A 144,179-nucleotide genomic window follows, 5' to 3' on the forward strand; every position below is an offset into this window, starting at 1 on the left:
GATTTGAACCAAGTGTTACAATAAAAAAAGCTTTTATTACAAGACCCCCCACCCCAAATTTTAACAAAACACTTTTTTTGGCTGTTTGGCTGGGGCAGAAGAGTGGAAGGGGAAACAAAGACAGGTAGCCTAAAGAAGAAGTAAGGAAAGGAATGAGAGGAAGAACAGTGAAATGAATGAACAGTGTGATAAACGCAAATGATTACCAAAAAGATTATAATTACTGATTTATCAAATACTCAGAGAAGAGCATCATCGAATAAAGATTAAGGACCTGGATTATATTTTACAGTATTGAAAACTGTTGAAATTACAATTCAGAGTGGAGAAGGCTGAAGGCATTGGTCCTAAAAGTGTCAGTTTCACCCACTCTGGATTATCGCTTCAAGAGACTGAAATGCTTTTTCAATTTTTTTAATTTCCCCTATTGGTGAAATGAACCTTGTCTTTTAAGTATAAACCACAGCAGTTAAACCTTATTCCAGGATGCTCTACGCTGTTGCCTCCTAGCTCTACACTAACAAATGCGTTCATCACACTGTTCACCCATTTCCTAGCGTGATCATTTGCCAACGTCCTTGTCACAAACTCCTGTGTAGTAGTCCAGTAGGTGGCGGTATATGGGGAAAAACTATGATCCTCCACTAAACTAGAAGAAGAAGATCTCTGCATCCGGTACGTCACAGACTAGGTCACGTGTCTTGGCCCCATAACGCGGAAGCAAATCACTCCTGTATGTTACCCTGCGCCACTGAGCAGTTTGTATAGGAATGAATGGGCGGCCATTTTCCAGTCTGTGGTCCATCCTTTATTATGTCCATGAAGTTAATGGAGCCGTGCACTTCAAAATAGGTCCATAGCAAGGAGCCGTTTGTTTCAGTACGACTCCTTTCAGCTGCCCACCCAACATAAACTGCTAATAAAACACTTGAGGAGGCGTTTTGAAAAGAAAAAACTTAAATTTTTTTAGAACAGGGTAGAAATATAATTATGAGCCTTTGATTGATATCCAGACATTTTTTGCGGAGACACAATCCTGTTCCCCACTTGTATTGGAGTGGACGGCGATATCTACTTCTGGGCCACATGAAATGACGGACCCCCGTCCACAGCCAGCTTAAACAGCTGCAATACCAGGCTTGGCCTCTGAGCACTGGTGGATTGCGGAAGTATGCGCCTATCCTGGGGGCCTGTATGTTACCCTGCGCCACTGAGCAGTTTGTATAGGAATGAATGGGCGGCCATTTTCCAGTCTGTGGTCCATCCTTTATTATGTCCATGAAACAGTCACGGCCCACATCGGCTCGGCTTCCAGATCGGCTCGGGGTCCGTCGTCTGCTGATTACGTCACAAAATACGCTATCTACAGCAACCCAACTGGGACAAACTAAATTGCATTCTGCTTTCAAGATAGATAGACAGACACCATTTCGCAAATTTTCACCATTTCGTGTGTATTTGTCTCATTTCCTTAGACTGTTAGACTATTTATAGATATAATATAATACATAATGTATAATAAAGATATATATGACATATATATGACATATATATATATAACATATATATATATATATATATACACATATATATATATATATATATATATATATATATATATATATATATATAACAGAAAGGGTGTCTGTTCCTCTCGACGTGCAGGGGCTGGAGGACAGGCAAGAGGGACATCTGCAACAAGCAAAGATGTGCAGATATAGTGTCAAGAAGTTAAGTTTGTAACTGACATGTCCATGGTAGTTGCTTCATTCACAATTGAAAATGGCATAGGTTTTAAAGATTTGCAAAAACGCTAAAGATAAAATTCAGTGTTCAATTAAAAAAAAACAGTAAAATAAAACAAATGAATGAAATTATTGTCATTACAGGGCACAGAGTGGAGATCACTGAGGGAAATTTAGTTTTTTTTATTGTAAGGTTTGAATACTTTTGACGGCACTGTATCTTAAGGGTCCTTAAATAAGTTACATCTTTCAATTAGTTTCAAGGGTCTTTTTGTAGACCTACATACAGGGCCGTTGCACCAAATCCTGGGCCCCTACAAGGGGTACTGATGGGCCCCCCCCCCCCCCCCCCCCGAATTCCCCATACCAGCCCCTTGCGCTGAATTGTTCACGGGGGGGGGGGGGGGGGGGGGGGGGGGGGGCTACGTGGCCCGTGTACGACTCCGCACACTATGGGCCAACCCTGTCTCGTCAAAATTACGTTCCCATAGAACTATTCGGCATTCTCAATTACGTTTGTCATAAAACGTATTTTGTCCGCGATTACGTTTTATTGAACGTATTGCAAATACGTTCGTCCTCAGCCTATTTTTTGCCATTCATTAACCTCTAGGATTATGTTTGGTTGAAACGTATCCCAGATAGGTTAAATGTCAACGTATAGCACATTATTGTCATTAAGGCATATCTTCCTTTCAGGGAACGTTTCATTTAACGTATTTTGTCTGAAAAATGTATCTTGGCCGTGAATACGTTTTATTGAACATATCGCAAATACGTTCGTTGTCAGCCTATTGTTTTGCCATTTATTAACCTCTAGGATTAGTATCCCAGATAGGTTAAATGTCAACGTATAGCACATTATTGTCATTAAGGCATATCTCCCTTTCAGGGAACGTTTCATTTAACGTATTTTGTCTGAAAAACGTATCTTGGCTGTGGATACGTGTTATTGAACATATCGCAAATACGTTCGTTGTCAACCTATTTTTTGCCATTCATTTACCTCTAGGATTATGTTTGGTTGAAACGCATTCCAAATATGTTAAATGTCAACGTATAGCACATTATTGTCATTAAGGCATATTTCCCTTTCGGGAAACGTTTAATTTAACGTTATTTTGTCCCTGATTACGTCTTATTGAACATATTGCAAATAGGTTCGTTCTCAACATTTTTGTTGTTATTTATTTAAGCTACCTCTTGGATTACAGGCTACATTTAATTGAAACGTATCCTTAATAGGCTACGTTAAATTTCGATAACACATTATTGTCAGCATATAGGCATAGGTCTACCTCTCGGGGAAGCGTACGTTTGATTGTAATGTTAATAGTCCAACGTTATATCAACATGTCACAAGAGGAGAAATTAGCTGCTGACGGGGTAACTGTAGGAGCGGGGGTTGCTTTGTTGATTTCTTTATCTAGGGCTATAGCTGTGGTCAAAGCGGGAAGTGTGCGTTGTCTGGGCGGCTGCCTGAACTGAGCTGCAGGAAATTATGTTCACACGTTTCTTCATTCATTCATGAAGGCTATACCGGTGAACGGTGACGTCAGACTCACGCCCACCTACAAACCAATCAATGTCCAGTATCAGCCTGTCCTCTCGGAAAATACGACCACGTTGGTTTGTTCCGCCACAGATTACGACCCATTGGAATTTATCCAAAACGAGCGAACGAGGCCCTCTACATGTGCGGGCAACCCTTTCTCATCAAAATTACGTTCCCAGAGAACTATTCGGCATTCTCAATTACGTTTGTCTAAAAAACGTATTTTGTCCGTGATTACGTTTTATTGAACATATTGTAATGACCTCGCAGGTGACATAACGATGTCGAGTCATTAGTAATTGAAGGAACTTTTAATGGACCAAAACCAGGTCACTGAAACCCGTAACCAACGGCAGAAATCCCACCCAAAACAAACCCCGGTTACCCCGGCAACCCCCAACACGGTCTCACATACGTGCAGGCCCCCACCCTCGTGTTCTTCCAAGGCCCTCCCCCAGCTGACCTAATGATTCGCCCTCACACTGATTGACAAGAAGAACATTACAATACATGCACACACAGAACAACTGGCATAACGGACAACGAAATACAATGCAACACATAACACAAAAACAATTTAATTGTCCCAGGGTCGCTACAATATCGTAAATACGAATTCGTTCTCAGCCTATTTTTGCCATTTATTTACCGTGTTACTATAGCAGAATAAAGAATAAATTCATGCATTATCATTCAACTTGAACATGTGTTTTTACAGTATAGAGTGGTGGAGAGGGATGACGTATCGACAATAATGAACACACGAACAATGTTAATAGAACAACACGCAACCACATAACATCCCGAACCCATTAACCCCACTTAATCCTAACATCAAAACAAGTTAACAAAAGCCCCATTTGTCAACTGAGAACCCCAATTCCCAGAATCCCCCGCGGCTCCGGAACACGGCGTAGCTCATATTAATCTTTATTATCTGAATGGGAAATGCAATATTTTAGGACAGATACACCATTAAACGCGTTTCTAATGACATTTCTAGCGAGAAATGTACATTTTCCTTCCATAATCTTCAGTCAGTGAATGTGTATGATCTTTATTAATCTTTATTATCTGAATGGGAAATGCAATATTTTAGGACCGATTCACCGTTAAACGTGTTTCTAATAACATTTCTAGCGAGAAATATACTTTTTACTTGCATAATCTTCAGTCAGTGATTGTGTCTGATCTTTAGTTTTATAGTTATTAGGATTTGATCGGCTCGCTCGCATGTTTCAACGACGTCAGGTTGCTTTCGCTAAACTAGCAGCTCACGTGCTTCCTGCGTTTGTGTTATTAAACTGTTACTTTATGTAACTTTTAATGATATCATCTTGTTAGAAACACGTATATCTGCCCAGTCGCCAAAAGCATACCTACGTTGACAGTGTACGTTTCGTGAACACTGGATTACGTCGCATTTCAACATAAAATAGCGTGTTATACACACGCACGCACACGCACAGACACACACACACACAAGCACACACAAGCACACACACGCACGCACAGACACACAGACACAGACACACACACACACACACACACACGCACACACGCACACGGTGCATTTCGCTGCTAAAACAACAACAAAAAAATATTCCCTCAAATAGTATTACTTTCAAAACGTTGGCCAAAATGGCCAATAATATCATTTTTTATTTGGGATGCTTCTAGGACATTTTGGGTGGATTTTGAACGGTATGTGGGGGGGCACGTTTTTTGCAGGACCTGGCAACCCTGCGCTGTTGCCCGAGATCTGGATCCACCCCGGCGTGGTGCCGTCTCCTTTTGACCTTTTGACCCCAGACTTCTGGGGGAATAGCTGAATCAATTCATTAGTCAATCAGAAGCATGTAAATATCTTCACGGTGGCGTAAGAGGACGAACAAGTCGAAATTGGAGGCGAAATTGGAGGCCTTAATCAATACTGAGCAGCTATTGATTTGCTTCCCGATAAAGATTAGTCACAAATGACATGTTATTTAGCATCTACACGTTGAGCTGAGTCCAATGACACCAAGAACGACACTCTAGCTAATGGTAACATGTATTTTACATGGTACACCTAGGTCTAGGACATGATCTCGGTGTAGCAAGAGGCCGAGCTTGATCTCATTGGACTCAGCTTAACGTGTAGATGCTAATTAACATGTAATTTGTCAAAAATCTCCATCGGGAAGCAAATCTATAGCTGGTCATTATTGATAAAGGCCTCCAAAATCGACAGCTAATTACTACCCCGAAACATATTCAAATATGATCATGTGTGGCACTGTTGCAATCGTCTCGAAACGTAGATGTCAAAGGACACCTTGTTTGCTCTGTTGCACCACCGGGAAGATATTTTCATACTTCTAATGGATTGATTCATATTTGAAGGTTCTCGGAGTGAGACTTTAAGTGGCTGCAGCAGAAGTGTTGAGACGAAAGATGATATCAAGAGATTTATAGAATATTCCCATTCACATTATGATTCTTCGTCGTAACATCCGACCAAACATCCTTTACATTCACAGAGCGAAGATTATGAAAGTCCAGGCTCAGCAAGTGCTCCATCTCGTTGCACCTGCACCCAGCGGCTCGCTTGCAAGATTTTGGGCTGAAGTTCTTCCCAGACCTATACCCTAACAGTCCAATATGCATATCTGAGAATCAGGCCTCTCTTCAATAATGACAAAATGTAATGAGAGAAATACAGATTCACTTTTTGTTATCTCATAAGCGGCGTGGTGCCGGCTCCTTTTGACCTTTTGACCCCAGACTTCAAAGAGGTGGCCACAGGTCAGCGCTGTCTACACACATTAAGCCACAAATGTACACCTCCATCCCGCAAAAAATGGGGCCTAGAAACTAACCTCTGTCTTATGTACATTGACTGTACTGTTGGAGGTCACGCCCCTTTTCCAGCCTTTTCGAGATAGCTAGGGATGCTAAAATGTTTACACACATTTCCCGGGGCCCCGTGAACGACATATCCGAGATTTGGAGTTCTAGCCCTTAGAGAAAAAAAGTTTTCCCAAATGGAGTGTAATTTGGACAAAGCCCCTCAGAAGTGTAGCCTGCAAGACCTAATGGTTCAGAATGTGGTGGAAAAACAGTTTTTGAGATAGGAAGGTCCTACCGCCCTGAAATTTTAATGCCTTATTCTAGGGCCTAACTTGGACCTCGGCTCCGAAACTTGGCCCGGTCGGACCCCGAGGGCAGGAAGGGGGGGCCCTTCCTGCCCGAAAGTTGGCCCGGTCAGACCCCGAGGGCAGGCCCTCGGGGTCCGACCGGGCCAAGTTTCGGTGCGGAGGTCCCAGTTAGGCCCTAGAATAAGGTATTAAAATTTCAGGGCGGTAGGACCTTCCTATCTCAAAAACTGTTTTTCCACCACATTCTGAACCATTAGGTCTTGCAGGCTACACTTCTGAGGGGCTTTGTCCAAATGACACTCCATTTGGGAAAACTTTTTTTCTCTAAGGGCTAGAACTCCAAATCTCGGATATGTCGTACACGGGGCCCCGGGAAATGTGTGTAAACATTTTAGCATCCCTAGCTATCTCGAAAAGGTCGGCAAAGGGGCGTGACCTCCAACAGTACAGTAAATGTACGTAAGACAGAGGTTAGTTTCTAGTCCCCATTTTTTGTGGGATGGAGGTGTACATTTGTGGCTAAAGGTGTGTAGACACAGCTGGCCTGTGGCCACGTTTTTGAAGTCGGGGGTCAAAAGGTCAAAAGGAGCCGGCACCACGCCGCTTATGAGATAACAAAAAGTTAATGTGTGTTTCTCTCATAACTTTTTGTCATTATTAAAGAGAGGCCTGATTCTCAGATATGCATGTTGGATGGCTATGGGTGTAGGTCTGGGAAGAACTTGTGTAGGTCTGGGAAGAACAAAATCTTGCAAGCGAGCCGCTGGGTGCAGGTGCAACGAGATGGAGCACTTGCTGAGCCTGGACTTTCATAATCTTCGCTCTGTGAATGTAAAGGATGTTTGGTCGGATGTTACGACGAAGAATCATAATGTGAATGGGAATATTCTATAAATCTCTTGATATCATCTTTCGTCTCAACACTTCTGCTGCAGCCACTTAAAGTCTCACTCCGAGAACCTTCAAATATGAATCAATCCATTAGAAGTATGAAAATATCTTCCCGGTGGTGCAACAGAGCAAACAAGGTGTCCTTTGACATCTACGTTTCGAGACGATTGCAACAGTGCCACACATGATCATATTTGAATATGTTTCGGGGTAGTAATTAGCTGTCGATTTTGGAGGCCTTTATCAATAATGACCAGCTATAGATTTGCTTCCCGATGGAGATTTTTGACAAATTACATGTTAATTAGCATCTACACGTTAAGCTGAGTCCAATGAGATCAAGCTCGGCCTCTTGCTACACCGAGATCATGTCCTAGACCTAGGTGTACCATGTAAAATACATGTTACCATTAGCTAGAGTGTCGTTCTTGGTGTCATTGGACTCAGCTCAACGTGTAGATGCTAAATAACATGTCATTTGTGACTAATCTTTATCGGGAAGCAAATCAATAGCTGCTCAGTATTGATTAAGGCCTCCAATTTCGACAGCTAATTACTACCATTAAACATGTTCGAATATGCTCATGTGTGGCACCGTTGCAATCGCCTGGAAGCGTAGATGTTGAAGGACACCTTGTTCGTCCTCTTACGCCACCGTGAAGATATTTACATGCTTCTGATTGACTAATGAATTGATTCAGCTATTCCCCCAGAAGTCTGGGGTCAAAAGGTCAAAAGGAGACGGCACCACGCCGGGGTGGATCCAGATCTCGGGCAACAGCGCAGGGTTGCCAGGTCCTGCAAAAAACGTGCCCCCCACATACCGTTCAAAATCCACCCAAAATGTCCTAGAAGCATCCCAAATAAAAAATGATATTATTGGCCATTTTGGCCAACGTTTTGAAAGTAATACTATTTGAGGGAATATTTTTTTGTTGTTGTTTTAGCAGCGAAATGCACCGTGTGCGTGTGTGTGTGTGTGTGTGTGTGTGTGTGTGTGTGTGTGTGTGTGTGTGTGTGTGTGTGTGTGTGTGTGTGTGTGTCTGTGTCTGTGTGTCTGTGCGTGCGTGTGTGTGCTTGTGTGTGTGTGTGTGTCTGTGCGTGTGCGTGCGTGTGTATAACACGCTATTTTATGTTGAAATGCGACGTAATCCAGTGTTCACGAAACGTACACTGTCAACGTAGGTATGCTTTTGGCGACTGGGCAGATATACGTGTTTCTAACAAGATGATATCATTAAAAGTTACATAAAGTAACAGTTTAATAACACAAACGCAGGAAGCACGTGAGCTGCTAGTTTAGCGAAAGCAACCTGACGTCGTTGAAACATGCGAGCGAGCCGATCAAATCCTAATAACTATAAAACTAAAGATCAGACACAATCACTGACTGAAGATTATGCAAGTAAAAAGTATATTTCTCGCTAGAAATGTTATTAGAAACACGTTTAACGGTGAATCGGTCCTAAAATATTGCATTTCCCATTCAGATAATAAAGATTAATAAAGATCATACACATTCACTGACTGAAGATTATGGAAGGAAAATGTACATTTCTCGCTAGAAATGTCATTAGAAACGCGTTTAATGGTGTATCTGTCCTAAAATATTGCATTTCCCATTCAGATAATAAAGATTAATATGAGCTACGCCGTGTTCCGGAGCCGCGGGGGATTCTGGGAATTGGGGTTCTCAGTTGACAAATGGGGCTTTTGTTAACTTGTTTTGTTGTTAGGATTAAGTGGGGTTAATGGGTTCGGGATGTTATGTGGTTGCGTGTTGTTCTATTAACATTGTTCGTGTGTTCATTATTGTCGATACGTCATCCCTCTCTCTCCACCACTCTATACTGTAAAAACACATGTTCAAGTTGAATGATAATGCATGAATTTATTCTTTATTCTGCCATAGTAACACGGTAAATAAATGGCAAAAATAGGCTGAGAACGAATTCGTATTTACGATATTGTAGCGACCCTGGGACAATTAAATTGTTTTTGTGTTATGTGTTGCATTGTATTTCGTTGTCCGTTATGCCAGTTGTTCTGTGTGTGCATGTATTGTAATGTTCTTCTTGTCAATCAGTGTGAGGGCGAATCATTAGGTCAGCTGGGGGAGGGCCTTGGAAGAACACGAGGGTGGGGGCCTGCACGTGAGTGAGACCGTGTTGGGGGTTGCCGGGGTAACCGGGGTTTGTTTTGGGTGGGATTTCTGCCGTTGGTTACGGGTTTCAGTGACCTGGTTTTGGTCCATTAAAAGTTCCTTCAATTACTAATGACTCGACATCGTTATGTCACCTGCGAGGTCATTACAATATGTTCAATAAAACGTAATCACGGACAAAATACGTTTTTTAGACAAACGTAATTGAGAATGCCGAATAGTTCTCTGGGAACGTAATTTTGATGAGAAAGGGTTGCCCGCACATGTAGAGGGCCTCGTTCGCTCGTTTTGGATAAATTCCAATGGGTCGTAATCTGTGGCGGAACAAACCAACGTGGTCGTATTTTCCGAGAGGACAGGCTGATACTGGACAGTGAGGTCCCCACTTCACTTTAGGCGTCTTTGAGTGTTATTAATTATTATTATTCTTCATGTTTAACCTCTGTTTTCCTTTTATTCCTAGTCTGTTTTACATAGTTTTGAATGATGACTATATGCTCTGTAAGGTGACCTTGGGTGTCCTGAAAGGCGCCTCTAAATTAAATGTATTATTATTATTATTATTATTGGTTTGTAGGTGGGCGTGAGTCTGACGTCACCGTTCACCGGTATAGCCTTCATGAATGAATGAAGAAACGTGTGAACATAATTTCCTGCAGCTCAGTTCAGGCAGCCGCCCAGACAACGCACACTTCCCGCTTTGACCACAGCTATAGCCCTAGATAAAGAAATCAACAAAGCAACCCCCGCTCCTACAGTTACCCCGTCAGCAGCTAATTTCTCCTCTTGTGACATGTTGATATAACGTTGGACTATTAACATTACAATCAAACGTACGCTTCCCCGAGAGGTAGACCTATGCCTATATGCTGACAATAATGTGTTATCGAAATTTAACGTAGCCTATTAAGGATACGTTTCAATTAAATGTAGCCTGTAATCCAAGAGGTAGCTTAAATAAATAACAACAAAAATGTTGAGAACGAACCTATTTGCAATATGTTCAATAAGACGTAATCAGGGACAAAATAACGTTAAATGAAACGTTTCCCGAAAGGGAAATATGCCTTAATGACAATAATGTGCTATACGTTGACATTTAACATATTTGGAATGCGTTTCAACCAAACATAATCATAGAGGTAAATGAATGGCAAAAAATAGGTTGACAACGAACGTATTTGCGATATGTTCAATAACACGTATCCACAGCCAAGATACGTTTTTCAGACAAAATACGTTAAATGAAACGTTCCCTGAAAGGGAGATATGCCTTAATGACAATAATGTGCTATACGTTGACATTTAACCTATCTGGGATACGTTTCAACCAAACATAATCCTAGAGGTTAATAAATGGCAAAAAATAGGCTGAGGACGAACGTATTTGCAATACGTTCAATAAAACGTAATCGCGGACAAAATACGTTTTATGACAAACGTAATTGAGAATGCCGAATAGTTCTCTGGGAACGTAATTTTGACGAGACAGGGTTGTATGGGCTGGTGGATAATTTAATAACTTTTTTTTTTTTTTTTTTGCCATGGGCCCCCCCCTCTGCCTTGGGCCCCCCCACAACTGCCTCACTTTCCCCCGCAGTCCGTCGGCCCTGCCTACATACATTTGACATACAGTGACATAATTTAGTCTAGGATTTGTGTTTGTGTTAAACTTATGTTTACCTATTGCAATTGGCTGCAGAAGTGATTGCAGTATCCCGGATCTTCAGCTTCAGAATAGATTGCTTCTAGCGCTCCCCTTTTTCCTGTCCCAACATATCCTGTAAAACAAAAAGGAAGGAAAAAAAACATACTGACAAGTGACCTCTACAGATGTGATCAATGCATAGTTATGATACTGTGTCACACAGATACCAACACTATCAAGTACTGTATAAGATGTATACCTGGTGTGCAGTTTTTATATAGTCGTCCACATCCAAGGCAGGTGTCAATGGTGTACATGGTGCAGAAAGCTTTTTTGTACGTTGCAGAAAACCTACTCCATGTAGCAACACCTGTGTAACAAAATTGTGAGTCAAAAGAGCACATTTCCATAGCGATATTCAAAACACCACGGTACTTAAGTATTGCAGTGTTTCCCATACATAGACCATTGTGTGGCGCGGCGCCACAGAATCAACATCGAGCGCCACGAATTGATTCTGTCTTTTTTTTTTTTTTTTTTAATAACGCGATTTGGAAATCTAAAAATCGTTCCGTCCATTCATCTCCGCATAGCACTCGTTCTCCCTGTCATTCTCGTACACACACACACACACACACACACACGGAGCGAGAGTGACGATGCTAACACATGAACCCACCGATGTCACCCGTTGCTTAGCAACCGGACACGCTGGGGTTGATAAGTTACCGGACTACTGTAACTACTACGGAGTGATAATAACAAAGACGTGAATCAGGCAATAAATCCAATTTCCTTGACAGCGGTAAAGTTCGGTGTGCATTAAAGTACAGACGGAGTGGACCAATTGCGAACTACTGCAGCTGCTCCAAGTTAAACCCCAAACTAATCGGAATAAGTATTTATAGCGGACTACACCACCTATTCTATTCCGCATAGAATTCTATTCCGAACCGATTGAGGCGTATATATATGATACTTTTCTATTCCGATTGAGCTGTTCTTCCACATCTATGCGAATCAGATGTGTCCGCATGTAAACGCGGAGTTACATGCACACTCACTGACGGCTGATTCGCCCGCTCCTCCTGTCCACGCGCAATGCTTGAGGTCAATGGAAAAATACATTTGGCACAGAGAAGACGGTCTGCGACATTTGCAGTTTACCAAAGGTTAGTATGACATACTGTGGTCTAACACACCTGCCCAATTTTTTTGTTAACTCAGAAAAGGCATTAGCTTTATGAACTCAACGTTATTGATATTGAACATCCCGTCATCATAGACAACGTCGTTGGTAACGCAACGAACACTGCGATTAAGATGAAATTCGGTTATAGTTTAGATAGGCCTATACGGTGCCCATATCAAAAAGAATAGAAAACATTTATCACATTCTATTCTTAATATTATTTTATTCTGACTCTGAATGTTTGTTGCTTTAATCCAGATGAGTATTGAAAAGTTTTTTCTGCACCAAAAAAGGCCTCGTCCAGACGAGACGGAGCAGCTTGAGGAGGTAGTTAGCTTAGTCTGAAATTAAGTTGAACAGTCAAATGGCTGAAGCTGGTAAATGTTTATTAAATATATAATAAATTTTTTTAGAATGTTCCTAGGCATCAAACAGTGCTGAACAACCCAGTGCTTCTCAGGGGCCGGGCTGTTCAGGAGAGATACTGATTAATCAACCCAGTCGCCAAGAAAAAACGTTGACGGTGTACGTTTCCATGAACACTGGATACGTAGCATTTCAACGTAAAAAATAGCGTGTTATACCTACAGTATCCATGCGTGCCGCTGTGGAGGCGGTTTCGGGTTTGGGTTTCACGGCTTTCGCGGCAAATAGTGGACACGATTGTTTAGGGGGGGGGGGGGGGGGGTGGGGGGGGTAGACTGTTGTTGACCGGGGAGGGGGGGGGGGAGACACGTTTGTTGGGGGGGGGGGGGGGGGGTGGGGGACGACACACGATTGTAGGGGGGGGGGGGGGACACGTTAGTTGAACCACATAACATCCCGAACCCATTAACCCCACTTAATCCTAAACAACAAGACGAGTTAACAAAAGCCCCATTTGTCAACTGACAACCCCAATTCCCAGAATCCTCTGCGGCTCCGGAACACGGCGTAGCCTATATTAATCTTTATTATCTGAATGGGAAATGCAATATTTTAGGACAGATACACCATTAAACGCGTTTCTAATGATATTTCTAGCGAGAAATGTACATTTTCCTTACATAATCTTCAGTCAGTGAATGTGTATGATCTTTATTAATCTTTATTATCTGAATGGGAAATGCAATATTTTAGGACCGATTCACCGTTAAACGTGTTTCTAATAACATTTCTAGCGAGAAATATACTTTTTACTTGGATAATCTTCAGTCAGTGATTGTGTCTGATCTTTAGTTTTATAGTTTAGGATTTGATCGGCTCGCTCGCATGTTTCAACGACGTCAGGTTGTTAGGGACGCTGCTTTCGCTAAACTAGCAGCTCACGTGCTTCCTGCGTTTGTGTTATTAAACTGTTACTTTATGTAACTTTTAATGATATCATCTTGTTAGAAACACGTATATCTGAGAGCCAACCCAGTCGCCAAAAAGCATACGTTGACAGTGTACGTTTCGTGAACACTGGATTACGTCGCATTTCAACATAAAATAGCGTGTCATACACACACACACACACGCACGCACGCACGCACACACACAAGCACACACACGCACGCACAGACACACACAGACACACACACACACACGCACACGGTGCATTTCGCTGCTAAAACAACAACAAAAAAATATTCCCTCAAATATTATTACTTTCAAAACGTTGGCCAAAATGGCCAATAATATCATTTTGTCAAGGGAACCCTGGGTTCCCTTGACAAAAAGCCTCTCTCATAACTTTTTGTCATTATTAAAGAGAGGCCTGATTCTCAGATATGCAGGTTGGATGGCTAGGGTGTATGTCTGGGAAGAACTTCAGGCCAAAATCTTGCAAGCGAGCCGCTGGGTGCAGGTGCAACGAGATGGAGCACTTGCTGAGTCATTTCCTGTAGGGCTGGAGCCACAGGTTGAAGCGTATGCGTCCTTTGAAACCTCCTTTGATATATAAGAGACCCCAAGGTACAGTTTACTTAAATGTTCTCGCCTCAGTCACCTATTGCATCACTTCCTTTAGGGCTTCGGCCTCCTAATTGATCATTGTAGTATAATTGAATGCCCTCTTTCATATTATATGATACTTCCACCACTGGGACGTGGCAACAACTCTCCAAATCCATATGGGGAGGGGGGGGGATGCTTTTGGACAGTAGGGGTGTACACTAGACATAAATAGGAAGCAAACTCAGGAGAAGGAATGACCTCTCACAAATATTTATTGAATAAATTGTTTCAAATAACCCTGCCTCGTTAAATCAATGAACTTGGTGTTTTGCTTTCAAAAATAGGTTATAGAAGAAGTCTAAACTGCAGAAAATAAAAACATCCAAGCTGCCTTTTAAGGATACCTCGGAATATCTGTCTATTTTTTAACCGTCGGACCCCAGTTTACGACAAAAACAACACAATTTACGGCAGCTCCTTTTCCGCGTGGTTTTTAGAGCCATGTAAGGATTAGAGGGGGCGGTCGATAGCAACCACCATAGCAACCATGACGGTCAAGTGACTGGATGCAGCCCCGTTGAAAAAAATAGAATACCACCCAACACACTCAGGAGATTAATGATATTTCAATTATTATGACCATGAAGTCTTTATTTGCATGGGTTTACATTTCGTTCTTTGTAGCATGGAAAAATCGGAGAAACACTCCCATTCAGAATGCATTGGTTTACATTTCGTTCTTTGGAAAATGGTTATTTTTATTTATTTATTTATTTTCAGTTTTTGAGGAGGTGCTTCAAAGATGCTAATTTTTCTGCAATAATCCAAAATCCAATGGAAAAACCCGTTGGCTTTTTGTCAAGGGAACCCAGGGCGACGCTAACTTCCGGGTTGGCCAACATACGTCATCCCTCCACCAATCTACTGTAAAAACAAATGTTCAAGTTTAATGATAATGCATGAATTTATTCTTTATTCTGCCATAGTATTTATTTAGGGGGGGGGGGGGGGGGGGGGGGGGGGGGGGGTGGATCCAGATCTCGGGCAACAGCGCAGGGTTGCCAGGTCCTGCAAAAAACGTGCTGCCCACCTACCGTTCAAAATCCACCCAAAATGTCCTAGAAGCATCCCAAATAAAAAATGATATTATTGGCCATTTTGGCCAACGTTTTGAAAGTAATAATATTTGAGGGAATATTTTTTTGTTGTTGTTTTAGCAGCGAAATGCACCATGTGCGTGTGTGTGTGTGTGTGTGTGTGTGTGTGTGTGTGTGTGTGTGTGTGTGTGTGTGTGTCTGTGTCTGTGTGTGTCTGTGCGTGCGTGTGTGTGTGTGTCTGTGCGTGCGTGCGTGCGTGCGTGCGTGCGTGCGTGCGTGCGTGCGTGCGTGCGTGCGTGCGTGCGTGCGTGCGTGCGTGCGTGTGTGTGTGTGTGTATTACACGCTATTTTATGTTGAAATGCGACGTAATCCAGTGTTCACGAAACGTACACTGTCAACGTATGCTTTTGGCGACTGGGTTGGCTCTCAGATATACGTGTTTCTAACAAGATGATATCATTAAAAGTTACATAAAGTAACAGTTTAATAACACAAACGCAGGAAGCACGTGAGCTGCTAGTTTAGCGAAAGCAGCGTCCCTAACAACCTGACGTCTTTGAAACATGCGAGCGAGCCGATCAAATCCTAAACTATAAAACTAAAGATCAGACACAATCACTGACTGAAGATTATCCAAGTAAAAAGTATATTTCTCGCTAGAAATGTTATTAGAAACACGTTTAGCGGTGAATCGGTCCTAAAATATTGCATTTCCCATTCAGATAATAAAGATTAATAAAGATCATACACATTCACTGACTGAAGATTATGTAAGGAAAATTTACATTTCTCGTAAGAAATGTCATTAGAAACGCGTTTAATGGTGTATCTGTCCTAAAATATTGCATTTCCCATTCAGATAATAAAGATTAATATAGGCTACGCCGTGTTCCGGAGCCGCGGGGGATTCTGGGAATTGGGGTTGTCAGTTGACAAATGGGGCTTTTGTTAACTTGTTTTGTTGTTAGGATTAAGTGGGGTTAATGGGTTCGGGATGTTATGTGGTTGTGTGTTGTTCTATTAACATTGTTCGTGTGTTCATTGTTGTCGACACCGTCACCGAGAGTGACGTGACCATCGTTTCGTGCAGCTGTTCCGTGTTGAAGTCTCGTTCAATAAAAATCAACTCTCGTTGTCGAGCGTTCAATAAAAACCAACTCTCGCGAAAGCCGTGAAACCCAAACCCCGAAACCCGCCTCCACAGCGGCACGCGTGGATACTGTAGGTATAACACGCTATTTTTTACGTTGAAATGCTACGTATCCAGTGTTCATGGAAACGTACACCGTCAACGTTTTTTCTTGGCAACTGGGTTGGATTAATATAGGCCAGGAGGACAGCAGACAAAATGTTGCTGAAACAACAGGTGAGGTGGAAACAGATTAGTGTAGATTTTAACTTTAAAAAAATAAGAGTAGGGAAAGTAATTTCGATCCTTCTGTTCCTAGTAGAGAAAATGTGCTGATCTGTTCATTGTAGGTCATCCAACCCTACATTACTGGCCTGGAGACAGAACTGAAAAGGAGGTTCCAGGAGCTGGACATCCTAGGAGCCTTCCATGTCCTTAGACCTCAGTCGGCTGCCCTCCCTGACAATATGTGCATTGCATTCATTATTTTAGTTAGTTGCCTTGTTGTACCTAGTAGTATATTGTTACCACTTATTTTATTTTTCCTAAAGAAGTTAAATATTGGTTCAGGTAGGTCTTGAGTTTATTTGTACTTAAAATAAAAACCTCCAGCTTTAGTTGTCTGTTGCAATTCATTCCTTGAATGTCACAGAATCAAAAGTTCAGGTAAAAACTAAACTCGTGCGCTAACGCCGCATCGCCGTGCTTTTTCTGGTCTTCGGGATCCTGTAGTGATCCTTGGAGCAATGCTGTGGCCTCATTTGTCCAGTATGCAAACCTCTGTCCGTGGCTTTCGAGTGACAGTGACAGAAAAAAAAAGGTTAACTAATGTATAACTAATGTTGTGTAGGAAGTTACATTTAAAGTTGTCTTACCCATCATTCTGGAACCGTTCCATCAAATTAATTAACATTTCCTTCAGTACTAATAACACTCACCCATTTTTTTACATCCTCCCTCAGTGTTTTCCAATGGTAGGACGCCAATACTTTTTCTGTTGTTCGGCGTCTCCCTGGATGACCCCCACTGCCAAGATTGTCATGGCACTCCTTTAAGGCATTACAGACTTGCTCCTGGTTACACACCACCAAGCGAGGTTTTCCCTTGAAGCTGTAATACAACTGCTCGTCGGATGCAGCAGGAAAATACAACATTCATTTGGTGTTTTTTGGGGGTGTAAATCTCTGGTTTCATCACAATACGATATTATATCGATTCATTGGACAACAATACGATATTTGCAGATATCAAAAGACGATTTTGATTCAGGGGCATGCGATCGATATGAATAAACCTATGTTGTGAGTAGTAGAGAAGAAAATATTTAAAATACTGTTGCAAGTGGCCTGTATACATCCCTTTCACATGGTTTTGCAAAGCTGTACATTAAACATATTGATGTGGATGGTTCCAACATTCTCATATATTCTCGTTTCTTACCATTCTCACAGTGCAAACATGTTTTTGATTGAGTTTCTGAAAATGGTGTTTTAAGATGGGACTTATGCAATTATAATTTGTAAGCCCATGTTGCAAATATAACAACCAAAAAAACATTTGAAATGTTGATGCATGATTGTGGAATATATGGAAATAGTACAATTCCAGGTCTTCTGGAAAAAAAATTAATATATTGTTGCTTAAGGCACATCTAATTTTTAACATATTGTTGCTTAAGGCACATTCATTATCGAGAAAAATTTCAAACTGGCTGCATGTTGAAAAGGTTGCTGACCCCTGGTTTATATACTATCTACGGCGAACTCAAATCGCCGTCAGAATGGGCGGGGCTACCCAGTCTAGATTCACCCTGTAGTCGTATCAGACCACAAGACTCAGTTTAATTAAGGGCTTTTACAATAATCACTACCTTGGATGTGCTGATTGTTGGACCGAGCAAAATCCTTGTTGTATGTGTGATTAATAAAACATGTACAAGTACATATGTCCACTTGTCGGGAGTACAACGCAAGGTTCCTTACTGTGGCTCAGCATCCAGAGTTGTTTGCAATCATACCGACCTTCCAAAACTGCGTTTAGCGATCTGTTCTTTTCTGCTCACAGGTCGGATGACTTCTGATTTATTTAGACATTAATGCCATTGCGCCGCCGTACGCAGGGTTTTATTAAAGCAAAGTGGCGTGTTTTCACAGGACTGGGAGGGAGTGAGAATATAAACAGTTTCTAAGACCATTCATGCGTAGGGGGGGCATGTGGTGATTGCGGGTACTACTATGTAGGCCTGTTTCAATTATCAGACAAAGCATTGCGCGTTGGGCCAGATACTCCTAAATAGGCCTATATATTTAAAAATACATGGAATTTACACTAATCAGCCGCTAAACACGAGTAGGCTATATCAGAATAAAGCCTCCGCTGCTGTGTTCTGCCCTTCTTTCTGTGCCTCTGGGGCACCGTGACGCACGGGGGGCGGTGCCTCATGACGCGCTGCTTTACGAACGGCGCACCGCCCCTTTACAACCCTGCTCTTCTGGAAACAATGTCCACACACGACTTTCGTTTGTCGACTAAAAAAAACCACCAAGTTAGGCTACTTGACGTTTGCCAGTGGTGGAACTAGTCGAATATAATCCGGGGTCCGATTTGGTGATATCGAGTAAAAGGGGCCAATAGGAAATCAAACTCATTCATAATAACAATGGCAGCACATGATTTTAATCTCTTACTAGCGACAGATTCATACAAGGTGAGTGACCCTTCTCTTACCGATGACTGACAGGGCTGTTCCTCTGGGTGTAGTAGGGTCTTGGTTGTGAGGAGGTTTCTTGTGGATGATGTGACGAAGCTTAAAGACAATATGATAAACATGACTGGTTTGGATGATAAACCACGGTGTTCTGAACTTGGTTTAATGGGACCAAACCACAGGCACTTGATCTCAATGAAAAAGGTCGAAATGTATCTGTATGTGGCGGGTCTTAATAATATCTGTTTCTAAACATATAGAGTTATGGAGTTTGTAGGAGAAAGGGTGAACATTTGGGAGTATTGTTCTCTGAGGAGAATGACCTTAGCGATTCACGGAAAACGAAACACACAGGCATGTTATGTTTCGTTTTCACTTTGGTTCGTCACAAAATGAAGGCTTCGCCGACCTCCATTAACTCGCTTCATATCTTCTGATGGCTGGTCCCGTGCCCCATGTGGGACCGTCCCACCACCGGCATCGGTCACCTAAATGTCGGATGTCACGGCAACGTAAGCTCCTTCTCCGGTTTCCTGAAACCAAGTGGGCCCGATGCCTACTGGCTGACCTTTCAGCTCCACTGAACCCAGGGGTCCAGTCCTGAGAGGGGGACTGGTCCTTTGTGGGGTACTCTTCCTCAGAAGGGAACTGGTCCTGTGAGGGGACCTGTCCTGGGCGGGGAACTGGTCCTGGGCGAGGAACTGTTCCTGAGAGGGGGCCTGCTCCTGAGAGGGAACTGGTTCTGAGAGCGGGACCGGTCCTGGGTGGGGAATTGGTCCTGAGAAAAGGGGGCCAGGACCTGAGAGGGCGAGACCAGGGCCTGAGAGGGGACCAGGATCTTAGAGGGGTTGAGGACCGTTTGAATATCAGGACAGAGTGATAATGATGGAGCTGCTGATTGGACATTGTGGAGAGCTCAGCTTCAGACCCGCCGGGCTGCCAGGGTTATGATCATTTCATTAACATATCACAATCTGATGCCATTCTCATTAGTTTAAACCTAAATGGTATTTGAAAGCTTGATTGTTGGGCTAGATGTATAGAAGGTAGCCATATAGTTTATATTAGCCATCTTTTGATGAACTAAGGTCTTAGTGTCCCAGTGTACTGCTGTTACCTGTGTAATGACGCTTGTATAATTATAGCGTCATTCTGAGGTGTGGTCAAGGCCATTTCAATTTAATGACCTTTATCTAATCACAAAACCAGTTGGCAAATTACCCTCCAAATCGATGTACATAATGAAGCCTCTAGATGTACAACAACATGTCAGATTGAAGCTATGAGCATTACATGATGTGAAGGTGATTGATCCATTTGTAGAAATGTAATTGATTGATGAGTGTTGGTGTAATTTGGTCTTCAGGGTTGATTTACCTAAGGTAGTTTACCTCAACTGAAATGGAAACTTGTTTTTCTAGAGACATTTTGTGAACCCAGCCACCCGTTCAGAACTAGATGGAACGATGTAAACGGATGAACTCCTGCTAACAGAGCTATGTTAAAGAGTTAGGACCACAGTAGATCACTTGTTGGTTTCCCCTCACGTTTGCATCATGGGACCTAGCAGGTTAATTTCATTAGGCCTTGTGCTGATTATCCTGCCACTCTGCATCCCATGATCTCAGGGCCTCTAACAGAAGCACCATGACAGCAGCAAAAGCTTTGGGGCCAAAGTGTTCAGGGTTTAGATGAGACTGAATGTGGACTCCGGTTCACATTCCCACATGTTCCTGGAAGGGAACAAATGGAAACCTAATTCATACGAGTTTGGATACCGTACGGATGTTTGTGTGTTGAAGGTCCCGTTTTGTGTGGATTCCATTCCAGTTTTGTATTGGTCAACAACACTGTTGTTATCGACCCAACCATGTTGTCTCGGATCACTAGGTTAGGAACCACGGTTCTGTTTACCGTATTAAAGAGCAAACAGTGACTCTCTGAGCTACCAACAGCAAGAGTCAGGCCAGCACTCTAATCATTAAAGTCATTAATTATAATACATGGTCTTATTCTGCACGGAGAAAATAAAAAAGAGCCCTCAAACCCTATAGGTTTAGCATGCAATAACATGGTTCATTACTTCTCGGATTTTGTGGAACGTTGTTTCAGAAATTTTGGGGCAAATAAAAGTTTCCTAAAGAGATGTGTGATCATTAGTTTTCTTATCCAGAGAAATGTCTGGGAATGACAATATTACACACTGCAACATCTCAATCAAGCCATTACCATTTGTAAAGCAAATTTCATACCAAACAAAATGCAATCTCAATGTCTTCCCTGGAAACCCTTGCCATCTTCTCTCTTCCCGTTCTCTCCTAGATCACGCACTACAAGCAATACCCTCCCAACGTCAGCAAGATCTATTCCTACTTTGAATGCCGGTGCAAGAAGGGTTCCCCGTTCAACGAGGTGGTGTTCTTTGGGCTCCAGTACCTGCTGAAGAAGTACCTCACAGGTACCTTTTCATAGCAATTATTATATTATATATTATATATATATATATAATATTATTATGTATTGCAACATTTTTCAATAGTAAAAAAGACGGCACAGAGCACACTAATATACAATATGAACTAATATACAACATAATAGTTGGAGATAATGTCTGGTACTCTTGCTGCCCCTTCTCACCCTTCAGTAAGTAGAATCCAGATCTTTATTTCACCAGATGACGCTGTTGATTTTAGTCCTAAGGTAATATTTAACAGAAATAAAGCAAAGAAAACAAGCACACCTGACTGATAGCAACCCAAGTACTGTTTGGGGTCACTTCTGTTTTCACGTACCAGTGATTAGCCCACTATGGGGGGGGGGGGGGGGGGGGGGTTGAGGAAAGGCAAAAGAAACTATCGTTACAATAGACCTTTATTTTTCACACACACACACACACACACACACACACTAATTATCGCTGTCTTGTGCACTCTGAAGATAAATATTGGCAATATTTATTGTAGCAACCATATTTTGTGGCTGCAGGACAGGTTGAGAGAGAGAAGGTTCAGCAGTGAGCCTGCCATGGAGTTTGGCAATATATTACTCCTATTCAAAGAAATTACTAACCCTAACCCAAATAGAGTTGGGCAATAACCCTAACCCTAACTTACAGGATGCTTTCACATTTGACGGTAGACTAATAAAATGAACAATGATCCCTTGGTCATCCTCTATATTATTAGTCAAATATTCTGGTTCTGCGCTGGTTGTTCTTGGCTCTGTGTTCCTCTCAGCACCGTCTGTATGCGTTCCCTCAGGTGCTGTGGTCACGGAGGAGAAGATCCAGCAGGCCAAGGTCTTCTACCAGATGCACTTCCGCCAGACGGTGTTCGATGAAGACGGCTGGAGGAAGATACTGGAGGTATGAAAGGCGAGCCTTTCTCTCTACGCTCAGACAGATCTTAGCCTCCATTTAGTCTTGTAACAGTTACAGTATGTGTAGTTCAGCTGTATTTCTCAATCTTCGATGATGTCAGTCCTAATAAATAATTATTGCATTAATTTTAAGAACCATAGGGATACCTTTATGATCATCTTCAACAAAGACAGCATATGCTGTGGTAGCTAGCCTAAGAGTTGGTTGATGCTGAGAGGTTAGGGAGGGGCTGTGAGTGAGCCTGAGGACAGACGGTATCACTGCTCGTTCACTAAGTGTGCGAGCATCCTCTTTCCTCAGAAATACGACGGCTGGCTCCCCATACGGATCAAAGCCGTCCCTGAGGGCCGCGTCGTACCGCGGGGAAACGTGCTCTTCACCGTGGAGAACACGGACCCAGAGTTCTTCTGGCTCACCAACTACGTAGAGGTACGGTCACCATGAGGGCTGTGTCAGAGGTGGGACACTGTGGAGTAGTTAAATACACATATTGTGGTGAGCTATGGGTACGCAGCCTTTCATGAAGACATCAAAAGTTGGTCCTTTAACAACATGCTCTGTGCAGCATCATCATCATCATCATCCTCAGGGGAGTCGGGCAGTCTTTGAGTTTGTAGCGGGTATGTCTGGACTGAGTTCAGGTTTGAACACTAGTAGTGGCACCACTGAATAACCTAAGACCAGCAGAAGCGTTTGTGTTGAGGGACACCAGTGGGCCACTAGATGGTGTAGTATAGTGTGGGGCACTACACTAGATGGTGTTGTGTGGTGCACTACACTAGGTGGCGTAGTGTGATGCAGCACACTATGTGGTGTACAATACAACTTTATCAATCCCACTATGGGCAATTTGTTTGAGTGTAATGAGTGTAGTGTGGTTTACACTAGATGGTATTGTGTGGTGCACCGCACTAGATGGTGTTGTGTGGTGTACGACACTAGATGGTGTATGGTGGTTCACTACTGCAGGACCGCTGACAGCCTAGATGGGCTCCCTACACTGGTCATATGCTGGTCATTTACCAGTATAATTCAACTCCAATTGCACATTATTTACAACTTCAAGTAAAGACAAGTTATTCTATTTTTGTTCTTCTGTCTTGTAATGTTGTGGTCATTGTAACACTGTACTGCATTATAATCACATTTTAACCATTCGGTCTAGGCTTTTTTCCAAAGCGAATCACAATAAGTGGCCTTCATTTGTCGACTGAACAGAGAATGCCCGCTTAAATGGGAGCCTAAATGTATTGCGTGTTATGCATATGTTGGCTTTAAAGGTTGGGTACGGAATTTGCTTTTTTGGCCATTTTTGCAAAATTACTTGAAATCCTTATCATAACCCGCTTACAGCCACTGAGTTAGAAGTACTGACATGAAAATTAAACAAGTCAATCATCTGTGGAACGGGCAGGGCTCGAAAAACTCCAGCCAATCATTTGGATTGCCACCTCGTTGCATTGGACAGTAAGTAGGTCAATCAAACGGTCGTACTGCACTCCCCCTCCCCCGCGCCCCGCGCGCCACCCCTTCGTGCAGTACTCGTGACCCAGAGCTCGTGACCCAGAGCAAGCTCCTGTTTGTTGTTATCCTGCGGTAGCTACTGGAACTAGTTAATCCACATTTGGACCTAGCAGTAGAAGACAATTTCCATGGCAGACAAGATGCCACCACCACCACCAGCAAAGAGAAGGAAAACTATTTTTCAGAGAGTAATTGATAATAAAAACGCTGAAAGAGAAAAACTGAAATCAAGAATAATCCTAGGCGCTGCTTTCGAACGTTGACGGCAAATGAAGGACGAGAAGGGTCTAAAAACCGATGCTTGTGTGGCGGTTGACATAGTTTCAAAGTTTATACCGTTTATACTCGGTAATACCGGTGTTGAGACGAGTGTATTAGCCTACTCGTTGTGAAAATGTCCACACCGCAGCAACCCTAGTGAAAACCAGGACTTCCAATACAATTATATGAAACAAACATACATTTTCTAAAAATAGTAATGATTTATGTGACCGTTTAATGTTTATAACATCTGGTGCAACCATAGCCGCGAGAACGTATTCTCAGCAGGGGGTGCTGGAAAAAAAAAACTCAGCCTGCACTAGACTCGCAACTCGTTACATTGATAAAAAAAGATATATAGCAGCGCAGCTCAATTACACCAGTCCATGCGCGCACAGTTGAAAATCGATCGTTGTGTTCACTTTCTTCACACCATGGTTCACATCCAGCTGCTCACAGAACAAGTTTAGCGCACCACCGCTACCACCCTCACACTTTTTCATATAACCTTTTTTCAGCACTAGCCGGTCATATGAGCATTAAATAAATGCTGCGTCTCAAAATGCCTTGGACAGCAGCGAGGATGACTCGCTTTGCCACGGGCCGAAACAGTTCGGAGCGACCACAGCCAGAGCGAACACAGCGGGGCAGAGGAGTGTCAGGAATAGTCTTTGGTGTACACATCAGTACGGCCTATTTGCACTACTGTTTAGTGGCAATGCAGTGTTTTATTCTATGCCTTTTTATTTTCGTATATTATTTCAATGAATACAATTTATTTATTCATAAAAACAAGATCTGGTCTTCAAATCTTTTTTCCAAATATAGGTCGTCTTACAATGGGGTTTGTGTTTATATTCGGACCAATACGGTACAGCGGGCGCTCACATGACGTTAAGCATTTCCTGGTGCATAATGTGACGCTTCAGAACCTAAAATCCCGTTTCTCCCCGTTGACACGACAACACATAACCGGCGTTTTCAGAAATCTCCACTTTGGCCGGAGTTTTTAGAAATGATCGTTTTCTGTGATAAGACAGGGCCTCGGACAGGGGGTGTTGCAGCACCCCCAGCACCCCTACTTCCCGCGGTACTGGGTGCAACTTACAGCTGAATGTAGTGCCATGTTGTTAAACGAAAACCTACGCTAGCCTGGCTCGCTCTCGCGCATCTCTGTTCGCGCTCGTGCATGATTGCGCGTCCAGGTACTTGGAATGGGTGGAGTCAGAGTCAGCGTTGAAGGAGAGGGGGTAGGACCATTTGAGTTGTGTATTTTCAAAATCTGCTGGCGTTTCGCAAATCGCATACCCAACCTTTAAGTAAAGCACCTCAACATGTTACTACTCTCATGAAAAGGTTGTAGTGTTTGCTTTGGTTTATTGTCAAGTAGAAACGAACCACTCCTACCCTGTGGACGTCAGAACACCGAGGCCATATTAGTCCGTTGTCAATGGTAATGAATGAATCGATAGTGGGGGACAAAGTCTTTAGAGTTGCATCATATGCCATGTCGCCATCATCCTTTCGCAATAAGCTACGGCTAACTACTCCATTCGTTGAATCTTAACGTGTTATTGGTGTGTGTGTGAGGTTTTGGTTTGCCGTCTTTCACTACTTAATCTTGAGAAAGGTGTGAGCGTGTTAATGGGTGACCCTTTGTTCTTTTCACTAATCCAATAGTTGTGAATACATGCTCCAAATACCTTTTTGAATTCAATAATGTATTTTAGTATTTGGAATAATGCATGAGCCTGACTATATTTTCGTTTTAGGTGCATTTGTAAAGATAACGTTTTATTGAAGTTCTGTGATGGCCTAGTGTTGCGGTTATTGTTACATCTACATGTAATATATTTACATCCTAACCATTTTTTTCGACAGGAAGCAAGTCCGTTGATATGCTCCAACTAGGTGATGCACCCTGCGTCACCTATGTGGTTTAATCTGGTTTGTTGATCTGGTTTATTGCAGAAGATACTGAACATGGCAAGGGTGCTCCGCTGCCATCCAGGACAGGGTGTGTGTGTGGTGACGGCTGGTTTAACCTGTTGCACACTGATTACTCAATGCGCAACAGGTACAGGCTTCAACCATTCATTCTCCACACACACTCCCACACAATAATTGTATCAAAAGTGACAATGCAAAAGTTCTGTTAACAAACCTTAGTTAAAGTAAAACGGCAATATATCCCAGTCTAAAATGCCTGCTTGAATAGAAGTAGCATGATTAGCTATAGTTAATCTAAGTGGACTGACAATATGAAGACGAAGCTGGAACTATGAATAACTCAAAGTCAATGTAGTGTTAGTTTTTAAATAAAAGGCCTACTATACACTTTATTTATTTTTAAATGTGTTGATTTTCTTTAAGCTTCTCCTCCTGTGTGGGATGGGGGAGGGGGTTGAAAAGGCCAAAGAATACAAGAGGCACTTCCACTTACTAGTCTCGCACATCTTTCTCAAGGCAAAGTTATGAAAGAGGACCGAGACAAATACATGCCCCGATATATAAGGTAGTTCGCTGTAAAGAAAACTCAGAGTTAATATGACAGTTGAAGAATGTCTGTTCCTTACAAAAACACAGTAGCTTCGGTTTTTTCCAACTAACTCAACAAGTTTTGAATTATATTGTGGATGGGCTCTGATGTTGATACCAAATATATGCTGGATGCCTTATTTAGGAAACATGTTACGGTCTGGCTGGAAAACAGATAGCTGACAGAAGGAACCTTTTTTAGGAAAAGGTCAAAACGTCACAACAGATTTTTACATCAATCGAACTGAAACCCTGATGTTATGTCACCAGCTGTGAGTGGGTTTAGCCATTACAAACCTTTTGAAAATCTCCCTTTGCCTCTCTTTTAGTGACAACACAAGTGGTCTGTCATTTCCAGATGTATACTGGTTAGATCCGTCGACCAGCCTACCCAGTGAACTTTAGCAAATTATACTTTTCTATCCATCATACATCTAGGTGGACACGGCCACTTGTGATGTCACTTGGGTGCACTCACACTAGGCCATCTGGCCGTGGCCGTGGCCGTTTTCACACCTAACCGTGCTCAAATCTGCCAGTGTGAGTGTGGCCAGTCTGGCCAGGCCAATTTGGCCACTTGGGAGAGGTGTGCTGCTACGGTACGGGCCGCTACAGTACAGATGCTAATGAGCCGACACGCGCACACGCACGGCTATGCAACCTGAGCTGGATGACGTAAGTCCATGCGACGACCACGGACATAATAAAGGCGACGAGCCTTCTTACCCAGTAAACGGTAAACATATGGCCAGATGGCCTACTGTGAGTGCAGGCCAGAGAACAATGGGGCCATTTGAGCACGGTTAGGTGTGAAAACGGCCAACGGCCACGGCCAGATGGCCTAGTGTGAGTGCACCACACAGGAAAAGGCAGATTTTACAATGGTCTGTAATGGCTAGACCAACTCCCAACATGTGACGTTATATCATCCCTTTAATACACTCACGCGTAACAAGAGAACGCTCATTGATTTGCTCTATGGGAGATGTATACAGGGGACCGAGAGAGGATGGTGAAGACAGGCCTGTTGGGTGGCCGTTGAGTTACGACATAAAATGTATTATTTTAACAATGTTTCATGATTAAGCCAGCGTTTGGAGAATAACTATCTTCACTCCTATCTTCACTCCTATCTTCACTCCTATCTTTACTCCTATCTTTACTCCCATCTTCACTCCCTCTCGTACCCTCTCTCTCCACTGGCCAGACCATGCTGGTCCAGATGTGGTACCCTATAACGGTTGCCACGGTGTCTAGGGAGTTCAAGAAGATCCTGGCCAAGCACCTGCGGGCCAGCAGTGGGAGCACCGAGGGCCTGGATACTCGGCTGCACGACTTCGGCTATCGCGGCGTCTCCTCCCAGGAGGTGGGTTCCAGGACAGCTGTCTGATGAGGTTTATGTGAATGGTGTTTACATCAATGCCTTGTTTGTTGAAATGGAGGTCAATATTAAAAAAAATGTCAACAAATAACTATAATATATGTAACATAACTTAATGTATGCACTTATTGTATGTCGTCGGCCTGGCACAAAGAAAAATCCTTATCCTGGCTAAGTTTGTTGTATAAAGGGAATTTTTAGTGCTTCGCACTTGGTTATTTGAACATCCTTACTATACCGACAGCGATATATTGTTTCTTTCTTCTGACAAATGTACTTGTTCTAAGTCACTTTGCATAAAAGCATCTGCTAATTGCCCCAAATGTAAATGTAACATAATAAAAAAGTAAATATGGTACTGCAATGAGCTGTGGCTGCCACTTTGAGCTTGTGCTGTGTAAAGGTCCTCGGGCCCTGACCCCAGACCTGTGGCGCGTTGACTCACCGTAACGCAATCCCCTCTCCTGCTGCTCCCCAGTCAGCAGCTCTGGGAGGAGCCGCTCACCTGGTAAACTTCTGTAGCACAGACACGGTGGCAGGACTGCTGATGGCGCAGCGCTACTACAGCTGTCCTATGGCCGGCTTTTCCATCCCGGCAGCGGAACATAGGTATGTGTTGGAGCCGTGGCATCAAGCGGTGGTACGTGGTTCTGTGTCACCGCTAAAGTGCAGCCCTCTGCTGCAGTCAAGGAGGGACATATGGAGCTTTGTTTAAGCTAGCTAAACACCGTAGCTAGCTCACTTTAGTTTCTCAGACGCAGAGACCTACGGAACTGTGCAATGGAATTAGACGTCATATATGAACCAATCATAAGGCTTGATTTGAGCTTCCCGTTTCATAAATACATATATATTATTCACACGGACAGCGATAGTATGCACTTTCACCCTCCTTATCTCTAAAGGTACAAAACCTTTGCAGTATTGTAATAGACACCTGTATGGTGTTTGCAGAAAATGAAATGTTTGTGTGTTATGGTAAGTAGATAACAGCATCAATAGCAGCCGATAACAACACACACTAATAACTCTGTGAAGCCATTGGAAGATCAAATGTATGCATAATGCTTCCTGGCCGAAATGTTGTGAATTGAAGGTCACATGGCTTCTCATTCTTCTTGGTCTTTTCTGAAAAGCACCATCATCTCCTGGGGGCGAAGCAGAGAGAAGGAGGCCTTTGAGCAGATGCTAGAGCAGTTCCCCACCAGCCCGGTGTCCGTGGTCAGCGACAGCTACGACATTTTCAAGGCCTGCAAGCACATCTGGGGGGACAAGCTGAAGGACCGCGTGATGGAGCGCTCCGAGGACTCCTGTCTGGTGATCCGGCCCGACTCCGGGGACCCCACCGAGACCCTGCTCCAGGTACAGACCTTACCGCCTCGATCTGCCGCTGGAGCTCAGGGGAGAGGAGCGTACTGCATTGTGGGAGGGAAACAAGATAAGATACCATGGTCATGAAGTAATCCCAGATGGAAAACACAGTGGGTGTCACAGCAGGAAGTTCTTCCCTGATCATCATCCTCAATTTGTATTTTGTTCCACTCTCAGAATCAATTCACAATACACGCTGAATACATACGTTGCATTATGTTATAATCATAATGACTTTGGTTGAACTCTGGTTCAAATATATACGTATGGAAGACAAGCTGAACACCAGTGTCTGCAAATGTTTCAAATCCACCCCATGTCGTCCGGCCCCTGTAGAACTACGCTTAACTTTAAAATAGTAGAAAAAGAGTCGATTTTTACTTAAAGGGGACATATTATGAAAACAACACTTTTCCTGAGATTTGGGGTGTTGTTTTGGGTCTCTGGTGCTCCAACACGCATACAAACTTTGAAAAAAGTCAGTATGTGATTTTTTTGAGTGAGATATGCATTTCTGAAAGTACCGCATACAGTTACCAAACTAGCGAGTCAGTTTCGGCACACCCTCCTACGTAGGAAGGGGGCACAGTTGAATATTACCTCCCAGCTCAGCTCCCGGAGTACAATCCCTTTCTCCTCCATTTCGCGGTTCATGGACTTCAGAGAGTCAAGGCTAAAGTTCCTTTCCCCCGATTCTTCTCAACAATGGCCGAGATATCCCCGACTATGAGTCTTTACTTAAGTACCAGAGACGTCAGACGCAGTCTTTATGATTCATAATATCATCCGAGGCGCACATAGCTTTTGTCCGTGATATTAGATATAATATTATATAAATACCCATATATAATAATATTATTATTATATTATATTATATAGATATAGAGCTCCAGGAGTCTGCAAACAGCAACAATCCCTTCTCCTCCATGCTGTGGTTCAGCCTGACAGCTCATTGGTCAATGGGCAGCAGCTAATTTGCATTAAAGCTACAGACACCAGAAACAGCACATTCTGAAGCAATTGAAACATAGGGGAATAGCATTAGTGAGATTTTTTTTCCCTACTTTTTTTTTTCCTAGCTATTTCCAGCAAACAGACATTTCAAAAACATGTTTTCTGGAACTCAAATACTATGTTTACTTGTTATGTTATTAAAACACCATAATATGTCTCCGTTAACAAAGCTACAAAGGGTGCACAGTCCATGTTTTAGTTTCCGGGCCTTGTACCGCCATGGATTCTAATAGGACTGTTGGCCCTGAGCTAAATGGTAAATGGTAAATGTACTGCATTTAAATAGCTCTTTTCTAACCAGTAGCCACTCAAAGCGCTTTACAATATTGCCTCACATTCACCCATTCATGCACACATTCATACACCCCCGGCGGTGTCAACCATGCAAGGCGACATCCAGCTCATCAGGAGCGGTCCGGGTGAGGTGTCTTGCTCAGGGACACCTTGACACCAGGGATCAAACCAGAAACCTTCCGGTTACCAGCCAACCCGCTCTACCTCCTGAGCCGCATGCCGCCCCGTGCTCTAGTGGCCTACAGCATGGCCTTTAGTGACCCTTCATGTCACTAAAGGCCTTGTGTTGTCTCAGGTGATCCAGATCCTGGAGGAGTGCTTCGGAAGCTCTGTGAACTCCATGGGCTACAAGCTGCTGCCGTCGTACCTGCGGATCATCCAGGGGGACGGCATTGACCTGGGCTCCATCGAACAGGTCACTGCAAACGCTTTTCTCTGTGCCCAGCATCTCTTAAAGGCATACTATTAAACTTCCCAGCACCTCTAGGTATCTTAAAGGCATAGTATTAAAGTGGAAAGGAAGCAATCAAATAAAACAGATGTCTATAGCACTAGTTAAATATTTCAATATACCATAAATACAAATAAAGTCGGAAATATGACCCATTATTCAGAATAAAGCACAAACAAGTTGCATAAATTATAATGTTTTCAGCCTGTGCGCCGCCATCTCTGTTTTCAGAATACGATGACGTCACGAGAATGGTTGGTAACATTCTATGTTGTTTACATAGCGGCTCATAGCCTCTCTGGTAGCTTACTGCATCAACAAAATGGATATATATTGCACATTATATATATATATATATATATATATATATATATATATATATTTATACAACGGGGGGCCTAAATCCAGCGATCTGATTGACTTTCGTTTTGCCATAATAGTAACCGTAGAACAATAGAAACAAGGCTAATCTCACTATGACGCGCACGTCATAGACACACTACATTTAAAAAGAAACCAAGAAAGTCAAAGTAGCCGTTTTATTAAAGAATACAAAAAAGTAGTCCCTCCTGGCTGCCTTCAAAATGCACGACGGTCGCTATGCAACACACTTTAGCGTCCCTCCGAGAGAAGGCTCGGCTAGAGCAGTTCGCCGGCAATTTATCCTATGGGAGCAGTTCACTCACCGTGTGCCTAAGCTTTCGTTAGTCTCTCCATCGCCTTGCTCACTCCCGGAGTAACAACATAAACTACTTTTATACTTTGTATTGTAACCGTTTCTACTTCCAGGAGTGATATGCAAACTTTCACAAAATGATTGGGCGTCATAGCAGTTATGTATACGCTCATTATACAACAGTTAGAAACCTATCAGATCGCTGGATTTAGGCCCCCCGTTGTATAATATATATATATATATATATATATATATATATATATATATATATATATATATATATATATATATATATATATATATATATATATATATATATTTTTTTTTTTTATATACATGGAGGAGATAATGTGGAGGAGATAATAACTGACATCTCCCGGCTCTGCCCGTCAACAGGATGTTGTTTACAGCTATGAAAAGTAGTACACGGGTGCAGCAGCTGGGCTACCATGCTGCCTTACAGTTCGTTCATTTCATGATACATGTAATTGTCGTGCCATTTGGGTGTGCACATGAATGTGCGAAAATAGTGCAACCGACAGTGTTTGCAAATGGATTATTTCCGAAATCAATGGATTATTTTGGCGATGGATTCGAAATTATCAAGAGCATGGAGCGAGCAAGTCTGCAAACAAGACAATCTTCAAACAGTGAGTGTACTCATTTCTCTGTTTCTCTAGTACTAGAAGCTAAGTTTACCTCTCGTTCCTCTGCGCTCTTTCTCTGCGCATAAGAGCAGCGCCCGGGTCCGATTTGACAGGTCTGTCCGTATCTCCAGCACTATAGCCACTAAAATTAAAAATTGTTGGCACATCATCTGGCTTCAGGCGATTGGTGGGACAGCAAAAGCTCCCTCTTCAATGTAATCAGCCTCTATAAAGTGGTCGCTACATACTCTCTGCCCTGATCCCATTCGGGGGCTGAGGCGTTTCAATGCAGCTAACCATCTTCGGAGCAGTTTAGGCTTCTTGACAGGAATGACATGGAAATAACTATTTTACCACTCTCTTTTACCCGATAATATTTGTTTGAACAGCCAGGGGCAATACAAAATGACCCCCCTGTTCTTCTTCCAAGATTTGACATGTTTATTTGAAAGCGCTAACCATTCTGATGATGTAGCGCCTGCATTTTTAAAACATGGCCGCGCCCTAGTTGCGAAAGTCGTTATCAACATGTAATTTTCCAGTGAAACTACTTGAATTTCAGGTTTAATGAAAATCCATGTATTTTCAAAAATGAAAAAGCAACCAAAAAATTGTCACAGTTCTCATTGCTTCATTTCCACTTTAAACTACCCAGTACCTCTTAAAGAAATAGTATTAAAGAACCAAGCATCTCTTTAAAGCAGGGGTCTTCAACGTTTTCCAGGCCATGGACCCCCAAACTGATGGAGAGATGGAGCGGGGACCCCCTACTTATATATTGTGTAAAATTATGTTTTATATAAAACTGGTCCTATAGTGCCATGATTAAATGTACCTTGTTATTTAGCATTCAATACTAAGATATTCAAATAATGCAAAGGTTCATTTATTAATGTTTTTATTTTAAACATGTGCAAGGTACAGTGAGTAGGGTGGCCATGCCACTGCCATTCATAAACATAACATAACATAATAAACTGATACCTGCCAAGATCACTAATGTCTGTCAATTGCATGTAATCATGCATAAAAGCTATTCTAATGGACATTTTTAAAATATAAATGTGGAAACGAAAATTAGTGAAGTTTGTTAGTGTCTTTCTTACCACTCCGCAAGTAGTCGGTTGCTAAGCGACGTCAACATCTTTGAAGGACTATTTCTCTGCTGATCGCTTATTTTCCCTATAATGACCGGTGTTCTGTACATTATCCCTTACATAACAGAACTCTCTCTCTCTCTCCCAACAGTCTTGGCTGTGCACTCTCATCCAAATACGTATTGTTTGCGACGGAGGAGGGGGTAGATATAAAGACCGGACGAGAAACAGACGTTGCTGTGCTGTCCTTCTTTCTAATTGAAGGAGCAGGTAGAGAAAAGCTCTCTCCTGCTGGGCTTTCATTAAAATCAAATACATACAAATGTCGCGTCCAGATGTGTCAGGTGTGCGGGAGAGACATACGAACGTACGCTTACCACTTTTGTAAATGCCATATATATAGTACATTCGGATCGCATGATAGGAATAGATCTATTCCGATTAGAAATCGGATCAAACGCAGCTAGAGGGTTGGATTCATGTTAATGTGTATTTAAAGTAATTTCAATTTGTGGAAAAAATTGTGGGGGGAATATAAAAAAAAGAAGTAATCAACCAAAACTTTCGTGACCCCCCTGCAGTACCTCCGCGGACCCCTGTTGAAGACCTCTGCTTTAAAGGCATAGTATTAAACTACCCAGCATCTCTTGGTGTCTTGAAGGCATAGCATTAAACTACCCAGCGTCTCTTAAAGGCATAGTATTAAACTAACCGGGATCTCTTAAAGGCATAGTATTAAACTACCCAGTCTGTGTTCCCTCTGACCCTGGTGTGTACCCCCTCTGCAGATCCTGCAGAAGCTGAGGGATGAGGGCTGGAGTTCGGAGAACGTGTTCTTCGGCTGCGGCAGCGCCCTGCTGCAGAAGATCAACCGAGACACGCTGAACTGCGCCTTCAAATGCAGCTACGTGGAGAGCAACGGCCAGGGGGTAGGTCCAGGGGCGCTTGAGGGCTTCTCTCAGAGATGGAGCTGCCTCCTGACTGTGTGATGAAGAAAAACTTATTTTTCGGACATGTCGGCCAGCAAAATATTTGATTCAATATTAGAGCATGATCATGGGAAAGTACAGGCAGCTAAGTTACCAAGGATACATTCAGTAAGACAATGGGTGACCAAGATTCTTATAGGGGAACTTTTGCATTGTGGGTAGTAAATACAAAGGTAACAAAGAGTGGGAGTGTCAATCATAGAAAGTTTAGAATTTGTCATGGTTGAGGTGTCATGGAGAGGCCAAGTTAAAGGAGACATATTATGGTGTTTTCCCAACAAGTAAACATAGTATATGAGTTCCTGAAAACATGTTTTTGAAGCTGTTTGCTGGAAATAGTTTTTTGTAAAGAAAATCTCACTACCGCTATTCCCCTCTGTTTCAGTCCCTTCAGTATGCTCTGTTTCTGGTGTCTGTAGATTTAATGCAAATTAGCTGCTGCCCATTGACCAATGAGCTGTCAGAGTGAACCACAGCATGGAGAAGTGATTGTTGCAGTTTGCAGACTCCTGGAGCTCTATATCTATATAATATAATATAATAATTATAATAATAATAATAACAATAATAATATTATTATATAATATAGGTATTTATATAATATTATATCTCATATCACGGCCAAAAGCTATGTGCGCCTCGGATGATATTATGAATCATAAAGACTCGTAGTGGGGGTTATCTTGGCCATGGTTGAGAAGAATTGGGGGGAAAGGAACTTTGGCCTTGACTCTGTGAAGTCCATATTGAACCGCAACATGGAGGAGAAAGGGACTGTACTCCCGGAGCTGCCGGACTGCCGCCGAAGCTTCGGCGGCAGTCCGGCAGCTACGGCGGGGGGAGCTCGGCGGCAGTCCGGCAGCTCCGGCGGAGAAAGGGATTTTACTCTCGGAGCTGAGGTGCCGGGCTGCCGCTGAGCTCCCCCCCGCCGGAGCTGCTTCTGAAATGTCTGCTTCCGAAAACATCTCCGCCCAGCGCTCGTCCGCTGGTCCACAAAATCCTAGCTATGCTCTGATTGGAGGGGGGTGGGGAAGTGGGAGGTAATATTCAAATGTGCCCCCTTCCTACGTAGGAGGGGGCGCCAAAACAGACACGCTCGTTTGGTAATTGTAGGCGGGGTACTTTCAGAAATGCATATCTCACTCAAAAAGACATGTACAGACTTTTTTCAAAGTTTATATGCGTGTGGGAGCACCAGAGACCCAAAACAACATCCCAAATCTCAGGAAAAGTGGTGTTTTCATAATATGTCCCCTTTAAACTGCAATACACTATGGGGGAAGTGGGTATGCAAGTATGCGAGGGTGGGGCTGCACGACAGTTAAAGCAATCTAGTCAACAAAGATATCAGTCGATGGGCATGGCCTTAGTATCAGACTTTGTTGCTACAGTAGCAATACAAATGTAAACTATCTTAACACCTCTCAGTCAGAGGGAGGAAGGGAGGTAACTGTAGGACCAATGACCAATGTATAAAATACATTTTAAAGTGACTAGTATTTATATATATAAACAAGGCTAATCTAATATTTTTATAATTATAGTTATGATTAATACTTCCACGACAGTGTGGCTCTCTCTGAGACGGAGCGGGCCCCTGACTCTGTGTGGCTCTCTCTGAGACGGAGCGGTCCCCTGACTCTGTGGCTCTCTCTGAGACGGAGCGGGCTCCTGACTCTGTGGTTCTTATGCTAGATGGACGTGTACAAGCTGCCCATGACTGATCCCTCCAAGGGCTCCAAGAGGGGCCAGCTGACCCTGAGTAGGAACTCTGACGGCCTGCTGGAGACGCTGGAGAAAGGGGTGGGCAAGCCTGAGGAGGTGGGTCTCGTTCACTTTCTATTCCCTTCCTTGTCACTGAAATAAGAACCAATGTCTGGGCTGGGAGCTCTACCAAGGAGGGGGAGAAGTTATCTCCAGGGGAGGAATTATCTCCATGCTGACAACCCCTGGCAGCTGTGGGATGTGTGTGTTGTGCTGCATGTAGTCTGGTTTGGGTCTGAGTCCTGAGCGGTGTGGTAGGATCAAGGGCGCGTCACATCGTAGCATTGTGCTACATAGCGCCAGAGACGCTCCACCCTCCCGGAGCAGCCAGCGTCAACCGCTCCCGGACATCCACCCTTTAGCGTAGCCTCACGGTGTCAACACTACAGGAGAATAGGAAGTGAGGTCAGAGCAGGGTGGTTCAGATAACAGGTTTGTGGAGACGAAACATAAACGGAGGAGAAAATTAACAGATGTGTGAGATCATTGAAGACAGACTAATACGTTGAAACCAAAATGGTTCCAGGTTACTCTTAAGGTTTGATGCAGGCTGAAGTTTACCAGATTGACTGACCTACCTTCTCCGCCACCTCCTTGTAAATCCCTCTATATCCTTTAGATGGCAGCAAAGTTACATCATCAGCCTAGTGAGGAGTTACTTCCTACTCTGAGACTTTTATGTCTCTTTTTCATGAATGAATATATCTTGAACCCGATCGTGTGTGTGTGGGTGGGTAGCCTTGGAGCACCACTACAGGTGATGCCCCACATCATTTCTTTACACCTTTCAGAATGCATGATATTAGTAAGTTTTACTCTCGGCCCCCATTAGAGCATGTTCATAAAAGTTATGATGGGAAATATTCTGTGAAAGTGTAAGCTACAATTTTGAACTTAAGTTAAAATCGTAATATCTTTTGAATATAATAAGGGTATTTGGGTTGGACTGGTAAAATCCCTTTGACTATTTGTAGGGTTGTCCCGTGTTGTTTGCACACAGTGCTCTTCTTGTGTACCGCTAACACCATGTTGAGGTCAATCACTGGGCAGAGTGGCCGCAGCGTCCTGGACGGTGCATTTTGGGAACACTCCGAAACGAACTGGACAAGACGCTGAGCTATTAAAGTGCTTTACCTTGTTATTAAACAGCCATCCCTACACTGCCCAAATCAGCTGCTCATTGGCTTCTCTTCTCCCAACGTCAAGATTATTGTAACTTTGATACATGATTAGAAAGGAGAAGGTGATCTGATCGTCTTTACTGACCTCCTGGTTACTGTTTGAGAGGGGTTCCTCTCTGATGCATCCTCTTTACTGTCTCTTCTCCTCCTCCTCAGGACCTCCTTGTGAAGGTGTTTGAGAACGGCTCCCTGCTGCAGGACTACTCTCTGGAGGAGATCCGCAGGAAGGCCCAACTGACGGAGGAGGACGAGGTTGCCCCACCCCGGCACAACGGGGAGCATAAGGGGTCCGGGGGGGGGCTCCACATCCTCAACGGACAGCACTGACGGGTGGGGGGGTGAAGAGCAGCCTGAAGCCCTTTTCTATGGCTGCATCTCACTAGATGTTCAGTGTGTGGACAGGATGTACCCAACACCACCATTCCCCTGTGATAATCAATAAGACATTGTTGTTCCACCATGACCGCAATAATCCAAACTCAGGGTAGATTTATGAATCTATTTCGTTCTTCCATTCTTTTCTTTCTTTCATTCTGTTTTTCCTGTTATTTAAAACGATGACGACAGTAGTGTTATGTACTGGTGGTTTCCCGCAGTAGCCCTGTATCGGATGTTTAATGGAGCCAAGACCAAGATGTGCTTTGCTATGCTGCGATGCCTTCTAATGTTTGCTTTGGTGCAAAATGTTGGAGAAAAAAGAAAAAAATGATGGAGTCAACCTAGATTTGATGTGCGTTTAGCGTTGCCTTGGACGGGCGCTTTCTCTGTTCAGCCTCACAAACCACAGTGCCCTGCTTTGGTATGAAAGCGAAAAGGCTTACTGACTTTACTGGAATTGAATAATTTTAAATCTGTATTTTTGTATGATTACATGATAGAAGAGGTTTTTAACTTTGTGAATTTTGTCTGATTTTAGTATTCATCATCCTTCCTTAAGAAACTTTGTCCTATGCCATTTATATTCAAATGTGTGGAAATTGAGTAATTGTACTAAAGACTCGCTCTGTCTCAGCATTTCTTTAAAGAAGCGGCTGTTCTTTAAAGCAGGAATATGATGTAATGTGCGATGAAGCCCATCGCCACGCAGTCCTGCAACAGGAGGACTGGACAGGAGGATGAGAACTGGTGTCTGCAACAGGAGAACTGGTGTGAACATGTGTGCAGGGGCTCACTGGGAAATCCGAAGAGCACCTACCCTTTCAGAGGATTTGGATTACAAAGTGCCTGGTTACTCGTTTATTCATTTTAAAGCACAAAAAAAATAGGTAAAATGCCTAAATTAACATTAATGAATACTAATTAAAACATTAAAATACAATTCTACTTTCAGTTATAATGTGTCTTTTTGTCAAAGTGAAATAGTCAAGCTTGGACCGATGGAAAACCTTCATCCATACCAGATAACGTATTAAGCTGTGATCAAACTAAAAACATCCCAAACTTCAGCTATAGTCATCCAAATAGGTTAACAAGAAATCAAAAGAGCACCATTTGTTGTTACACTACTGTTAATGCATCCACAATGATCTTGAGTTTTTGTGATAAATCTTCCTGCTACTCCAATAGATACACAAGCTAAACTCACTAAAACAGTCATTGGTTGACCACAATGGCCAACAATTGATGTGCTGTGCAACGCAAACATATCTAGTCCAAAAAGGTACCATGCATACATCCTGGTATGGCATAAACCTGCAGTAACTGATGTTACAAAGGTTTTTTATCTATTTATATATATAAACAAGTTTTTATTCGAAGAGTACAGATACAGAATAATAGACAAAGTGATATATACATCATGTCAGATGACTCTTGGTCTATCTAGTTTTTAATAAATGCAAAGAAGTCTTTGCTTTTCCTTCTACTCTGCATCGCCTTCACCCAATAGCCCGACATAATCAAAACATTCAACCCACCATATTCTTAATTAACGCATCAAGCCCCGCCCACGGCCAGCGCACAGGAGACTCGCGGCGTCCTGAGCGTCCAGACGCTCCTCAGACGCGTCCCGATCCCCAGCGAGCGCCAGGCCGTCCGCCGCCGAGGTAAAGAGCTTCTCTGGTTGTTATTCACCTGTACCGTGTGTCCATGTGTGTTGAAGTTTCATTGCGAGCTAAGGCTTCATAAAGGGACTAATTAACGAGTAGGCCTTCGAACTAAGGTAGGAATTCCCTACAGTGGTTTTATTGTAATGTTTGCCTTCTTCCACTCTGTAGCAAATCATTTGATTTTTTCTTTGGAATAACATATATATAGTATAGAAAATAGCACCGAATTATTGAATACAGGCATCGGTGAAGGAGAGATAGAGATCAGTGACATTAAATAACGGAAAAATGTATCACATTTCTTAATTGATCACGTACCGTTGCTGGTTGTTTTTCTTCACATTTAAGTCTGAAGGACTACTGTAGTCTATATATCTTTATAAGAATGTAACTATCACAATTTATGACTCAATGGCCTTTGAATCTTATTGACAATGGAAGGACGGCTTGGTATTCATGTCACATTTAAAAGTAGGAAAGGCTGTGTGTGATTGAAGAGGTTATGACCTTTCTCAGTATTACGGGCAGGATCTGTTGAGGCCGCCCAGTGGTTATAATGCAAGGGATTCTACTTGGAGCCTAATCTCCTCACAAGAGGAGGGAGGGATGGAGGAATCACACGGTCTGCTGCTGCCTCACGCCTGATAATCTGCTCCCCTTTTGGACCTTCTATAACCATAGGCCCAGGAAGGATTTGAACCTCCAGGACTGAGGCAGGGTGAAGCCCAGTGCGGGCACACTGCTCATGTAAGGTCTAAGCTGTGAGAAAGCTCTTCAAAACATTTGGAATGAAAAACCCTTACATTACGTGTTTCCAATTCTTGCTCAAGGGAAACCGATAACTATTAGTACTATCACTTTTCCCTAGATCTGTCTGTCTTTTTGTCTGTCTGGTGTAATATACTGCTGCTTATGGTTAAGATATGCTTTCTATGAATATATGCATAGTCAGTAGCAGTTAAGGGATGTTTAAAGAGATGGCCTGTGTATGTTAAGGTCATGTTAAGGGGTGTTTGGAGATGGCCTGTGTATGTTAATATTTCATGTTAATATTTCCATGGTAAGGGCTGTTTAAAGGGATGGTCTGTGTATCTTAATATGTCATGTTAAGGCCTGTTTAAAGGGATGACCTGTATTTGTTAATTTGTCATTTTAAGGGGTGTTTAAAAAGAGGGCCTGTGTATATTAATCTGTCATTTTAAGGGGTGTTTGGATATGACCTGTGTATGTTACTATGTCATGTTGAGGGGTGTTTGGAGATGACCTGTGTATGTTAATATGTCATGTTAATGTGACTATGTTAAGGGGTGTCGGAGGCACACCAGCGCCACCATGGGGCGTAAAGAGATCTCCTGCAGCTGGAAGAAGAGCACCAACAACATCAAGGAGGTGTTTGACTTCAAGGGCAAAATGGGAGCGTAAGTCCTGCACTGTGATGGAATGGTTGGGATTGATCCAGGAGTAATGCTATTGTGCTGGTCTTCTTGCCTCCTCGAAAGGTTGTACTCTGGGATTTATGGTGTGTTTGAGATGCAGCATACACCAGCCGCACGAGTTGAAAAGTGGTAAATCTCCCAGCTTTCTTGCAGCATTTCACCGAGGCACGTCCCCTTTTGGTCGGTCCCACTCACGGACATATTATCGAATGGACCGTGACACCGGATTCCAAAATGGTGTAATATGTAAACTGCTCAATGGCACAGGGCAAGTGGGCAACATCAAGGAGAGATATGCTTCTGAATCATGGGAGCCTAACCCTATGACGCTCATGACGTACCGGATGCAGAAATACTCTTGTTTGTTAGCATTGTTAGCATTGTAGCATCATAAGCGAGAGGTCTGGGGCCTGTACTACGAAGGTCGATTAGAGGGTTAGCGAGGTATGTTGAGCTGAAAGCCTGGGTTAGCTGTACCACGAAAGTCGATCTCTTTAAGCGTCACTGTATCAACATGGTGAAGGCTCGATTCCACCGGAGGCGTACGCGCCGCGGGACGGCTGCGCCGCGGTCACCGCTGCTGATCGCTTCCACTATAATCAATGAGACCATTTCCACCGGGCGCGCCGCGGAACGTTTCAGCAGCGTCCCAGGAGCGGCGTGCTGCGCCGCGGCGCTATCTTTCCGTCCAATTCTATTTTTGCCGCGAGCCGCTGCTAAACCGCGTCAATTTCGACAGAGCAGGTCGAGCAGGGCAGGAAGTGAAAAGTAAAAGCCATAGAGCATCCGGTCAATTTTCAAAATAAAACACAATACTCAGCTCATGTGACTTCACATCAACATTATTACGTCATGACCGGTGGGTCTCAGAGGGTCGGCAACATGGACGACGAGAGACTCATTCTCGAAGTTCAGCAACATGAAGTCATTTATGTACCAAATCATCCTTTTTTATAAGGAAAATGTCAGAAAGGACAAAGCGTGGCATTTAATTGCAATAGTTTTGGGAGTGGAAGGTGAGTACATTAGGTTTAGGATTATCGCGTGATCTCGTGATCTCGCGTGAATACGGCTGGCTCGCAAGGCAGCACTACGCTGCCGTTACGCGCCCGGTAGGAATGGACGCAGGGCAGAGGACGCGGCCGTTCCGCGGCGCAGCCGTTCCGCGGCGCGTACGCGTCCGGTGGGATCCCGGTGTTATGCTCGCAACCAAACCTGGTCGGGAGCAGCTTTTCAGCTTGCTGCGTTCGAGTATTCTCTGCGAACCGAGGAAAAGGGGCGTGTTTGTGTGTGTCACTAGGCAACGTCCTCGGTCCTCGGAGACGGATAGATAATAAAACGTACCCTGATCGGCTACTTAAATCGGCGTGCGCAGCTTCCTAGCCCCTCCTCCGACAATAGCGTCACCATTTGTGGGTGTTCCCGTGGACCTCGGCGCACTTATCGTACAGGCGTCTCTCCGGAGACAGAGGGTTTTTCGGGACAGAACCGACCCGTTGGCATTGTCTGACGATATTCTTTATGAGAGATACAGATTCTCATCAGAGGGTATTCGTTATTTGATCTTCCTTGTTGGACCGTATGTAGGCAATGCTGCACAAAGAAGCCGTGCACTTACTGTTGCGCAGTGTGTCTGTGTTTCAAGTTCGAAGGTGGCCCCGCACATTCAACGTACATTAACCTATAGTCAAGTGCCTTGTTGTCCATTATCCCTTATATAACCGCTATGTCAGTGACACAATTAGGCCTAGGCATTTTTTATTCTACAAATTCATATTGTAGCTGTGAGAATTATTAAAGGTCCCATGACATGCTATTTTATGTATTCTTTAATATAGGTATTAGTGGGCAACTAACACAGTATTCAAAGACGTTCCCGAAATTCAGCCGTGGTGCAGAGTTACAGCCACTCCGAGCCAGTCGCACATTGAGCTTCCCCCAAATGCGCTGTTTTGGTGTCTGTAGCTATAATGCAAATGAGGAGGAGCGAGGCGGGTCAAGGAGGAGGGTGGGGGTGTGGCCCTGAGCAGCTTGCAGGCACGGTACCATGCGCTCTGTTTACAGTGGATGTATCGCAATGGCGAGGCGCACACAGCCTTTAGCCGTGTTCTGTAAATATTCTAGAACACACGGGAGTCCTGGAGCTCTATATCTAAATATTATCATATAGCCTACATAGATATCTATATCATATAATATATATTATAACGGCCAAAAGCTTTGTGAGCCGATATTATGAATTTCAAACGACCGCGTTGGGTTCTCCGACGTTCCTGGTTCTTCAACGTCCTCATCAATGTGAAGTAGACTGAACCGCGACAAGGAGGAGAAAGGGATCGTTGCCGGGCAGCGCTTAGGCACCTCCGCCTCCGGCGGTGGTCCCTCAGCGGGTCTCAAGCTGGAGACATTCGCCGCCAACAATCCCTTTCTCCTCCATGTCGTGGTTCATGTTCTTGAGGGAGTCAAAGCCAAAGTTCCTTCCCCCCAATTCATTCTCAACCTTGGCTGAGATAACCCCCAATACGAGTCTCGTTGTAGAAATACCAGAGACGAGAGTCCGACAGAACGGTTATCCAAATAACAAGGAAGTGTACAACACTTGCGTTACAGTCCTGGAGCTCTATATCTAAATAATATCATATAATACATAGAAATCAATATCATTTAATACATATTATCACGGCCAAAAGCTGTGTTCGCCTCCAGACGATATAATGAATCACAAACGACTTTGTCGGGTTCTGCGACGTCTCTGGTTCTTCCACTTTCACATCAACCTGAAGTCGACTGAACCGCGCGCTGCCTGCTGCCGGTTGCCCGCTGCCTGGCGATGGTGCCTCGCGGCAACCGGCGGCATGACGCAGTTCATGTACTTCAGCCAGTCAAAGCCAAAGTTCCTTTCCCCCAATTCCTTCTCAACCATGGCTGAGATAACCCCCAATACGAGTCTTGTTGTAGAAATACCAGAGACGAGAGTCCGACGTGTTATGCACCATAACGCCAAAAGCAGAACGGTTATCCAAATAATAAGGAAGTGTACAACACTTGCGTTACAGTCCTGGAGCTCTATATCTAAATAATATCATATAATAGGCTACATAGAAATCTATATCATTTAATACATATTATCACGGCCAAAAGCTGTGTGCGCCTCCAGACGATATTATGAATCACAAACGACTTTGTCGGGTTCTGTGACGTCTCTGGTTCTTCCACTTTCACATCAACCTGAAGTCGACTGAACCGGGCGCTGCCTGCTGCCGGCTGCCCGCTGCCGGGCGATGGTGCCTCGCGGCATCCGGCGGCATGTCGCAGTTCATGTACTTCAGCCAGTCAAAGCCAAAGTTCCTTTCCCCAATTCCTTCTCAACCATGGCTGAGATAACCCCCACTACAGTCTTGTTGTGGAAATACAAGACACGTCAAAGAACCGACAAGAAACACTTGCGTTACAGTGTGTGTATTCACACACACACACACACACACACACACACACACACACACACACACACACACACACACACACACACACACACACACACACACACACACACGTGGCGCTCGCACGGTCGAGTCTCATTGGCGGGCCAACGTCTCTGGGCGGGCCAGGCAGAGTAAGGGGAGGAGCTGAGATTCCTGATGACGTCATGAATACAGACATTCCAAATCAGCGCACTTGAGCCTCAGTTTTTTCAAAGGCGAGCAGAACAGCTAGTGCTCGTTTTACACCAAACGCAAGTTTTAGCCATTGGGGGACCGTAGGCAGGCTAGGGGAACTCATATTTATGTTGGAAAACCTCATAAAGTGAGATTTTCATGTCATGGGACCTTTAAGAAAAATCTCCTCCATAGTCGGAAAACAAAATCATAGGCTAGATTCACCTGAAATTATTCAAATGGCTGCTTACAGCTTACCACATTGAATAATATTTTTATATTTATTTTTGACTTGGCCCCATGTTCGTACGAGCGTGCTGGCACCACATCTATGGGGGTAAAAGGCATGATGATACATAATATTTTTTAGACAATATGCAGAATCTTTCCACTTACGAATTAACACGCTATTTTTTGCCAGCACGCCACCCTAGCCATATTATGGGCAACCGTGTGCCCCTTGGCTGTGATTTGAACTTTGAATTCCTTATAGGAGTTCATAATAATACACTGCTCGCCTTGGATGAAATACATCGCTCTCGCTCGATTTATTTTGCAAATGGGTGAGTCAAATGACGCGATAAACGCCCCTTTTATGTGAACGCGCATTGAACCTAAAGCGGAAAACCTGGTTCAACTAATTGAATCTAAAGTGAGCGTCGTGGTACCATTTAACTCTGATTGCGAGTTATGGCTCTGTCGAGCCAGGTTTTCCCAAGAAAGCCTGGGTATGTTCAGCGAGGTTCGTGATATACCCCCCTGAGCGATCGCAGTCGCATTGTTTACCGACCATTGCAGTATAAGTTAACATCATAAATATGAAAGATTGCTCCATATAACATATAATACCAACAACATAGTAAATGTATGTTGGCCTAGAAAACAAAACATTTCAATGTTATTGCTTAAGAAACAGATTCCATCCAACTATTTATGAAAAATGCTATCAATAATTTATATGCAAATAAATGGTTACATATCAATCAGCAACGAGGTTGGAGTAGGCTACCGACATAAATATTTGTGATAGGCCTACACCAAAATTGTTAACTGTCATACATAGCTAAACAAGCAAATGAAAAATTAAATACTAAAACAACTGAAATGTTTATTAGGCTATTAACAATATTATAACAATTATACCGTAATGCACCCGTTCTTTGTCTTTGGATCTTTTGAATAAATGGGTGAATAAACGGTGAATCGCAATGATCGCAAGCAGAGGAACGTGAGAGTCATTGAGCAGAAGCTGAACCAGTCTAAAAATCCCTTTATCACTAAAACACTTTTGGTGATAAAAAGTCACCACTGCACCTAAAAACCATCAACGAAATTCATGTTAAGTAAAAGGAAAAACCTCGGACACGAGAAGTTAACGGAGCAGTGCACTAGGCCCTCTCGAATGCCGGGCCGAACAACATTTGTTTCACTACGACTCCTTTCAGCTGCCAACCCCTCCTTCTCCAGCAAAAGATAATAACATAAAACGGCTAATAAAACGCTTGAGGTGGCGTTTTGAAAAGAGGGAACTTAATTTTTTTAGTACATGGCATAAAGATAATTATGAGCCTTGGATTGATGTCCAGTCATTTTTTGCGGAGACACATTCCTGTTACCCACTTGTATTGGAATGGAATGTGTCTCACACAAAAAATGACTGGATATCAATCAATTGTTCGTTTTCGAGCTGGTTTGCTAAAGAGGCTAATGTAGCTAACAATAATAATGAATAGCCAATGACTGTTCTGCCCCAACTCGTCGTGTAGCGATGTCAACATTGACAAACGGGAACGCTATAAGCGCTACAAGCCAGGAAATTACGTCACAAGAGCAACTCGTGCCGGTGGTGTACGATGCATCTCGAACACACCAGCCTTGGAACCGCTTTCTCATGTGGTGGGGACATGACTTGTTGTCCCAGTGGACGGGCTCACGTTGGGCTGCCATGGTAATCCCTTTCAGCATCTCACTGAGATCGGGATTACAGGCGAGCCAATTAGCAACGCTTTGACCTTAACAAGCTAACCTTTTACACTTTTCCTCTTCAACCTCCTACTTGAATTAATTGTCTTCTGCTTAGGGTTCCTTAGTGAAATGGACAGGTTTACTGACATATTGGGAGGTTTTGGTGCGATATCGAAAGTCTTTTTTGACATTTATGTATAGCTTTTCAGAATGTTGTTTTTTTTGGCAAGTTTTTTTTTGCAAGTGTTAAAAAAATACTCCAAAATATTGCACAGTAAACAGTAGGTGCGTTTCCATCCCCCTAATTTAATACGAAATTTGAAGTATCGAATCAGTAAACGGTGATGGAAACACCAAAATTCGCATCAAAATCCTCTTATAGGCAAAAAGGTTTATCCGCTCGCTTGAGGTGGTTTTTGAGAAATGCGAAAGAGAGTAAATTCGCAAAATGGGAGATGGAAACACATTTTGCGAATCAGCTGTGACGTAGCGAACTTTGAACACACAGGACTGACAGTCTTTCCGATTTCCGCATAACAACCGGTCATAGCAACCCTGCCGACATCAACGTGTAACGTCATCACCCTATTCCGCTCCAACCACTTGATGGAAACGCACCTAATTCGAATTACTTTTTTGCGAACTTTCTAAAGATTTGCATCACCTTTTAGATGGAAACGCAGCTAGTAACGTTGTACAGTTCTAGTGAATTGAATGGTTCCAGTGGCGGACTCAGACTGTTGGAAAGGCAGCGGGCGAAAAAATAAAAAGGCCACATTCTGCACAACATGGGGCGCAACCAGCGTGAAAAAAGCTATGATGCATTATGCATGGCACTTTCTCTCATATTCACCACTAAAGGGCACTTTTTCAACCATGGAGGCACTGTAGGGGCATTATGAGGGCACTCATTGAGGCACGATATCAGATTTTCTTGTTCTAGAGTGCTCATCATCATAATATATTGTATGAAGGGGCACCCGAGGGCACACAATCATTTTTTTTCCCATGTAAAGGGAAGCCAACAAGGCACTTTCTTGAGGGCACTTTTTCCATAGTGGAGGCACGAGGGGGGGTGTGTGTGTGTGTGTGTGTGTGTGTGTGTGTGTGTGTGTGTGTGTGTGTGTGTGTGTGTGTGTGTGTGTGTGTGTGTGTGTGTGTGTGTGTGTGTGTGTGTGTGTGTGTGTGTGTGTGTGTATGGTGTGTGATGTGTGTTTGTGTGGGCTGTCTGTGTGTGTGTTCACTGTAAGGACTGTTCATTGACGTCATAGAGCAAGGCAGGGACAGCATTAACCTCAGTCAATTATTGGATTTACAGTCTGGGCGAGGGTCCACAAAGTGGTGTGTTGTGCATTTGTGTCTGTGTTCCTTGTTTTCAATGAAGTGCATTCAGGGTTAACCCTAACTCTAACCCTATATATATATATAATTATACATAAAAATATATATAATTATGTAACTATCTATAACTATATATAATTACATAACTATATTAATATAACTATAAATATATACATAGAACAACAGGCGTTCAGCTGTGAAAGCCAACTTCTAGATTAGTCCATGCCCATGTTGCCATGGCCACCTTGTTCTGCGGATGTCCAGGAGAATGGTGTGCCAGGCTGACCCCTGCTGGCTCCAGAAGGCCATAGCCTCCCTGCCTTTGTAAACAGTCACTTCAGGTCTGCCAAGCCTCGACACGACACCATACATCAAAAACATTCATTATCTGCTATAGAAGGGAAAGTGTAGTAATTTGGGTCTCTACCATGACCAAAACATTTAAAGATCAGCCAAAACAGTCGGATAAACAAAACAAACCCTAACCATTTGGTAAATTCAAACAAAGGTTTCTATTTTCTGTTTGAGTGACTTGATTGATTGAGACTCTTTCCCTGGATATTCTGAAGGTACTCTCTGTCAAACTGATATTCTCAGTATCTGAGGATTGTCAACTTTCGCATTCATACCGTTGCTAAAGTTACCGTTGCTACCATAAACAATATAATAAAAGGAGAGAAAAAAAAAAGCTAAATGATCTCCCCTCTTGATACTTTGCAGTTTTATTATTTGGGCCTCTTTTATATTATTCACCGTAGCCGGTAATCGACCTGTGGACTTCCTGGAAACATGGACCTACCAGTAAGGCACAGACTTGGAAAGCAGTCTTTTTTAATAAACTCCTGGTACTCTAACTAAGTTGTTGATGCTTTGTTGTCTGTGTATATTGACCCAGCCATGCTGCTGCAGAGGTTTGGTGCTATTTTTAGCAACATGAGTGGTTAAAAAAATTCAATTTGGAAGTGTTCACACCACCCCAAGCCAATGTAATGGAAGCCATTTGGGCTGTTACATTGCTCCGGGCATTCGTTGGCAAGCTATATACTCGTTTATCAACGAAAAAAAGTTTCTGGAGGCCTTATATTATGTGTCTTCAATGTCAAAAAAGACCCTGGGATCAATTTTCACCGGAATTACACTTTAAGGATAAAAAGTATATTTAGTTGCACTTTGATCCTATTTATCTATGAGTAGGGGTTGTTATGTTCCGGTTTTCTTCAATGGCTGCCCTCAGCTCATTGCTTATGTAAAGAGATTGAGGCTAATCCACCTGCCTGATAGCTGGTTAAACCGTCCTGCAACCTCCCTCACCTCCAGACCTGCAGTGTGTGTGTGTGTGTGTGTGTGTGTGCATGCGTGCGTGCGTGTGTATGTATGTGTGTGTGTGGATGGGTTGTTGGGTGTGTGGATGTTTCCTAGTTGAGATATTGTTTATTGCATTAAAAAGACCCTTAGTGCTGCTTTAACCTTTTTAGTTGTCCTCCTCACTTATTTTCTATTGTTGAATATATTGTTCTCTCTCTCTCTCTCTCTCTCTCTCTCTCTCTCTCTCTCTCTCTCTCTATCCCTTTGTCTCTCTCTCTCTCTCTCTCTCTCTCTCTCTCTCTCTCTCTCTCTCTCTCTCTCTCTCTCTCTCTCTCTCTCTCTCTCTCTCTCCCACTGTCTCTCTCTCAGAGGCTCCTTCTCTGAGGTGTTCATGGTGCGGGAGAAGAAGACGGGGAACCTGTACGCCCTGAAATGCCTGAAGAAGAAATTCCTGGCAAACAGCAACCTTGAGAATGAGATCAACGTGTTGAGAAAGTAAAACAAGACTGGCCATCACACACACACACACACACACACACACACACACACACACACACACACACACACACACACACACACACACACACACACACACACACACACACACACACACACACCAAAAACTCAGCAGGCTTACAAAGTAAGTACACTGACCAAAAGCACAAGGTGGAGTCACCCGTTTCCTCTCCTCCCTGCAGGATCAAGCACGAGAACGTGGTGAGCCTGGAGGACTTCTACGAGAGCCGTACCCACTACTACCTGGTCATGGAGCTGTGAGTTCGCCCACCTGCACCTTAGACCCCCTAACCTTGACCGCTAGGGACCCCTGCACCTCGACCTCTAGGAACCCTCTGGGGACCCCTGCACCTTGACCTATAGACCCCCAGGGACCCCTGAACCGTGAACTCTAGGGACCCTCTGGGGATGATGTAAACACATGTATATGGTTGTTACATCTCAATAAGGGAAACACACGCTTCTTCATCTTTAACTCATTGAACATGAAATGCACCATAGGAACAAAGAGTCGTTACAGTTACAGATGTTTTATGTAACATGGTTTAACGTGTGTGTGTGTGTGTGTCAGGGTGTCCGGAGGGGAGCTGTTCGACCGGATCCTTGAGAAGGGCATGTACACAGAGAAGGACGCCAGCCTGGTGGTGCGGCAGGTGCTGGAGGCGGTCAGCTATCTCCATGACAACAACATTGTGCACCGAGACCTCAAGGTGAGGGGGCCGCAAACCCAGCACATCAGATACACCCAAACACACACACGCACAGACTCACTCTCACAAATGGATACCCAACCACACACACACACACACACACACACACACACACACACACACACACAGTACACACACACAGTACACACACACACAAAAACATACACAGACGAACGTTCTCACAAAGACACACACACTCACACAAATGCATGCACAAGCACACACACACACACACACAAACATTCTCACAAAGATGCACGCAAACAGACACACACACACACACACACACACACACACACACACACACACACACACACACACACACACACACATACATACCAGTGGCTTTAAAGTGAGGGAGGAAGAACCGCGCGCTTGGTTGCCATTGTCCTGCTTGCACTGTTGGTGTATGGTGGCATAAGAATGTGAGACTCAAGTTGTTTCAGGGTGTTTTGTCGAACTACAAAATAGCAGGGAGGGATAGTTATGTGAATAAATTTGATACAAAGTCACCTGTGGCATCACTGTAATTTGAAAGCTGGTGGGCAGCATGTCTTTGAAATGGACTACAAGGGCAGAGGGAAAGGATGGAAAACCCATTGGTCAAATCAGGCCTACTCTTGATTTGTAAAAGTAAATAAAAAAATCTGGGCCTCTTGCCCTCAATGACTGAAGTTATTGGTTGTAATTTAGCTATGTTTATTTTCAGGTACAATTGTTTTAAGAAAAGACTGACCAAAAGTGATGCCATTTAAAATCCTAACCCTAACCCTATCATGCTCTGAATAATTCACCCTTTCCACAATATCAAACAGAACGGTCAGAGTAGCAAACTAGTAAAAGAACGAGAACATTATTCTAGATATAACCTGATCTATAGGCATGGTGCCTAGCAAGGAAAGTCGCATAGCAGCACCAACGTGAACTTGACACTAGTCGTGGCGTTTGGTTGCCCTATCAAGATTTTTCACATCAGGGAAACCATAAACAGCCCACGTTGGAGATTTGCCATTATTCATTAGCAAACAGGGCCAGCAATACAGTCGATTGCTACTAATGCTACCAGTAAGCCATGAGTACCTAGCAAACCATGTAGCACCCACAACACTGACGTTGCCATTACTTTTGGTGATCTCGATTTTGCGAAGTGGTCTACCTTTTTCTTTGGTCGCTAACTTAGCACTGTAACTCAATAAATTGAATGCTTTGTGTAATTAAACATGAACAATGTCCTCTGTTTCCATTGTACACTTTATTCGCAAATGTTAGAATCTCGTTATCCTTCAGATGATTTCACCTGCTTTGCGTCTCTTAGACTGAGCGGCAATGCATTATGCAGGCAGAGCGGGTTTGTTTGTTCTCGACAGCGTTGCCAGATTGGGTAAATTTCCCGACCAATGATAATTTTCCCAGCCTAATGCGGTTAAAAGTCGCCCAATTGGGTGGGAAATCTGCCCAATCTGGCAACACTGCTCACCAGCCAGGGATCCTGCTGATTGGTTCATAGCGCAGCGCGACTAGATTTTTGCGCGAATCAGACGCCTGTAAGGTCACACCCACTCAGAGGAGGACTTTCCTCCTCTCTCCCATTGAAACCATTGCCGTGTTCCAATACCCGTACTTCCATGAGTATACTTAAAGGAAGTATACTATCCGCACTATCTACTACGTAAATTTTTCTGTTCCAGTGCTGTTCCAAATCGAGTACTCCGTGGTGCACGAACCGGAAATTACGATCACGACTGCCGCCGTGGCTCCTCCCCCGCAATAAACATCCCGCTTTGAACGGTGAACTCTTTACGCCTAGCAGCTATAAAAACTATAAAAACTACAAAATGACTCTATTAATGCAGGCTATGTGGAAAATGCGACGAATTTGGCTCAGCCTGGCTCCGCCTTTTCCGCTATGTAGCTACGATGGCTGCCGTTGAGTACGGAAAGTGTCCTTCGATCCACACTTCACGTTAGCCCGTTTTGAGTACGACATCCGGGTCCTTGAAGGATACATGGGTATCATGTGACGTCACAGCTTCTTTTCGCCGGATCTGAATTAGAACGTACTACTAATTTGGCTAGTAAGTACGGATAGTACGGGTATTGGAACCAGGCCCCCAGGAACACTGCATACTTCCGCAATCCACCAGTGCTCAGCGGCCAAGCCTGGTATTGCAGCTGTTTAAGCGGGCTGTGGACGGGTCCCTCAAGGACCCAGAAGTAGATATATCCGTTCACTCCAATACAAGTGGGGAACAGGAATGTGTCTCCGCAAAAAATGTCTGGATATCAGTCAAAGGCTCATAATTACCTTCATGCCATGTCCTAAAAAAATGTAAGTTTTTCTTCTCAAAACGCCACCTCAAGCGTTTTATTATGCCGCGTTTCCACTGCAGGGTGCGGAACGGATCGGATCGCAAAGGTGCGGTAGGGAGGGGGCGGTATAGCCCAGCTCAGTTCCGAGGTCGTGTTTCCACTGCCGACAGTACCCTTTGTGGTATGCCGGATGTCGATCGCCGCGGCAGCTACGTAAACATCGTAAACAACTTCTTCCTCCCCAAGAATGCAGACGAACGTCTCCACCTCCTTGTTCGCCCAAGCAAGCGTTTTACGCGACATGTTAATTGTAAAGAATAATACCTCGAGGCTACTGTTTGTTTGTTTTTATCCCCGCGTCACCCGGAAGTGATGATTCTGTCGACCAATCAACGGAGGGGGTGTGTAGCTAGAATTTCCCTGGACCCTTTCAGGCGTCTCGTCTCGTTTTCGGTACCCCAACGGAGGAGTCCCGAGAACGAGGACGCCCTATTTCATGACGTACCGGATGCAGAAATATAGAACGCATGCGTGCCCATCCCCCCACTCCGGTCCAACAACAATATAAAATGATACCGTAATGCACCTGTTCTTTGTCTTTGGATCTTTTGAATAAATGGATCAATACATGATGAACCACAATGATCGCAAGCGGAGGACCGTGAGAGTTATTGAGCAGCAGATTAACCAGTCCAAAAATCGGACACGTTAACGGAGCACTGAACTAGGCCCTCTCGGATGCCATTTGTTTCACTACGACTCCTTTCAGCTGCACACCCCTCTTCCCCAGCGAGATAACGGCTAATAAAACGCTTGAGGAGGCGTTTTGAGAAGAAAACGCCTCATGCCATGTTTTTTTAGGACATGGCATGACACATTCCTGTTCCCCACTTGTATTGGAGTGAACGGAGATATCTACTTCTGGGTCCCATGATTTGAGGGACCCGTCCACAGCCCGCTTAAACAGCTGCAATACCAGGCTTGGCCGCTGAGCACTGGTGGATTGCGGAAGTATGCAGTGTTCCTGGGGGCTTGATTGAAACCAGAGAATGTCTAATATGAGGAGAATGGGCACTCGCGGGTTAGTTCCGGTTTTCTGGACTGGTTGCAGTGATAATCTCTGACCACGCGGGGCGCTCGTAGGCGAGTCCAGAATGAATGGGAGCTAACGGGGTTTTATCCTCAGAATCCACTTTTCTCACGATGTAATTTTTGTCAAGTAATTTGAAAGTTGCTATCAAAAGGTTAGGCTAAGATAATAAACTCAGCTGAATATTGCATTTTTTATGGTCACGTATCTGTTCTAAAAAGGCATTAAAAACATGCGATGACGTCACACATCGTCATACTGTCAGAGGTGCTGCTTTACGGCAGTTTCTAAAGAACTTCCCTTTTCCCGCAACGATAACACCAGCTGTTGGAGGTAAGGCTTTTTTTTGCTTAATACCCTAGTTAGAGTTTTAGTGAGCTAATGTAAAAAAAAGAAATGCGCGAATGTTTTACATATGTATGTTACTTGCAGAGAGTGTTTTTTCTAATCCTCACTAGTGCCGAGGATAAAGCTTTTTTTTTTAGTAACGATTATGAGCCATTTCTTTCTCCTAAAATAGAAACCTGGATTAGAATCATAATTTTAAGACTGCATCAATTTAGTTTACATCAGTAAACAATCTGCTAGAGAGCAGTGTTCTGTTGTACTCCTCCTCATGCCTCTTCCTTTCTTGATCTCTACAGTTGGACCTTGATGCTGTGACAACGGACAAGTCTTCTTCCTCTGTCCTTTTCCCCTGCCTCTGTTCAGTATGTTCAGTGTTGTTAAATCATTTCTCTTTTTTTTTATTAGTTACTGTTCTTATTGTGTTCTTGTTAGTGTGATGTTTGAATAAACTCGCCTGTTGCAATGTTGGTATAATGTTTTTATAATTACTGTTATACAACTGTTACTGTTTCAATGTGAACAAGACCATATTTCTCATTTAACAAACATGTGTAGTTTATAATGTGTTGCAGGGCAGAGCAATTATATTCAATGGCTTAAAACAAACCCATCTGTAAAGATCAGTGATGTGGTGTAGATGGTTTTCCCTCTGTGCAAGGTAATTAGCCCAAGTCCTACAAAAAAATAACGACTGTAATAGCAGATGTTGAAGTTGTTAAATCGTTAACTAAACATTTGTATGGAACAATCGGTTAAGGTAAGTTAAGTGCTTGAGTCTCGATACTTTAGAGAATGTCTAGCGCGCAACTTGAATAAGCCATGTGCTATATGACCCGGGCTCCAGCGCAACTTTCCTTACCAGGTGAAGCCTCAGGTAGCCTAGGACCATTCATACAGGAGCAAGCAAGAACGTTACCTTTTTCTGTCCTTGGGAAACGAAAAGACGGACAATCCGTTTCCACTGTTAGTGCAGTTTATCATTGCACATTTACGAGGCATTTCTTTTTTAAACTATCTTTATTTTCGAAAAATAGACAATGACAGATGAAATTATTGAGCGGGACATTGACTGTATTATTTAAGGTGGTCATACCGTACCTACCATGTAGGCATATATAACACATTGAACATTGAACACAAGAAATTGAAGAAATTCCATTCATGCCCATGTACTTTCACCATACATACTATCTAAAAAATAAAAGGGCCTGCAGGAAAATATAAATACAGTACGCAAAAATTGAGTTTGACGGAAAGTCGAAGTTAACACGTTACTGATTGCGCTTCAGCTTCAGATGCCGTCAAGAGGGGTCTCTGGTCGTAATCAGTCGCAAGTCCGTCCCTGACCAATCAGCATTCATTAGCAGAATGCTAGCGTGTATGGCCAACAACGGCCCAAACTGTAAGAAATCGAAAGGACATAAGTACTCACTCATTTGACTTTTGAACCATAATCTATATTGAACTTGCGGAATCTACAATGAAATTCGCGATATTTCAACGACAAGCAGGTGAAAGAGGCATAATTAGCCGTCTAGCCCCATAGACTCCCATTCAATCTGGACTCGCCCGCGATCACCCCCAGTGGATGTCTCATGGAACTACAACCAAGATCGGTACAATGGGGCGTATAGGAAGTGCCCAGGCTCTTCGTAGACGGGCTCTGTTGAAACCCATGTTATTCACCGGCCGCCAGTACTTTCTGGGAAATGCTAATGTCCCTTTACCCAGGGAAACGAACATTATATATTCAAATGCATTAAAGTAGTCATATTTAAGGGCATTAATTCATTACAGTAGTCTGGGCAATCTACATTTTTTATTCTCAACAATGTTAAGGAGGATCTTCCTCCCTCTCCTCAATAGAGACAACACAGTCTCACTCCGAGAACGTCAAATACCGACTGTTGGCAAAGGCCCTTTAGCGTCGGTGACTGACGGGAAAGGTACCCTTTTTAGTCGGTCGGTGACGGTAAAGGTACCCTTCGGCGTCTTCTGCATACGGAATGGGGGGTGCCTCACTACGTCTCTAATAGACGCTGTGAGCATTTTTCCTATTGGATAGTTTTTAGGATATTCTTCTGTGAAAATGGCGGACATACTTTTTATCCTGGGTGGAAAATATGATATTTTAGAATAGTTAAACCATTAAAAGTGTTTATGTAAACATTTTTAGCGAGAAATGTGCATTTTACTTTCATAATCGTCGTTCGGCGAATGTGAAGGATGTTTGGTTTGATAGATATGACGAAGAATATTTCATCGGGCGATAATGGCCGGCGTACAGGCATCCCGGGCTCACGAAAATAGGTGACACTGTCACGTTATTTAATCTATTGAAACGTGATCAGGTACACGTATTTTCTAAATGTTCGTGTCAAAAAGCACAATTTTCAAACTCATGCATATCAATTGGAAGTATTTGTCGTGATTTGTCACTAAGCACGACTTCCATCTAAGGTTCTGTCCGGGAGCTTTCTCCCTATTGTCCCTTAAGGAGCTCCGTACAGAACATTTATTGTTAAAAATTGTCTGTGATAACTAAGAATATGACAGCTTTTCCAGTCTCACCAATATGCGCACAGATCGCACGGTTTGACACTTTCAAAATGCTTGCAGTACATACGCCAAATGACCATTTCGTGTGCATACAATACGCAAAACCCAGCATTAACTACTGTGGAGGGCGGATACGTCCATTTCGCGTGCATATGATACGCAAAACCCAGCATTAACTGAATGGGAGATGCAATATTTTAGGACAGATTCACCATTTAACGTGTTTTTAATGACATTTCTAGCGAGAAATGTACTTTTCCCTTGTATAATCCTCAGTCAGTGAATGTGTATGATCTTTATTAATCTTTATTATCCGAATGGGAAATGCAGCTCATGTGTTTCCTGCTTTTGTGTTATTAAACCGTTACTTTATGTAACTTTTAATGATATCATCTTGTTAGAAACACGTATATCTGAGAGCCAACCCAGTCGCCAAAAGCATGCGTTGACAGTGTACGGTTTCGTGAACACTGGATTACGTCGCATTTCAACATAAAATAGCGTGTTATACACACACACACACACACACACACACACACACACACACACACACACACACACACACACACACACACACACACACACACTGCATTTCGCTGCCAAATAAATAAATACTATGGCAGAATAAATAATAAATTAATTCATTATCATTCAACTTCAACATGCGTTATTACAGTATAGTGGTGGAGGGATGACGTATGTTCGCCAACCCGGAAGTGAGCGTCGCCCTGGGTTCCCTTGACAAAAAGCCAACGGGTTTTTCCATTTGATTTTGGATTATTGCAGAAAAATTAGCATCTTTGAAGCACCTCCTCAAAAACTGAAAATAAATAAAAATAACTGTGCTCCAAAGAAAGAAATGTAAACCAATGCATTCCGAATGGGAGTGTTTCTCCGATTTTTCCATGCTACACAGAACGAAATGTAAACCCATGCAAATAAAGGCTTCATGGTCATAATCATTTAAATATCATTAATCTCCTGAGGGTGGTATTCTATTTTTTTCAACGGGGCTGAATCCAGTCACTTGACCGTCATGGTTGCTATGGTGGTTGCTATCCACCAGCCCCTCTAATCCTTACATGGCTCTAAAAACCACGCGGCAAATGAGCTGCCGTAAATTGTGTTGTTTTTGTCGTAAACTAGGGTCCGATGGTTAAAAAATAGACGGATATTCCAAGGTATCCTTAAAAGGAAGCTTGGATGTTTTTATTTTCTGCAGTTTAGACTTCTTCTATAACCTATTTTTGAAAGCAAAACACCAAGCTCATTGATTTAACGAGGCAGGGTTATTTGAAACAATTTATTAAATAAATATTTATGAGAGGTCATTCCTCCTCCTGAGTTTTCTTCCTATTTATGTCTAGTGTACAACCCTACTGTCCACAAGCATCACCCCCCCCCTCCCCATATGGATTTGGAGAATTGTTGCCACGTCCCAGTGGTGGAGGCATATGAAAGAGGGCATTCAATTATACTACAATGATCAATTAGGAGGCCGAAGCCCTAAAGGAAGTGATGCAATAGGTGACTGGGTCGACAACATTTAAGTAAGCTTTACTTTGAGGTCTCTTATATATCAAAGGGGGTCTCAAAGGACGCATACGCTTCAACCTGTGGCTCCAGCCCTACAGGAAATGACTCAGCAAGTGCTCCATCTCGTTGCACCTGCACCCAGCGGCTCGCTTGCAAGATTTTGGCCTGAAGTTATTCCCAGACCTACACAGTAGCCATCCAACCTGCATATCTGAGAAGCAGGCCTCTCTTTAATAATGACAAAATGTATGAGAGAAATACACATTAACTTTTGACTCATAAGCGGCGTGGTGCCGGCTCCTTTTGACCTTTTGACCCCAGACTTCTGGGGGAACAGCTGAATCAATTCATTAGTCAATCAAAAGCATGTAAATATCTTCCCGGTGGCGTAAGAGGGAGAACAAGGTGTCCTTCAACATCTACGCTTCCAGGCTATTGCAACGGTGCCACACATGAGCATATTTGAACATGTTTAATGGTAGTAATTAGCTGTCGAAATTGGAGGCCTTAATCAATAATGAGCAGCTATTGATTTGCTTCCCGATAGAAATTTGTGACAAATGACATGTTATTTAGCCTCTACACGTTGAGTTGAGTCCAATGACACCAAGCATGACACTCTAGAAAATGGTAACATGTATTTTACATGGTACACCTAGGTCTAGGACATGATCTCGGTGTAGCAAGAGGGCGAGCTTGATCTCATTGGACTCAGCTTAACGTGTAGATGCTAAATAACATGTAATTTGTCAAAAATCTCCATCGGGAAGCAAATCTATAGCTAGTCATTATTGATAAAGGCCTCCAAAATCGACAGCTAATTACTACCCCGAAACATATTCAAATATGATCATGTGTGGCACTGTTGCAATCGCCTCGAAACGTAGATGTCAAAGGACACCTTGTTTGCCCCGTTACGTAACCGGGAAGATATTTTCATACTTCTAATGAATTGATTCATATTTTAAGGTTCTCGGAGTGAGACTTTAAACGGCTGCAGCAGAAGTGTTGAGACGAAAGATGATATAAAGACATTTATAGAATATTCCCATTCACATTATGATTCTTCGTCATAACATCCGACCAAACATCCTTTACAGTCACCAAGCGAGGATTATGAAAGTCCAGGCCCCCCCTTCCGGCACTCGGGGTCCGACTGGGCCAAGTTTAGGGCAGGAAGGGCCCCCCATTCCGGCCCTCGGGGGTCCGACCGGGCCAAGTTTCGGTGCGGGGGTCCCAGTTAGGCCTTAGAATAAGGTATTCAAATTTCAGGGCGGTAGGACATTCCTATCTCAAAAACTGTTTTTCCACCACATTCTGAACCATTAGGTCTTGCAGGTAACACTTCTGAGGTGCTTTGTCCAAATGACAGTCCATTTGGGAAAACTTTTTTTCTCTAAGGGCTAGAACTCCAAATCTCGGATATGTCGTTCTCTGGGCCCCGGGAAATGTGTGTAAACATTTTAGCATCCCTAGCTATCTCGAAAAGGCCGGAAAAGGGGCGTGACCTCCCACAGTACAGTAAATGTACATAAGACAGAGGTTAGTTTCTAGTCCCCATTTTTTGTGGGATGGAGGTGTACATTTGTGGCTTAAGGTGTGTAGTCACAGCTGGCCTGTGGCCACGTTTTTGAAGTCTGGGGTCAAAAGGTCAAAAGGAGCCGGCACCACGCCGCTTATGAGATAACAAAAAGTGAATGTATATTTCTCTAATAGCTTTTTGTCATTATTAAAGAGAAGCCTGATTCTAAGATATGCGTGTTGGATGGCTAGGGTGTAGGTCTGGGAAGAACTTCAGGCCAAAATCTTGCAAGCGAAACGCTGGGTGCAGGTGCAACGAGATGGAGCACTTGCTGAGTCATTTCCTATAGGGCTGGAGCTACAGGTTGAAGCGTATGCGTCCTTTGAGACCCCCTTTGATATATATAAGAGACCTCAAAGTAAAGAATACTTAAATGTTGTCGACCCAGTCACCTATTGCATCACTTCCTTTAGGGCTTCGGCCTAAAGGACAAAGCCCCTCAGAAGTGTTACCTGCAAGACCTAATGGTTCAGAATGTGGTGGAAAAACTGTTTTTGAGACAGGAAGGTCCTACCGCCCTGAAATTTGAATACCTTATTCTAAGGCCTAACTGGGACCCCCGCACCGAAACTTGGCCTGGTCAGACCCCGAGGGCCGGAATGGGGGGCCCTTCCTGCTCTAAACTTGGCCCAGTCGGACCCCGAGTGCCGGAAGGGGGGGCCTGGACTTTCATAATCCTCGCTTGGTGACTGTAAAGGATGTTTGGTCGGATGTTATGACGAAGAATCATAATGTGAATGGGAATATTCTATAAATGTCTTTATATCATCTTTCGTCTCAACACTTCTGCTGCAGCCGCTTAAAGTCTCACTCCGAGAACCTTAAAATATGAATCAATTCATTAGAAGTATGAAAATATCTTCCCGGTTACGTAACGGGGCAAACAAGGTGTCCTTTGACATCTACGTTTCGAGGCGATTGCAACAGTGCCACACATGATCATATTTGAATATGTTTCGGGGTAGTAATTAGCTGTCGATTTTGGAGGCCTTTATCAATAATGACCAGCTATAGATTTGCTTCCCGATGGAGATTTTTGACAAATTACATGTTATTTAGCATCTACACGTTAAGCTGAGTCCAATGAGATCAAGCTCGCCCTCTTGCTACACCGAGATCATGTCCTAGACCTAGGTGTACCATGTAAAATACATGTTACCATTTTCTAGAGTGACATGCTTGGTGTCATTGGACTCAACTCAACGTGTAGAGGCTAAATAACATGTCATTTGTCACAAATTTCTATCGGGAAGCAAATCAATAGCTGCTCATTATTGATTAAGGCCTCCAATTTCGACAGCTAATTACTACCATTAAACATGTTCAAATATGCTCATGTGTGGCACCGTTGCAATCGCCTGGAAGCGTAGATGTTGAAGGACACCTTTTCCTCCCTCTTACGCCACCGGGAAGATATTTACATGCTTTTGATTGACTAATGAATTGATTCAGCTGTTCCCCCAGAAGTCTGGGGTCAAAAGGTCAAAAGGAGCCGGCACCACGCCGCTTATGAGTCAAAAGTTAATGTGTATTTCTCTCATACATTTTGTCATTATTAAAGAGAGGCCTGATTCTCAGATATGCAGGTTGGATGGCTACGGTGTAGGTCTGGGAATAACTTCAGGCCAAAATCTTGCAAGCGAGCCGCTGGGTGCAGGTGCAACGAGATGGAGCACTTGCTGAGTCATTTCCTGTAGCCACAGGGCTGGAGCCACAGGTTGAAGCGTATGCGTCCTTTGAGACCCCCTTTGATATATAAGAGACTTCAAAGTAAAGCTTACTTAAATGTTGTCGACCCAGTCACCTATTGCATCACTTCCTTTAGGGCTTCGGCCTCCTAATTGATCATTGTAGTATAATTGAATGCCCTCTTTCATATACCTCCACCACTGGGACGTGGCAACAATTCTCCAAATCCATATGGGGAGGGGGGGGGTGATGCTTGTGGACAGTAGGGTTGTACACTAGACATAAATAGGAAGAAAACTCAGGAGGAGGAATGACCTCTCATAAATATTTATTTAATAAATTGTTTCAAATAACCCTGCCTCGTTAAATCAATGAGCTTGGTGTTTTGCTTTCAAAAATAGGTTATAGAAGAAGTCTAAACTGCAGAAAATAAAAACATCCAAGCTGCCTTTTAAGGATACCTTGGAATATCCGTCTATTTTTTAACCATCGGACCCTAGTTTACGACAAAAACAACACAATTTACGGCAGCTCATTTGCCGCGTGGTTTTTAGAGCCATGTAAGGATTCAACCCTGTCTCGTCAAAATTACGTTCCCATAGAACTATTCGGCATTCTCAATTACGTTTGTCATAAAACGTATTTTGTCCGCGATTACGTTTTATTGAACGTATTGCAAATACGTTCGTCCTCAGCCTATTTTTTGCCATTCATTAACCTCTAGGATTATGTTTGGTTGAAACGTATCCCAGATAGGTTAAATGTCAACGTATAGCACATTATTGTCATTAAGGCATATCTTCCTTTCAGGGAACGTTTCATTTAACGTATTTTGTCTGAAAAATGTATCTTGGCCGTGAATACGTTTTATTGAACATATCGCAAATACGTTCGTTGTCAGCCTATTGTTTTGCCATTTATTAACCTCTAGGATTAGTATCCCAGATAGGTTAAATGTCAACGTATAGCACATTATTGTCATTAAGGCATATCTCCCTTTCAGGGAACGTTTCATTTAACGTATTTTGTCTGAAAAACGTATCTTGGCTGTGGATACGTGTTATTGAACATATCGCAAATACGTTCGTTGTCAACCTATTTTTTGCCATTCATTTAACTCTAGGATTATGTTTGGTTGAAACGCATTCCAAATATGTTAAATGTCAACGTATAGCACATTATTGTCATTAAGGCATATTTCCCTTTCGGGAAACGTTTAATTTAACGTTATTTTGTCCCTGATTACGTCTTATTGAACATATTGCAAATAGGTTCGTTCTCAACATTTTTGTTGTTATTTATTTAAGCTACCTCTTGGATTACAGGCTACATTTAATTGAAACGTATCCTTAATAGGCTACGTTAAATTTCGATAACACATTATTGTCAGCATATAGGCATAGGTCTACCTCTCGGGGAAGCGTACGTTTGATTGTAATGTTAATAGTCCAACGTTATATCAACATGTCACAAGAGGAGAAATTAGCTGCTGACGGGGTAACTGTAGGAGCGGGGGTTGCTTTGTTGATTTCTTTATCTAGGGCTATAGCTGTGGTCAAAGCGGGAAGTGTGCGTTGTCTGGGCGGCTGCCTGAACTGAGTTGCAGGAAATTATGTTCACACGTTTCTTCATTCATTCATGAAGGCTATACCGGTGAACGGTGACGTCAGACTCACGCCCACCAACAAACCAATCAATGTCCAGTATCAGCCTGTCCTCTCGGAAAATACGACCACGTTGGTTTGTTCCGCCACAGATTACGACCCATTGGAATTTATCCAAAACGAGCGAACGAGGCCCTCTACATGTGCGGGCAACCCTTTCTCATCAAAATTACGTTCCCAGAGAACTATTCGGCATTCTCAATTACGTTTGTCTAAAAAACGTATTTTGTCCGTGATTACGTTTTATTGAACATATTGTAATGACCTCGCAGGTGACATAACGATGTCGAGTCATTAGTAATTGAAGGAACTTTTAATGGACCAAAACCAGGTCACTGAAACCCGTAACCAACGGCAGAAATCCCACCCAAAACAAACCCCGGTTACCCCGGCAACCCCCAACACGGTCTCACTCACGTGCAGGCCCCCACCCTCTTGTTCTTCCAAGGCCCTCCCCCAGCTGACCTAATGATTCGCCCTCACACTGATTGACAAGAAGAACATTACAATACATGCACACACAGAACAACTGGCATAACGGACAACGAAATACAATGCAACACATAACACAAAAACAATTTAATTGTCCCAGGGTCGCTACAATATCGTAAACACGAATTCGTTCTCAGCCTATTTTTGCCATTTATTTACCGTGTTACTATGGCAGAATAAAGAATAAATTCATGCATTATCATTCAACTTGAACATGTGTTTTTACAGTATAGAGTGGTGGAGAGGGATGACGTATCGACAATAATGAACACACGAACAATGTTAATAGAACAACACGCAACCACATAACATCCCGAACCCATTAACCCCACTTAATCCTAACAACAAAACAAGTTAACAAAAGCCCCATTTGTCAACTGAGAACCCCAATTCCCAGAATCCCCCGCGGCTCCGGAACACGGCGTAGCTCATATTAATCTTTATTATCTGAATGGGAAATGCAATATTTTAGGACAGATACACCATTAAACGCGTTTCTAATGACATTTCTAGCGAGAAATGTACATTTTCCTTACATAATCTTCAGTCAGTGAATGTGTATGATTTTTATTAATCTTTATTATTTGAATGGGAAATGCAATATTTTAGGAATGATTCACCGTTAAACGTGTTTCTAATAACATTTCTAGCGAGAAATATACTTTTTACTTGCATAATCTTCAGTCAGTGATTGTGTCTGATCTTTAGTTTTATAGTTATTAGGATTTGATCGGCTCGCTCGCATGTTTCAACGACGTCAGGTTGCTTTCGCTAAACTAGCAGCTCACGTGCTTCCTGCGTTTGTGTTATTAAACTGTTACTTTATGTAACTTTTAATGATATCATCTTGTTAGAAACACGTATATCTGCCCAGTCGCCAAAAGCATACCTACGTTGACAGTGTACGTTTCGTGAACACTGGATTACGTCGCATTTCAACATAAAATAGCGTGTTATACACACACACACACGCACGCACACGCACAGACACACACACACACAAGCACATACAAGCACACACACGCACGCACAGACACACAGACACACACACACACACACACACACACACACACACACACACACACACACACACGCACACGGTGCATTTCGCTGCTAAAACAACAACAAAAAAATATTCCCTCAAATAGTATTACTTTCAAAACGTTGGCCAAAATGGCCAATAATATCATTTTTTATTTGGGATGCTTCTAGGACATTTTGGGTGGATTTTGAACGGTATGTGGGGGGCACGTTTTTTGCAGGACCTGGCAACCCTGCGCTGTTGCCCGAGATCTGGATCCACCCCGGCGTGGTGCCGTCTCCTTTTGACCTTTTGACCCCAGACTTCTGGGGGAATAGCTGAATCAATTCATTAGTCAATCAGAAGCATGTAAATATCTTCACGGTGGCGTAAGAGGACGAACAAGGTGTCCTTCAACATCTACGCTTCCAGGCGATTGCAACGGTGCCAGACATGAGCATATTCGAACATGTTTAATGGTAGTAATTAGCTGTCGAAATTGGAGGCCTTAATCAATACTGAGCAGCTATTGATTTGCTTCCCGATAAAGATTAGTCACAAATGACATGTTATTTAGCATCTACACGTTGAGCTGAGTCCAATGACACCAAGAACGACACTCTAGCTAATGGTAACATGTATTTTACATGGTACACCTAGGTCTAGGACATGATCTCGGTGTAGCAAGAGGCCGAGCTTGATCTCATTGGACTCAGCTTAACGTGTAGATGCTAATTAACATGTAATTTGTCAAAAATCTCCATCGGGAAGCAAATCTATAGCTGGTCATTATTGATAAAGGCCTCCAAAATCGACAGCTAATTACTACCCCGAAACATATTCAAATATGATCATGTGTGGCACTGTTGCAATCGTCTCGAAACGTAGATGTCAAAGGACACCTTGTTTGCTCTGTTGCACCACCGGGAAGATATTTTCATACTTCTAATGGATTGATTCATATTTGAAGGTTCTCGGAGTGAGACTTTAAGTGGCTGCAGCAGAAGTGTTGAGACGAAAGATGATATCAAGAGATTTATAGAATATTCCCATTCACATTATGATTCTTCGTCGTAACATCCGACCAAACATCCTTTACATTCACAGAGCGAAGATTATGAAAGTCCAGGCTCAGCAAGTGCTCCATCTCGTTGCACCTGCACCCAGCGGCTTGCAAGATTTTGGCCTGAAGTTCTTCCCAGACCTACACCCATAGCCATCCAACATGCATATCTGAGAATCAGGCCTCTCTTTAATAATGACAAAAAGTTATGAGAGAAACACACATTAACTTTTTGTTATCTCATAAGCGGCGTGGTGCCGGCTCCTTTTGACCTTTTGACCCCCGACTTCAAAAACGTGGCCACAGGCCAGCTGTGTCTACACACCTTTAGCCACAAATGTACACCTCCATCCCACAAAAAATGGGGACTAGAAACTAACCTCTGTCTTACGTACATTTACTGTACTGTTGGAGGTCACGCCCCTTTGCCGACCTTTTCGAGATAGCTAGGGATGCTAAAATGTTTACACACATTTCCCGGGGCCCCGTGTACGACATATCCGAGATTTGGAGTTCTAGCCCTTAGAGAAAAAAAGTTTTCCCAAATGGAGTGTCATTTGGACAAAGCCCCTCAGAAGTGTAGCCTGCAAGACCTAATGGTTCAGAATGTGGTGGAAAAACAGTTTTTGAGATAGGAAGGTCCTACCGCCCTGAAATTTTAATACCTTATTCTAGGGCCTAACTGGGACCTCCGCACCGAAACTTGGCCCGGTCGGACCCCGAGGGCCTGCCCTCGGGGTCTGACCGGGCCAACTTTCGGGCAGGAAGGGCCCCCCCTTCCTGCCCTCGGGGTCCGACCGGGCCAAGTTTCGGTGCGGAGGTCCCAGTTAGGCCCTAGAATAAGGTATTAAAATTTCAGGGCGGTAGGACCTTCCTATCTCAAAAACTGTTTTTCCACCACATTCTGAACCATTAGGTCTTGCAGGCTACACTTCTGAGGGGCTTTGTCCAAATGACACTCCATTTGGGAAAACTTTTTTTCTCATAGGTGCCACAAATGACCAGCTATAGATTTGCTTCCCGATGGAGATTTTTGACAAATTACATGTTAATTAGCATCTACACGTTAAGCTGAGTCCAATGAGATCAAGCTCGGCCTCTTGCTACACCGAGATCATGTCCTAGACCTAGGTGTACCATGTAAAATACATGTTACCATTAGCTAGAGTGTCGTTCTTGGTGTCATTGGACTCAGCTCAACGTGTAGATGCTAAATAACATGTCATTTGTGACTAATCTTTATCGGGAAGCAAATCAATAGCTGCTCAGTATTGATTAAGGCCTCCAATTTCGACAGCTAATTACTACCATTAAACATGTTCGAATATGCTCATGTGTGGCACCGTTGCAATCGCCTGGAAGCGTAGATGTTGAAGGACACCTTGTTCGTCCTCTTACGCCACCGTGAAGATATTTACATGCTTCTGATTGACTAATGAATTGATTCAGCTATTCCCCCAGAAGTCTGGGGTCAAAAGGTCAAAAGGAGACGGCACCACGCCGGGGTGGATCCAGATCTCGGGCAACAGCGCAGGGTTGCCAGGTCCTGCAAAAAACGTGCCCCCCACATACCGTTCAAAATCCACCCAAAATGTCCTAGAAGCATCCCAAATAAAAAATGATATTATTGGCCATTTTGGCCAACGTTTTGAAAGTAATACTATTTGAGGGAATATTTTTTTGTTGTTGTTTTAGCAGCGAAATGCACCGTGTGCGTGTGTGTGTGTGTGTGTGTGTGTGTGTGTGTGTGTGTGTGTGTGTGTCTGTGTCTGTGTGTCTGTGCGTGCGTGTGTGTGCTTGTATGTGCTTGTGTGTGTGTGTGTGTGTGCGTGCGTGTGTGTGTGTATAACACGCTATTTTATGTTGAAATGCGACGTAATCCAGTGTTCACGAAACGTACACTGTCAACGTAGGTATGCTTTTGGCGACTGGGCAGATATACGTGTTTCTAACAAGATGATATCATTAAAAGTTACATAAAGTAACAGTTTAATAACACAAACGCAGGAAGCACGTGAGCTGCTAGTTTAGCGAAAGCAACCTGACGTCGTTGAAACATGCGAGCGAGCCGATCAAATCCTAATAACTATAAAACTAAAGATCAGACACAATCACTGACTGAAGATTATGCAAGTAAAAAGTATATTTCTCGCTAGAAATGTTATTAGAAACACGTTTAACGGTGAATCGGTCCTAAAATATTGCATTTCCCATTCAGATAATAAAGATTAATAAAGATCATACACATTCACTGACTGAAGATTATGTAAGGAAAATGTACATTTCTCGCTAGAAATGTCATTAGAAACGCGTTTAATGGTGTATCTGTCCTAAAATATTGCATTTCCCATTCAGATAATAAAGATTAATATGAGCTACGCCGTGTTCCGGAGCCGCGGGGGATTCTGGGAATTGGGGTTCTCAGTTGACAAATGGGGCTTTTGTTAACTTGTTTTGTTGTTAGGATTAAGTGGGGTTAATGGGTTCGGGATGTTATGTGGTTGCGTGTTGTTCTATTAACATTGTTCGTGTGTTCATTATTGTCGATACGTCATCCCTCTCCACCACTCTATACTGTAAAAACACATGTTCAAGTTGAATGATAATGCATGAATTTATTCTTTATTCTGCCATAGTAACACGGTAAATAAATGGCAAAAATAGGCTGAGAACGAATTCGTGTTTACGATATTGTAGCGACCCTGGGACAATTAAATTGTTTTTGTGTTATGTGTTGCATTGTATTTCGTTGTCCGTTATGCCAGTTGTTCTGTGTGTGCATGTATTGTAATGTTCTTCTTGTCAATCAGTGTGAGGGCGAATCATTAGGTCAGCTGGGGGAGGGCCTTGGAAGAACACGAGGGTGGGGGCCTGCACGTGAGTGAGACCGTGTTGGGGGTTGCCGGGGTAACCGGGGTTTGTTTTGGGTGGGATTTCTGCCGTTGGTTACGGGTTTCAGTGACCTGGTTTTGGTCCATTAAAAGTTCCTTCAATTACTAATGACTCGACATCGTTATGTCACCTGCGAGGTCATTACAATATGTTCAATAAAACGTAATCACTTACAAAATACGTTTTTTAGACAAACGTAATTGAGAATGCCGAATAGTTCTCTGGGAACGTAATTTTGATGAGAAAGGGTTGCCCGCACATGTAGAGGGCCTCGTTCGCTCGTTTTGGATAAATTCCAATGGGTCGTAATCTGTGGCGGAACAAACCAACGTGGTCGTATTTTCCGAGAGGACAGGCTGATACTGGACATTGATTGGTTTGTAGGTGGGCGTGAGTCTGACGTCACCGTTCACCGGTATAGCCTTCATGAATGAATGAAGAAACGTGTGAACATAATTTCCTGCAGCTCAGTTCAGGCAGCCGCCCAGACAACGCACACTTCCCGCTTTGACCACAACTATAGCCCTAGATAAAGAAATCAACCAAGCAACCCCCGCTCCTACAGTTACCCCGTCAGCAGCTAATTTCTCCTCTTGTGACATGTTGATATAACGTTGGACTATTAACATTACAATCAAACGTACGCTTCCCCGAGAGGTAGACCTATGCCTATATGCTGACAATAATGTGTTATCGAAATTTAACGTAGCCTATTAAGGATACGTTTCAATTAAATGTAGCCTGTAATCCAAGAGGTAGCTTAAATAAATAACAACAAAAATGTTGAGAACGAACCTATTTGCAATATGTTCAATAAGACGTAATCAGGGACAAAATAACGTTAAATTAAACGTTTCCCGAAAGGGAAATATGCCTTAATGACAATAATGTGCTATACGTTGACATTTAACATATTTGGAATGCGTTTCAACCAAACATAATCCTAGAGGTAAATGAATGGCAAAAAATAGGTTGACAACGAACGTATTTGCGATATGTTCAATAACACGTATCCACAGCCAAGATACGTTTTTCAGACAAAATACGTTAAATGAAACGTTCCCTGAAAGGGAGATATGCCTTAATGACAATAATGTGCTATACGTTGACATTTAACCTATCTGGGATACGTTTCAACCAAACATAATCCTAGAGGTTAATAAATGGCAAAAAATAGGCTGAGGACGAACGCATTTGCAATACGTTCAATAAAACGTAATCGCGGACAAAATACGTTTTATGACAAACGTAATTGAGAATGCCGAATAGTTCTCTGGGAACGTAATTTTGACGAGACAGGGTTGAAGGATTAGAGGGGCTGGTGGATAGCAACCACCATAGCAACCATGACGGTCAGGTGACTGGATTCAGCCCCGTTGAAAAAAATAGAATACCACCCTCAGGAGATTAATGATATTTAAATGATTATGACCATGAAGCCTTTATTTGCATGGGTTTACATTTCGTTCTGTGTAGCATGGAAAAATCGGAGAAACACTCCCATTCGGAATGCATTGGTTTACATTTCTTTCTTTGGAGCACAGTTATTTTTATTTATTTTCAGTTTTTGAGGAGGTGCTTCAAAGATGCTAATTTTTCTGCAATAATCCAAAATCAAATGGAAAAACCCGTTGGCTTTTTGTCAAGGGAACCCAGGGCGACGCTCACTTCCGGGTTGGCGAACATACGTCATCCCTCCACCATAACGCATGTTGAAGTTGAATGATAATGAATTAATTTATTATTTATTCTGCCATAGTATTTATTTATTTGGCAGCGAAATGCAGTGTGTGTGTGTGTGTGTGTGTGTGTGTGTGTGTGTGTGTGTGTGTGTGTGTGTGTATAACACGCTATTTTATGTTGAAATGCGACGTAATCCAGTATTCACGAAAACGTACACTGTCAACGCATGCTTTTGGCGACTGGGTTGGCTCTCAGATATACGTGTTTCTAACAAGATGATATCATTAAAAGATACATAAAGTAACGGTTTAATAACACAAAAGCAGGAAACACGTGAGCTGCATTTCCCATTCAGATAATAAAGATTAATAAAGATCATACACATTCACTGACTGAGGATTATTCAAGGGAAAAGTACATTTCTCGCTAGAAATGTCATTAAAAACACGTTAAATGGTGAATCTGTCCTAAAATATTGCATCTCCCATTCAGTTAATGCTGGATTTTGCGTATCATATGCACGCGAAATGGACGTATCCGCCCTCCACAGTAGTTAATGCTGGGTTTTGCGTATCGTATGCACACGAAATGGTCATTTGGCGTATGTGCTGCAAGCATTTTGAAAGTGTCAAACCGTGCGATCTGTGCGCATATTGGTGAGACTGGAAAAGCTGTCATATTCTTAGTTATCACAGACAATTTTTAACAATAAATGTTCTGTACGGAGCTCCTTAAGGGACAATAGGGAGAAAGCTCCCGGACAGAACCTTAGATGGAAGTCGTGCTTAGTGACAAATCACGACAAATACTTCCAATTGATATGCATGAGTTTGAAAATTGTGCTTTTTGACACGAACATTTAGAAAATACGTGTACCTGATCACGTTTCAATAGATTAAATAACGTGACAGTGTCACCTATTTTCGTGAGCCCGGGATGCCTGTACGCCGGCCATTATCGCCCGATGAAATATTCTTCGTCATATCTATCAAACCAAACATCCTTCACATTCGCCGAACGACGATTATGAAAGTAAAATGCACATTTCTCGCTAAAAATGTTTACATAAACACTTTTAATGGTTTAACTATTCTAAAATATCATATTTTCCACCCAGGATAAAAAGTATGTCCGCCATTTTCACAGAAGAATATCCTAAAAACTATCCAATAGGAAAGATGCTCACAGCGTCTATTAGAGACGTAGTGAGGCACCCCCCATTCCGTATGCAGAAGACGCCGAAGGGTACCTTTACCGTCACCGACCGACTAAAAAGGGTACCTTTCCCGTCAGTCACCGACGCTAATGGCGCATTTCCACTGCAGGGTGCGGAACGGATCGGATCGCAAAGGTGCGGGTCGGATCGCGTTTCCACCGCCAAAAGTGGGCGTGACCCGGACTTTGCCGTACCCGTTCCGACCCCATTCTAGGGACTCCTCCGTTGCGGTACCCAAAACGAGACCAGACGCCTGAAAGGGTACCCTGGAATTCTAGCTACACCCCCCCTCCGTTGATTGGTCGACAGAATCGTCACTTCCGGGTGACGCGGGGATAAAAACAAACAAACAGTAGCCTCAAGGTATTATTCTTTACAATTAACATGTCGCGTAAAAAGCTTGCTTGGGCGAACAAGGAGGTGGAGACGTTCGTCTGCATTCTTGCGGAGGAAGACGTTGTTTACGATGTTTACGTAGCTGCCGCGGCGATTGACATCCGGCCTACCACCAAGGGTACTGTCGGCAGTGGAAACGCGACCTCGGAACTGAGCTGGGCTATACTGCCCCCTCCCTACCGCACCTTTGCGATCCGATCCGTTCCGCACCCTGCAGTGGAAATGGGGCATAAAGGGCCTTTGCCAACAGTCGGTATTTGACGTTCTCGGAGTGAGACTGTGTTGATAGAGAAGCCTCCACTGATACATACATACATGCATACATACATTCTGGGCTCTCAAGTTTTGAACTGAGTTCAGAGTGAGATTTTAGCGGGGGGGGGGGGGGGGGGGGTATATTAACATGTGACTGCATACAAATGTGTCCACAGACATGGTGACTAATGTATGATCGTAAGCATTATAGGCCCTTAACACTAATATTCAGAAACAACACTCCCTCAAAAGCCTATTGTTTTGAGCAACACCAGTAGAGGCATATACTTTCCCCTGAACTATTAAACGTTGCAAACCTGCAAAAACATAAGTATATATTAATGTAGCATTCAGTCCAATGCTTAAAATATATCTGTGGCATTCAGTAGATGCTGTGGTAAAGTGTGTAAAGTATGACCAAGTGTTTCTTTCTTTTCAATAGATAGAACTTTATCAATCCTCTGTAGGAGAAATTTGTTAATGTTTGTCCCTATAAATCAATTATGGTAAAAAAATAAATACAAAACTTGACGGTAACTAAGTAAGTCAAACCGTCCAATCTGAAGGCTCTACTTAACCACTCCCCCTTTCTCGTTTCCACCAATGCAAAGCAAACAGAACTGAGTAGGGGAGGGCGTAGTTTGTGAACGACCCAGGGAAACGCAACGCAAATTCAATGTGAACATGTATGAGGCTTTAATAAAATCCACTACGATTTTTAAATTCCGCCACATATTTTTTGGAGTGTCTCCAAAAGAGGGCATGTCCGGGCAAAAGAGGACGTCTGGTTACCCTACGTACGGGAAACCCATTTGATTCCTACCTGTTCCACGTTTAAATAGCGGCCGAAATTGGTGGACGCTATCCTGGTCATTTTTCTCTGCGTGAGAAACACGAAGTGTGGCGTGTGAGCGTGTGCATGGTTGGAATTGCGTGTGTCTCACGCCGAATGCGTGAGAGTTGAGAGCCCTGTACATTACATACATACTAGGGATGGGCACGAGTAGTAAATTCCAAACTCGAGTGATCGAAGGAATTCCTCGAGGATCAATCGAGTACTCGTTTAATCAAATCTATTTTTAGAATGCAACACATCTGCAGCAGGAATAGGCCTGATGAACGGCAATATTACCAACCAAACATGTAATGCTTATTCTCCATCAAAACAGTCAGAGTTATCAGAGTATTCATTATTTATTTTTGCAAACGTTCAAAACACATTTTCCTTACAAAAATAAATATGCGTCTCACAATTTAAATCACGTCGAACCAAGGCCTGTAACAGTTTAAAAAAAACAAAAACGAAGCAAGTAGCCTAACCATTGCAAATAATTTAAATCTGCAAATAAAACGGCAGCAAATGGATTATGGAAATACTCTGCGTTTTGATCTTCTCTACACGGCATGGATTAAAGCTGCGTCTTGAAAATAGCCGACACACTAGGTTGCTGCGGGTCTGCTTTCCCGAATTCACTGTGTTTCAGGAGCATATGTTGCCGCATAGTACTTTCTGGTAGCTCGATTTCGCTTGGCATATTTTACATTTCACCTTATGATCTCCTATTTCTTTAAAGTATTTCAATTCTTCGCTGCGCTTTACTTTAACCGCCATCTCTTAACTTTTTGAATTCTGGCGTGCCTGCACACGGCACGGAACGCGCCACACAGAAATGGATACATTTCATTTGCTTTGTGCCCACGGCATGCGTTAGTGGCGCCGACAGAAAATTGATACATTTGCTTCAGAAAACTTAGTTTGTGTATGTATATGCAAACTCGAGTTTGCCTGTCCACCAACCGAGTTAATTTGTAACGAGGAGTACTCGAGTAATCGATTCCTCACGCCCATCCCTAATACATACATACCAGTGGAGGCTTCTCCATTGAGGAGAGGGAGGAAGATCCTCCTTAACATTGTTCGGAATAAAAAATGTAGATTGCCCAGACTACTGTAATGAATTAATGCCCTTAAATATGACTACTTTAATGCCTTTGAATAATGTTAGTTTCCCTGGGTAAAGGGACATTAGCACCCCCTATCGCCTATTGACAATTACTTCAGGGAGGAAGGTCCTCCCTCAGCCTCCGTTGACTCCCATTCATTTCCCCAAAAGTACTGGCGGCCGGTGAACAACATGGGTTTCAATGGGACTGAGTGGGTGTGACCTTAAAGTGTAATTCCGGCGCAAATTGAACCCAGGATCTTTGTTTTGGCATGAAAACCCATCAAATAAGCCTTCCAGATACCTTTTTAATTGAAAATAGAGTATCATAGTTTCCCGGGCGCAATGTTTGGCGTCCATGTTGTTGGCTTGGGGCATTGAGTTTCGCTTCTAAATCTGCATTTTTGAACCACTAATATTGGTAAAAATAGCACCAAACCTCTACAGTAGCATGACTAGGGTCCCTACACATAAAACGAAGCACAGAAAACTTAGTTTGCAAACCCAGAGTTTATTTAAAAAGACAGTTTAACAAGCATGAAGTCCAGGAAGTCCACACAACTCGATTGCCGAATGCGCCGGAGTTCAGTTCAAGGAAGAAAGTTTTGGAATTTATAATTTATATAATTTATACTTATAAATAATATATAGCAAGTGTTGACACGTAAATTAAAGTAATTGCATATGTAAGTTACAGTTACAAAATAATTGTTCGCTACAATCAAGCATGGCACGTTGTTGACGGAAGACGCACTGCACACGTGATTGACGCATAGAGTGAAGGACAGCTCAATCACCGGAGAAAACGACTGTTCTACAGCTTGAAGTCAAAAGAGAGATGGTTCGTGTTAGTGTTTTCCCCGGCTGCGAAAAAAAATGAAAAGTTACACTCCAGAAACTTTCCATAGACTGCCATTGCGGTACAATGACCGATCTCTGGTAGACCAGTGGCTTATTGTTCTGAATATGGACATTGAGACGCCAATCAAGACGCTAATGCAGAAGGATCACCGTGTCTTCATCATTCCCAAAAGAGCTGCTGACCCAAAGAACCCACAAGGAGTTTCATTGAAGAGGCATGCAATCCCTCGAGTGCGGCAAGTGGCTACGGTGCATACTTGAGGTAAAGTTGTTTGCTTATTTTTCGTGTTATATGGTTGTTCACAATTGGTGTGGGGGAGGATGCGTCACGAAACAAAGTTATAAGCCCTACCTTCATTCGAGGAAGTGAAAGATGATCTTGTGAGTTGTCCAGGTAGGCTAACCTTGATTTATTGTGTATAAGGATTTGTGGTGGGAATTTCCGGACCACGTCAATCGTTTTCTGTGTCAACCGGGTAGAATAAAGTCATCAGAACATTTAACAATTGTGGTCATATTTGGGTAAAAACGGTACAAGACCATACAACAAACAATAAAACAAACGTTGCAAGGAGAAGTCCATTCCATTGGCTAAATCCAGGAATTCATATTGCCAGGGCAGCATTGCCCCCCAATACTACCTTACCATTTGGTTAATAAAATGGTAGTCTCGCAAAGCCAGACCAAACTACAGCAAGTAGAATGGTCTGGAGCCACGCTACCTCGAGCCGTCTATCCGTGGGGAAACTGGGCGGGCCTGTTTTTATTTCTTTAAACCAATCACAATCGTCTAGGGCGGGGCTAAGCCCGGGAAGCAGCAGTTGTGTCCATGCAAAATAGTGCCGGGGGGGAAATTATTTTGACGGAACTTCTTGACGTTCAGAGGCTGTCAGAAATGGCTCAATCCCAAACGCCACAAAAAACCATTAACGATGTATGTCGCCTATGTGGAGATAATTTTATAGATAAAAAGAACAAACATCGTTTGATTCTTTGTCACGATGATTTCAAGCCACCATACACTTTGGCCCTTGAGGAGCTCACGGGACCTATAAAAATGAACGACGTTTTAACATTTATATGTGGTTCTTGTAGAACACTACTAAAGAAATACCGTAGGAGCTATTGTGAAGTGGAACGGATCGGTTCATTGGTTAAATCCATGTCAAACGCTCATGCCGCTGTCAGAGTGAAACGATGCGCCAAATCCACACCAACCGGCGATAGTCGTGACCGCAAACGCATCGTCCCGGGGAGAATCCTGCCAGACGGAGTCTCCAAGGTAATGTCAAAATAGGCTATGTTGTGGTCCTACCATTGTAATGAAATCAGATAGTCAGTAATCAGTAATTACATTATATTAAAATTAAACAAGATTGGATGTCTAGTTCCACAAACAATTTCGAAAACTTGTCTGTAGGCCTATAGCCATTTACCACCAACTGCTATTAATGTGTCTCTTTGGAAAACAATGTTATACTGTCCAGAGATGTGTCCACGGAAAGAGCCAAACATGCCAACTTTACAGCGCCGTCAAAGTCCTCTTCAAAACTCGCCATACTGCCTAGTTTTCGAGTTTGAGGGGGAGCACAATACGGTAACGCCAGCAACCGGAAGAGTAGGAGTCGCGGCCAAATCAGCCGCTAAGCAATAGACGCTGTCCACTTCCGTTCAGCCAGACTAATAAAATGGTAATCTATCAGTTGAAGCTGATAATGGCCTTCTCCTTTCAACGTTTGTTTTATTGTTTGTTGTTTGGTCTTGTACCGTTTTTACACAAATATATGACCGCAATTGTTAAACGTTCTGATGACTGTATTCTACCGGGTTGACACAGAAAACGATTGACGTGGTCCGGAAATTCCCACCACAAATCCTTATGCACAATAAATCGAGCTTAGCCTACCTGGACAACTCACAAGATCATCTTTCACTTCCTCAAATAAAGTTAAAGAGGAAGTGAATAAGTCCTAAAGTTATAGGACTTATAACTTTGTTTCGTGACGCATCCTGCCCCACACCAATTGTGAACAACCATCTAACACGAAAAATAAGCAAACAACTTTACCTCAAGTCTATCCGTAGCCACTTGCCGCACTCGAGGGATTGCATTCCTCTTTTTGGGTTCTTTGGGTCAGCAGCTCTTTTCGGAATGATGAAGTCGTCCTTATCAAAATTAGCACTGCATACACGGTGATCCTTCTGCATTAGCGTCTTGATTGGCGTCTCAATGTCCATATTCAGAACAATAAGCCACTGGTCTACCAGAGATCGGTCATTGTACCGCAATGGCAGTCTATGGAAAGTTTCTGGAGCGTAACTTTTCGTTTTCTTTTCGCAGCTGGGGATAACACAAACACGAACCATCTCTCTCTTGACTTCAAGCTGTAGATGGGTCGTCCTCTCCGATGATTGAGCTGTCCTTCACTCTATGCGTCAATCACGTGTGCAGTGCATCTTCCGTCAACAACGTGCCATGCTTAAAGGGACTCTTACCTTTGTTGCATTTTTACACTTTTTTTGGATAAGGTTAAATTGGTATTAATAAGGTAATAACACTCTAATATGCAAGACAGACCCACCAGGAGTAAAAACAAACAATTATTTTACTCTCATAATATTTAGTGAAAACTTCAACCAATAAAATTCTTCGGACCGAATGACCTTATTGGCCGACAGACCTGTCTGTTTGCTGCATGGATATATAAGGTTTTCCGTCTGCTTCTTGTGGCGCATTCGGGCCCGCGTCATCAAGGCGCGTCCTCAACTAGAGGGTTTGTTTTGATTCCACGGCAGACAGTAGCGAGTAGCGACCGTAGCGACTGACGATGGCAGACCAAAGTGGTCCACGGCGTACTGAAACTGCACCATTCAGTCCGATTAGGGGACTCATCTCGGACTCAGACTCACAGAGTTACCCTCCTCTGGAGCCTCAGGAAGACCTCCAGACTGTTGGCCACCAACTGCACCATTCAGTCCGACAAGGGGACCCGATTCGGCCTCAGAAGCCAAGTGGTCCCGCTCCCCTGGATGATTCTCAGGACCTCCAGACCGTTGGCAACCAACCGCACCACTCAGTCCGATTACGGGACCCATTTCGGACTCAGACGCGACGTTGTCCCGCTACTCTGGAGCTACAGGAAGACCTCCAGAACGTTGGCACCCAACCGCACCACTCAGTCCGATTACGGGACCCATTTCGGACTCAGACGCGACGTTGTCCCGCTACTCTGGAGCTACAGGAAGACCTCCAGACCGTTGGCACCCAACCGCACCACTCAGTCCGATTACGGGACCCATTTCGGACTCAGACGCGACGTTGTCCCGCTACTCTGGAGCTACAGGAAGACCTCCAGAACGTTGGCACCCAACCGCACCACTCAGTCCGATTACGGGACCCATTTCGGACTCAGACGCGACGTTGTCCCGCTACTCTGGAGCTACAGGAAGACCTCCAGACCGTTGGCACCCAACCGCACCACTCAGTCCGATTACGGGACCCATTTCGGACTCAGACGCGACGTTGTCCCGCTACTCTGGAGCTACAGGAAGACCTCCAGAACGTTGGCACCCAACCGCACCACTCAGTCCGATTACGGGACCCATTTCGGACTCAGACGCGACGTTGTCCCGCTACTCTGGAGCTACAGGAAGACCTCCAGAACGTTGGCACCCAACCGCACCACTCAGTCCGATTACGGGACCCATTTCGGACTCAGACGCGACGTTGTCCCGCTACTCTGGAGCTACAAGAAGACCTCCAGAACGTTGGCACCCAACCGCACCACTCAGTCCGATTACGGGACCCATTTCGGACTCAGACGCGACGTTGTCCCGCTACTCTGTTTGTAATGCTCATACACCTTTCTTATACTCAGTGGGACCACTGTCCTTCAACATGGGGCCTCAAAACGGTATCGCATGAAGCCCATAAAGTGAGCCACCTGCTAAATTTCTTGTTTACTAGACCCCTGGTAGATATTATGACCCCTGGGAGTCTAAACATAACCCATGGGAGTCTAAACATAATAATAATAATAATAATACATTGGTTTTATATAGCGCTTTTCTCGGTACCCAAAGACGCTTTACAAAAAAAACACAAAACAAAAAGGATACAAATGAACAGTATAGTACATACATGCATACATACAAATATTCCCAAAACAACAATACAGAGAAAGATAGGACAATGAGAAAGAGAGAGAGTGAAAATTTTTTGTCAGGTCTTGTAAGTGATGTTGAAGAGATGTGTTTTGAGTTGACTTTTGAAAGACTGCAGTGAATCAGAGTTACGGATGGCCAGGGGGATGGAGTTCCAGAGGGTAGGGGCGGCGATGGCAAAGGCTCTGTCCCCTATGGTGCGGTATTTGGTCCTGGTGATGGGGATGAGGGTGTTGGCAACAGTGGAGCGTGTTCGGTGTGGGTCAATGGGGCGTTGGAGGAGATCTGTCAGGTATGAGGGGGCAAGGTTGTTTAGGGCTTTGAAGGTGGTGAGGAGGATCTTGAAATGTATGCGTTGTTTTACTGGAAGCCAATGAAGTTGACGTAGGACGGGCGTGATGTGTTCTCTGGAGGGAGTGTGGGTGAGCAGTCTAGCAGCGGAGTTTTGAACATATTGCAGTTTTTGAAGAACAGTGGAGGGGAGACCATACAGGATGCTATTGCAGTAGTCGAGTCTGGAGGTGATGAAGGCATGAATTAGTGTTTCAGCAGCTGAGAAGGAGAGAGTGGGTCGAAGGCGTGCTATGTTCCGGAGGTGGAAGAAGGATATTTTAGTGACGTGGTTTATGTGTGACTTGAAGGAGAGTGCAGGGTCCATGTAGATGCCAAGGTTTCTGACCAGGGCGGAGGGAGTGACAGAGTGACCATCAATGCAGAGTGAGTAGTTCTGGGAGGTGGGGAGTGTGGATTTTGGGCCAAAGATTATAATTTCAGTTTTATTGCTGTTGAGTTTGAGGAAATTGTGGTTCATCCAGGTTTTTATGTCGGTGAGGCAGTTGGTGAGGGTGGAGAGAATAGCTGGAGTGATGGTTTTGGTGGTGATGAAGAGTTGAGTGTCATCGGCATAGCAGTGAAACTGAAGTCCATGGCGGCGGATGATGTGGCCAAGTGGGAGCATATAGAGGATGAAGAGGATGGGGCCAAGCACTGAGCCTTGGGGGACTCCGTGTGAGACAGGGGTGGTGTGGGATTTGTGGTTGTTTATGGCGATATAGTGAAATCTTTCTGACAGGTATGAGTTGAACCAGGAGAGGGCGGAGTCGGTGATGCCTAAGGATTTCAGGCGGCTGAGGAGGATGGAGTGGTTGACGGTGTCGAAGGCAGCACTGAGGTCCAGGAGGAGGAGAATGGTGAGGGAGCCGGAATCAGAGGAGAGTAGGAGATCGTTTGTGACTTTGATTAGTGCTGTTTCAGTGCTGTGGTGGGTTCTAAAGCCGGATTGGAATGTTTCATATAGGTTATTGGAGAGGAGGTAAGTCTTGAGTTGAGTTGCGATGGCTCTTTCCAGTAATTTTGAGATGAATGTGAGGTTGGAGATGGGTCTGAAATTGTTGGGGTCGTCAGAGTCAAGACCAGGTTTTTTAAGGAGAGGGGTGATGGCAGCAAGTTTAAGCGGTGGGGGGACAGTGCCAGAGGTAAGGGAGGAGTTGATGATGTCAGTGATCAGTGGGGCGAGAGAGGTAAAACAGGCTTTGACGAGTTGAGAGGGCATGGGGTCCAGGGGGGAGGTGGATGATTTCATGGTGGAGAGTATTTTGGAGAGGTCAGCAGTGGTTATCGGTGAGAGGTTAGAGAGCTGGTGGTCTGAGGATGAAGGAGGTGTGGGTTCGGGGACCGGGGTGGAGGCAGAGGAGGTTGCAAGCTGGTTGTGGATGTTTTCTATTTTGGAGTTGAAAAATGAAATGAGATTGTTGCATTTCTCCGGGGTGAATGAGGATGAAATGTTGTCGGGGGGCTTGAGGAGTTTATTTATGGTGGAAAACAGGGTTCGTGGGTTGGAGGATCCAGAGTGAATGATGCCAGAGTAGTATACTGAACGGGCTTTGTTTAGTGCTGATTTGTAGAGGTTTGTGTGCTCTTTGTATGCGAGGGCGTGTACTGTGAGACCGGTTTTCTTGTGGAGTCGTTCTAGTTGTCGCAGTTGTTTTTTTAATTTGTGAAGTTCCGGGGTGAACCAGGGAGCCGAGTGAGTAAAGGTGACAGTTTTGGTTTTTAGGGGGGCCAGTTTGTTGAGGGATGAAGACAGTGTGCTGTTGTAGAGATGTTGACGAGGTCCATGGGGGTTGGACTTGCAGGAAAGGTGAGGCTTGAAAGAGTGTTTGATATGCAGGTGGAGAGAGAGACTGGGCAGATGGATTTAATGTTGCGGAAAGTTATTGTGCGGACCGGTTTGAGTTGGGGGGCGGGAATGTCAACGACAAGTGTGATGGCCAGGTGGTCAGATATGGAGAGGTCAGTGCTGGAGATATTGTGGATGTGGAGGCCAATGGAGCAAACCAGGTCCAAGATGTGTCCACGGTTGTGGGTGGGAAAGTTGATGTGTTGTGTGAAGCCGAGGCAGTTGATAAGGTCCAGAAAGTCCATGGCATTTTTACAGTCCGGGGAGTCAATGTGTAGGTTGAAATCACCGAGAAGTAAAACAGATGGTGAGATTGAGGAGAGTGCGGTGATGAATTCAGAGAGTTCTGGTAGAAATGATGGATTGGGTTTGGGGGGGCGGTAGATGATTGCAATGATGAGAGGTTTTGGGCTGGGTAATTTAAAAGCCAGGTGTTCAAAAGATGGAGCAGCAGGGATGGTGAGAGGGCGAGGTTGGAGGTCTTGTTGGTAGATGGCAGCAATGCCCCCTCCTCTGCCCTCAGAGCGTGGGTTGTCCAGGTAGGAATATCCAGCAGAGGTGGTTTGGTTTAGTAAAAAATAATCCAGGGTTTTTTGCCATGTTTCATTAAGGCACAGGAGGTCAAGTTGTTGGTCGATGATGAATTCATTGAGAATGAGACTTTTATTGTTGAGGGATCTTGTGTTGAGGAGGGCGATTTTTAAGTGCTTTTGTTTTGAAATTGATGGGGCGGAAGTATGAATTGGACGGAGGTTGAAGGTGTTCACTCTGGTTGCGTTCTGATGACGTGTGTTGTTGTGATGACGCGGAGAGGAAGCGCGGGAGCCGGTGGGTGAGCTGCGGTCAGACCACAGCGCTGGGATGAAGTTTTTAGCGGTGGAACTGTACATAAACTTGCGGCGGGACCCTCGATGAATGTAACGGGGACGGAGGAGAAGTCGAGAATTTTTAAGAGTGGTGATGAGTTCGGTGGAAGGAGGAATTTGGGGAATGAGCTGGCGGAGCTGCAAGGATGAGTAGCGAAGTGCCATGGCTGAGGCTGAGGACAGGTGGACACCTGCCCCGGATCTCTACCCTCAGCTGAGCTGCGATGGAAGATGTCCACTGGATGGGAGAAGGATTTGTTTGATGGGAAGGCAGCGGTCTTGGCCACGGCAGAGGGCCGAAGCATCCGCACCGGTACAGGTGGATATTATTACGAAGTCCTTCGACACTGGCCGGTAGGTGTCCAAGCTAACGCACTGCACAGAACACTGAGGGGGGCTCTGGAGCAGTAGCCTAGCACCACCGTGGTTGTTCGAGGAAGATCTAGGTAGACAGGTAAATTAGCCGAGAAAGTAGACAGTAGTTACCCAGAGTCTTCGACCAGGTTACGGCGAATTCATTGGAGAATGGCAGCCGGTGTCAGTCTGGAAAAGTCACAACCTGGTGCAGACGCAAGGAGGGATGCTGCTGGCCAGACAAGCGATAACTCCAGGTACTGGAAGGGAGGAAAGTTGTCCGGCAAGGCGATGTAGATGGTTGGAACCAGAGGGCTCTTTCCCGGTGGGGCAAAGATTGACAGTTGGAAGCAGCTAGGTGCCTAGCTTCCCCGCTGACAACGCCGATGAGTCTTAGGATCAATGTCCCGTAAAATGGGAAGGGCTCGTAAAAAAAGCTTGTTAAAAAATATAAATAATAAAAGTGTAAAATCACAGGAAAAACTAACTTAACAGTCACAAAATTTAAAAAAAGATCGTGGGCAGAGAAGCGGCGAACAAAACAACGCCAGCGTCCTCTCTGGTAGCCATGGAGACCATGGGAGTCTAGAACTTTTGTACTGTAGCGACCCTGGGACAGTTAAATAGTTTGTGTGTTATGTGTTACATTATATTTCGTTGTCCGCTATGCCAGTTGTTCTATGTGTATGTATTGTAATGTTCTTCTTGTCAATCAGCGTGGGGGCGAATCATTAGGTCAGCTGGGGGAGGGCCTTGGAAGAACAGGAGGGTGGGGGCCTGCACGCGAGTGAGACCGTGTTGGGGGTTGCCGGGGTAACCGGGGTTTGTTTTGTGTCGGTTTTCTGCCGTTGGTTACAATGTTACGGGTTTCAGTGACCTGGTTTTGGTTCATTAAAACTACCTTCAACTACTAATGACTCGACATCATTATGTCACCGGCGAGGTCGTTACAGTACTAAAAAATAACGCTTAGTTTTGTACGCTTAGGGGGTGGGGCATTGGAGGAAGGCGGGATGATTTGAATGTGCTGTAATTCTCAAATGCAACAAAGGTCAGAGTCCCTTTAATTGTGGCGAACAATTATTTTGTAACTGTAACTTACATATGCAATTCCTTTAATTTATGTGTCAACACTTGCTATAGATTATTTATAAATATTAATTATATAAATTATAAATTCCAAAAACTGAAAACTTGAACTGAACTCCGGCGCATTCGGCAATCGACTTGTGTGGACTTCCTGTAAACACGGACCCACCAGTAATGCTTGTTAAACTGTCTTTTTAAATAAACTCTAGGTTTGCAAACTAAGTTGTTTGTGCTTCGTTTTATGTGTATGGACCCTAGTCATGCTACTGCAGAGGTTTGATGCTATTTTTAACAATATTAGTGGTTAAAAAATGCAGATTTAGAAGCGAAACTCAATGTCCCAAGCCAACAATATGGACGCCAAACATTGCGCCCGGCAAACTATAATACTAGATTCTCAATTAAAAAGGTATCTGGAAGGCTTATTTGATGGGTTTTCATGCCAAAACAAAGAGCCTGGGTTCAATTTGCGCCGGAATTACACTTTAAGAGGCCCATTAGCCTACTACACCAACATTGTTAACTGTCATACATAGCTAAACAAGCAAATGAAAAATGTAATACTAACGCAACTGACATTTTTATTAGGCTATTAACAATATTATAAAAATGATAGCGTAATGCACCCGTTCTTTGTCTTTGGATATTTTGAATAAAAGCATAAATAAATGGCGAATCGCAATGATCGCAAGCAGAGGAACGTGAGAGTCATTGAGCACCGGTCTAAAAATCCCTTTATCACTAAAACAATTTTAGTGATTAAAGGTCACCACAGCGCCTAAAAGCCATCAACGTCATTCATATTAAGTAAAGGGAAGAACCTTAGAAACCTTAGAAGAAATTTAATTTAGGAGGATAGTCATTGCACAGCTGTAACCAAGTATTCTCATTATAGCCTAGTTATATCCTAGTTTTGCATATTTATACATTGTATCCTATTTTCATATTTCATGTGGCATCTGTAATTTTCTGTAGGCTACAGCATCTGTATTTTAAATTGAGCTTATATCTTCTTTTTACATTTTACCTTTTGCTGAGGTGGTCGCTGTATTACTGTATAGGCTGTCTGTATTTGAGTAACAGTTATTTGTATTGTGTAACCTGCTGGATTATGAAAGTTAGTTTGGGGTCAATAAAGTGTCTGTCTGTCTGTCTGTCTGTCTGGGGGGAAATGCCGTGAAAAATGTACGCACGGTGCGTTCAGGATTAGGACTGATATAGCATATGTCGGCCTACGCCTAGTTGATCGTGTTTTATTATTTGAAGCATTGATATTAGTCCATTATTTTCTTAGGCGACTCTGCTGTTGGCCTTGATGGGGAGATATTTTTTTGCTGCCATGCACAAATAGTTGAATCCAACAACATTCCTGCGTCTCCCCCTCCTACAGAGCCCATTTAAGCACCGTGTCAGTAGACAGTTACAAGCCTATGAATGTTGTTAGAGCAGTGCACGTGCGTTCATGTTAAGAGGAGTTTTGGGAAAAACTGAAATTTTTTACGAAGGTTCGAAAGAATGATGGGCTGATGGGCCTCTTAAGCCTATCAGTTAGGCTACTTGGCTCCCCAGTTCATCAATGTCTCTCTCTATGGCTCCCTCTCATTCCTTTCCACTGTGTATTTATATAGATTGAACAAGAGAGGATGTAACGATAACTCCACGAAAATAAAGGCTCCATGGCTATAATAATTTAAATATAATTAACTTATAAAGCGTGTAACAAGACACCGAGATGATCTGGCTGGCTGACTAAAAAGGCACTGAATTTGGAACTTATAACACTGACTAAAAAGCATTGCGATCATAAAAGGTGACCATCTGACAAAAGCACAAATCTGACAATAGTTGGACTCGATCCGACAACCTCTTGCCTTCAGACCAAGCGTCTCTATCGATTAGGCCAAACTGACCACACGGTTTATTTTGGATTCACTGATATATATCTATATGACGCTATAACTAATAACAAATGAGAGGAGAAATCGTCACAAGCAGATCTGTGCTGAACTTATTTGGTCTGCTTGTCTTGTTCAGCGATTGGGCGCAAACACTTCAAATGCATTGGCTGAGAGAAAAGAAGGGTGGAGTTTATTAGCATACTAGAGAGACGCCGTATGTTACGCGCGTTGTGATGTGCACAAACGCGTGTATTTTACCCGCGGTTCGATGCTCAAAACAGCGTTTTTTACGCACGCTCTTGAAAGGCTTCATTGCGGCGTAAAAAGCGGCGCAATGAAGCCCACCAGCTTTTCGCCGTTTTTCTACATTTTACTGCGTTTTTTACGGCATAATGAAGGTGATACGTGACTGAATGAGGGCGTTTTCTGTCGGGGATGGCTTGCCATAGATACGTGGTAAAGTTGTTCAGAACGCGTGCTGATACGCGTAAAATAGCGTTGAATTGAGTCGCCCTGGGCTTGCCATACGTTAAGGTACGGCCACACTGCACGCGTTAGAGGCGTTAGAGGCATTGAAAATTGGCATTTGTGCATAGGGAACCATTGGTGTAGGCACGTAGACGCGTTACTACAGTAAAACGGCACGTTAGGGGCTTTAGACGCGGCATACGCACGTAATGACGCACGTAAACGCAGCAACGCGCCCAATGCGCAAAGTTCAAAATGTTTAACTTTTGAAGTGCCTACGCGTGGCGCTTAGCCGCGATAGCCAATCAGCGTGGAGCTTGGCCCGAGTCACTGGCAGAGAGTAACGAGTGACGCTTGCACAGAAGCATATGGCGGACATCTTTCTTTATTCTGGGTGGAAATAGTTACATGGTTACGCCATTAAAAGCGTTTATGTAAACATTTTTAGCGAGAAATGTGCATTTTACTTTCATAATGTTTGCTCGGTGAATGGGCAGCGTCTTTGGTTGCTAAGCAACCTCAACGTCTTTGGCGGACTATTTCTCTGCTGATCAACACTACGAATGCTGGAAACACACCAGACACATCATGTGAAGTTATTTAACCCGATTATTGTTATTTATATCAGAGATTATTTAATCCAACCTGATCGAAGCTCTATCATGCACCCAAACACGGCGGCGTTTGGGTTTCTTACCTCGGACTCCTAAATCCAGCGCAGTGAACGTGGATGCGTAGGCGCGTTGAACCATTTTTGTGACACACAATGATCAAGCATCAGGTTAGGCGCGTTACTCGCGTAATTTAACGCGAGTAACGCGTGCAGTCTGGCCGTACCTTAAAGGGTAATTCCGGTGTAAAATGGATTTGTGATATGTTTTGTATGATAACGAGTTGAAACGTTCATTTTGCAGCACAAAAACCGCATACAGACGCTTTCTTCAGTTGGCTGTTTTTAGCTGATTCTATCAAAACGCTATCAACTTGGAACGAAGGAGGCAGGGGTTATGGTAAAAACTAAATCGCTATTTTAAACCACTTAAAAGGCTAGAAGTAGCCCGACACTTCTTTGGTAGTATAATAAGGGTCTTAACACGAGGCATTGAGAACTTTGTAAGTGTACAGATTGCTTATTAAAAATGACATTTTATACACACATTACCATCAGTAGATCACCCGTCGACGCCATTTTGTTTTCAAGATTGATAGATAGATTGACGAACACAGAGATTTTGACAACCGTCAGCAACACGCAAGCTCTGTGTTCGCCAATCTACTTATCGAGTCTTAAAAACAAAATGGCGTCGACGGGTGATCTACTGATGGTATTGTGTGTATAAAATGTCCTTTTTAATAAACAATCACACTTACAAAGTTCTCAATGCCTCATTTTATATGTTAAGACCCTTATTATACTATCAAAGAAGTGTCAGGCTACTTTTAGCCTTTTAAGTGGTTTAAAATAGCAATTTAGTTTTTACCATAACCACTGCCCCCATTGTTCCAAGTTTATAGCATTTTGACAGAATCGGCTAAAAACAGCCAACTGAAGAAAGCGTCTATATGCGGTTTTTGTGCTCCAAAACATTGTTTCAACTCGTTATCATACAAAACATATCCCAAATCAATTTTACACCGGAATTACCCTTTAAGAGACGCAAAGCAGGTGAAATCATCTGAAGGTTAACGAGATTCTAACATTTGCGAATAAAGTGTACAATGGAAACATTGGAAACAGGACATTGTTCATGTTTAATTACACAAAGCATTCCATTCATTGAGTTACAGTGCTAAGTTAGCGACCAAAGAAAAAGGTAGACCACTTCGCAAAATCGAGATCACCAAAAGTAATGGCAACGTTAGTGTTGTTACTCTGACCGTTCTGTTTGATATTGTGGAGAGGGTGTGGAAAGGGTTAATGATTCAGAGCATGATGCATTTTAAATGGCATCACTTTTGGTCTTGTGTCTTTTCTTAAAGCAATTGTTACTGAAAATATCATAGCTAAATTACAACCAATAACTTCGGTCATTGAGGGCAAAAATAGGCCCAGATTTTTTTATTTACTTTTACAAATCAAGAGTAGGCCTGATTTGACTAATGGGCTTTGCATCCTTTCCTTCTGCCCTTGTAGTCCATTTCAAAGACATGCTGCCCACCAGCTTTCAAATTACAGTGATGCCACTGGTGGCTTTGTATCAATTTAATTCACATAACTATCCCTCCCTACTATTTTGTAGTTCACCAAAACACCCTGAAACAACTTGAGTCTCACATTCTCATGCCACCATACACCAACAGTGCAAGCAGGCCAATGGCAACCAAGTGCGCAGTCCTTCCTCTCTCACTTTAAAAACCACCAGCCGCCACTGATACATACATACATACATACATACATACAAACAACCACACACACACACACACACACACATAGGATGCTCCTCATTCTCTCTGAATGTGTCCTGTGTGCAGCCTGAGAACCTTCTGTACCACAACATGGACGCCAACTCCAAGATCATGATCAGTGACTTCGGCCTTTCAAAGATGTCTGAGCACGGGGTCATGTTCACGGCCTGCGGAACCCCCGGATACGTGGGTGAGTGAGAGGGTTGGACCGGTCGTGGTACCCTCCCACACTGTAACCAACCAATGGGAGAATACATCACATCACCCATTACTTTGATTGGAGTCATTTGTTAAATATTAAGTTATTACTGAAAAATACATTAATTAAAAGAACAAAAACACTGGGAAATGGCCCCTTGAATAATTGATCCTTGATTCTTTCCGCGTTGACTATTGACTTGGATGCCAAAGCCTGTGTCATAGTGATCTGCCTCGTCGTCTGACGTCCTGCCTGCAGTTCTGCAGTTCTGTAGTTATGTTTTGCGGTGGCACAATGCTTATCAATGGAAGATTTCCGCTTATGTTCCACAACAATGTCGCATGCAGTGCAAAATAATTTTCCCCCACTTTCACGTAGAATACCAGGATACTGCTTTTCGCGATCTTTCGCAATTATGTTGGTCGGCAAGTGGGAAACGTTGGATGCGCACATACCCCCCTGAATTTGCGGTGACTGGTTGATGTGGCGTTGAAGTTGCAAATCGCAACATCGCGAAATCCTGGAGGGTCTGGTTAGGAGAGACCCCTGTGTTTGTCCTAAAATGACATACTGTTTGATTCTGGTGTGTCTGGTTTCTAAATGTCTGGTTGTTGCTACTACTTTAGAAACCTTTTCTTCCTCGTTTAACTCTGTCTTGTGTTGTCCAACAGCCCCTGAGGTCCTGGCCCAGAAACCCTACAGCAAAGCAGTGGACTGCTGGTCCGTAGGGGTCATCTCCTACATCCTGTAAGGAGGCCTCTCCCACCTGCACCGCTCCATACACACTCAGGACCCATGCAGGCCGCCAATCAGAGTCTAAATAGATTCAGACTCCAGCTCCCATTTCTTTATTTTCCATCACGATTGAAAGAAAATCGTCTTTACACAGGCTTTAAAACATTATGCCCCTTTCACCTCATATTTGTAGCGGAACCCTAAAAGTTATATAACAAATGTTTTAATAGAGGCACGGCACGACGCAGAGCCTGAATGTAGCGGGATGTCAGTCCTCCCTCTCTTTGTAAAGACGTTTTTGGATGACAATTCAAAACATTGTTTTGGGTCTCAGCTGTTGTGAGCTTTGGGCTTCAACATTGAAAACACGCTGACAGAAAGAGACTTTGAGAGCAGCTTGAGCCCATCAGTGAAGCTGTTGTCTGTCTCCTCCCCAGGCTGTGTGGCTACCCGCCGTTCTTCGAGGAGAACGAGAAGAGTCTGTACGCCAAGATCATGCGGGCGGACTACAGCTTCCACAAACCCTTCTGGGACGACATCTCAGAATCAGGTGAGACCAAGTTCAGGTCCAGCATACTACTCATACTGATCAGGTGATAGAGGTCCAGGTCAAACTACTCCTACTGATCAGGCTGTTCCTGCTTGGTTAATTGTTATTATTTTTTGTGTCCTTTGGACGTGTTTGATTAGAAATCTCAACCCGGTATCACGCGATTTCATGCTCATGCGCACGAACGTTAATCTATTGAATCGTGTTCCAGAGCACGATAGTCCGACTTTTTTCGTGCTACACAGAACTAAAGTAAACCAATGCATTCTGAATGGGAGTGTTCTCAGACAATTAACGTGCTCCACAAAACGCTACGAGAGAGAGAGAGAGAGAAAGAGAGAGAGGGAGGGACAGAGAGAGAGAGCGAGAGAGAGGCTTCAGAAAGGGTGTGCGCAGATAGTACAGTGCACCCTAGTTATGTTTATGCCAAAACCACAAATGCTATATATATATATATATATTGCCTAATTATATATATTGCCTATATATATATATATATATATATATACATATATATATATACATGTATATACATATATACATATACATATATATATATATATATATATATATATATATAGGCTATATATATAATTAGGCTATAATTATATTATTTAGCGTGTAATGAGACAATCTATCACCAAATTGTCGAAGATGCTTGAGAATCTCTGGAAATATCAGCATGGGAAACATGGGGACAGCTTTTGGCCACCCGTTTCTACTTTCACCTTTGATTCTGAGAAATTATGACAATTCACGGATATATTAAATGCAGGTGCGCTGCTCTGTAGGCAAACCGCGAAGGAAAAAAGGGTAGCTGCTTCATCTGTTCTTTTTAGAATTGTATGTCTTGATGTTTATTTTGGGTGCACTCACACTAGGCCATCTGGCCGTGGCCGTTTTAGCACCTAACCGTGCTCAAATCTGCCAGTGTGAGTGTGGCCATTCTGGCCAGGCCGGGCCAATTTGGCCACTTGGGAGAGGTGTGCTGCTACGGCACGGGCCGCTACGGTACAGATGCTAATGAGCCGACACGCGCACACGCACGGCTACGCAACCTGAGCTGGATGACGTATAGTCCATGCGACGACCACGGACATAATAAAGGCGACAAGCCTCCTTTTCCATTAAACGGTAAACATATATCCAAATAAGCAACAGACTCAGCAAAGTGCGAACTGTGTTCTGTGTGTTGTTGACCATTGTTGTTAGAACTCTGACTGGCGGCAGACTTTATGGTCCATGCAGCGGACGCTTGGCGATGACGTGTTACTTACGACATGATGACGTATGTACTAGTGGTGAAACGGATCAGTGTGTCCACGGTTCGGTTCAGATAACCGTTTTGGGCCTCGGTTTCGGATACGGTTCGGATTAGGATCATGTCCGTGATAGTAAAAAGGCAGACTTTTTTTTGACGGAGGGTTTGGGGGAGAAACACAAAAATGAATGAGACCCACAGGCTATTTGCAATGTGTTAATTGACTGCAATCAGACAACTTGCAAGGCTTTTTTGTGCAATAAATGTTCCCCTAAATGCATTTGAAAACATGGTGCACTGAGTGTAACATGTAAGGGATAACGGCCGACGAGGCTTAGAACTCTGGCGACGAGCGCAGCATGAAGCCAGAGTTGCCTCTACCTGTCCATTATTTCCATCGAACCGGTCGACCTCGAAGGCCGTTATCCCGCTTATCACCCGTTTGTATTTATCTCCCGTATATTTAGAATATAATTGTATCAATTACTTTCTTTAAATTTAGGAATCGTGCGCTTGAACTTCAGAAAACAACCTATTACAGCTACCGTTACACTGGAGAGTTACAGTTTGTTTTGAACGCTGACAGGCTGAAGGGAGGGGCGGGAAAAGTCTCATTGACTCGGGCAGCACTGGAGAGAATGCATTCCGCTGGGTCCTAAACACCCTTTGTATCGGACGTAGGCTACAGTAGGCAAAATACGCTACATAAGGCAATGCCTTCATGAAACCGAAATCCGCGGATCTCCAGAATGCTCCGAACTGTGGTAAACGAACCGAACGGATTCGGATACAATTCGAATCCGCTGCAGGCCTAGTATGTACAAGAGCCTACCGTGGCCAGGCCACAGTTGCGACGCCCAACTGCCACGGCCAGATGGCCTAGTGTGAGTGCAGGCCCGAGAACAATGGGGCGATTTGAGCATGTTTAGGTGTGAAAACGGCCAACGGCCACGGCCAGATGGCCTAGTGTGAGTGCACCCTTCATCTAGCCATCTATTGTCTTGTTTTTGGCTATGTGAATGAAAGTCTGCGTCGATGCCTCGCAAGTCCAGTGTCGCGAGCGGACGTTGCCATGACATCTAGAAATCGTACCGTATTTAATGGGTTATCATTAATATTGATGTGTAGGGGTTGATTATAACTCGTGAATAATATTGTTTATACCACGGTCTGGGGGAATACTCGTATTCTGATTGGCTGCAGGGCGTGCATTAACTCCTGATATAGGCCTACAGACACCTGCTAAGTAGTTCCAGTCAGTGTTTAGATTCTCTGCCCGAGCCCGAGGCCGACGCGGGCCAGGTCGGGCCGATATTTCCCACCACTATCCTCGGGCCGGGCCTTTGATCGAGCGTTTTTATTTTTATTTTATCATTGGTTTACTGGCCTAATCTGAGGAGAAATCTATGCCATAAACAAAAATATTATAGGCCTTTATTACACGGGTCTTCTCAATGCCGTGGAACGCTCCGTTCACTTGCATGGGTAGTAGTCCCGTGACTTGTCAACCCCAGCGTCTTCCGTTGCTAAGCAACGTCACCGTCTTTGCGGACAGATTATTTCTCTGCTGATCAACACTACGAATGGCCAAAAGATTTGTATGCCCCCCCCCCCTTAAATAAATACTATGGCAGAATTATTATTATTATTCTCATTCAACTTGAACATGTGCTTTTACAGTAGAGTTGTGGAGGGATGACGTATGTTGGCCAACCCGGAAGTGAGCGTCGCCCTGGGTTCCCTTGACAAAAAGCCAACGGGTTTTTCCATTGGATTTTGGATTATTGCAGAAACATTTGCATGTTTGAAGCACCTCCTCAAAAACTGAAAATAAATAAATAAATAAAAATAACCGTGCTCCAAAAAACGAAATGTAAACCAATGCATTCTGAACGGGAGTGTTTCTCTGATTTTTCCATGCTACACAGAACGAAATGTAAACCCATGCAAATAAAGACTTCATGGTCATAATCATTTAAATATCATTATCATCCTGAGTATGTAGGGTGGTATTCTATTTTTTTCAACAGGCTGCATCCAGTCACTTGACCGTCATGGTTGCTATGGTGGTTGCTATCGACCGCCCCCATCTAATCCTTACATGGCTCTAAAAACCACGCGGCAAAGGAGCTGCCGTCAATTGTCTTGCTTTTGTCGTAAACTAGGGTCCGATGGTTAAGGCAGATATTCCAAGGAATCCTTAAAAGGCAGCTTGGATATTTGTATTTTCTGCAGTTTAGACTTCTTCCATAACCGATTTTTGAAAGCAAAACACCAAGCTCATTGATTTAACGAGGCAGGGTTATTTGAAACAATTTATTAAATAAATATTTGTGAGAGGTCATTCCTTCTCCTGAGTTTGCTTCCTATTTATGTCTAGTGTACACCCCTACCGTCCACAAGCATCCCCCCCCCCCCCCTCCCCATATGGATTTGGAGAATTGTTGCCACGTTCCGGTGGTGGAGGTATCATATATATGAAAGAGGGCATTCAATTATACTACAATGATCAATTAGGAGGCCGAAGCCCTAAAGGAAGTGATGCAATAGGTGACTGAGTCGAGAACCTTTAAGTAAGCTGTACCTTGGCGTCTCTTATATATCAAAGGGGGTCTCAAAGGATGCATACGCTTCAACCTGTGGCTCCAGCCCTACAGGAAATGACTCAGCAAGTGCTCCATCTCGTTGCACCTCACCCAGCGGCTAGCTTGCAAGATTTTGGCCTGAAGTTCTTCCCAGACCTACACCCTAGCCATCCAACATGCATATCTGAGAATCAGGCCTCTCTTTAATAATGACAAAAAGTTATGAGAGAAATACACGTGAACTTTTTTTTATCTCATAAGCGGCGTGGTGCCGGCTCCTTTTGACCTTTTGACCCCAGACTTCAAAAACGTGGCCACAGGCCAGCTGTGTCTACACCCCTTAAGCCACACACGTACACCTCCATCCCACAAAAAATGGGGACTAGAAACTAACCTCTGTCTTATGTACATTTACTGTACTGTTGGAGGTCACGCCCCTTTTCCGGACTTTTCGAGATAGCTAGGGATGCTAAAATGTTTACACACATTTCCCGGGGCCCCGAGAACGACATATCCAAGATTTGGAGTTCTAGCCCTTAGAGAAATAAAGTTTTCCCAAATTGACTGTCATTTGGACTAAGCCCCTCAGAATTGTTGCCTGCACCTTATGGTTCAGAATGTGGTGGAAAAACAGTTTTTGAGAAAGGAAGGTCCTACCGCCCTGAAATTTGAATACCTTATTCTAGGGCCTAACTGGGGCCCCCGCACAGAAACTTGGCCCGGTCGGACCCCGAGGGCAGGCCCCCCCTTCAAAAACAAGAGAATAGATGGCTAGATAAAATAAACATCAAGACATACAATTCTAAAAAGAACAGATGAAGCAGCTACCCTTTTTTCCTTTGCGGTTTGCCTACAGAGCAGCGCACCTGCATTTAATGTATCCGTGAATTGTCACAATTTCTCAGAATCAAATGTGAAAGTAGAAACGGGTGGCCAAAAGCTGTCATATTGTTAGTTATCACAGACAATTTTAAATAGAAACGGGTGGCCAAAAGCTGTCATTTGTTAGTTATCACAGACAATTTTCAACAATGAATGATCTGTACGGAGCTCCTTAAGGGACATTAGGGAGAACGCTCCCGGGCAGAACCTTCGTTTGGAAGTCGTGCTTAGTGACACGACAAATACTTCCAATTGAAATGCAAAATTTAGAAAATACGTGTCCCTGCTCACGTTTCAATAGATTAAATAACGTGACAGTGTCACGTATTTCCGTGAGACCAGGTTTGAGCGTGTGCATGGGTTGAATTGCGTGTGTCTCACGCCGAATGCATGAGACTTGAGAGCCCTGTACTTACGTGACACAAACCAGCACCGCAAACGTTCTCTCCTGCTTGAGATGACGTCTTTCTGTATAGGTTTATGGGTCTGATGCGCCGATTTCCCATGCTGATATTTCCGGAGATTCTCGGGCATCTTCGACAATTTGGCTATAGATTGTCTCATTACACGCTAAATAATATAATTATAGCCTAATTATATATATAGCCTATATATATATATATATATATAGGCAATATATATAACTAGGCAATATATATATATATATATATATATAGCATTTGTGGTTTTGGCATAAACATAACTAGGGTGCACTGTACTATCTGCGCACACCCTTTCTGAAGCCTCTCTCTCTCTCTCTCTCTCTCTGTCCATCCCTCTCTCTCTTTCTCTCTCTCTCTCTTTCGTAGCGTTTTGTGGAGCACATTAATTGTCTGAGAACACTCCCATTCAGAATGCATTGGTTTACTTTCGTTCTGTGTAGCACGAAGAAAGTCGGACTATCGTGCTCTGGAACACGATTCAATAGATTAACGTTGAAAATCGCGTGATACAGGGTTGGAAATCTAAACCCATATTACGTTCTTACTTTGACCAATCACCTTACTGTTTTTCTGTGAAGTAATAATATAGATAATAAATACAATTTAATAAAAATGTGAAACTAATGAACAACTTAGTTAGGGTCAGAGTTAGAGTAAAGTATTTTTCTTGTCAATTTAGCATCAAATCTTTTATTCACCAAATCAGCCATGTTATCCACTCACAATTGACACCAAAGAGAAGAGGAAAGTTGAGTATGGAGGAGTATTCGTTGATGCATAGACTTTTTACAGGAGAGGGCCCATGAACCATTAGAAAACGCATCCGTTCCTCATCTAAGGTCTGGGGACAGGCAATCAAGAACTGTGAACACCATTGTCTGATTGTGGTTGTTAATGGTTCACATATTTGGATTAGAAAGTAAGTATTTTCAGAGACTTACATACAATTCTAATACAGATCGAGAAAGGAATTAACTGGTCAAAACAAGCTCCTTGTTTGGTAAATCCTTTACCTGAAGGGACCAGAGCTTTTATTTGTTCATATTTATTTATTTAGTTATTCATGAATACTAAAGGAGATTACATCAGACATCAGTTTTCCTCTCTCTTGCTGCTTCCACAGCTAAAGACTTCATCAGGAACATGATGGAAAAAAACCCAAAGAACCGCTTCACCACTGAGCAGGCGCTGAGTCATCCCTGGTGAGTCCTCACTAACTATCCTCACTGCTCACTACTCGTACACCAACATCACTAAGAGCACCAGGCCTCCCTTGTGAGTCCTCTATAACTATCCTCACTACTGTTATAACAACATCACTAAGAGCACTAATTTGTCACATATGTGTCACAACGGGTTACTTTAATGTGTTACTAATTTGTAATTGAGTAACGTGATGCTAATGTGATGATAACTGCTTGGCAGGATTTACGGAGACACAGCGAGCGACCAGGACATTTACCAGTCCTTCTGCGAGCAGGTCCAGAGAAACTTTGCCAAATCCAAATGGAGGGTACGTAGGCCCATGACCACCAAACTCTAGACCTAGAGCCTCGGTCGGTAGAGCCCACGACCTACACCAACTCTAGACCGAGAGAGTTAGTCAGTCAAGCCCACGACCTACACCCAACTCTAGACTTGGTGCGTTTGTCTGTGAAACCTCAGAGATGAAATCGAGTAAATCGAGCTTTACTCGAGTTTGCGGCATCACGTGACACACCACCATACTCCCCACGTGTTTTAATACCCCCTGTGAGGAGACCTGAGACCTGACCCTTGATGAGACTGTGTGATGAGATCTATGTGTGTCCCCCGACCGTGCGTCCCCCCTGACCCTTCGTCTCCCCCCTGACCATGTGGGTGTCCCCCCTGACCGTTTGTCCCCCCTGACCGTGCGCGTCCCCCCTAAACAGCAAGCCTTCAACGCGACCACCGCCATCAACCACATGTGTAAGCTGCAGCAGTCTCGCGGCGAGACTGGCCCCGGCATGGCCCCGCCCGACTGGTGTGAGGAAGAGGGCCCCTGTCTGGACCCAGACCCCAACCCCCCAAGTGCCGCCGAGCGCACGGCTGCCACCCAGTCCGAGGTGGCCCTGCCCACCCAGCCCCTGATCGCCTCCCCGGGTGCCGCCGTGTTCCACTCAGAGAGCAGCGCCATCCACAGGCCGCCCCTCAGGTACGGCCCTGCTCCCGCCTCCATGAGGGGGGGGACGGGTTTGGCCTGATGCCTGCAGGGATGTACAGTAGTGTGTGTGTTGGCACGTACCTACTCATTGCGCGTCCTGGCAGTAAAAAATAAATTAAAATAATAATAACTTGGTTGTGTAGCATCTTATCCTAGCTATCTTTGTTGCATATGGGTAATGGGTTAACCTAACAATTGTTATTGTAAATTGCTTTGCACTTGGTTCAATGAACATCCTTAATGTACTGACAGCGATGTATTGTTTCTCCTTCTTCTGACAAATGCTCTTACTGTAATTCTCTTTGGATAAAAGCGTCTGCTAAATGGCCTAAATGTAAATATAATGAAGTGTATATGTGTCAAACGTTAATAAGTACAGTATAAGTGTCTCTATTCCGATATAGAGCATTGGCATTCTGGATGTAACTCAAGTAGGTAGGTACAGATGTGTTCTTGGTATGATGAGCATGTTGAGCTGCCCTTCATGGTGTCCTCCTCTCTGGTGTTTCAGCGCTGATACTGTGGAGAGAGGGAGGAACCAGAGGGGACAGACGCTGCAGACAGGGGTGTGTTCTGTCATGTGATTGGCCGGACCATTCACATCCTAGGTCACCCAGGTAAGCGTTTTATCGATAGGTGTGCCTAGCCCCGCCTTTTAAATGGCAATGTTGTGATGACCATGAGCTCTAAGAAATGTACCAGAACAGACGTCCCTGAAAGCAAAGGTCCCATTTTTGAGTCCAACATCTACATTTACATTTAGGGGATTTTGCTAATGCTTTCATCCAAAGCGACTTACAACCATTCATTTACACATTCACACACCGACGGCGGAGTCAACCACGCAGGGTGACAGCCATATGGCCGGATGCAGTAAGGGTGAGGCGTCTTGCTCAGGGACACCTCGACACTCAGCTAGGAGGTTCCGGAGATCGAACTAGCAACCTTCTGGTTACTAGTCAACCCGCTTTACCTCCTGAGCTACCATCGCCCGGTACATCTAAATTTCTTGAATGGCCAAGGCCAGAGGGGACATCGCCTGTGTTTCAGTGTAAGAGAAAAAATGCCAGGACTTTTACTTTCTCAGCTTTTCTAGAATGTTTCTCATGGCAAATCACAAAAACATTCTTTCTTCAAAGTTCTTCTTGTTCTCCACAGTTTTCTCACGCTGTTTTCAACCGTCCTTCACTGCTCTGTGAAGACATCCAACGCTTTCCTGAAGTCTGTTCCTGTCTGCTACTGTCCTTAATACAGCATGTGGTCCCAGATATACTGTTATGGTAGAAGACCTTCAGAATTTCACGTTTTACCATAGCCCGGCCATTCGCTCTGAGGGAGTTGACTGACGTTACGTATATGGTGTGTTGTCTTCATCCTGCCACAGGAAAGAAAACAGCTGTGTGGAGCTTAATGTTGAACCAAACACACACACACACACACACACACACACACACACACACACACACACACACCTGTACAGGCGCACGATGTTGTTAAACACACGCAGACACACACACCTATACAGACGCATGCTGTTGTTAATCTTATATATCTTTATGGTGTTGTTTTTACTGAACTGGATTTCAATATTATCAAATGGGTCTTTTGAGTTTACCTTTACATGCTCTGTAATGTCACATTTCTGTGACATATATACATATATTTATATAGTCAACTTCACAGTTGTACTCAGCATTCAGATTCTGGTTAACACATGACTCATGTTATTTGACACGCTTCGAATGTAATTTTTATGTCAGGTATCCCGTTTGCAGGTACAGAAAGAGACTTAAGTCAGGCTCTGCACCTTGTGCGAGGTCCTGCATTGTCTATCAGGGGGTCGACCTTTCGGAGGTCTCTCTGGTTTATTTGTTTTATTTCAACCTTTGCAACCTGTATAGCTCTGCTCAGGAAGGAGCCAACCATTTCTCTGGGAGTGGGTTTTATATGTGCCACATTTCAAGCCATAATCCAGTGCATCGATGCAGTGCACTATAGTCGTTAAAGCGGCAATCTCGAAAATCTTTAAAGATTTTCATTTAAATAAATGTCAGTTAAGTCACTATTAATCGCCGCATGAGGTGACACCATGCTGATGGAGCCTCTGGCCCGCGGGTTAAAGCCCTTGCATTTGCAGTTTTATGATTGTTAGGAACTGGTTGTCATGGCGACATTACCGCCTTACATTCAAATCCCAAGAGTCACGGTGAGCGGTGCGTTTCTGCTTCCAAGCAGTGGTGGTTCCGAGAGGGCAGGACGGCCTCGCTCTTCAACCCACCTACCGGAGCAGGGCGCACGTTTGATTCCCGCCATGGGTGAAAGTCCTCTGGTACATATGTTATGTTGTAATGCCATGCTCATGGGTTCTTTGCTTATTTTCTCAATAAACATTTAAAATCACTACGAAGTGTCTGTCTCTACCATTTCCACAAACTTATTCCAAACTGTGTTCAGAGGCCTGTTTCAGGTAGCTGGTTTTGAGGCAACCCCGAGTTTGTTCGCTCTGAGTTAATGGAAACTCTGGGTTTTCCGTTTCAGGTAGCAGGTTCAGCGCAACCGAGAGTTAAAGTGGAAATGAAGCACTGAGAACAGTGTCAATTTTTTGTTTGTTTTTTCATTTTTGGAAACACATGGATTTTCATCAATACTGAAATTCAAGTAGTTTCACCGTAAAATGACATGTTTATAACGACTTTCGCCTCTAGGGCGCAGCCATGTTATAAAAACGCAGGCGCTACGTCATCAGAATGGTTGGCTCTTTAAAATAAACATGTTGGATATTGGAAGAAGAACAGGGGGGTCCTTTTGTATTGCCCCTGGCTGTTCAAACGAATTTTATCGGTTAAAGGAGAGCGGTAGAATAGTTCATTTCCATGTAATTCCCGTCAAGAAGCCTGAAGTGCTCCGAAGATGGTTAGCTGCATTGAAACGCCTCAGCCCCCCAATGGGACCAGGGCAGAGAGTATGTAGCGACCACTTTATAGAGGCTGATTACATCTTAGAGGGAGCTTTTTCTGAAGATGGGAGATTTGTTCGCCGTCCCACCAATCGCCTGAAGCCAGATGCTGTGCCAACTATTTTTAATTTTAGTGGATATAGTGCTGGAGACACGGACATACCCGTCAGATCGGACCCGGGCGCTGCTCTTATGCGCAGCGAAAGAGCGCAGAAACGTGCTTGCCAGGCAGAGGAACGAGAGGTACACTTAGCTTCTACTACTAGAGAAACAGATAAATTAGTACAAGTACACTCACTGTTTGAAGATTGTCTTGTTTGCAGACTAGCTCGCTCCATGCTCTTGATAATTTCTAATCCATCGCCAAAATAATCCATTGTTATCGGAAATAATCCATTTATAAACACCGTCGGTTGCACTATTTTCGCATATTCACGTGCACACCCAAATGGCACGACAATTACTTGTATCATGAAATTAACGAACTGTAAGGCAGCGTGGAGCCCAGCTGCTGCACCCGTGTACTTTACTTTTCTTATCTTATTATATTATAATAATTATTATATATATATATAAAAAATATAATAATATATAATGTGCAATATATATACATATCTTACACTGCATAGTACCGTATTTGTAATTTATTTGCAATGCACACACTCCTCAGGACTGCACACCCTACCTCCGTTTTTTATCTCTTCATGTCCTGTGTTTATGTGTTTGCATTGTATATATATATTTTTGCACTGCTTGGAGATGGCTATTTTAATCTCATCGTACATGTGAACAGTGAAGGTATTCTAATTCTAATTCTGGCTAAATTCTGCTTTTGTGTCTCTTTAAAGACCATAGAAGCATGCAGGGAATTGATGGAGGGTCAGTTGACAGGAAGGGAGGAAGCATGTCAGGAACTAGAAGAAAGTCAGGGCAGCAGCACAAAAGTGGATGCCAGTACCCAGACTGATCTTGCTGAATGTGGAAGTGAAGGTAGACACATTGTCCTTGTGAGCAAAGGCACAATGACTGACGACATGTACAACATGCAGGGTGTCTTTAGTGACCACTCCTACTGCACATTGTTTGATGACACAAGTCTGGAGAACATCTCAATGCCAAGGGCTTCATCACCACAGCAGAGTGAGGTATCATTCCTGTCTATGAGGAGTGAGGAGTCAGTCCATGAAGAGAGTGCTGAGGAGGACATGAGTTTGGATGATGAGTTTCGGCTGAGTGAAGAAGACACAGACACGAGTTTTGACGATGAAGAGGATGAGGAGCCTAGACTCTCAGATGACGGAAAGAGTGTTGTTTCTACCAAGCAACTTTTGAAACTGTTCAATTTGTGTCACTGGGAAAATTGTGGGAAGTGTTTGATGGAACCACCGGTAGTTTCAAAAAGTGGATTTGGAATGACGGTAAATACGGAGTGCATTGATGGCCACAGATACGTCTGGCATTCCCAGCCTATGGTGAGAGGCATGATGGAGTGCAATGTGTCCATACCAACGGCAGTGTTTGTAACGGGGAATACATGTACTCCATTCATAGAGCTCTGTGAGGCAATCGGATTGGAGAGCCTGTCAAAGAGGCAGTGGTTCAACATCCAAAAGGCCTATGTCATCCCGGTAGTCAACGAGACATGGTCTCTCCACAATCAGGCCATCATGAGCGCTGTAAGTGACGAATCCTTGATCGTTTCCGGTGACGCAAGGTATGACAGCCCGGGTCACAATGCATCATATGGCACCTACTCACTGATTGACACCAAGTCAGATTTAGTCGTTGCTCAGGAGACTGTAAATGTAACTGAAGTCAAAAACAGCTACTGGCTGGTTGAGGGTCTTGAGAGATGCCTTAACAAGCTGTTGGAGCATAGAGTTTCAGTCTCAGTGCTGGTAACCGATTGTCACCCATCAGTGCAAAAAGTTATGCGGGAGGAGTATGGGGACATTAAACATGAATTTGATCTGTGGCACATTGTGAAGAATATGAAAAAGCGACTGCTGAAGTGCCAGGATGAACAGTTAATTGAGTGGAGCAAGATGGTCTCCAACCACTTGTGGTACAGTGCCAGTACATGCAATGGAAGTGCAACAAAGCTGAAGGAGAGGTGGATATCTGTGCTGCACCACATCACCAATGTCCACTGTTGGGCAACTGGGGAGACAACCACAAAATGCGGCCACCCTCCCTATACTCCTGAAGAGGAGAGCAAACGTCCATGGCTCCATCCCAGCTCTGCAGCATTTAAACACCTCCAGAGTGTAGTGCTGGACAAAAAACTCCTGAAAAAACTTGAGAGTGTCACTGAGGGCATCCACACTGGAAGACTTGAGTGCCTCCACTCTGTCTACACAAAGTATGCCACCAAGAGAATAAAGTTCTTGAAAGAGAGCTTTCAGGCCCGACTTCGAGTAGCTGCACTGGACCACAACCACAATGTCATCCGTGAGAATGCATAAACCAAAGAGGGGGAGAAACAAATGAAACACTACTTCTCAAAGGCTTCTAAGCAGTATGTGGTGGCTCCAGTGAAGATGCCCAAAGACTACAGCTTCAGAAAGGACATAGTAGCAGGAGCTCTTAAGAGATGTGAGGCAATGTCAATCCGGAAAGCACTGAGGGAACATCCAAAGGAGAGAGTGGTGACCATCGCTGAGCACAGAGGAGTCAAAAAACCGGATGTGTCAGTATCCGCACACCTCAGCAGATTTCCTGAAAAGCTAGATGCATAGCTAAGAGGGTAGGAGAGAGTTGGAAGTAGTATAGTTAGTAGAGTATAGTAGTACAGTAGTATAGTTAGATAATTTAAACAATATTGCAGTTCCACTGTTAGATAAAATAATAATTAAATGATTGCCAATTGCCATGTGAGTTAATTACCATTCAGTATTCCTACCCAATTGTCTTCTTGCATAATCGTTCTTGCATAAGAAAAAAGGTTTGTCTGCCTGTGTCTGTGTTGTAAGGTTGCACTCTTTCCAACCCCAGCAGTGTGAGTTATTGTCTGCAATTTAGACTTTTGGATTAAAATATTTGCTCTGCATAACATAGTTTCAGCATTTAATTTGTATGTTTTCAAAGTACCGAGTTTAATGGAGATATAACAGAGGCCAAAAGGATAGTAAATACATGTAATGTTTGATCAATTAGCCAATACAAAGAATTTCTACAAGTCATTATATTCAAATCCACAGTATTCTGGGGATGGGTAAACAGTCCTGATGGCATTCACAACACAGGCTGGTATTGGTATCCTGTTCCTCCGGCCAAGATGACCCCTGGACCAAAGGGTGAATTGTCTGTACGCTGTAAGCCTGTAAAGACTGATAGAGAAAGAAGAAGGGTTAGAACGGGGTTAGTTGAGACGTCAATTTTATGTTGAATACTTTCATTTCATTTACATTTCATGTCATTACATTTCATTTCATATTATTATTACATATCAATATAATTCATATCATTAAATTTCATATTATTATCACAATAATATGAAATATAATATCTATAATAATATCTGAAATCTTGTCAGAAATCGGGAGACTTGCGGGAGATTTTTAACCGCGGGAGGAAAACGGGAGAGGATAGTGAATATCGCGAATCTCCCGGGAAAATCGGGAGGGTTGGCAAGTGTTCTCGCCGAAGTGCATAATTTATGGATTACCGCGATCTTCAAATGCAGTTGCATCGTTGATGCGCGCAGATGGGGGGGGGGACGGGGGGGACATGTCCCCCTCAGATTCATAGTGACCCCCCCACTCTGTCCCTACATAAGGCGACAAACATCGCCGGTAAAACGGAGGATTGATGTTCCGTTAGTTAGACTACATAAGGGGACAAACACCGCCGGTAAAACAGGATTAACGTTCCGTTAGTTCGACTAATTTACATGCAGCGCGCATTGAGAGCCTGGCGTTTGTGTGCTACGACTAATGGTGCGTTCCAGTTGTGCACGAATGTCAGAATTTCCGTGCTCCAAGTCAGAATTGTAATCAGAACCCCCCGTGAAGTTGGATCTCCAACTCAGAAAGTCGGATTAATCTCACCAGCCAGACATAGAATTCATGCTATCTGCTACTCACGTAAAAAGTAGTTACGTGTTTTGTTTTTACGTTTGTGAGGCTGGGACGCGCTGGGAGCACTCAACTTTGGGGTTACGTTGTTCCGAGCTCCAAGTTCCGACTTTCAGTGTAAATTGAACACACCATAAGGCACGACTCTCACTCCCCAGGGTCCTAAAGAGGAACTGGTTGCTCAGCCGCGCCTGTACCTGTTGCGGTGATCATTATGACAGAGCGGGTGCAATGAAGAAACAAAATGAAGCAGCAAAAAACAATCAGTGTTTTTTTAAAAAACAAACAAAGTAAGTAGGCTATCCTATCCTACGCCTGTTGCCTGTTGACTTTCCCAGCTAATCGTTTTGTATTGTTGAGTAGCTAGTGACATTAATAAACGGCATTTACTCTTACCTGAAGTAGGCTAAATGTAAAATAAAAGTATTTTTATGCCGTGGGTGAATAGCTTTAATGTTTTTTTCATTTTTATGTATAATCTTAGAAAATTCCTAAAGACATTTTGAGTGTGCCTGGCTCTGGCCCATACCTTGTCATTCTCTTTAGCTAGCTACCTACCTACACTCTAGTGATAATGTCACACACTCTAGCTGTGAACATTCTACCAATACACACCCATACATTTTTATGGCCTGATTTTTGGAGATTTATCTGCAAACTGTTTGGCTTAGAAAAGTCATAGCACTAATCTCCCGACCGAGCCGCCGTTTTGGTACCTTTTTGTGTGTGTGCGACCAAAACTGGGAGGAGTAGTCGACCGAATAACGTAGAGAAGAATACAATATTATAATAACTATGGTGGATAGTAGTAGTGTGCTTTTCCAGGCACACTAATAAGCAACTGTTAAGTGAAATTATAAGATTTAAAATGTCAACATTATCCTCCTGGCCTGCAGGCAATTCCTGATGACAGTGAGGCAGGCCCTTGTCAGTCAAGAAAGAGACTGCATGAGGAAGGAGAGAAAGAAGGAATACAGACAGAAGAAGCAGGGACAGAACAAGGAGGGAAAGGAGGAATACAGACAGAAGAAGGGGACAGCCACAGTAGAAAAAGACAGCATGAGGAAGGAGAGAAAGAAGGAATACAGACAGAAGAAGCAGGGACAGAACAAGGAGGGAAAGAAGGAATACAGACAGAAGAAGCAGGGACAGAACAAGGAGGGACAGGAGGCGACACAGATGGAAAGGAAGTTGACATGATAATGACATATACAAAGCCAAATCAACCTGACCCTTTTCAGTGCAAACCATTGGCCCATAGGCTATTACGAAAGTAACTACTTGAGCGCTAGTTAAAGCCCAAATTACAAAAAAATAACTTATTGAGTTGAAATAATTTGCTGACAGCTTGGTCCCCCCCAGTTCAAAAATCCCATCTGCGCCCCTGCGTTGATGAATTGGTGAATAAACTCGGTGGAGCGAACTTCTTATGTGTGAGTAAGAGGTTTCTTTTTGTGATGGAGTGGTATAGATGATTGCATTTGTTTCGCTCAATTAGTAGTGGAAACTAATAGCAGATCCTTGCGAACCTGTTGTGGGTACAGTGGGTACAGCTAGTTACGGTATGTGCTTGTTATGTTATCCTAGGCTAGTACTGTATCGCAGCTTCTACCATGATAATACGTTGCAGAATAACTGAGTATGGGTGTAAAAATTAGTGTCGTCTCAGGTGATCAGTGTAGTCCCCTTACTCCCTCCGCACAACCTATCAAGACTGTTAGTTTACCTGCTGTTTATTGGGCGCTCCAGTGTTTCGGCTCGGATGTCCCTCAGCGACAGCATTGCGACCTCCAACACGTCTCGCTCTAATGACAGCATTTGGCACGTCGGATTGGACGTGATACATCTGTTATTTTTGATGAGATGTCCCAGGTTCGTTTCATGGCAGCAGACACTCTCCATGTCAGTGGACATAGGGACACAAACCCCACACAAGCACCACCGATTGTTTCCTGTGCGCTCAGATACATCTCTCTCTCCTTCATCTATTTCTCCTCCATAGTCAGGCTCTGTTGGGGGCACTAAAACTCCGACTTCTCTTACTGGCTCAAAAGCATAGGCAATTGGATGCCTGCCCTCATTGGTGGGTCTATCCCATTCGTCCATATCCATTTTGTTGAGGCAGTAAGCTACCTGTGAGGCTATGAGCCGCTATGTAAACAACATAGAATGTTAATACCAACCATTCTCGTGACGTCATCGTATTCTGAAAACAGAGATGGCGGCGCACAGGCTGAAAACATTGTAATTAATGCAACGTGTTTGTGCTTCATTCTGAATAACGGGACATATTTCCGACTTTTTTTGTATTTATGGTATATTTAAATATTTAACTAGTGCTATAGACATGTTTTATTTGATTGCTTCCTTTCCACTTTAAGGCGGCTGCATGCTTCAGCGTTGGTGTTACGTTGTTGCGCAAAATTTACTCAAAGCAATTCATGCTCCCTTTTAGGTTGCGCGTGTTGCCAAGCAATTTACCGCCAGAACAGTAGGTGGAGTAATATGTGGAGTAAAGTTTTTCGTTGAAGACGACCTCGAGAATGACGTCTTTGTCTGTGGGAGTCGTTGGTTTGTTTATGTACCAAAGTTTGATGATCTCCTTTCGCGAGTCATCCGATATCTTCCCGACTCTCACCAAAACCGGCCCTTGTCAGGGAGCAGCTGGCAGATTATTTTTTGTCAGATGCTGGCGTGTTTCCCCACCAGTACAATGTGCTACGATTGGGTATGCGCACTGACCAATAAATATATATACATTGGTCACTTGGAAGCATGACTTTTGATTCATTAGTTATCATGTTACACAAGTTACCTAATTTGGTTTACGTCAAACTCATTAATTCATATCCATATAAAATGTTTATACAACAGCTACTGCCTTGACAGATGAATGAATTATTTAAGTGTAGGCCTATAATAGCCAAAGGCTTTAAGCTATAGCGCATAATGTCCACATAAATTATATGGTAGGCAGCATTATTAGAGAAAAGGGGTTTATTTATCAAATACAGAAAATAGTCCCACCATACACGCACACATTTTTCATTCACTACACACTCACACTTTCAAATTTCATTCACTCAAAGAGGCTACTGAACTTATGTTTCACACAGAACATGAACACTTATGTTTCACATAGAACGTGAACACAAAACATTACGTAATTAATTCAAATAGGCTAACACTAAAACAAATAAGGCCAGTAATAGAACGAATATCGGGTGACAAGATCATTAAAATGGCTCACAATCCCGCATCAGCTGTTTGATGTCGCGCATCAAAATAGCACTTTGCCCCTGTGGAAGGGTTCGCATAAAGGGTTCGTGTTAGAAATGGCATGTCCTTTTCTACGAGAGCCTGCGGACGTAGAGGCTGCGATCCTCAGAGGGAATCTCCGGACCGTGAGGAACGATTATTAAGACGCCGGCTGGATATACTTTATTTTCCTGATAATATTCTTCACGAGCGCTATCGTTTTTCAGCGCAATCTATCATTTATTTAGACCACCTTCTCAGCCCCCATGTTAACTCTCAAACGCAGCGGGGGCATGCTTTAAGTTTAAGTTTTTTTTTTTTAAACGCAATTAACGCATTTGCAGAATGATCCGCCCCGTGCATCCCACCCGCGCTGTACTACAGTCACTTTAACGTTGTGGCTTTCCAATGATCAGAGTAGCTGACTAACCACGGACCTATAACTGCTGCAAGTCAAGAAACGCATATTAAGAATGCAGGGCAGAAAATACCCTGGTACTGCTTTTAACCAGATGCTTCTTCTCTACATGCACATGCTCAGCATTATCGTCTGCATTGTTCACTGGAGTAAATCCCTTTGAGTAAACTGTTCAACAAAATAACTTGTCCCACCACAGCCCGTGTTCTAATAAAGACAATCTACTTTTTATGAGGATTTCTTTATTTCCTGAAAGCACAAAAAAAATTAAGTAATTTATATTGGGTATGTTTTTAGAGCAGGGAACAGTATCCCAGTTTGCACCTCACCCACCTTTAACTTGTTCCAAAATGTGGATCTCCAAAGCATCCTTTTGCATCTTTTGCCTAAGGTGGTCCATTTCCAAGTCTGCTTTGTGTATTTGCTTTTCTAGATAGATTTTATATAAGTCTTTGACTGGAAGCTATAGGAATGCAAAAGATGAGGTTGGATTTCACAGTGCCAAGTAGAGCGTTTCATTATAATTCCAGGGAGAATCTTACAGAGGTAAGCTGTGATTTAGAAGTGGATGGCCTCTCATTGGATTCGATTTCATCCTGTTTGAGAGAAAGAAGATGTCCGTTTTAAATTGTACAACGCTATCATCAACTTTTAGAGGTTATTTTTAAAAGGTGTTAACCTCAATAGGCCTTTCCTCTTCCCTTTCGAATGCTGCAGACAATGTTTCTCCATCATCTTCCTGTAATGACATTAACGGTTGTGTTCAGCAATTACCAAGACATTATTAATAATCTGTGGAAGGTGAAGAATTGTTACAATTGCATGGAGGTTGGTGAGGAGCTCCCCCCAGGGATGCCCTCAGCCACAGGACCCATACTCTGTTGGCTGAGGGCCATCTCCTCAGCCTCTGTGAGGGCTGCAGAGGTGGACCCCCTCCAGTCTGCCGGGGCTCTGCTTTTTTTCGATTTGCTAACATGGAGGAAAATGGCACCCTAATATTCAGTAAGCGCTATTTTGAAGACATATATATATATAATGCATTTTGCCTAGGAGTAGCCTTCTAATATATGTAAATCCTATTAAATATTGGCAGTGTTGGGGTGGCTGAGAAATGTACTACTTACATTTCCTGCTTAAATATAGGCCCATCACATGTTGAATATAGCTGTTCAATTAGGTAGAGCAGGCAAAACAGCACAATTGATTTGATTTCAATTAAACATTAGTTTACCTGTTTGAACCATATTTTTGTACTTCATCTTCATTTGCTGCCAAGTCCTCTTGGGGCAACTCGGGTTGTTCCTGCGTAAATTGACACACACACACACACACACACACACACACACACACACACACACACACACACACACACACACACACACACACACACACACACACAATTACATATTGAATAAGTGGAAGATATTAAACTTTCCTCTTATTTTTATTTTATTTTACTAATTTATTTTACTCACGCATTGACTTGTTCAGCTATTTCCTGCCGAGCTCTCTCTCACGCTCTCGCTGCCGCGGGAGCAGATTTGTTAAAATGGGTAACTGCTCGGCATACGCGTTCATTAGAATTTCCAATTCCGTGGGGGAAAAGTAAGTGGATCTACGCTTTTGGTCCATGTTTGATCATGTTATCAGGGATCCATTGATGATGGCTCTTCATAGTCAACAGGCACGCCCTCAACCCAGAGTGAACACACTCAGAGTTGATTAACCCAACGCTGATCACCACCGGCGCGCTTCCTTATAAGACCGGTAACCATAGCAACGCCAGTAAACAAACCCCGCGAAGCCCTACGAGAAATCCCCTCGCAATGGCCATCCGGAGGCGCGCAGAGCTTTTGACCGGGATATTATATATAAAATTATATTATACTATTATATATAGAACGTTATAAGACGCTGTCACCGAGTTTGAGAGGAGAGTTGACGGAGAAGGTTGATCTAGTTTCAAAGTTTATACCGTTTATACCCTGTAATACCGGTGTTGACACAAGTGTATTACTCGGTGTGAAAATGTCCACACCGCGGCAACCCTACTATATGTTCCAAATCTGTTAACATATTCTCCATCCATTAAAAGATTAAGATCAGTTAAGTCATTAGTTCGTCTGAAATATACCAGCCAGCACATACACATTTGACTAGCAGCTTGTGCTAGCTCCCGCCTAGCAATAACGTCAATTATGGAGCTCTGGCTAACTGTTTTTCTGTCAATTCACCTGCAAAACTCGTTAATGCCTGACTTCGGAATAAATCCGTTATTTTTGAGCACTTAGATGCATCCCCCTCCAGCATCCGCTTCTTCTTTATTCTGTCCTTTTCAGCCCCTCCTTTCTCCTTTCTCTTCTTGCCTTTCATGAGTGCCACAACAAGCAAGCAACCAAGAACTTGCTCGCCTTCTCTGTCTGACGCATCTTTAGGATCATCCCATCAGACGCGGGGCCGCTCATATATCCCCCTACATTTCCGAAAATGGACTTGACCTGCAAGCTGTTTATTGGATAAACGCAATTCCCATTCTACGTCAATTCAAGCACAAAGAAATTAAAGTGTAGTTCGTATTTTTTATTTATGGTCATGAAAGTTCTGTAATGCCTGAATAATGAAGAATTAAATGAGGTAAAAAAAAATATATAAAAAAAACATGAATGAGACAGAGAGTAAGCAAGTGGTATAAATATTGGTTGGATGTTCCCAAGACTTATATTGTATATTTTGGGGATTTTCACTGCGTCTTGAAGGAGAATAAATTATGCTCAGGGCCGCTCACAATAATTGTGGGCCGGTCCAACTTACTTTGCATTCCACTCACAACAATTGTGGGCCGGTCCACCTGACCTCGCTGGCCGGCCGGCCGGCCTGGAAAACTCCAGATCGTCCCGACGGCCACCCCGCCCCTGACTGTAGGGGTCAGTGTCCGCAGTGCAGGTCTAACCTTGAGCAGAGGGGGCGTCTCTGGTGAATGAGATGTCAATCAGCATCACACTGCCAGGAGCGGATTACATTTGAGTGGGGCCCACAAGGGGTCCAGAACCCCCCCGGACCCCCTCTGGCTGCTCCCTGCCTCTCAGGGCGTCCCACACCACACTGACCTCAAGCACTGCGCATAGAATAGAATAGAAGCCTTATTTGTTATTGGGTTAAATACAGTGTATTTACACAACAAAATTAAGGAGCTTAAAATAAATAAAAAAATATAGAATACAGTACAAAATATTAATAAATATATAACAACAATAACCCCTTACCCTGCCTTCCACTTAAAGAGCCCATGCCATTAAAATCTCATTTTTCCTATTGTTTGGTAAATAACATAGGTCTGAATAAGTTTGTGAGCTGTGGTAAGTTTGAAATCTATGCAGTTTGTCTGCTGAATGCAATAGGCAATGAAAGGAAAAAGGCAGAAGAAATGAGCCGATCTGGATAAGGTGACACTGTGACGTAGCGTTGTCAAACTATTATTCATGGCCCTGCCCACTTGGTTGGTTCGTAACCACCCACAAGAATTCTGAAGGAGTCGTGATTGAGCTAGTGCTTAATGCTAATACGTGTATGGTAGTTGCTTAGATCGTAATAACAGGCTAGTTACAGAATTTTGAATGCAATGGCAGAACGACATCAAAGTACATGAACTGCGACATGCTGCCTGCCGCCGGTTGCCGCGAGGCACCACCGCCGCGAAGCACCACCGCCCGGCAGCGGGCAGCCGGGCGGTGGTGCCTCGCGCCGGCAGCAGGCAGCAGGCAGCGCGCGGTTCTGTCTACTTCAGATTGATGTGGAAGTGGAAGAACCAGAGACGTCGGAGAACCCGACGAAGTCCTTTGTGATTCATTATATCGTCTGGACGTGCACACAGCTTTTGGCCGTGATAATATGTATTATTTGATATAGATATCTATGTATTATATGATATTATTTAGATGTAGAGCTCCAGGACTGTAACGCAAGTGTTGTACACTTCCTTGTTATTTGGATAACCGTTCTGCTGTTGGTGTGATGGCGCATAACACGTCGGACTCTCGTCTCTGGTATTTCTACAACGAGACTCGTAGTGGGGGTTATCTCAGCCATGGTTGAGAATGAATTGGGGGAAAGGAACTTTGGCTTTGACTCCCTGAAGTAGGCATGAACCACGACATGGAGGAGAAAGGGATTGTTGACCGCGGTCGTCTCCCGCCGGAGCCTCGCTGCCGATGGACCACCGCCTCGGCTTCAGAAGGCGGTGATTAGCGCTGACCGCTGCCGAGGCGGCGGGAAGCAGGGCTCAAGCGGGATACATTCGCGGCCAACAATCCCCTTCTCCTCCATGTCGTGGTTCATGTACTTCAGGGAGAAGACGCGGTCGTTTGAGATTCATAATAGCCTATCGTCTGGAGGCTCACACAGCTTTTGGCCGTGATAATATATATTATATATTATATGATATAGATATCTATGTATAATATGGGTTTCTAAGAGCCATTGCGATACATCCACCGTAAACAGAGCGCATGGTACCGTGGGCTGCTCAGGGCCAGGTGATAATATATATTATATATTATATTATATTATATTATATAGATATCTATGTATAATATGGGTTTCTACGAGCCATTGCGATACATCCACCGTAAACAGAGTGCATGGTACTGTGGCTACAAGCTGCTCAGGGCCACACCCCCACCCCCCTCCTTGACCTGCCTTGACACGCCCACCATAACCAGAGCGCATGGTACTGTGGCTACAAGCTGCTCAGGGCCACACCCCCACCCCCCTCCTTGACCTGCCTTGACACGCCCACCGAAACAGCGCGTTTGGGGGAAGCTCAATGTGCGACTGGTTCGGAGTGGCTGTAACTCTGCACCACGGCTGAATTTCGGGGACGTCTTTGAATACTGTGTTTGTGGCCCACTAATACCTATATTAAAGCATCCATAAATAGCATGGCATGGGATCTTTAAGGCACATTTAAGTGTCCGACACCCTCCCCTCCCTCCCAGACAACAACCCTCCCGCCCACATATGTCTAAATTGTCTTGGTCCGCCCCTGGTTTTCCCATTCACCTGCCTGCCACCCTGCTCCCCCCGAACGATCTGGCCCAGAATGGACCCAGCCCAGACGGACGACGGCATCTCCCGGGTGGAGAACGCGCTGCAGCAGGTGATAGCCGCCACCAGGGCCGCCACAGCTCAGGGACAGCAAGACCTGGCACAAGTCCGCCAGGAATTGGCGAACATCCACACCGCCCCACCTCCGGCCCCGGCGGCAACCGAAACTCCCGCCCCTCCACCCTGTGAGCCAAATGTGTGAGCCCCCAAACGTTACGATGGCAACCCTACCACCTGCAACGCCTTCCTGTGCAATTGCTCCATAATCTTCTCCCTTCAGCCGCTCACCTTCGCCTCCGAGGAAGCCCGGGTAGCCTACACCATAAACCATCTCTCCGGACGGGCGCGTTTTGTGGCACCGCTGAATGGCAGAGAGGGACCCCCGTCTGCCGCTCCTTCCGCTCCTTTGCCGAAGAGCTTAGGAAGATCTTTGGAACCGGTCCTCTGGGAGTTGAGGCCGGAGGAGAATGGTTGGCCCTGTCCCAGGGAAGCGGTTCGGTCTCGGACTACGCTATCGAGTTCCGCACCAGGGCCCCCTTCAGTGATTGGAACCCGGCCGTCTTCCGTGATGTCTTCCTACAAGGGCTGGCTGGGCACGTCAAAGATGAGCTCGTTGCCCACGACCCGCCATCCTCACTGGAGGCCCTGATCGAGCTCTCTACCCGCCTCAACCTCCGAATCCAGGCTCGCAGGAGGGAGATGCGTTCTGAGGCCCCGCCACGCAGCCCTTCTCGCCCTTGGTCCCCAGAAATCCCCGCCTTCCTTCCGCTGACCCCAACCGCTCCCTTGAGGAGGGAGGATCCGGAGCCCATGCAGGTGGGCCGCAGCCATCTTTCATCAGAAGGAGAGAAGACGGAGGCAGAATCTCTGTTTGTACTGCGGTCAGCTAGGACACTTCGCTGATCGATGCCCGGTAAAAGCCAGAGCTCACCAGTAACCAGAGGCATACTGGTGAGCTCCGTCGCAGACTCTGTCTCTCCCATAAGACCCACTCTTTCCCGCAAGCTCCTGTTGCCTTCCGGTTCCCATCCCATTACCGCCCTCGTCGACTCAGGGGCCGACGAGAGCATCATGGATCGGTTCCTTGCCCTTTGGCTGGGACTCTACACCGAGAGACTACCGTCACTGATCTCTGCCACGGCCCTGGATGGACACGTGTTGGGGAGGGTAACTTCCCGAACCAATCCTGTTCACATGCTCCTACCGGGGGGTCACAGGGAGACCATCCGGTTCATGGTTCTGCCTACCCCCAGCCAACCTGTCATCCTGGGTCACTCCTGGCTTTGTAGGCACAACCCCAATATTGACTGGTCTACCTGTTCCATCCGGGAGTGGGGAGTGACCTGTCCAAGCGCTCGTCAATGACCTTCTGCGGGACATGTTAAATAAGTTTATTTTCATCTATCTGGACGACCTTCTCCCGCAACCTAGAGGAACACGTCACCCACATCCGGTCGGTTCTCCGCCGCCTCCTAGACAACTCCCTGTACGTCAAGGCGGAGAGGTGCGAGTTCCATGTGTAACAGGGTGTGTTATATCCTTGAAATTATAATTACACAATTGCCTTTTGTTTTTCTGTATTACCTGAAGTTTAGCTTTCCATGCCGCCTTAAGCTCTATTTTATTTATTTATTTGATTTGGCTCCACCTCCTTCTATACTCCCGCCCACATTCCAGAGAACCCGATAAGTTTCCCGTGCCCCCTGCCCTCTTCCCTTTGTTGCGATACCCTTGGGAAGAGGTGTGTACATTTATATTGTAATCAAATCTTTGACCATCTTATAATTTATCATTATTTATATTAGTTATTTTGATTATATATTGTTTAATTGGAAGTCTGGGGTTTATAATCATCCATAGTTATTAGATAGATTTCTGTGTTATGGGGAACTTTGTGTTTTGTGTGATGTACTAGCATATAACTGACCCTCGTGTAGTCATGCTAGTTCCCCTTCCCCCCCTGTGTGTTTCGTAGAGTTGGAGTAAGGGCACAAGGGCTAAGGAAGCTATTTGTGTATGTGTGTATTCAGGTATGTCTTTTATTCCTTTTATTTCAATCATTTCTGTGGTAATATTGTATGTAGTGTGCCCTTTGTTGCGATACCCTTGGGAAGAGAGTTGGAGTAAGGGCACAAGGGCTAAGGAAGCTATTTGTGTATGTGTGTATTCAGATCGAATAAATGGACGTCGGAGTGCCCGAGTCCAGACACATCGTGGGTCACGTCATTCATTAATTAGAAAGAAACACAACGCAGAACGAACCGGCCACACTTGGTGCCGTTTGACCCGTCGGATCGCCGACCATCATCGCCTGCCTGGTCGTCGGGGTGCGCCCGCCGCTGCCTGCCCTGCTCTGCTGCTCGGCCCTATCTCCATCGTCTCCTCGCCGTGTTCGCCGCTGTCGGCCCTGCCCCTGCCCCTGGTATTATAAGCGCTGAGTGCGCGTGAGGTACACGGTAGTCGTTAAGAGTGCTTAAAGGGGAAGAAAATACTGCGCTATTTTGCTATAGTTGGGTGCGTAAGAAATAAATAATTATATATATATGGTTTTTTTTTTATATATATTTTTTTTTTCTGTCTTCCGTTTTACATTGGGGTTATTCTTTGGAAGTGTATTGTCGTGTTTAGTCTCTCTTACTGTGTGTATTGGGGAAGGGTATTGATTGTAGAGGTTTTTATTTTATTTTTATTTTGTTGTGTGTTTTGTGCAGTTGTTTTAGTCACCAAGACTATTATTTTCTGTTAGATTTATTTTATTTATTTTTTTTTGTCAGAGGGTCAAATATCTCGTTTTGTAAGATGTCCAGTGGGGATTCTTTCAGTGCAGATATTTTGGCTGGTCAGGGCCCTGTTGGGTGTAACGTCACTTTTGGGTTGGGGAGGGGCCAGAGGGTCACTCCATTTGGGTTTGGGAGGGGTAGGCCGGTAGCCCCTGGTAATCAGGAGTACTCTGTTGACCAGTCAGAGTTTAGTTTACCAGTAGGTCCCGCCGCCAGCTCTACACCCATGGCACCCATAGCCCCTCAGCCTACCCAGGTTGTTACCGTAGAGTCATTGGGTGGCCTAGTAGCGGATTTGGCCAAACAGATAGGCGATAGCATTATAGCCAGCCTCAACACCATGCACCAGCCCAGTAGTACTCTGCCCCAGTCCCCGGGCCACCAATCCCTTGGCATTACTGATCCATCACAGCTGAAGGTGATTGTTCAGTCAGACCCTAGAGCTCCACCATACTTCAGGGGTGACCACACAGATACATTCTCCATTCATGAATGGGAAGACATGATGAAGTGTTATCTGGGTAGGATGAAGTGCAATACGCGCACTGAGGTGGTTGATTTGATTATGGCGAGACTGACTGGTAAAGCGAGAGACGTGGTGAAGGTATCTCTTCGCAGCCACCCTGAGTTAGATTCTAGTGAATTCCCGACAGCTGTATTTGACATTCTAAAGCGCAACTTCAGTGAGCTTACGTTCTCAAGCCTCCCTATGAAAGACTTTTACAGCACTGCCCCGAGGGCTGGTGAGGACATGATGGATTACTGGATCCGCCTTAACAAGGCTGTTGATGTCGCTGATGAGTGCCTCCGTAGGCGTGGAAAGGGCGTTGAGGACCCTAGTACTGAGGTGGTCATGATGTTCATTACCCACTGCTCTGACCCCGGTCTCGCCATGTCGTTTAAGTTGAAGTCCCCTGAACTGTGGACTGCAGCGGAGGTTCAGGAGAGACTGGATGATCACAAGACGAGTCTGAGAAGAAATACAGCTCATGCCCAAAATGCAGTGAATGTGTCGGTGTGCAGCCAGAGTCCTGTGGTTGTGTCTTCTCATCGTCCCCAGCATAGTGAACCACATCAGGCCCCTTCGGTGATACACCAATCACTGCCTCATCCTGTCTCTATCGCTCCTGTCTCTGCCCATTGCCAGCCTCAGTCAGCCCACATGATAATGAACCCGCCCCAGGCCCCTCCTGTGTCCCCCCTCTATCCTGCTCCAGCTACTGTCCCTGTTCCCGTCACTGCCAGTTCCTCTGGTGTTGAGCTTGGTCCTCAGCAGGTGGTCGCTATGTTTGACAGAGTCCTCTCTATGTGTACTGCTTCTCTTGCCACTGGTCAGAGGGGTCCTCGTCAGAACGCCCGGCCACAGAATCAGCAGAGTTCTCTGTGTAGAGTATGTAGCTCTGGGGATCACACAACCAATGCGCACTGCAGGTTTCATAGGCTGTGTCTCAACTGCTTCAGACCGGGTCACTTCAGGCATGAATGCCCCAATGCCTCCCAATCTCCAGCTGTGTCGACAAGCCGTCCTTCCAGCGCACCTTTAAACTAGCCAGCCCACGTAGAGAGAGGGATAGCGTGGGCAGTGATGGAGTAACCCTCATTGGAGAACGAGATTTGCAATCTGTCTATGTAAATAGTTGCAGCCAGCTTTCTGAAGACAAGACGGTCATAATGGTGGGGTCGCAGAGAGTGGACAGAGCTAGTGAGTTGTTTTATGCTCCAGTGTCAGTCGGTGGCCAGTCTATATTGAAAGGAATGTTAGATTCGGGCAGCATGTCATGCACGCTTAATGAGGAGGCAGAATCCAAATTGAGAGCTGCCGGTGTTCTCCCTTGTCCTCATCCTGTGCCTGGTAATGTGGTGCTGATTGGTTGTGGTGGCCTCACTACACGGCCAAAGTGTATCTACGATCTGGATGTTGATGTCTATGGATTTAAGTTCATTGTGCCGACATTCGTTGTTCCTGGACAGAGAGATGAGTTCATACTTGGGAGTAATGTAATCAGACCTATCATACAGGAGATGAAGTCCACTGAGAGGTACTGGGAGCTCATCTCCTCCAGTAGCAGTGACCCAGAGTGTGAGCAATTCCTCCAGCTCCTGAGCTGCGTTTCACGGTGGTCGGGCCCTGAGCTGCCGAGTAAGATAGGCACAGTGAGGCTGAGGCAGGCCGTCACTCTCCTTCCTCAGCAGGAATATGTGGTCTGGGGGAAGTTGCCGAGCAACGCTCCTGTGTCCCCAGGGAGCACTGTGATCGTGGAGCCCACCTCGGCGCGGTCAACCCCAAAGAATATTCTGGTGGGGCGTCTCGTGACACCCATGTGGGGGGATCGTTGGATTCCTGTCAAGGTCCTGAACCCCACACACAGCCCTGTGACGCTCCGCCGCAATGCCAAGCTGGCTGACGTCTCTCCCTGTCTGGCTGTTGGGGACCTGCCCATCACTCAAGGTCTGTGCGAGACACAGTCTGATGTTTCTGGTTTTCCTACTCCTTCGAAGTCCATGCTTGATCCTGTGCAGCTGCTGAAGGATCATGGGTTAGCAGACATAGACATTGGTGGCTGTGAAGTGTCTGCTGATTGGAAGAAGGAGCTGGCTGAGCTGTTGTTAAAATTTCAGGATGTCTTTTCCAAGGGCAAGCTAGACTGTGGGGAGGCAAAAGACTTCGTCCACCGTATCCACCTTTCTGACGACCGTCCCTTCCGACTGCCCTACCGTAGAGTCCCTCCTGCTCATTACCACCACCTGAGAGAAGTACTGTCTGAGATGGAGATGAAAGGTATCATCAGCAAGTCTCTGAGTGAGTACGCCTCTCCACTAGTCATGGTGTGGAAGAAGAACGGGGACCTGAGAATCTGCACTGACTTTCGCTTGCTCAATGCAAAGACCGTCAAGGACGCCCACCCACTGCCCCATCAGGGTGACTGCCTTGCCGCCCTTGGGGGAAATGCCTTTTTCAGTACCATGGATCTGACATCAGGGTTCTATAACGTCCCTCTCCATGAGTCTGACAGGAGATTCACAGCCTTTACGACACCTTTGGGCTTGTATGAATACAATAGGCTCCCCCAGGGCCTGTGCAACAGTCCAGCGTCCTTCATGCGGATGATGCTTAGCATCTTCGGGGACCTGAACTTCTCCAGCCTCCTTTGTTACCTGGATGACCTGTTAGTCGTTGCTCCCTCTGAAGGCGAGGCCCTGAGTCGTCTGGGGGAGGTCTTCTCCCGGCTGAGGGCCAACAATCTGAAGCTGGCTCAAAAGAAGTGTCACTTTCTAAGGAAGTCTGTGAAATTTCTTGGCCATATGGTGGACAGCAGTGGCGTCTCAGTTGACCAGGAGAAAGTCAGAGTTATCTCTGGTTTCAGTAGGGAAGATCTGATGAAAGCTGATGGCTGCACACCATCACAGAAGAGGGTGAGATCTTTCCTCGGAATGGTCTTGTACTACCAACACTTCATCCCTGGGTGTTCCTCCATCGCAAAGCCCCTCTTTGCCCTGACAGCGGGCCAGAAACGCAAGGGGAGAGGCACTGGTGGTACCAGGAGAGCTGGCACCTTCCGTGAGCTGACTCCACAGGACTGGACCCCTGTCTGTGAGAAGGCGTTTGATGATTTGAAGAGGGTGCTCCTCGATTGTGTGGTGTTGGCTCACCCAGATTTCGATAGGCCATTCATCCTCTCCACCGATGCTTCATTGGATGGCCTAGGTGCAGTCCTTTTGCAAGTTCCTGCTGGCGAGGAGAAGGCCAGGCCCATAGCGTTTGCCAGCAAGTCCCTCAGTCGCAGCCAAGCAAATTATCCTGCCCATCGACTAGAATTCTTGGCTCTGAAGTGGTCTGTGTGTGACAAGTTCAGCCACTGGCTCAAAGGTCACAAGTTCACTGTCTGGACTGATAACAATCCTCTCACGTACATCATGACCAAACCGAAGCTAGACGCCTGCGAGCAGCGCTGGGTCTCTAAGCTTGCACCATACTCTTTCGAGATCAAACATATTCCAGGGAGACTGAATGTGGTGGCTGATGCCCTCAGCAGGGACCCCTTTGTGAAGCCTCTGAGCCAACGTCTTCTGTCTGAGCCATACTCCGGGCTGCTGGAACAGGTGTGTGAAGTGGAGGAGGGATGTGTGCAGGACTCATTCCGCCTGACATGTCAGCCTCAATCATTAGGGAGCGTTGCTCCTTGTGCGGCCGTCGATGTGTCCATGTCAGAGGATGACGTCTCCTCTCTCCTCTCCTCTTGTGATGACTGGGACTCAGCACCGAGGCAGAGGGCTGCTTCTATGAGTGACCGCTTGAGCTCATTGATCCCTCCTGGCCAGGATTTGTTCTCCTCTCTCTCACTGGCAGACCTGCAAAACCATCAGCAGCAGGATTCGGTCGTTTCGAGAGTATTCAGCTATGTAGATAGGAAGCAGAGACCCTCCAGGCGTGAGCGCTGCAACGAGAGCCAGTGTACTCTGAGGGTTCTGAAACAGTGGGAAAAGCTCACTATACTGCATGGAGTCCTCTACAGGGTTACCAGGGATCCACTGACAAAACACAAGAGGTTCCAATACATCCTGCCTGAGTCCCTGAAGTCACAGGCATTGTCTGGTGTTCATGACCTGGCTGGTCACCAGGGTCAGCCTCGTTCTCTCTCTCTCGCCCGTCAAAGGTTATTCTGGGGTGATATGGAGAAGGATGTACGCGATCATGTCCGTAACTGCCACAGATGTGTTCTCAGCAAAACGCCGGAGCCCGCAGCAAGAGCCCCTCTGGAGAGCATTAAGACCACTGCCCCTCTAGAGCTTGTTTGCATTGACTTCTGGTCAGCCGAGGACAGTAACAACAAGTCTGTGGATGTGCTAGTGGTCACTGACCATTTCACCAAATTAGCACATGCTTTCCCCTGCAAGGACCAGACGGCGAGGAAAGTGGCGAAGAAGCTCTGGGACAACTTCTTCTGTGTCTACGGCTTCCCTCAGCGTCTCCACTCTGACCAGGGTGCGAACTTTGAGAGCGAGCTCATCGCTGAGCTTCTGGAGCTGGCTGGTGTCAACAAGTCTCGGACCTCCCCATACCATCCCATGGGGAACGGCGGCACAGAGAGGTTCAACCGCACTCTGGGCAACATGCTACGGTCTCTCCCTCCCAGATCCAAACAGAAGTGGCCCCAAATGGTCCAGACGATGACGTTTGTCTATAATTGCACAGCACATGAGACAACTGGCTTTGCGCCATTCTATTTGATGTTTGGGAGGGTCCCTCGGCTGCCGGTTGACCTCCTGTTCAAGAATGTCCTCCGTGACGAGACAGTCTGTGACTATGATGCCTATGTGAAGTCTCTGGCGAGCGACCTCCACTCTGCTATACTCCTGGCTCAGAAGAACTCTGCTATTGAGCAGAAACACCAGTCTGACCAGTATAACAAAAAGGTTAAGGGTCTGCCTCTCTCCGTCGGTGACCAGGTTCTTGTAGCAAACAAGGGTGGCAGAGGGAAGCGTAAGCTCGCTGACAAATGGGAGCCGGTTGTTCACACGGTTGTGGCCTCCAAGCCTTCTCTCCACGTCTATAAGATCAGGGATCGAGTCGGACATGAGAGGGTGGTGCACCGGAATCTCCTGTTCCAGGTCAGCTTCCTCCCCTTGGATGAGAGTCTGGATGCCCTGGGCGTCGGCAGTCTGAATGATGGCTGCCCCAAGTCAGACTTACCTGAGTGTGAGGAATCAGCAATTGAGACGGACTGTGGTGCAGCTGATCCCACTATGGCTGATTCGCTCTCCTGGGTCAGTGACGGTAGTGATGACCGTACAGCTTCGTGGGTCCGTGAACAGTCCCCAGTCAGGGATGAGGATGACAATGGCAGTCGTGACTTAACCATTCTGATGGTCCCTCCTGCATTGGATGGGCTTGCTGGTGCTGTTAGTGTTACCCCGTTGTCATCCCCCTCCTCTGAGCCCCATGTGTCTCCGGTAATTGATGCTCATCCTCAGGGTTCTCAGACAAGTGATCGCCTCACTTCAAGATTTGGGAGAGTTATCAAGCCGGTCTTTAGGTTGATAGAGTCCATGGCACAACTGGAAACGATTCTGGGTGTTCGGCCAGTATCCACTGTGATCCATGTTTGAGCTTATGTGACAGGTGTCTCCTGGTATTACTCATGGCGAGTGAATTATTAGTGTTTTTATTTATTTGTTTATTTGTTTTATTTGCCCGGTCCGAGTATGGCCTATGTATGTGTGGTGTAAATGGCACTTCACGTTGTCTATAGTGTTCCCAGGGGCTTAGCTAACCTCTGGGTGCTCTTAACTCTTTATTGGGTGGCACCTATTGCCGAAGTCGTGGTTTTCTTGTGGTCGGTTTTCAGTCCGGTCTGGGCAAGTTTTATTTATGGTTCAAATGTTTGTGTAATTCTGGGGGGTGAGTGTAACAGGGTGTGTTATATCCTTGAAATTATAATTACACAATTGCCTTTTGTTTTTCTGTATTACCTGAAGTTTAGCTTTCCATGCCGCCTTAAGCTCTATTTTATTTATTTATTTGATTTGGCTCCACCTCCTTCTATACTCCCGCCCACATTCCAGAGAACCCGATAAGTTTCCCGTGCCCCCTGCCCTCTTCCCTTTGTTGCGATACCCTTGGGAAGAGGTGTGTACATTTATATTGTAATCAAATCTTTGACCATCTTATAATTTATCATTATTTATATTAGTTATTTTGATTATATATTGTTTAATTGGAAGTCTGGGGTTTATAATCATCCATAGTTATTAGATAGATTTCTGTGTTATGGGGAACTTTGTGTTTTGTGTGATGTACTAGCATATAACTGACCCTCGTGTAGTCATGCTAGTTCCCCTTCCCCCCCTGTGTGTTTCGTAGAGTTGGAGTAAGGGCACAAGGGCTAAGGAAGCTATTTGTGTATGTGTGTATTCAGGTATGTCTTTTATTCCTTTTATTTCAATCATTTCTGTGGTAATATTGTATGTAGTGTGCCCTTTGTTGCGATACCCTTGGGAAGAGAGTTGGAGTAAGGGCACAAGGGCTAAGGAAGCTATTTGTGTATGTGTGTATTCAGATCGAATAAATGGACGTCGGAGTGCCCGAGTCCAGACACATCGTGGGTCACGTCATTCATTAAATAGAAAGAAACACAACGCAGAACGAACCGGTCACACATGCACCCTCAGTCTCCTTCCTGGGATACATTATAGCAAGGGACAACCTGCGGATGGATCCTGCCAAGGTCTCTACTGTCACCTCCTGGGCCCCCCCAGAAACAAGCAGCGTTTCTTGGGGGCCGAGCGTTTCTACGCTCGGCCCCCTTCATCAGAGGCTTCAGCTCCATCGCGTCCCCCCTCTCGGCCCTCACCTCGCCCAAGGTCCCCTTCCGTTGGTCTAACGAGGGACAATTCTCCTTCGAGACCCTCAAGACCCACTTCACCACCGCCCCCATCCTTCAGATCCCCGAGCCCGACCGGCAGTTCATGTGGAGGTGGACGCATCCGGTGTAGGAGTAGGGGCGATCCTCTCCAAGCGTTCTTCCAGCAACCAGAAAATCCACCTCTGCGCCTTTTTCTCTCGCCGTCTAACCCCCTCGGAGAGAAACTATGATATCGGCAACAGGGAGCTTCTCGCGGTGAAGCTGGCCTTGGAGGAGTGGAGGCACTGGCTTGAAGGAACCACGGTTCTGTTTTTGGTCTGGACCGATCACCGGAACCTAGAGTATATCCGGTCCGCCAAGAGGTTGAACTCCAGACAGGCCCGCTGGTCACTGTTCTTCGACCGGTTCAACTTCACCTTGTCCTATCGACCCGGTTCTCGTAACTTAAAACCTGATGCTCTCTCCCGACAGTTCCATGAGTGTCCCGATGAGACGGTCAAGCCTTCCACCATCGTCCCAGCTTCCTGCCTCATCGCTTCCGTCACCTGGGAGATAGAGGAGAGAGTACGAACCGCCACTGTGGACCAGCCAGCTCCGAGTTCCTGTCCCCCTGACCGCCTGTTTGTCCCGTCACACCTCCGTTCCGACGTACTCCAGTGGGGCCATGCTTCCCGGCTCACCTGCCATCCCGGCATCCAGCGGACCCGGGACTAAGTACACGGTATGAGGTTGAAGTTTGACTAAATCAATACCAGCGAAATTATTTAGGCTAAAAGCCCACTGTAAACACAGTAAACAACACAGATAGGCCCACACACAGCTACTAAAGATAAAAAATGCATTAGTTTTTCACTCACCGTTTGACTTCTTTACGGGAAAAGTATTAGTCCTTGTATAACGTGTGCTTCATAAATTCACCTCTTGTGACCGTTCAAGCCCACAGCAACAGTCTGGCTTGGTGAAGTGCACTGCTGGAACTTAGCCTACATCGTCTTTTATTTTTGGTTTCATAATCACACATGTGGAATTGTGCCTTGGCCTATTCGGAACATTGAACCGTCGGCATAGTGGCATGTCGATCTAATGGGAAATATTTCGGACCATTGAGACGTCGGAACAATGAGGCGTCGGAATTACGGCATGGCACCCTCCTCAGCACAATCGTTCAGTGGCGGTTTTAGGTACGGGCGAACCAGGCATATTTGTGGGGGGCGCCAAGTCACATGGGGGGCGCCACGAGCAGTAAAAAAATAACGCGCTGCGTAGCGGTTATCAATGAAGTACTACATAACATTGTGTTGGGAATAGGTATTTTGGCGCCCCCTCTGGCTGCAGGCGCACACCTGCTCACAAACTGATTATCCAAGGTGTTCTCGGTCAGTCTTATTACCGTAACCCTAAATACAGCGGTGAGCCCCGTGCGTAATGCTGCACCATGGCACTGCTGGAGAACCATGCAAATGGCAGGATTCGGAGGGAGAGGGTCTTCAGGGATCATAACGATTTATTGGCCCATGCTGATGACTGGGTTATGAGCCGTTTTAGATTCCCTTGGATCTATGTGCTGAACTGGGTCCAGCATTGGAAAGGGCAACGCGTAGGAACTACGCTATCCCGGTGCAGACGCAGGTCCTCACCACTTTGGGGTTCCTGGCAACCGGCTGTTTCCAACAGGAATTGGCAGACAGTTCCTAGCACATGACCCCATAAAACTGAGGTCATGTGATGTAGCCCGTGTTTCATAAAGCTACATCTTAGAACCATTTAAGCATAATTGGCTCAATTTTGTTTTTTTTGTTTTCCACCCTGTAGATCCGGTATATCACAGCCATCCCTCAGTGCCATAATGCCTGGCGTTTTGAATGGCATCATACGTATGGGGAGTCGATACATAAGGTTTCCCTACACAGTGGAAGAACAGGCCGAGATTAAAGGGCAATTTGAAGCAATGTCCGGTTTTCCAAACGTAATCGGCGCAATTGACTCATATTGCTACACGGGCTCCATCTGAAAATGAGTTTTTTTACGTCAACCGAAAGCACGTGCACACTGTTAATGTTCAAGTTATATAATAATAATAATAATACATTTAATTTAGAGGCGCCTTTCAAGACACCCAAGGTCACCTTACAGAGCATATAGTCATCATTCAAAACTATGTAAAACAGACTAGGAATAAAAGGAAAACAGAGGTTAAACATGAAGAATAATAATAATTAATAACACTCAAAGACGCCTAAAGTGAAGGGGGGACCTCACTAACCACCACCAATATGTAGCACCCACTTGGGTGATGCACGGCAGCCAATCGGTGCCAGAACGCTCACTACACACCAGCTTGAGGTGGAGAGTTAGGGATGAGGTGGAGAGTGAGTGAAAAGAACATATTTAAACACTATCGACCATATTTAAACACTGTCGATCACATCTATATGTGATGCCCATATGATCTTCACAAACATAGCGGCACGTTGGCCTGGTGCAACACATGATTCCTTTATTCTGACACACAGTAGTGTAGGGAACAGACTACAAGCAGGCGCGGGGCGGGTTGGCTGGCTTCTAGGTGAGTTTTAAAGAGAGGAAAAATGTAACATTGTGGTTCTTGACTTAACTAATGATTTTCTGCCTTGCAGGTGACAGTGGATACCCCTTGAGACGCTGGCTCCTCACCCCGGTTTTGAACGCGTACAGCGCAGAGGAACATCGGTACAATGACGTCCATGCCCGTGCTCGGTCAGTGGTGGAGCGCGCCATCAGCCTCCTGAAGTGCCGGTGGCGCTCTCTGGATGCGTCGGGGGGGAGGCTTTTATACCAGCCTGCCAAAGTGTGCCGCATTATAAGAGCCTGCGGCGTGTTGCACAATTTGGCCCAGAGGACCGGCATCCCTCTCCCCCCCGACCTCCCTCCCCCCGAGCTTGACCCGTAGGCCGAGCCCCCTCCGAGGCAAGTGGGATTTCAACAGGGTGCGGATGTCATGCGCCGTTTATGAAATTAAGACCACTCAAGGTTCATTTTTTCACAGTATCTTTTAATATTGTGGCAATTTCATTGATAACATTTCGAATCTGCCTCATCTCCTCGGTCAAGTTGTTGACTGCATCTATTGTTTCCCTCTGTAGTTGCAGAACTGTTTCTGTGAGCACCCGACTGGCGGACTGACGCGTGGTGGTGGGGGCAGCCGGATGACCTGCGATCGAGGGCCCCTCGCCGGCATCATCTTCTCCTCCTCCCCACCGATCGCTGACTCTGGATGACGCACAAGCAAAATAGCTTGCACAATATATGATCTATAAAAAGAATCTATAAAAAACAGAAATCAGCTTTACTTTTGCTGCGCACACTGTGATTTATAAAGCAAAGATCGCTTACAGGTGTGCCTACGCCTATTTTTTGGCTCACAAAAAACTTGGCTTTCGGGCGTACAGTTTTATTAATTAGACCCCTGGTGATGACGCTTTCTTCCAGAAAATTCCGGCAGTTTAGACGCTGTTCAGCGTATTACTGACGTCCACAGGTCAGATGTTGAACTACATTTTACATACAGTCATGTATTGTGCAGGAACTGCATAATTGCCTTGGAGATCAATTGGTGGTTCTCACTGTGTCCAAACAAAGTAATATATAATATATATATATAATTTATAAATATAATATATGTCTTTCTATCCATCTACTTCTCTACTCAAACTCTGTTTTGCAATGAGATCCATTCCCCCCAACGCCAATGTGTCCAGGGACCCAGCAAAAGGTGATTGATGACGCTCCTCCATTGAAGGCGCGTTCATCGTGCACGCTTACGCGCGTAAATGTTGTTTACTGGTAAACCAGCTCTAGATAAGGGGAAGTGTTCCATAAAGTGGCAATACTGTATGTGCTTAGTGCTTATCATAAATAAAAGCAAAAGGATAGTAGATGATAGGCATCAAGGAAATAAAGGCATGCAAACTTGAAACTGATCCTACTAAGTTCGGTTTAGTTCTGACTGTATTTTATCGGATCAAGAAATCCTGCTGTGAAGAACTTTTAGATTCCCAACCGGCTGTTTCCCAACTGCACACGAGCGGTCGCTGTTGGGAACACGCGTAAGCGTGAGCGTCATCACTGGCGAGCCGTCTCGTTATCACTAGTGATGAGACGTTCGTGACCGAATCAATTCGAATGAACAAATCTTTAACAAGAACGAACCGAACTGATTCTTCTCTCTCGTTCGTCTCGTTCGTTCTCAGACTCGACTCCTCCCAGACCCACTAGTCGCTGACTCGCTGTTCGTTCACTGACTGTGAGTGGTTGTTACGGCCACTGTTTGTTTGTTGCTGCCTTTTTGTTTCCCTCTGTTATGCGCAGGTGCGAGTCATTAACAATTCATCATCATCCCGCCTCTACCAACCAGCTTCCACCAATCACCTCATCAGTTTCCAGTCAGGGGAGGCCTGCCACACACATAAAAGCCAGTTTAACTTGTCTCTTACTCTCTCTCATTTTTGTCCCGTTTGTGGTTCGGGGACTGGTTTTGCTGTGGAATGGTTAGAGCATTTTTTGATTACATACATATCTAAGAGATGTACATATATTGTTCCCTAACCCTAACCCTAATTGTGACCCCCTTTGTTAGTTCCCCCATGTTTTTTTGTCTTTGTGGCTACCTTGCGGTCTTGGGACAGGTAAGACAGAGGCCTCTATACATTTACACGTAGTGCTCTTCTTTGTTTAGTAACACTAGGCTAGGAGTGTTGCTACCCGCTGTACTTTTGGCTTAGTTTAGTTAGGTTAGAGGACGTGTGGTCCGCTGTGTTGGCTGTTAGCTTAGCTTGTTTTGTTGGTTTTTTTTCTTTGGCAACACTCGTCCCAAGGCCCGCTGGCTTTGTCGTATATTACTGTTGTGTTTTGTAATCGGCCCTATTAAACCTATGTTCAACCTTATCCGTTGCTGTTGTCATTCCTTTATTGTTTCACTCACCAATTGTTTCTTCATCTACACCCATAACCTTGTTAATTTTAACATCCGTTACCTCCCCCGCTACCCCTAGACCAGGGGTCGGCAACCTGCGGCTCCGGAGCTGCATGCGGCTCTTTAGCCCCTCAGCCGTGGCTGCCTGCAGTTTTCTTAAAAAAAAAATATATATATATATATTTTTTTTTATATATATCGTCAACTAAACGAGAGGTCGCAATGAATAATAATAATAATACATTTAATTTAGAGGCGCCTTTCAAGACACCCAAGGTCACCTTACAGAGCACATAGTCATCATTCAAAACTATGTAAAACAGACTAGGAATAAAAGGAAAACAAGAATGGACAATTGCGCTACCGTGAGGGGGGGAGTGAATGACAAAGCTTCGTTGATTTGCAGGTGGCTAATCCCAGTAGGAGTTAAATCTTTAACTGGCATCTGGCATCAGGAAGTAGCCTACATGCTGCCATTGGCAGGAGGCGGGACATGCCAGTGAGCCGCCAATCAGCAGCATCCACCGTTGACAGCCAATTGCACGAACGAATACTGAGCGAGAAGGGTTTACAGCATTAAAGTTCTGCCCTACAGTGGGAGTTGTAACATATTTTGGGGGCTCCTCCGGGATCTGAACAAATTGCGTGTGGGACAATATCGTGTTTGTAAACAGAATAGGTAGGCTGCTAGCTATAGCGTAATGGCTACCTTTGAGCTAGAGGAGTTCATCAAGGAACCTTCCATTACTGTTTTTGACCTCTGCAGGAAGGCAGATTTGTTAGAAATTGCAGAGCATTTTGGTGTGGTGGTGTCGAGGTCTCTCACAAAAAAAGAGACGGCGGTGTGGGAGAGGCTGATAGCGATCAAGGTCTTTTGATCTGAGTCACCTGTTCATTCCCATGGGGATGGACCCAAGTCCCCAGTAGGTGCCAGTATTTTCGAGGGGAAGGCAAAGGCCCCGGCTACCCTGCCAAGGTTTGAGGCTTTCACCCCAAGCTCCTCTGGGTCGTTGGTTGACTCCAGATTGAAGGTCCGGCTAGCCCGTCTTCAATTGGAGGCATAGGAGAAGGCTCAATTATTTAAAGCACAGGAGAAGGCTAAATTATTTGAAGCACAGGAGAGGACTGAGAGGCTGGCACACGAGTTAGCTCTACGAAAGCTTGAGATTGAGGCGGAGAAGGTGAAGCTGAGGGAAATGGAGCTGCAGAGTGCTTAAGTGCGCGCCACTCGAATAGCTTCTCCGGGTTCGCACACACACCCACTACCTAGTGATTATGATATCAGGAGACATGAAGCATTACCTCCCTTTCGTGAAACAGAAGTTGATGCCTATTTCACTACATTTGAGCGTCTTGCTGCTGTGCTACAGTGGCCCAAGGACATTTGGAACACATTGTTACAATGTAAGTTTACTGGCAAAGCACAAGATGTAATAGCTTCTCTTGCTCTAGGGGATGGTCTAAATTATGATTTGGTGAAAACTGCTGTTTTGCAGGCTTATGAGTTGGTGCCAGAGGCCTATAGACAGAAATTTAGGAACCACAGGAAGGTCTCATCCTAGACCTATGTTGAGTTTGCGAGGTAGAAGAGCACTCTATTTGACAAGTGGTGTTCTGCAAGCAAGGCTACAGCTTATGATACTCTTCGTGAGTTAGTCCTTCTTGAGGAGTTTAAGAAGTGTGTTCCTGAGTGTGTTGTGTATTTAAATGAACAGAAGATTGTGTCATTGACCAAGGCTGCTGTCTTTGCGGAAGAGTTCACCCTTACCCATAATACTGCATTTATGTCCCCCCGTAGTGAAAAACATACTGGTTCACTGCCTGCTGACTCTTCCTCTGTAACCCAGTATCAGACTAGGAAGATGTCTCCCACACATCACAAGGAGCAGCGGGAGTGCTACTACTGCCATAAGGGAGGTCATGTGATAGCTGATTGCTATGCTCTGAAGAGAAAGCATTCAAGTCAGAGCCCACAAAAGCCAACCGCTTTTATCAGGTCTGTTACACAGACATCCCAGTCTGTGGGACGTCCTGGTCCTGCAGTTAAAACTGGTTATGAGCAGTGTTGGGAACGTTACTTTAAAAAAGTAATTAGTTATAGTTACTCACTACTTGATCCAAAAAGTAACTGAGTTAGTAACTGAATTACTCTATAATAAAAGTAACTATTTGCGTTACTGTAAAAAAAAGAAAGTTGCTATATGTGAAAGAATTTGGATTTTTCTGAGCAGTTTATTTGGCCTGAATGTGTTTGATGGTTTAACTGCTGTGACGCCCCGCTCTGTTCCTTGAGCGCTAGACCTATTCCTCCCTCTGCCTGTAGGGTATAGGAATAGGCTTGTATGCTGTTTATGTATTGTACTGCTCTCTTTGGCCTGTAGGAGGAGCTTGAGTGTTCCCGGCGTGTTCTGGCTGCCGGGGATAAAGGCAGCGTCCTGTGGCCCAATTGTCGCACTCTCTCTCTAGACGCGGTTTGACGGCTGGATGCAGCGGTCGCATTGTATTCTCTGCGCCCGTGTGTATTCGTGGAAACTGCCTGTCAATAAATGTATTTGTTATTGTATTGAGCGTTACCCGACGGTGTCTGTCTCCCTATGTTCGACGCCTTTGAGCCAAGGCGTTCGTGACACTGCCCATTCAATGCCCTGATATGCTTCCAACTCAGGCCCCGTCCACACTAACCCGGGTAAATCTACAAACGCATCAATATTTATCTGTTTAGTCCTTCCGTCCACACTAAAACTGAGAATTCCGACACTGAAAACGATCGCTGAGGTGGATAAATGTGAAAACGCTGTGTTCGCGTTGTAGTGTGGACAGGGTAAAGCTTGCGCTCGAGACCGAGACGCTCAAAAAAATGGCAGGTGAAATGCAAATGAGGATATCTCTGTACAATGTACTGATTTATCTCCAGAAAAAACTCGACATATTGGCTGAAACATATTCGTTGCTCCAACGCCGGAGGCGAGCGCTTAACCCGCTGATCAACTGTAAATATCATCTGATCGCCCCTGTAATCTAAACAGAGGCGTGGCGGAGTTACGTAACCATTACAACAACTGTTTATCAAAATAATTTCAGTGTGGAACGTGGATGCAAAACATTCCGAAAACGATATGAAAACGATAATGTGGACGGAGATCATTTTCATTGCGGATGTGCGTTTTTACATTTACCCTACCCGGGTTAGTGTGGATGGGGCCTGGATTTAAATTAGCTTGGTTGCAAAGGCAGTGGAACATCTGCCGAATACTACAGAAAATGCCAACTTTTCATCGGATTGCTCCAGACTCGCCATTTCTGCTGCTTCATCGAATCTGTTTGGTGTGTGCGTTTGCATGTGTGTGGCGCGCGTGTCCTGGATTGTGTGTAAAAACACTGGCTCCGATTGGCTACCATGATACATGACTCTGCCTTAGCCAATCATAATCGCTTATCTCGTTGTTAACCCACCCGGTCTCCTCACTAGCAGTTTGTGTTATTACGCAGTTTTTCAATCAATTCATAGTAACGCACTGCATTTTTCGTGCAGTAACGGTAACGGCGTTGTAACGACGGAAATAGTAATTAGTTAGTTTACCCCGTTACTGAAAAAATAACGGCGTTACATAACGCCGTTCTTTTAAACAGTGTTATTACCAACACTGGTTATGAGCCATTCATTTTCAATGATTTCGTTTTTGCTCAGTGGTCAGCCGAATGACCAGAAGTCTGTTCGGATGTTGAGGGATACTGGTGCAACCCAGTTGTTTCTGCTGACCGATGCATTACAATTATCTGAGGCTACTTCATGTGGATCTAATGTGTTGAAATGGGGTTTCTCACTGTTCCATTGCACCGGGTGCACGTCCAGACTGATCTAGTTTCAGGTTGGTTTAAAGTGGCTGTCCGCCCTGCGTTACCTGTGCCAGGCATAGTTTTTATCATGGGAAACGATGTAGCAGGTGGTAAGGTACGACCGGTACTTGAAGTGCTGAATCAGCCCGAATATTCAACAACGCCGGAGATGCCTCATTCAGACCCCATTGTGTTCCTTGCATGTGTGCTTACTCGAGCCCAGACAAGAAAGTGGGGTGGAGCAGTAGATCTTTCAGAGTCTGTCCTAGGTTCCTTGCTTGCCTCTGATGAGGCTGAGGTCTCTAAAGGCCTTCTTGGCCCGAAAGTGGAGGTAAAGAATAACGAAACACTAGTTGATCTGGAGCCGATTAAGTTGCCCATTACCCGTGAGCATCTTATTAGCACCCAAAGGGGTGACCCGTCACTGGAACCATACTTTGAACTAGTTGCCAATACTGAAGCTTCTAAGACCAAGTCTTTGGTTTTCTTTTTAGATAATGACTTGTTAATGCAAAGGTGGTCTTGCCCTGCTGCTTATGGATTGGATTGGGGTGTGGTTAACCAGGTAGTGGTTCCAGCAGCTTACCGCAACCAGGTGCTGGCTTTAGCCCATGAGAACCCCTGGTCTGGTCAACTAGGTATCAGAAAAACATATGATAGGATTCTGAAACACTTCTTCTGGCCTAGACTAAAGACCTCTGTGGCACAGTATTGCCAAACTTGTCACACCTGCCAGGTTACTGGGAAACTGAACCAGGTCATTCCTCCTGCCCCTCTCTGTCCGATACCTGTCATGGATGAACCATATTCCCATGTGATTGTAGACTGCGTGGGGCCACTTCCCAAGTCAAAGACTGGCAACCAATTTGTACTCACCATCATGTGTGCGGCCACTAGGTTCCCTTAGGCGATTCCCTTGCGGACGATAACCTCAAAGTCCGTGATCAGAGCTCTGACTAAGTTCTTCTCTACCTTTGGGTTCCCCAAAAGTTTGCAGACGGACTAAGGCAAAAATGTCCTTTCTCGGATATTTAAGCAAGTGTTGCAGTCACTTAGCCTGGCAAGCCAGACCCATATCGGAAAGATATTGGGTCTGGTCTCGTACGGTGGCAGTGTGGGCAGGATAAACGGTTGTCTTTCAGGTTGTCTTTCAAGGTGATGTAGTCAGAGCGACGGAAATTTCCATGGGGAAGTGTTGCGAATGATGGATTAAGAGAATGGAGACCAACGACATAACTTTTACCGTATCCGGTCGGCAAAACTCTGAATACATCTTTCTTTTCCAGGAAAGACTTCAGTGCAGTTCTTTGTTCATTTCTCAAAGAAAATAATAACTTCAAGTCTTGAAGAGTCGCGGCCAAAGCCGAGTCGAAAGACAGCTGTTCGCCAGCAGCAGCAGCCATTATTGTTTACCTTTAACACGGAACCGTTGCAGCTCTGTCGTCATTCGGCTCGATACCGCCCCTCACGATCTGATTGGCCTGTCCCATTTTCTGTTTCCAGCAGCGAAAAACGACGACAGAAGGCTAGCAAATTAAATTTGCTGCGCTAGGGGCGTCTAGATTTCTAGGCTAGCAGTCACTGTCTATAACCCATAAGTTCTCAAGTGCTTACCACCCAGAGTCAGAAGAGGGAAGAGGCTTAGTGAGCGAGCAAACGATAATACGATTCAATATCAGTGAAATGGTAAATGCATGCAGTCTTTGTATTTTCGGTGTCATGCCAGATTAATAAAATATTTCAACGTCTCGTCAATCTGTCTCGTTCTTTCTTGGTTCGTTCTGAACCCGGGACCCCCACCATCATTGCTAAATCAAGTATATTATCTTGCTGATATGTTAAACACAAGGGTGTAGGTTTGGTCTGAGCTTTGGTCGGGACACTACCCACCATACCGGCCTTGCGCTGAGTTGCTGACGTCCTTTTTTATAGTTGACGGGGAGAATTTATATCCTAGATTATAATTGTTTAATCTTTGGTTGAACAGAAAAATCTGTAAGAGTGTTGGCCACATTAATAATCTAAATAAACAAGAACCTGGATTCGGGGATTCAGCCTATATCTGGGGGACGAGACAGACGAACAGCTAAACACCCATGGAAACAAAGGCGTTTCCATGGTTGCAACCAAGCAAGCTAGAAACATACAAGGCTCACAACAAAACGGTTGAGAAAACACATTTTTACAGGGCTCACAACAAAATGGTTGAGCAAACACATTTGTACAGAGACTATCAACATCAAGAATACCACGAAGACAAAGTTCACCCAAGGGGACTTTCAATTTCAAAAGCAACACGGCCAAGTCGGCGTCTGATTTGCAGTCTTCTTTTTCTTTCAGTTCACGCTATTCCTGAAAAGCTCGCCCAACGTTTACTCGTGTCTGGCCTCTCTATCGGTCAGTCTCCCCTTTCTCTTCATCTGTTCCTCCGACATTGGGTTTCTCTGTCTCTTTTTAGTCGGCTGATCTATAATGAATGTAACAATCCCTTAGTTACTTGTGTTTATATCGAGCCGGTTCCGTGTTTGGGTGTCTGTGCTGTAAAGCAATTCGTTACTTCACGAGACCCGAGACTCCCTCGAGAGTGGGCGGCGGGTCGCCGGCAGAAACGTGCATATTACCTTTCTCCGCCAAGATGCGCAAGGGGGAGTCGAAACCACAACCAATCGAACAAAAGTATAATAGAACCATCGCAATGACTCTTAACCTGTTATATTAAGGTAAATCAAGCCAAAAAAGTTTCATAGTTCCCCTTTCACTCGTGTCTGGTCTCTTTTCTGGTCCAACTTCTTTTTATTCTTTTGTTCCACCGACAGTCGCCTCTTGGGTCCCTTATCAGTCGATTGATCTATGATGAATGCAACAATTACCTCGCAACTGGCTGTTTATATTTAGCCGGTGCCATGTTTGGGGGTGTGTCTGTGCAGTAAAGCATTTTCGAAACTACAATCTGACTACATTTTCGAGGCGCGATTGGATACTTCCGCTGCGTCACATCCGGATTTTGTCGGTCCGAACAGAGCAAGATGCATATTCGCTATTTCCTTGGAGAAGCGACTTGGGGCAATGAAACACCTGCCAAACGACCCAGAAATGGTTGTAGAACGATCAGAAAGACTCTCAACCTGCATAATTAAGGTTATTTTGCCTAAAATTGTTGCATAGTGGGCCTTTAATATCTCCCTCTGTAGCACATAGAAACATGAAATGAATTGCATTTAAAAGGTAAGACTCACAGGTTGTATTAAAACATCCTCCCTTAGCACTAACATACCAACACATTTTTATAAAAAATCTCAAAATCAGATTGGTAAGGAAAAATATTTTATGTGATAAAATGACATCACAAATAACACTTAATATAACAAATAAAATTGTAAAACATGCCAACACAGACCAAGGCACCTTGGTATGAGAGAGAGGTGGGAAAGGAGTGGGGAGGGTGGGGAAAGGACACACACACACAACAAATCAGTCTTGGTGAAGGACGTGGTGCATCAACTCGCGTGGCGAAGGACGTGGTGCATGAAGCACTTGCGGTGCCGAGGAAGGTCATACTGCCTGCACCCCATAAGCGTGGACCTAGGACACACGTCGGTGCCGTTGCGCTTCAGAGAACACTCCCTGCAGGTTTTCTTCTGGTTTATCTGGACCAGATCATGCTCAGCAGAAGCTCCAGTTGGGCTGGTGGGGAGCACTTCTTTTGGTGACGGGCATGATCAGCTGCATGGTCAGATCCTCCAGCCAGTCTTTGTAGCCGCCCCTCCTATATTTTCAGTCGGCTCCTCCTGCAGACCATGCAGCCACAAAGGCATTGTAGCACGCCACCGTAAGGAAATTTAAAAAAAGCCTCCTCCACCACTTTGTAGACCTATGCTGTATCTGATAGTATCACACCATCTGGTCCAACAGGTCTACCCCCTTCATGTGCTGCTGATAGTCAGCAAGGCAGGCTGGCACGTGAACCTCCGCTTGGCGTTGACCATTCGCCTTCCTCCTCACTGACCCAAAAGCTGTCGCGTCATGGAAGTTTGACAGGACCATTACCGCCTTGGTGTCCTGCCATATACAAAAGGTCAGGTCATCCTGCTGCGCCACCTTGTATTCGTGCCTGTTCATGCCAGCCTGCTTTGTTAGGTCCTTGCTTTTGGGGAAGCCCTTCCTATTAGCATACACCGTCCCAAAAGCTTGTAACCCCCCTGATCTTGAGGTCCACCATCAATGGTACACCAGGGTAAAAGTTATCCATTGGCCACGTCTACGACAATGCGGTGAGCCAGGTCTTTCTCAGCCTTACCCTGAAGGGCCCTCGTGTACACCTGGAAATTGTTGCCAAAGCCTGTCTTGCTCTCCGCCATCACCCACACCTTTACTCCCCATTTCACCGGCTTCATGGGGAGGTACTGCCGGAAGGCCAGGCGTCCCTTGGACTTGACCATGGACTCATCCATGGTCACAAAGCCATTGACCTCGTAGAGATCCTGGAATCTGACAAGGAGAAGGTCCATGAATCCCTTGAGCTTCCAGAGCTTGTCAGACTTGTCCACAGCAGGGTCCATGTTGTCTTGGAGATGGAGATATCTGAAAATGCACATAAGATGAATGAGTTTATGCCTAGCATTGCCATCATATTTGTTGTATGTTGTATGTTGCAGGGATATTGTCAATACTACAAACGTTTGTGCTGTGTTTAGCCAGAGAAATACCCCAGGGAATCGTATCTTGTGTGGCCAAGCTACTTAATCAATAAATGAGTTTTGCTATTACAAGTTAGTTGATTCAGGATAAAGTGAAGCTACCAACAAGCTACTGAGGATTGTAGTAAGTTACTATCTTCTCTACAAGTAGTGAAGCTACTGCCCAACACTGCTATTTATTATGCTATTTAATAATTATGGCATTATTATATTAATAGTAGGAGAAGGCTATAGCACCACTATCGTTATTGGCTATGACGGAGACTTCAGTGCGCTAAGGCTACTGTAAGACATAGGAACTCGGAAGAGAGTGCAAGAATACAAATCATTAACTCCAGATCATGTCAAAACAATACCGTGCCATGGCCTTGGGGACGTGTGTCTGGTACAGCCACTTTGTCTGCCTCCAATAATCCCGGCGTGCTGGCAGTTTCAGGATACCAAAAGTGAGGCAGAGCCCGACAAACGTTTTCATCTCGGTTTTGGAGACGGGGTTCCACTTCGAGTTTGATGGGGTCTGGCCGCGCGTCCGATCAGCATAAACATTTGTTTGGGTCACCAACATGTCTCAAAGTTCATCAGTGAATATCTTTGAAAATACGTCCAGGGGGGTTTCAACCACGGCAATCGGCTGCTTCAGTCCCGATTTGCGAGTGAACTGCTTGGGATTTCGGGGCAAGTATCCATCCGTCTTCCAGTCCACCTGAAATTCAGCAAAGTCGTTGTCGTCCTCCTCCTCCTCTCCTTCAACCCACAAATACCACTCCTGGGCTTGATCCAAAGGATCATCAGGTACAAACCCTTCTACCTCCACCTCCCTCTCAAACTCCTCACTCTCTCCCAACTCCAAATCGCTGCCGCCGCTGTCACAGTACTCGTCGATCGCAGCCATTTTTGCAGGGGAAAAAAGTTCAACATTGCCGGTGTATGTCTGATTGATTGACGTGATTGTCGGCCAACAACGACGTTTTACTCGTGACGTGGTTTTAAGAAAACAACAAGACCCACCTTGTGTATTTGAACCAATGACAATGCATTATATGCTGCATCTGTCATGAAAATGACGACAAATCAACAATGCAGCAGCCGGCAGGAGATTCAAAGCTGCGTTACGCAGCAATCGGCGGTAGATGCAATGTTGCGCCGTGCAGCATCCGGTACAAATGGGTTAAAATAAATAAACCGCCATAACTTGACTCCTGTTTGTGCCTCACTCAACGAAGACAAGACACAACGCAGAAACCCGTCGGTTACAACTGTAAATTAAAAAGTATTTCTGCTCCATTTAAAAGGTTGAATCTCCTCGTGACTGAACGTTTGTATACAGGGCGCAGGCTGTATGTGCGCAGGCTTGATGCCCTCCACTTTTTTCTGTGGAGAACCAGCGCCTTGAATATTTACGACAGCGTTTCTCAAGCTCGATGCGGTTTTGCAATGACTCCGTCTTTACGGAGATATTCCTGAACCACATAAAACGAAACCGGTTCGTTTTCACCTGTTTCGGCCCCGTGTGGACGGGGCCTAAGACACAGAGGAACTTTCCTTACGAGAAGCCGCGACCGAACAGGCTGGGTAGTGTAAAAAGGAAGACGTATGTTGGGAGGTGGTACGGAAGTGGGAATTTAACCCTTTGTGTACCGCATAAGGCGCTTTTCTTTCGTTTCAACCTCAATATTAGTGGGGACATTTCAGTCATCATTTGACATTGGTGCCTGGATCCCCACCCAAATCTACGCATATTCCCAGCAAAAGCACTTGGTTAAACATCCAATAATCAACTAGCCCCCCCCATCCCGCTGCGTTTGGTTAAAATTGACGGAAGGTCAATTTCACAGTGAAAATGGAGAAACGTGCTAAGCGGATCGGCATAGCGTAAAAGAAAGAAAGAAAAAGACATTAAAGATACTTCCCTGGTACAACAAATACCGTCCATCTCAAAACATTTAAACTAAAAATATAAAGTTTATGAAGAGGGGGGAATTCTGCATTCATTGTCCGTATGGGGAAAAACTTCTTCTCAGTCTTTCTGTTCTGGCCTTTTGAGAATGAAGCCTCTTTCCAGAGGGCAACCATTGAAACATTATATGGCCTGGGTGATGACAGTCCTTTAAAATTGTATTTGCCCTTGACAGGCAACGCCTAGTGTAGATATCCTGAAGTCCAGGGAGTGCAGTGTTGGTGATTTTCTCTGCACACCTGATAACTCTATGCAAGGCCTTCTTATCCTGAGAGTTGCTATTTCCGTACCAGGTTGTGATATTTCCAGAAATAACACTCTATTGTTGCTGAGTAGAATGTTTTCTGCAGCTCTCTGGATATTCTGAATTTGTTCAGCTTTCTAAGATGGTACAGACGCTGTCCTGCTTTTTTCACCAGGTTCTCCTTGGCGAACTGACTGAATCAAGGAAAATAATCATGAAATCCATCGCTAGTTATCACCTGGAGAGTGAACGCGCCTTATGACTCCCAGCAAAAGTACATGCTTACGTCACCTCATACTGGAAGCAAAAGAAAGCCGCAGAGAGAATCCCAACGAGCCGTTTCTAGGCAGCTCAGTAACTGTGATTTGCGGTAGTCATTTACTCCCCCTTGTGGGAATTTTGTGGTATTGTAAATTTGTCAACCATTTATATACCCCAACATATGTAAAGCGCAATAGGAGAAGGAAAAAACTGAAAAGCATAATAGGACCCCTTTAAGAGGTTATTAGGAGTGTGTTCATTTCAAAGAAATGTGTTTGAGTAATTGTAGGTGACAGCTTCTGGCGTTTCCTTTAGCCAATCAGAAGCAGGTCAATTGAGCAGTGTTCAATGGCCTCATGTTCAGGACGAGAATGAACACTTTCAACTGCTGCCCTTTGAGTCCTTACAATAAACCTAATACACAAACCAGATGTAAAACATAGCTTTTATTGTAACGGGTGAACTCCACAACATTTTGCGAGTACAAAATACTTAATGAAACATATAAAATATAAATAATCTGATAAAGAGTTGACGCAATGTTGATATCTGAAAGGATGTTTCTAAAAGTGATGAGATCATTACGTTATAATTATGTCACAGATGCTGTGTTAACTCAAGACATCCTACTGTAATCAAACTCAGTTTTCTAGATAGTAGTGAAGTAGTGCATATTGATTCTCTTAATCCAATATTAATTGTTAAACCTCACTCGTATTCTGCTGTACTCTATAGTACAGCAGAATATGTGTTAACATGTAACACACACATCTTGTTCCAACTAATCCTGATGGTCCTGCTCATTCTGCTCCTGAGTTCTGCTCTGGTCACTCAGCTGGAGGACCGAGTCCACACAGCAATGTCAAGCGCGGCGCCACATGAGGAGAGGGCCTCTCAGCCCTGGCACTCAGACAGGACCTTGACCCTGGTGCGGAGCTTCGTCAGGAGGCCCTGCACCTTGACGTTCAGCCCGCGGAGCCGCTCAGAGTTCTGCAGAACGTCTTCCTGCAGCCGGCGCAGCGAGTCTGCTCGCCCTGTTGGAGGAGAACCCAGGGGGGCAGGGGTGGTGGTAGAAGGGGGTGTTAGCGGTACTGGACCACGTGACTACACACACTCTGTGTCTGCTGCAAGCATAGTCATCAGGATCCTTTGATTCCAGCCAAGGGCCAACAGATCCATCCTTATGCAGGCCTTCTACAGGATTTGTGAAATAAAAACTTAGCTTGCTACTGGGGTTCATGGGTATGCCTCCCCCCACCTCCCCACCTGATTTCCCTATTTAAGACTTTTTGAGGCCAATATAGCAAATAAAGGATGCACAGTGGCCCTTAACTACTTACGTCCCTAGCCATATCTAATGACAATGAGAGGCCAAACACATGGCTCGCTGTGTAAAGGTTAAACTGACCTGACCTGACTGCTAACTCACTCTGTCACACTATTACTGAACATTAAAAATGGAATGTTTTCCAACACCGCCCCCCGTGCCAACACCGCCCCCCGTGCCAACACCAGCGTGACGCCAGTGACCAGACAGACAGATTGGTGACATTGTGGCTCATGCCTTACCTGCTAGGGAGCTGAGGAGGCCTCCGGTCTCCCTCCCCAGAGAGCCTGCGTCCTGCTGCAGCTCGCGCAGCCTGTCACCCCCGGGCTGCGAGCCGTCGCTGGGCCCGCTGCTGGCCTCGGCCGCCTTCAGGAGGTCCAGCTGCTTCTCCAGAGACACCAGGTCCTACACACCCACACAGCAGCACTTCAGCTCAAAGTCTCCCCAGTGAGGATCAGAAACTCAGATACTCCATGAATACTCCAAGACTATGAGGAGATTTAACCAAATAGGTCAGTGGTGCGCATCCTTTGCAGACTCTGACCCCATTCTATCATCACATCAACAGCTTCTTAGTCAGCGCTCTCCCCGACCCCACCGCTCCTCACCCTTGCTGCATGGTCGGCCTCTGCCCTGGCTCTATCCGCCTCCTCTGTCGCGTTGACAGCCAGTCCGTTCCCAGAGCGCAGGAGGTCTCTGAGCTGGTCCAGCGTGGGCCGCAGGGCCCCGGGCAGGGGGGCCAGCTCCCTCAGGGCCTTTTCTGCTGGGGTCAGCTGGTCTCTGGCCTGGAGCACAGGCAGGACGTAGAAGAGACGGGGCATGGATCAGGGCACAGACAATAAGGAAGTGTTTATTTGGTTTGTGCTTGCCATTTATGGGCTCAGGTAAGAAGAGATTTCTCTCTTTGTATTCTGATCAGTTGATGTGATCCTACCGTCCCCAGGGCTTACCTTTGTGAGGTCTGCGTTCAGGTCATCGATGGTATCCATGCTGTCTTGTAGTTTATCCCTCATGCTGGAGATGGAGTCCTCCACGGAGACAAAGCCCTGAAGCAGCCCGTCCACGTCAGCCCCCACTCCCAGCGTAGCATCCCTGAACACACACACACACACACACACACACACACACACACACACACACACACACACACACACACACACACACACACACACACACGTTTTAGTCTTTCCAAAGGCCAGAGGCAAAAGCCCTTTTCTCGGCTGGGGTTCCCTGAAATTGTTCAAGCAATGCTATTCCATGACTTTAGACCCCAACACGATTCCTTCCCCCCTTCCCTTTCTCCCAACCCTGGTTCCTAAGGAGAAGCCTTCTCAGATGGAAGGCCGCAGGTCCTCTACTCATGGGGGCCTTACCGTGCGTCCTTGGCCTGCTGCAGCAGCCTGCGTGCGGTCTCCAGCGGAGGTCCGGCCCGCTCCAGGACGCGGGAGCTGTCTGGCAGAGAGGCGGCCAGGGTTTTCAGGTCCTCCAGCTTCCTCTTCAGGACCGCCAGGCTCAGGGGCAGCTTGGCCCTCAGGACCCAGTCACTCACCTCCTGCACGTGGCTCAGGTTGGAGTTGGGGGCTGCTCGGGGGTACGGGGAGATTTCAGTTGTTTGTTAAATAAGGAAACAAGCCCTTTAAGGAATGACCAGTAGAAGAAGATCCAAGTTCCTACCTGACAAGAAGTCTCTGAGGTCTTTCACAAAGTTGCGTGTGTCTTTCAAATCGGTCTCCAGCTCATCTCTGGCCTTTTTGATCTCATTAGACAGATTCTCTGAAGACTTTGTCACTTGGTTGGCTGTTTTCTTTGCTTCTTCAAGCTAAGCAAGACAGAAAAATATATATATTATTGAGAACTGCAGATTCTTATTTTGAACATGCACCACAAACAGCAATAATGCAGTCAAACAAAGTGTTTTTTATAATTTGTCCTGACCTGCTCTTCAGCCTGTTCGATCTTGCTATTGAAACTCCCCACTCTGTCTTTCACTTCGGCGGCATCAGACACAGCGCGTTTCCCCAGAGGCAGCGCACCGACGCACATATCGCCGCGACCACATGGGGGCGCCACAGGGCAGAGATCGCCACTGGCCTCGCAGTTCTGTGGAGTGCAGGGAGCTGAACGCGTGCTGCCACACACCTGGAAAACACGACAAATACGACAAGCAAAATAAACTATAAACACATTTTGAGATACGTCAACTTTATACATAACTATTTTAATTAGTTAGAAGGTGCCTTTATCCAAAGCAACGTAGGGTGATTTCAGTTATCATTAAGGCGCAGGTAAGGGGAGCGCAACATGTAGGTTGTGTTTATTGGGGATTGAACCTAGTACCTTTTGGCTACTGTAACCACTACACTATATCCCATCCCATGTTAACCATGTATACTTCGACGTGCACTGGGAATTCGGAATGCATAGAAAAAATCTGGTGTGTTATCAGATCACATGGTATGGAATAAAAAAACAGACAGGCCCACCTTCTGAGCCGTCGGTGTCAAGTCTGGTCTGGTGGCCAGAAGTCTGTCCAGTTCCTCAAGATCCTGGGTGTTTCCCGGCTGGACTTTGTTGCGGAGGTCCTCGGTTTCCTTTCTGGTGGCTTCTGACCGGTCCACTATCTTATCGCTGGCGTCCACACTTTTGGCTGCGTCCGTAGACTCATCGTGGGCCTTCTGGATGGTGGAGAGGGCCCCTGAAAACAAACCAGTAACAGAACAAGTGGCATCAACTTCAAGAGGAGAATTCACTTTTTCATCGTAGCCCTCCTTCTTTGATCAATGTTCATGACAATATTGAAAAAGGATATTAACCAAACTGAAAGAGCTTCATCACTACTGACTCATACCTGTGTAGTCGGCATTAGTGGTATTCTTCAGTGCAGAGTTCTTGGCTTTATACTTGAGAACCAGCCCGTCCAGCATAGCTTGAAGAGCATCCAGCTTGGAGTCCTGACCCGGCACCTGCCTCAGGGGGGAGATTGCTCCGTCCAGCTGGTCCATCTCGTCCCTGGAGCCACAGAAAGAAAGGCATCATATAAAGACCCACATATGATTCTTGTATGAGCTCAATAGAGGACTTAAGATGAACCAATGCCACATTAGTTGACCATATCGGTGGGGCTGTGGAAACCATCCTCCCTGTGTGGTGCGTACCTGAGTCTGTTGAGCTCAGCGAAGGCCTTGTTCATCTGAGGGGACGAGCTCAGAAAGGGAGGGACCGAGGAGCGGATCCTCTTCAGCTGGGCCTCCAGGGCCCTGATGCGGGGCTCCAGGGCGGAGGGCTGGCCGGGGCCGGTGGGGGGGGAGGGCCCCCTGCGGGAAAGCTCCTTCATGCTCAGACTGAAGTTCCCGATC

General features: G+C 44.7%; 3 protein-coding genes and 2 long non-coding RNA genes across 8 annotated transcripts in view; 3 read left to right on the forward strand and 2 right to left on the reverse strand.

Annotated features, from left to right (window-relative positions):
• Window positions 1-1,643: 1,643 nt before the first annotated feature.
• Window positions 1,644-11,514, reverse strand: LOC132470488 (uncharacterized). Its single transcript, XR_009528650.1, has 3 exons — window positions 11,403-11,514; window positions 11,179-11,276; window positions 1,644-1,692 (listed from the first exon to the last, which is right to left on the reverse strand). It is a non-coding gene; the product is annotated as an uncharacterized LOC132470488 (long non-coding RNA).
• A 7,391-nt stretch (window positions 11,515-18,905) lies between these two features.
• On the forward strand, window positions 18,906-39,082 carry nampt2 (nicotinamide phosphoribosyltransferase 2). Of its 2 annotated transcripts, none has more exons than XM_060069154.1 (11): window positions 18,906-19,186; window positions 21,509-21,644; window positions 22,447-22,550; window positions 22,866-22,994; window positions 28,096-28,254; window positions 28,748-28,878; window positions 29,406-29,631; window positions 31,244-31,363; window positions 34,608-34,748; window positions 36,504-36,629; window positions 37,910-39,082. In XM_060069154.1, exons 1-11 carry the CDS (start codon window positions 19,139-19,141, stop codon window positions 38,078-38,080), a joined length of 1,491 nt encoding a protein of 496 aa, XP_059925137.1. In that variant the 5' UTR covers window positions 18,906-19,138; the 3' UTR covers window positions 38,081-39,082. The 2 variants fall into 2 exon arrangements, with proteins under 2 accessions (XP_059925137.1, XP_059925135.1); XM_060069152.1 differs by lacking the exon at window positions 18,906-19,186 and adding an exon at window positions 19,571-19,698.
• On the forward strand, window positions 25,670-27,804 carry LOC132470490 (uncharacterized). The gene is made up of 2 exons (XR_009528652.1): window positions 25,670-27,347; window positions 27,740-27,804. It is a non-coding gene; the product is annotated as an uncharacterized LOC132470490 (long non-coding RNA).
• Window positions 39,083-39,681: 599 nt separating the features above from the next.
• On the forward strand, window positions 39,682-99,994 carry LOC132470486 (calcium/calmodulin-dependent protein kinase type 1D-like). Of its 3 annotated transcripts, none has more exons than XM_060069155.1 (13): window positions 39,682-39,798; window positions 41,107-41,219; window positions 49,874-49,999; window positions 50,203-50,277; window positions 50,592-50,730; window positions 88,821-88,944; window positions 89,625-89,700; window positions 90,126-90,238; window positions 96,533-96,611; window positions 96,835-96,922; window positions 97,323-97,585; window positions 98,106-98,211; window positions 98,753-99,994. In XM_060069155.1, the coding sequence occupies exons 2-12, from the start codon at window positions 41,134-41,136 to the stop codon at window positions 98,176-98,178; spliced, it is 1,242 nt and encodes a 413-aa protein (XP_059925138.1). In that variant the 5' UTR covers window positions 39,682-39,798; window positions 41,107-41,133; the 3' UTR covers window positions 98,179-98,211; window positions 98,753-99,994. The 3 variants fall into 3 exon arrangements, with proteins under 3 accessions (XP_059925138.1, XP_059925140.1, XP_059925139.1); XM_060069157.1 differs by having other exon boundaries at window positions 39,797-39,914; XM_060069156.1 differs by lacking the exon at window positions 39,682-39,798 and adding an exon at window positions 39,995-40,548.
• Window positions 99,995-139,922: 39,928 nt separating this feature from the next.
• The window catches only part of LOC132470484 (laminin subunit beta-3-like), a 13,135-nt gene continuing 8,878 nt past the window's right edge, over window positions 139,923-144,179 (reverse strand). Inside the window, exons 14-23 of the mRNA XM_060069151.1 lie at window positions 143,979-144,179; window positions 143,672-143,832; window positions 143,307-143,518; window positions 142,759-142,962; window positions 142,498-142,642; window positions 142,197-142,404; window positions 141,774-141,915; window positions 141,432-141,608; window positions 141,066-141,228; window positions 139,923-140,530 (exon numbers count right to left, since the gene is read on the reverse strand). The exon at window positions 143,979-144,179 is cut by the window's right edge and continues 175 nt beyond it. Coding sequence (XP_059925134.1) covers window positions 140,391-140,530; window positions 141,066-141,228; window positions 141,432-141,608; window positions 141,774-141,915; window positions 142,197-142,404; window positions 142,498-142,642; window positions 142,759-142,962; window positions 143,307-143,518; window positions 143,672-143,832; window positions 143,979-144,179 — 1,753 coding nt within the window. The 3' untranslated portion in view covers window positions 139,923-140,390. The remainder of the gene's footprint in view (window positions 140,531-141,065; window positions 141,229-141,431; window positions 141,609-141,773; window positions 141,916-142,196; window positions 142,405-142,497; window positions 142,643-142,758; window positions 142,963-143,306; window positions 143,519-143,671; window positions 143,833-143,978) is intronic.

This window comes from Gadus macrocephalus, chromosome 13 (assembly GCF_031168955.1).
Source record: "Gadus macrocephalus chromosome 13, ASM3116895v1".
NCBI lineage: Eukaryota > Metazoa > Chordata > Actinopteri > Gadiformes > Gadidae > Gadus > Gadus macrocephalus.

Bases quoted from the DNA above. Each gene is read 5' to 3' on its own strand.
- LOC132470486 (XM_060069155.1), top strand. From the start codon at position 41,134: ATGGGGCGTAAAGAGATCTCCTGCAGCTGGAAGAAGAGCACCAACAAC. The intron at 88,945-89,624 runs GTGAGTGAGAGG...GTTGTCCAACAG, and splicing joins CGGAACCCCCGGATACGTGG to CCCCTGAGGTCCTGGCCCAG. The intron at 96,612-96,834 runs GTGAGTCCTCAC...ACTGCTTGGCAG, and splicing joins CAGGCGCTGAGTCATCCCTG to GATTTACGGAGACACAGCGA.
- nampt2 (XM_060069152.1), top strand. From the start codon at position 19,642: ATGTGGGACCGTCCCACCACCGGCATCGGTCACCTAAATGTCGGATGT. The intron at 19,699-21,508 runs GTAAGCTCCTTC...GTTCTCTCCTAG, and splicing joins ATGTCGGATGTCACGGCAAC to ATCACGCACTACAAGCAATA. The intron at 28,879-29,405 runs GTATGTGTTGGA...TTTTCTGAAAAG, and splicing joins ATCCCGGCAGCGGAACATAG to CACCATCATCTCCTGGGGGC.